The 144,179-nt window shown below is 41.9% G+C and overlaps 2 protein-coding genes and 1 long non-coding RNA gene across 10 annotated transcripts; 2 read left to right on the top strand and 1 right to left on the bottom strand.

Annotated features, from left to right (window-relative positions):
* The first annotated feature begins 14,734 nt into the window (after window positions 1-14,734).
* On the top strand, window positions 14,735-32,115 carry C5H5orf63 (chromosome 5 C5orf63 homolog). Of its 8 annotated transcripts, none has more exons than XM_077817401.1 (5): window positions 14,735-14,910; window positions 25,715-25,836; window positions 30,603-30,659; window positions 31,617-31,663; window positions 31,950-32,115. In XM_077817401.1, exons 2-5 carry the CDS (start codon window positions 25,723-25,725, stop codon window positions 31,975-31,977), a joined length of 246 nt encoding a protein of 81 aa, XP_077673527.1. In that variant the 5' UTR covers window positions 14,735-14,910; window positions 25,715-25,722; the 3' UTR covers window positions 31,978-32,115. The 8 variants fall into 8 exon arrangements, with proteins under 8 accessions (XP_077673527.1, XP_077673521.1, XP_077673522.1 ...); XM_077817395.1 differs by adding an exon at window positions 18,548-18,753 and having other exon boundaries at window positions 14,741-15,168; window positions 31,617-32,115; XM_077817400.1 differs by having other exon boundaries at window positions 14,743-14,910; window positions 31,617-31,845.
* Window positions 32,116-43,368: 11,253 nt separating this feature from the next.
* On the top strand, window positions 43,369-139,083 carry MARCHF3 (membrane associated ring-CH-type finger 3). Its single transcript, XM_077817392.1, has 5 exons — window positions 43,369-43,596; window positions 113,700-113,943; window positions 116,957-117,161; window positions 132,899-133,108; window positions 138,618-139,083. The coding sequence occupies exons 2-5, from the start codon at window positions 113,756-113,758 to the stop codon at window positions 138,774-138,776; spliced, it is 762 nt and encodes a 253-aa protein (XP_077673518.1). The 5' UTR covers window positions 43,369-43,596; window positions 113,700-113,755; the 3' UTR covers window positions 138,777-139,083.
* LOC144265131 (uncharacterized) lies at window positions 120,443-141,858 on the bottom strand. The gene is made up of 3 exons (XR_013346184.1): window positions 141,709-141,858; window positions 121,040-121,079; window positions 120,443-120,580 (listed from the first exon to the last, which is right to left on the bottom strand). It is a non-coding gene; the product is annotated as an uncharacterized LOC144265131 (long non-coding RNA).
* Between the last annotated feature and the right edge of the window lie 2,321 nt (window positions 141,859-144,179).

Here is a 144,179-nt window from a genome sequence, read left to right as displayed (position 1 = left end):
TGTGAGTCTCATTCTCTCTCTCAAAAAAGTTACCAAACTGAAACCATGCTTTACATATTTAAGTGCAAGAAGCCACTGCATGTGTTCAAAAGAATCAATGGTTGGTGCGTATCTACTGTATTATTGAGACTCCATTATGCAGTCTGTTATTGACATTCCATCTCCGCTGACAGTTATACTGATGTGCCTGTTGCATACCAGCATTTCTTCTCTAGCCTATGGATTGCCTGACAGCATGATTCTTCCTTTTATTGTACTTACTTTGCTCTTCATGTGAAAAAAATGACTGAAGGAGAAAAAAAAAAGAAAAAGAAAGAAAAATGAGAGAAATGGATACTGATTGTCAGTGATGGATTAACACAAGAACCCACAGGGCCCATGCCCAGGGGCCTCTGCCAATTTGGGGGCCAACAGAACCAAAATGTGGCCCTGCCTCCTGCTACTCCTGTTCCTTCCCCCCACCCTACCCCCAAGGCCCCACCACCTGGCCAGGCCAAAAACCGGAGTCAGGCTGTGGTAGGGCGAGCATATTTCCTGCTCCACCCACTGCCCCTGCCCGCACCTGCAGGGCTGGCATCAGCGCTTGCCACTTTCAGCAGATCGTCACCCTTTCCCCCCCTGCCCCCAATATGTGTGGAGCTGGCCTGAGAACTGCCACTCATTCCCCCCAAGCCTCTTTTTGGCAAAACTGGGCATTTGTCCCGTTTGCTCTTGCCAACTGATCAGTTGGAATGAGCAAACGAGACAAATGCCCAGTTTTGCCAAAAAAGCCAGGACATCCGGGGGAGGGCTTAAAAATGCCATAGAGAGTACACTTATAAAGTTTGCAGATGATACCAAGCTGGGAGGTGTTGCAAGTGCTTTGGAAGATAAGATTAAAATTCGAAATGATCTGGACAACTGGTCTCAAGGAAAAATGTAAAGTACTCCACTTAGGAAGCAACAATCAGTTGCAGAAATGGGAAAATGGGAAATGACTACTTAGGAAAGTACTGCAGAAAGGGATCTGGGGGTTACAGAGGATCACAAGCTATGAGTCAATAGTGTAACACTGTTGCAAAAAAAAATAAAATAAAATAAAAACAAACATCATTCTGGGATGTATTAGCAGGAGTGGTGTAAGCAAGACACAAAAAGTCATTCTTCCACTCTACTCCACGCTGATTAGGCCTCAACTGGAGTATTGTGTCCAGTTCTGGGAGACACATTTCAGGAAAGGTATGGACAAATTGGAGAAAGTCCAGAGAAGAGCAACAAAAATGATTAAAGGTCTAGAAAACATGACCTTTAAGGGAAGATTGAAAAAATTGGGTTTGTTTAGTCTGGAGAAGAGAAGATTGAGGGGGGAATGTGATAACAGTTTTCAAGTATATATTGTTACAAGGAAAAGGGAGAAAAATTGTTCTCCTTAACTTCTGAGGATAAAACAAGAAGCAATGGGCTTAAACTACAGCAAGGTTTAGGTTGGACATTAGGAATAACTTCCTGTCAGGGTAGTTAAGCACTGGAATAAATTGCCTAGGCAGGTTGTGGAATCTCCATCACTGGAGATTTTTAAGAACAGGTTAGACAAACCTGTCAGGGATTGTCTAGATAAGACTTAGTCTGGCCTTGAGTACAGGGAACTAGACCAGAAGACCTCTCAAGGTTCCTTCCAGTCCTACAATTCTATGATTCTATGTCCTACTCTTTTCGACAGTGCTCATCACTGCAACATCAGAATGCTACACAGGTAAATTAAATCTAGGTGAGCAAGATCCCTCATGAATTTCATGGAGTCCTTTGTTCTTCTACCTTCTTGAGTTTAGAGAGAGTTCTGCTTGATTAAAAATACACATACATTTCCCTCTACCCTAGGTGGACAAAAATCAGAGTTATTTAAAAAAATCAGAATTTATTTAAATACATTTTTAAATAAGTCTATTCAAAGTTAAATTTGTAAATAGGATGACTTATATCAAGGCCTACAAATAATCAAAATAATTAAATCAATTAATCAAAATAATTTTAATTAAATAAAAATCTTCAAGCAATAGATGTTGGTTGCTGAAATTTTACAGAAAGTCAAACCACTGCACTGGTAAAAGTCACTGGCTAAGCACCTGAAACCAGGGTTTGTCGAAGTGCTAAACCAGCTTTTGACAGCAATAATCTCTTCTGCATGTACCAAGAAAATATTTTCTTCATTTCAGTTTGTTCAACTAGTTCACTTCAATGACTAGCTCATTCGAAATTGAGAAACTGATAGGAAGTTGAAAAAGCAGGAAAGCTGGTTTTCCTCTTCCAACCTTAGAATATAAACAAGATGTGAGGGGATGAGATCTATTAGTCTTACAATCCTGAAGGACATAATGACCAGAAACAATCAGTTCAATTCACTAACTACAGATCATACTTCCTCAATTTAATAAATGAGTGTTAAATGCAAAACAAGTTTTGATAAACATTTTTCCATACACATCCAGCACATTTAAAACAGTGACATTTAACTAATTAACATTTTGAATGATATTTTTTGTGCATTTTAATTGAATTCCAATTTCCATCCCAATGCAGCTTGACACAAATCACAAATAAAAAATTAATCTAGTAAATAAGAAATGAGTCATTTGCCATTTTCTAACATAATTAAAAATACAAAAATTAATCTGACTAAAGGTATGTTAGGCTACATAAATGCTTAAATAAACATATAGGCATAGTGTGTCCTCCTCATTAGCAAAAAGGAGGAAAGTTAGTGTAAAGGCAATATTTAATTTTAAGTTAACATGTTTTAATGGTTACCAACCAGTGTGAAAAAAAAGGAAAAGCCACTAAAAAGTGTAAATGCAAAACAAAATTAAAAGAGATTTAAATCAAGGTTTCCTATTTGCTGATTCAAAATCGATCTACCCTGCTCAATCCTCCCCCTCATCATCCCATTTAGGATGGAAAAGCTTTACTTTAAGCTCTGGAAGTTCATTCCACAGTTGAAACCCTCACCCCTGACCAAAAACGCTTTATCTCCATCTCATCATTTAACGATGGTGGGGGATAAGTTTGCTAGTTTGCCTCCTTTGTGTGTTCTCTTTGGTTCCTTCAGGAATAACCCTTGAATAGTGTTGTAATGAGCTCTCTCTGCAGCCAACAGCAGCAGCATAGAAATACCAACTCTGCTGGGCTGGCCACTGTGCAGGTATGCCTGATACTTGCCTCCCGAAGCAAGTACTCTTCTCTCAGTTAAGTCAGGAAAGAAGGGCTTGCGGAGGACAGCGGAAGTGTTTCAAAGAGATACTGGGAGGACTTGGCGCGGAACAGAACACAGCGGCACCACACCATATACCAAGCCACAGCTGACTTTGAAGAGAACAGACATGCTCATGAGACAGAGAAGTGACAAAGGAGGAAAGAAAGGTCACAACAGCTCAGCCAGTGATTCCCTGCTGTTTTAAGCAGCCCTGAACAGGTTGCAGGGCAAACATTTGCAACAATCATAAATCAGAGCAGCCTTAAGCTGGCTCTAAATGATATTGGGGACCATACGAGCAGTCAAAGTTTAGGATTGTTGGATATAAATGGTATCTTTACTGATCTATCCAACTTGCCCTAAGTGATCTTCAGTTGGAACTAAGAATCAGGACCAGTACACTGAAATTTATGTAAAGAAAATATTGCTTAAAAAAATATATTTAACCCACAAGTATTCTAAACAGCACATATTCTTTAAAACAAAAAAACCTAATGGATCATGTTTGTCCTCAGTTAGGGACAGCACAGATGGCCTGATCCAAAGCCTTGTGAAGACAATTGAAAGAATCCCACTGATTTCCAGTGGGCAGTAGATCCAATCCTGAGTACCCTGCTAGTGCTCAGTGACTTATAATCAGTAAAGTAATACATACAATGATAGTCATCACAGTGATGAGCACAACAGGAATCACTACTTATAAAAATAAAGCATTGTCCCACCCACTACCAGGCTGTATAATGTATGTGTGACTACAGCTAAATGTTCTTGTGGTTATTGGACTACCAGGCAAAGGAAGTTCATACACAGATATTTCTAACTTTCACTGATGTAGGTCATTTAAGCAGGTAACAATATACTATACCTGACATTCATCATTTAAATCGGCATGCTGTGGTGTTTTTTTTTTTTAAACGCATTCCTCCGGGTTCTCTTGCCTTGGGCTAGGAGCATTGATAATTATTTCTTGCAGTTATATCTTAATGCAAGAGTTCTCTCTCATCGGAGCAAAGTTTACCTCTCACACACACGGACCTGCTGTTCCTCTGCCCATTATTGTAATTTATTGGTATCTGTGACAGAGGTTTTTCTAGGATATGTTACTTCTTTATTTTTAAATTACTTGAGAGTTCAAAATCCTGCATTTGAAAGTGAGAACATGGCTCCAAGATACGATGGCTCAGTAGGTGGCATGTGAAACGATTTCATCTCAAATAGGGGAGAAAAATAGGCCCAGATTCTCAGCTGCACCCAATATGTGCTGAGGGCAGTTGTGGAGGTGAAGAAGAATGTGTGCAAAGGAGCCACTTGAGGCTTCCAAAATCTGGAGACAGCTTTATGCTGGGTCTAGCCCTGGCATAGTTTAGAGCATTCCTAGGGCAGCTGGATATGTGCCCAACGAGCCAGTATGCCAGGTAGGGGTCACAAGCAAACAGCAGCTATGTGCCAATGCCCCCATTCTTTCCTGTCATACTCCCAAAAGGCATCTTGGGAATCAATAACAGAGAGTCAACTATGCTGGATGACTCCCCAGATAGCTAGTTCTGTCCAACTATGGTCTAGGAGTCTGGCCTATAGTTTATAGAATTGCAGTTTTCCAACACAGGACATTGTTTGACTCCCAAGATAGGGGGAAAAACTGTCTTTGGATCCAAGTAAACTACCCACTGGCACCACGGGCTTTTAAAGGGAGGCAATTTTAAATTAAAACAATGGGCGAACGCCTGCACTTTGAAAGAAGAAAAAAAAAAAAAAAAAACCATCCCTGCCCTGAACGACAAAAGTTTTAATGACGAAAATGCCAGCGTGGACATCGCTACGTTGGCGGGAGATGCTCTCCCGCTGCCAAAGCTACCGCCCCTCATTGGGGATGGTTTTATTTTGTCGTCAGAAAAGATCTTTCCTGGTGACAAAGGACAGCTACACTGCATACCTTACAATGGCCCGGCTATAGCAGCACAGCCTGAGACAGAGCCTGAGCAATGACTTCCCAGTAAAAGGAGCTGATGAGTAAATGTGAGAGTTTAAAGAGGGAACACCATATGCTTGTTCTCTCTGCCTCCCAGCATCCAGATGCCCTGTAGCAACACATCAAATTATAGGAGATTTCCAGCTGGTGGCCAGCCAGGACATACTGATGCCATTATGTTTATTTCTCTCTCATCTAAATAAACAAACCAAAAAACCCCCACACAATCACAAACTTCATTACCTACAATTCTTTTTTTACATAGGTCAGCTATGCTAAGTTACATTTAAAAAACAAAACCCTACATTAAAAGAACATTACAGCTGCAGAGTAAAGGACTCAAAAGTTAGAAAATGTGAGAATGAAGATTGCCTATGCAACCTTAATTCAGCTCCCCTCCGCATATGCGTTATGATAGCCTTTAATTCTATTATCACAAGCTATTTTCTCCACAAGCCCCCTACTTCATTCAGTGCATAGGATGGACAGTGCTTAGGGAATGGATAGCTGTTCACTACTTAGTTTTACCCTCATTAATCTCTGTGCAGCCCTGCTCCTTATTTGCTGCACACCCTCCAAACCGTGCTCTGATGTCAGAATTAATAATTTCTTCCTGCGCTTTTCTTTGGTGCTCATTGCTATAGAATCTGAGTGCTTCACAAGCATTCACAATGCCTCTGTGAGGGAAAGGACTATATTGTCCCTATTCTACAGATGGGAAACTGAGGTTCAGAGAGATTATGATAAAAAATGTCCTATAATTTTGGATGCCCAATTTGATAAGTCTAGCACCTGATTTTTCAAGTACTTTGCATTTTATAGCACCTTATATGTTCAAAGAACAGCTCCCATTGACAATAGTTACAGCTCTGAATGCTCTGTACCTCTGCAAATCAGACTACTGGGGCTAGAACCACAAAGAGGCAAAGATGCCACTTTAGACACCTAAGGTCAACATTTAGACACCACAGAGGTCAAACCCCCCTGGTCAGCTGCTGCCTAAACCTGTAGGTGCCTAAATCCCCATGGTACCCAAGTTTCTATTGGTGAGCATGTGCAAAACCACCTAAGTCTTGACAACACCGAGCTGCTTGGCACCTTAGCTTATGCCTAAACCCCAGCAGGATCCTCAAACTTGGCATTCTCCTGCTTATCGCAATCCAGTAGGTGTTCTGAGAACATGCCTATCAGATCTAGCCTCCCAAAAAACAGTTCTAGGTGGCAACCAGATCAGGAATTGTCTGGGCTGGAGTGTGCATGCATCCCTGAATACCTAGTAACCCAATGGTTAGGATATTCACCTGGGAAGTAGGAGATGTGTTTTCAAATCCCCACTCTACCTGATTTGGAGTAAGGACTTGAATTTGGGTGTCCCATATCCCAGGTGAGTGCCATAACCACTAAGCTATTAGGTAGTCTGGCATGTGACTCAATCTCTCCTGTTGGAGCTGTTCCACTTTGTACACATAATTAAATATTCATGAGAAATAGAGAGACTGACTGTATAGTTTGGTGGCTAGGGCACTCACCTGGGATATAGGAGATCAGGATTCCAGTCCCTGCTCCTCAGCATTTCCTACAAAATGGCTTAGATTAGATGACTCCCCACTCATTCTGTGAATCCCTTGTTTAGGTACCTAACTGTCCCCAGGCTTTGTATTGGGCACCTAATTCAGGGCTGAGGAGTCCACTGAGCAATTAGGTACTGCACCACTGAGTGTTGCACAGTCAAGTCCCTTTGTGTGCATAGCCCCTCTTGTCTCAAGCTAGGCACCCAGAAAATGAGGAACACACAATTAGTAGCCAACTTTGATGAAAGGGATTTGCCCAGCATCACATAGTAACGCAGAGGCAGGGATCAAATCCAATTCTCTAGAGTGGAATTTGACTTCCTGAACCATGAGACCCTCCTTTCTCTTCCTGCAGTTGCCTGCCTCATTCATTAGGCCCCTTCCAACTTCTCAAAAAGTGAGGCAGGGGCCCTACAAACAAACAGTGTCCTTCACTGCACAACCCTGATTCAGTCACAGAGCAGGTCCAGCCAGTGCCCTGAATGAGGGAGGATCCTGTGGGGAAAAAAAAGTACATGAACATGTAATTAAAGACTGTATCATAATGCACAAAGGGACTGAATTAAGACTGGTCAGTTGTTTGGCCACAATTCTGCAATACAATCCCAGCTTCTCATGCACAATTACCAGATTTACACACACAGTTTTGGTACACATGTGTACTGCTGGAGGTGCACCATTCTATGCACATCTTGGACACAGACGGGTCTTTTCTTTTTAGAAACATACCTCTATATGGCTTCCTCATATATTGTAAATGCTTTTCTTCCACATTTAGTAATGATAATGATACTTGCCTCCTTTGTAAAGCACTTGTGATATACTGATGAAAACCACTATATGAGAGATGGCTATTATTAATTTTTATTAATGCCTGGATAATTTGCTAGGTGCTCATAGCATCACAGAGGTGAGTTACTTAGTACCAAAATGGGCTAAAGTAGATGACTAATGCTAGGGAAGATTAATAGACTCCATCCTTAAAAACAACTGCTTTATTCTTTCTGTACATGAACATAAAAGTCAGAAGCAATACATAATATAGAATATAGTCTTCATTTTTAAAATCAGCAGAGCCCCATGATTTATTCATATGAATATTAATAATAAGACTTTACAATATATGCATATTTATACAGAGAGAGAGAGAGAGAGAGAGAGAGAGATCTCAAATTCTTACCCACTTTACAGCTGGTAAACAGAGGTGCAGATACATAAATTTGGTATAGCAACAAATCAAGTAAAGACAAATTTTCAAAATTAAAGGAGAAATTGAATTTTTTTTTCATAAGTCAGAGCTTCTATCCCAATCTCCCACAAACACACAGATTGATTGGAGAGGAGTGTGGACTATGCCTCTCTTAAAACATTTCTTGATTGTGTTGTATTACTTTTTAAATCTAGTATTTATTGGAAGTGTATGTTACATAATAAACACACCCTTTTAAAATTATTAAAAACCCACTGTGGTATGTATTTGAAATACTCATGTTGGCCATACATAAAAGCAAACTAATGCAGGGAGCTAAGAGAGAAGCTCTCTCTAACTAGAGGTCATGAGGACAGAAAACCATAACATGAATTCCTCGTTATTTCAAAACAGAATTTAAGTCACATATTATTTCAGGTATATGGACAGACGGACAGCGAGAGACTCCTGCACAATATCAAGATGCTTATGCAGCAAATTCTGCCATTGAGTCATAACTTCCCTTAGTTTTCAAAGGCATCCCATGTGCCAGAATGAAAAATAGTATGGAATCAATCTAATTTCAGATCTCAAGAACATGGTTTAAAAAGAGTAAACCTTAGTGATCCCTCTTATTCCTAAGGGTTGTACGGTACTGATGCAAATTCTACTACAAAACAAACAAACAACTCCTCTTTCTGCTTCTTCAGCACTTTCCCTCAAAGTATATCAAATCACTTCCCAAATATTAATGAAGCCTCACAACAATGTCACTGTGCAGTAGGTATTACAACCACGTTACAACCACGAACTGACTGAGGCACAGAGATGTTATGTGATTTACCCAATGCCACACACTGAGTCAGTGTCAAATCTGGGAGTAGAAATTAAAGGCCTAATTCATTGTTGCCCTGCACCTTGTGCAGATGTTTTTCCATCACTGTAAAATGGGTGCAAAATGCTATCATTCTGATTTGTGAGCATTTTACTTCCACTGGGCAACATTTAATTGCACTCCAATGGCCCTGAATCATAGTCCCTTGATTTAGCCACTAAGGCAACACTTTGTCAATGACATTTCAGGTCATTTACCATGGAGACAAAAGACCATATTCTCTCAGGTAGCAGAGAGAGGCTGGAAATTGGCCAGATCTCCCTTGTTTGTGATTTTCCTAGGATGAAAGAGACATCTATAGATGTACAAACTGGCTCTCATGCCTATACACCAACCAATCCTTGGCACAGAAGGTGAGAGGTGGGTGCAGGAGAATAACCAGAGCACTGCTGTGCTTTAGCATAATTTATGTTGAATAAATTGACTAGTTTAGAATTGGTGTGCCTAATTCCTGCAGCTTCCTTTGGAAATCCCAGTCATAGGGCCAAAAGTGTGCTATGTCTTTAACTAGAGTAGTTCTTGGAGCAAGGGGAATAAAGCAATGGCATGCCTCCCAAGAAAGCAGCTTGATTTCAAATGTTACTTAGCTTTTTCAGCAAGCCTATAATCCATGCTGAACATTTATTAAACCTTCTCTTCCCAACCTGAAGCATTCCTATATGCCTCAACCCTTCCCCCAAATTTCAGCACCATCTTATATGTTTAAATAAATATAAAAACTATATAAATAGAGTGCTCGTTTATAAGTTCTGTTGTGATCCCGTGTTACAATTCAAAAGGCCCCCAAATAAACTTTCTTACCATCCCTGCTTAGGCATGCTTATGCCTTACAAGTATGGAAAGCAAAATACCAAGTTCTCTCTCTATTTCGGAGTATGGGGATACCATGGAATAAACCTAAAATGACAGAGTTCAATATTCTGTTCGTCACCTTGACACAAAGTGACCAGCCCACGTCACCTACATTACATCTGCTGTTCAAGCACAGGAAATGACAGAGATTCAGGGAGATCCAGATGAGAGTAATCCTCAGTAGACATTAGTTTGTTCTTTTGATGCATTCCATTTGCCAATGAGGTAGGATTAGGCCACTTTCCTGGAGGGTCTTTTTGGCTACACAATGTTCAGATGAGGAGCAGGAGCTGAGTTGAGTTGATACCCATGCAGATATAAATCCTACTCCCCAAATAGGAATGATTACAAAGGGCAACAGAAATCCTGAGAGGAATCTAGCAAGGGAAGAGATAAAAAGGAAGGATATAAGTCTACAGCTTCTATTGCCCACTGGAGAGCACTTTTTATTTTTTTAATTGAGAGACCAAAGGGCAGTAAACCAACATATATCAGCAAACGAAACACTGCACAGCTATTGAATGTACCAAAAGCACAGTCAAATGCAACAGGCAGCCAGAACATTCCTGTGTTGAGACAAATTTCAGTAGAGCAAAATCATCCCCCCTGCTGGTGGAAGGGCCTAAAAGCTGGCAGATCTGGGCCAAGAGGTGGCGTTTGGTGGAAGGGGAAAGGAGAGCTTTCTCCATAGTATTGTCTCTCTGATAAAAATACTTAATCTATAGGAAGAAATTAATTGAACCCCATTTCTGTTAATTTGAGCCAATTTAATGAAGATTTAATCCTAACCTCCCAAGTACTTGATTGCTCCCAGATTCATATCATCCACTAATTTGGTTAGCATATTTGCCACTTAATCCTCCAAGTTGTTAATGAAAACACCAAAGAATACTGTATCTACAATTGACCCGTGGCAGACCCACCTGATGCCTCCTCTCAACTTCACACTCAACCATTAATATATTTGCACTCTGCCTTACACTTTCTAAACCAGTTGTATCACTTTTATAACAATCTTGTATTTCTTGTTTACCCGCAAGACTCATTGTATTAAATGTCTCAATAAAATTGAAATATGTACAAAAAAAGATCTGAAAAGGAGTTGTGGGGGCAAACTTAATTAGTTTTAAGAGGTAACTATAACACACACCACCATGCTTAGACAGCAAAGGTTCGTAACACCTAGGTGTCCATGACCACACTGCATGGCCTTTATTCCAAGCATCTAAGAGCTCCACAGGGTTTTTGCTGATCTGGTGCATTCAGGTTAATCGCAGGTAACTGTGAGACCACCACCAATCCAAGACAGGGCAGTGCCTCTTCCTGACCTCAATCCGATCTTCAGGGCTTGATGTGTGAGGACATTGTCTCTGAGGCAGGCAACATGACCAAAAAGGACCAGCTAGCAGCAGCCAACAATTACTTCAATCCTCTCTATGCCGTTTCTCAATGATACATCCCTATTACTGATAAAGTCACACCATCTTACACTCACTAGTTGCTGTTGGCAATGCATATGAAAAGCATCCAACCTCCTGAGGTCCTGTTTAGGCAGCATCCATGTTTCAGGTTCATGTAAGAGAATCGGAAGTACACAGGTTTGAGAAATACATTCTTTTGTATATAGTTTCTCCTTCTTTTGGCTCCAGACACTATGCAGGTCCTTCATGGCTGAGGCTGCTAAACTAATTCTCCTTAGGATGTTTGGCTGGCTGCACCTGTTTGGTGACAATTTTTCTGCATAGATGAGTGAAGTCATCCACTACTTCCACAGTTTGTCCAGAAGCACAAATGACTTGTATTCAATTTTTGCATTGACACTCTGGACTTCTGGTTTTGCCCAAGAAACTTTTAGCGCTAGGGCAGATGTCTTAGGCTGGAAGCAGTCTAGTGCATCTTTGAGATTGTGTCCTGACCAAAGCGGACATCATCATCCTCATAATCCAGGTCAGTAAAAGAGGCTGAACCAACAGTTATACCAATATTTGCATAAATATGTTAAGGAGCCAATCCATTGCACAGCAGAACTGGTCTGGGGCCAGGACACATCTCTGCTTCACCCTGGATCTAGTGTGAATCTTGTCAGACCTATGGGGCCCCCAATACACCTGTGCCTCTGAGTCACTATGTAGATGTTTAAATTAGCCTCCGGGGTATATCAGGAACACTGATGCCCTGCAGGGCCTTCCACAAGGCAGCTCTGTCAACAGAATCAAAGGCTGCCTTTAGGTCTATGTATGCTACTTTCATAGGCTGTTTAAATTCATGCTGGATCTCGGATAAAAGATGGAAAGCAAGCATAGTATCTATTATGGATCACCTGGCCATGAAGCCCAATTGCTCAAGGCAATGGCATTTCACAAGGAGAAGCTGGAGCTGCACAAGAATAGCATGTAAAATCTTTTTCAGGAGTAGAGTACTATAGCTACTTCACTCAGTGTATGGGCCTTTCCCCTTATGAAGTAATATGGTAATCCCTTTCTTTCACTCCACTGGCCTGGTACCTTCCCAGTAATCCAAGCCCAGACAAAAAGTTGTTGTAATGCTACACTTATATGCTCTATGGTGCACATGAGAAGTTCGGGCATTATGGCTGGTTATTGCTCAACTGTGCAGATTGTCATATATGGGGTCAAGAAGGAATTTTCTGCTCAGGTCACATTGACCAGGGGTGGGGTGTTCCATCTTCCTCTGCAGAATGTGGATGTAAACTCACTCCTCATAGCCAGTCAGCTCTACCGGTCAGGGAATAGTGATGCTGAGCCATAGGTCCCTGTGCTCTTCTCTCTAGGAGGAGCATCAGATGCTTAGACCCTGCTTTCTATGCCAGGAGAAGACCTGGCTAGCCCTACAATCAGGGTTCGGGAATTGTTCCACTATTTCCCTGTTAAGGCACATGATGTTCCAGCCTGGAGGTGACTTTCTGTCAGGAAAGCTGATAAGCAGGATATGATTTTCGCTTGTATCTCAGAGTCTTATTTTGAATGCTCACAAAAAGCTGCAATTAATCTTACCTGAATAGCACCTCACTGCTGTGCAGTTCAAAATAAAGACTTTGAAGATGTCTGAAAGAGGCCCTAGAAACAATCACAGGGAACTAAAAAGGAGACGTAATCTAAGAAACATTGGAAGATATTCCAAGATATTCTGCGGAAAAGGACCTAGGGGTGACAGTGGACGAGAAGCTGGATATGAGTCAGCAGTGTGCCCTTGTTGCCAAGAAAGCCAATGGCATTTTGGGATGTATAAGTAGGGGCATAGCGAGCAGATCGAGGGACGTGATCGTTCCCCTCTATTCGACATTGGTGAGGCCTCATCTGGAGTACTGTGTCCAGTTTTGGGCCCCACACTACAAGAAGGATGTGGATAAATTGGAGAGAGTCCAGCGAAGGGCAACAAAAATGATTAGGGGTCTAGAACACATGACTTATGAGGAGAGGCTGAGGGAGCTGGGATTGTTTAGTCTGCAGAAGAGAAGAATGAGGGGGGATTTGATAGCTGCTTTCAACTACCTGAAAGGGGGTTCCAAAGAGGACGTCTCTAGACTGTTCTCAATGGTAGCAGATGACAGAACGAGGAGTAATGGTCTCAAGTTGCAGTGGGGGAGGTTTAGATTGGATATTAGGAAAAACTTTTTCACTATGAGGGTGGTGAAACACTGGAATGCGTTACTTAGGGAGGTGGTAGAATCTCCTTCCTTAGAAGTTTTTAAGGTCAGGCTTGACAAAGCCCTGGCTGGGATGATTTAACTGGGAATTGGTCCTGCTTCGAGCAGGGGGTTGGACTAGATGACCTTCTGGGGTCCCTTCCAACCCTGATATTCTATGATTCTATGATATCTTGACTAACACACTGGACAGGCAAAGAGGGTTCTATTGTCACTGCCACTGAATAGCTTCCTTTGTGAATTTGAGCACTTTGCTTAGACTTTGTTGCCCTATCTCTACAATTAAGATAATGCTTATCTACCTCACCCGGTATGTGTGAGGGTTAATTTAACATTAGTAAAGTGCTCTGCAAATCTTAGATAGAAAGTGACGTAAGTGCAAGGTATTATTATTATTACAGCTGGATGAATTGGTGTCTGATAAAATAACTAACCTACAACTTGAAACAAATAGTTTTTGCTATGTGAAGCACTCACTGTAGTGATCAGTGCCAAAGAAAAGCCCATTAGAAAATTAATAATGGTCTGAGCTGGAGCATATGCAGCACAGATGGAATCTATAAAGAATCTAGTTACCAAACTAACAAGTCTCCACACTGAACACATGCTAATTGAAATTCCCAGAGGTTCAAAATTTGGCCAAAGCATGGGAGGGCTTGCGCTTCTCACTGCAACGGTTTTAACAATTTGTTATGGGCAAGACAATGTAAATGGCTGAACTATTTTTGCTGAATTTTTCTAAAAACAACCCTTTCCTGTGGCAGACACCCAGCATGCAAAATTTCACCTTGAAGCACTTAAAGACAGGGAGAATTCTAAGCAACTGAAAACAGAGTCTTATCATAGGGAGTGTCAGACAGACAATCTATCATACCACTCCCAGCTTTACCTTTAACAAGGCCCGGATTCCCCAAGCTGCTCTATGTGGCCAGATCCCACGGCTATCACCCCCTAGTGCCACTGACATCAGTTTGCAGGACTGGGAACTAAATGTTGACAGCAAAGTGGAAATATTAGTTTAATAACAGTCCTTAGCACTTCCATACAGCCTTGCCAACACTTTAACAAAACTGCTTTAGAAAAATCTCAAATGGTCCAACCATTATTTTTAAAGAATAGACCCAGCCACTGCACTATTTGGGGAAACCTTTAGGGGTTGCTTTCAAATAATCCATGCAGGGTGAAGGTTACACTTTCTTTGCTTATTTTATTAGCGGACTGGAGCCTTCCCTGGGCAGGAAAACAAAGCGGAGCAAAGAACTTCTTTAAGGAGCAACAACTTAACACAGGGCAGGAGGCGGGGCGAGCCTGGAGATGTGAGTGTAAACTCCCGGGCACGGCGCGAGACTGTGTCCGGCCGGCCGGGGGCGCCGAAGCGGTGGCGGGTGCAAGGCAAGCAGCAGTGTCAGGAAGTTGCTGCTGGTCGGTTCCTGTGCCCCGGGGGAGCGGCTGGGGCGGAGCAGGCGCTGCTGTTGGAGCGGGGAGGGCCGGGCCGCGGCGCAGGGGAGCTGGAGGCTCAGTCCCCGGGCAGCGGCAGCCGCGTGAGTAGCCCGACCCAGGATCGGTGTGTTCACAGCTCCGCGGTGCCCCTGCTTCGCTCCGCTTGGGCCAGGCGCTGGGTTGCGTAGAAAGGCCCCGGTTTCAAGCGACAGCGCAGCTGGAGTGAGCGGCGCCCGCTTTCCTTCTGGAGCCACCAGGCCGCTGGCGCTGGGCACCAGGGCACGCGGCGGAGTCTCTGCACAAGCGGGTGGGTGTCGGTGTAAGAGGCGGTGGAATAGCCCCGAGCCTGGGCCACGCAGGTGAGAACAAGCGAGGTCCTTCTGACGTGCTCGGGGCTAGGCAGTTCACTGCTTGGGGCCGCTGTGACGCTCCAGAGCGGAGCAAATGCTAGTGCAAAAGAGCATTTGACAAATGACTCTGCAAAAGGCAGGGAGGGGGGTTTTCAAAGAAAACTCACCCCAGACTCGGGGACCAGCACGTGTGTGCAGTGTTACACAGTCTTCTCCCCACTAGTTAACAGGCCTGATTTAATTAAGTGCCCCAAAGTGATAAGTAATAAATCAGAAGTGGCTGTCTGGAGAGGCTTTGTCCTTCCGCCATTGATTTCATAGGCTCCCCCTGACTTGACACATCTACACCATGTTTCCACTAAGAATTTATTAGTCAGAGTTAAGTGCATTATTGCACCTAGGAGCCCCAGTCTTGAACCAAGACCCTAGTGGTAGGTAGTGTATAAAGAGAACAAAAGAGGGTCCTTGCCCCAAGGAGCTTACAATCTAAGCACAAGACAGCAGCCAATAGCTGCATACAGACAGACTGCTGGGGAAATTCCTGGCCTCGTGGCTGCCAGACATGCTGCTCTGAGCAGCATGGGGGGGGGGGGTGGGAAGTTGGATAGGGCGGAGGTTTGGGGTGGGGGGGAGGGGACAAGGAGTCCCGGGAGAGGGCCAGGCTATTTGGGGAGGCACAGCCTTCCCTACCTGACCCTCCATACAATTTTGGAACCCTGATGTGGCCCTCAGGCCAAAAAGTTTGCCCACCCCTGATGTAGAGCAAACGGAGGGGAAATACTGAAGGAGGGTTTAGAGTGTGAGGGGAAAAAAAACAAAACATTCACAAACATTATCAGAAATCCTCCCAACAGTTGTCTAGCACTGGTGCAGCTCCACCAGTGACAGCCATGAGGTGAGTGCTAGTGTATACCAGCAGCATACACTTTTACCACTGTGGTCTGAATGGGAAATCTTGGCCCTTATTTTTACCAACGACATAAGCAGATATAACTCAACTTGTTTGTCGGATAAACTTGCTTTTCAGTAGAACAGCATTCATTTTCTATAACCCAATACTTGTTTTGACCTAATTTAAGGATGTATCAGTAAATAATATTGTAGCATGCTTCAATATGCATCTTAGTGTTGCAAATAATGTTAAATAAATATTTTATACAATAGCACTTTTGATAATGTAGATGTTTCCAAATACACTTAGCCTTTTCCAGCACACTTCTTATACCTTGTCATTCATTATAAAACCACCACCTTTCTGGTTTTGCTAATAAGATAGTTACTGTACATATTCTGTATGTAAGCATATAAAGTACCGTCACTAGTCAATGTGATCAAATCCACAAAAAAACAAATAATTTGTATTAAAATATAAATTAGATTACCCAATACTACAATTTCTGCCTTTAATTGATTTCTGATTATCAGCAGCTATGGTCAAATAACTTGATCACTGGCCACGGGAGAGAGCCATTTGATCAACAGGAAGATCACAATTTCGAATGAAATAAAAAAAAAAAAAGACACTGGAGGCCAAGTATTTTAAGAAGTAGAGGCCCGCTGATGGGCACAAAGATGTGTGTTGTATGATTTTGCACACATTCAAGCAATTTGTGCGTGCAGACAGATGTTTAGCCATTTGGCAGTCCATTGTTCAATGTGTATTTGTGGGAGTTGCATACAGAAGTAGACTTGCAGTTCTGTGCAGAACCTGGATAATTTATCAAAATTTGTCCCTGAAAATAAAACCCATGACTGAAACGCATTTGTATTGTTCAGAAGTGGTTACTGAAATTCTAGCACTTTCTGTGCATTATATATGCTTTTTTTATGCTCTTTAGTGGTCTTCTAAATAACTTTATCCTCTACTTATTGCAATCAAAGTGATAGGAATAGACAATCAGAATAAGCAAGTGGTAGCGTAAATGTCATTTGTAAGTGGCAAAGTAGGCATTTTGGTATGTCTATACATTTAACATATGCTTGCTTTCCTTTAACAGAACAAGCCTCAAACCTATGTATATTATTTGCTAGCCAAGTTATTAACAGTGAGAAACTTTTCTAATAAAATCACAGAATCACAGAATATCAGGGTTGGAAGGGACCTCAGGAGGTCATCTAGTCCAACCCCCTGCTCAAAGCAGGACCAATCCCCAATTAAATCATCCCAGCCAGGGCTTTGTCAAGCCTGACCTTAAAAACCTCTAAGGAAGGAGATTCTACCACCTCCCTAGGTAACGCATTCCAGTGTTTCACCACCCTCTTAGTGAAAAAGTTTTTCCTAATATCCAATCTAAACCTCTCCCACTGCAACTTGAGACCATTACTCCTCGTTCTGTCATCTGCTACCATTGAGAACAGTCTAGAGCCATCCTCTTTGGAACCCCCTTTCAGGTAGTTGAAAGCAGCTATCAAATCCCCCCTCATTCTTCTCTTCTGCAGGCTAAACAATCCCAGCTCCCTCAGCCTCTCCTCATAAGTCATGTGTTCTAGACCCCTAATCATTTTTGTTGCCCTTCGCTGGACTCTCTCCAATTTATCCACATCCTTCTTGTAGTGTGGGGCCCAAAACTGGACACAGTACTCCAGATGAGGCCTCACCAATGTCGAATAGTATCTGTAGAGGATATTGAGAATTCAGAAAATATCTTCAAAAAGAAAGGAGAACAATGGGAAAGAAAATTCTTTAAGAATCTTTTCCCCCCTCTTGTAGAATGGATCACTTCACTCTGAGGTTTTATTTGATAGCTCAAATGAAGACACTTAAAAAAATGTGCTTTTGAACTCATAAATCCTACTTTAACTAGCCATTATATACAAGATTGCATATCTTTCAGAAAGCTGTGTTTCACAGCTATTACAGCAATATACTGTATGTCAGTATGCTTTGAATTTGGAATATATATCTGGTCAAAGTCAAGAATGTTGACTCAATATATTTTAGGGTGTAATGCCATTGTCTGCAACTAAACATAGGCCCCTGTGCATTACCATGAAATGATATCTTTAAGAAAATGCTACAGTCCTACAGCACTCCATCCCAGGTGAGATTAAAGTATTATAATTAAGGGAGGGAAGGGATGTGGGAGATGGTGCTGATAGTTTATTTTCAGAACATTTTCCATAACAGCGTGCAGAGATTTTGTAACATTCCCCCATTGAAGTAAATATTAAAATGGTGATACAGAATATGCTTATAATGAATGAATTCTGACATGAGAAATTGGTTCTTCCCTCAAGACTTTTAAAAAAAAAAAGTGCTGTGTGCTCTTGGAAAAAAATAGTACTTCAAGACTTTATGAACTGCAGTATGTTTAGGATCTTTTAACTTGTTTAGAATTCCAGGAAAAATACTCCACCCCTACTATTTATTAACCTTCTGTCTGCAAAGGAAAGAGCACTCTACCAAGCCTAACATGCAGTACCCCTGCTAATCCAGTACCATGCATGTCATGAGCGAAGACTACCAGTCATTACATCATTTGGGGAATCAAATAATGGGTCACTGGCAAGACTTTAAATATGTACTCACAAATGGTCAGTTGGCAAGTTCCTTTCATGAGCAGGGGCATCAGCAAAGTGAACCTGATAAGTCTGGTAAGTTTCACTGTTGCTGTTCATGATAAGTTGGGTAGGAGTAAAATGGACCAAATTGTGTAAATTTTGCTTAGCTGCTGGTCAGGAAAACTGAGCAGTAGCAGAGGCTGGGCAGAGAGATTCAGAAAGGAAGAGTCCCCAAAAATGAGAAAAGGAGGTTCCCAAAAATGGGGCTAGAGAAAAGGAAAACAATGATGCGGCTGGAGGAGGCTAATGCAAATGGAATAGAAAACATGGGGGAGAGGGGGAAGCATCTAGAATTGGGGATGAGGGAGGGAGTATAGAAGAAGTTCCCCCTTCCCTTCCCATAGCCAAGAGGGACTTTGTTGTGGAGCAAAAGGAGAGAGACAGGCACAGCAGCTTCAAATTTGAGACACCATATAAAAGATAGAGCCCCCAAGTAAGGTCCCTCAGCACCCTATGAGGATCCCACCAGTACCCCCATTTACAGCAACTGTTGGGCACTGGGTTTCCTCATCCCAGCACTGCCCTTTGTCTCTGCTTGGGGGACCATCCTTCATACCAGCATCTGCCAAGTTAAATAACAGGTAAAAGGGACCAGATTAACAGCAAATTCATTTTCATGTGTGACCAGAGCTAGGTTTGAATGAGGAACTCCAGAGGAAAGGCTATTCTAATACAGGTTTCAGAGTAACAGCCGTGTTAGTCTGTATTCGCAAAAAGAAAAGAAGTACTTGTGGCACCTTAGAGACTAACCAATTTATTTGAAGCTCATGCTCAAATAAATTGGTTAGTCTCTAAGGTGCCACAAGTACTCCTTTTCTTTATTCTAATACAGCACCCCGCTGAGCCACCAGTCTGTTTTCTTACAGTCAATGACTGCATGTTTTCCCTCACTGCTTAGATAGAGCCTTCTTTCCCGCTTCTGTTCTTTTTACCATATTCAGTGTGTGGATCTAGATTTACAGGCCAAAGATCAAATGGAGAATAGTATGTAACTATTATACAATAGTTTCTGTAGCAGTAATTGTTTAGTTCTGAGTTTTCTAGAATAGTCACAAACACACGAAGCTGCAATAGTGTTTGGTCAGTGGCCTATGGATTTCTGAACGGTGCTAACAGCCATGCTAGTGTGCAATAAAGAGAGGCAGAAACAGACTCTCTTCTTTTTGGCCATGCATCCATATTAGACATCTAGATTAGAGCAGCTGCAATCGGCTCTTTTATTCAAATTTAACATAACTTACATGATCCTGACAGGTTACCAGCGCAGTCCCTTGCATAAAGGTACTTGTGATTTGTCCAGGGAATCATGGTTGCTCTGTGTCTTGGGATCCTTGGTCTTAAATTTTAATCATTACATGTGCACACAGTATTCACAAACACTGCAAATGCACATGCAACTGCTGTAATCAACTGCACAGTCGGTTATGCACAGAGAATCATGAAAAAGTGGACCTTACTAGTCAGATCCAAATATATTCATAATTCTGGGTCCCATACATTCAGAGCCATGGAAGTAGAGTACATCAAGTGTCTTGAAGTTGAGATTATTGAAGAAAATGTCATTATTAAAAATACTAAGTTGAAAAAAGTTTGACATGCGTATCTTTTCTTTAGCTTTATAAACAATTAACTGGTTAAGGTAGTTTCAGTGTCACAGTTTATGCTGAAAACTAGGATTTATTTGCTGGAGAAGACTATTTATAGATTCGTCCAATGTGTCTTTCTGGAATGTAGTACTGGCCAAGTTTATCTTCCGAACATCATATTTGTCAAGTTATTAACATCTCTTTACAGTATGGAATAAAAGGGATTTTGGCATTAGCAAGCTCTTTTGCTTCTTGTTTATGTATTGTTGATCCTGAGAAGGATCTTTAAATGTCAGAAAGAGCTCTCAGAATTACTGTATTGAAAAGTTCTGCACTAATTGTTAGCAGTTTAATTTCATCATTAAAAAACGCCCACACAAAAATCCCACGCTACAGATTTTTCCCATGTTGAGTGTAACATGTGGGGCATCTGCACAACATTTTCCTTTGCCTCTTGTAAACCGAGGTAGGGGAAGGATTGATACAGATTGGACTTTTGCACTCTGCATATTAGTGGAACCAGTGCATTGTACCTACCAATGGTGCAGACCAGGCTTAGTGAGCTGCTTGGTCACATTATGGAATCCAGATACTATTCAGGGCAAGCGTGCACAACAGTGCTACATCAGCGCAGCTGCACTGATGCTGCTGTAGCATGTCTGGTGAAGTCACAAGCGTCTGCTGCCGACATAGCACCAGTGTGGACAGCGCAAAACTTGCATCGCTTGAGGGGAGGGGATTTCACACCCCTGTTTGACGTAAGTTAGGTCGACTTAAGCGGTAGTATAGATCTGCCCAAGAGTTACTTGAATTCTTGTATGAATTGGTGAGAATAGATGTGGCCCAATGATTGAGGTTACGCTCTGGGGTATTTACCTTTTAGTAGTTTGCTGCTGACAGGAACTAGACTTTACATCCCCATCTATCCTTCAGCACATTCAATAAGCTATTACTTGATTTTATCCAAAACCATGTTTTGTTTCACCAGAAGGAGAATGAACTCAGAAGCCAACACAGAGAGCCTCCCCTGGGCCAGATCCTCAACTGTTCTTCAGGAGCTATGGTTGCTCTCTGCTGGGCCAGTTCCCTAGCACAGGTTGGAGCAGCTATTCTAACCTGCATTAGCTTCCCCAAGGGACTATTTTGGCAACCAGGGACTTCAGGAGTCCCTGTACTGTGGCAGCTCTATACTATCTGATGGCATCTTCCCCCAACCCCACAGAGGTGTTTCAGAGGTGCTGTGTGGAACACAACCCACAATTGGGATCATTGACTTTAATGGAGTTACTTCCAATTTATTCAAGTGTAACTGCTGAGTAGGGCCCCCCCCCAATATCTCACACCACATAAGCAAATAAACCAGAGGCCAGGGCTCCTGGTCTTCTTTAGGCTGTAAGTTCCATGGAAGGCATATGGGATACAAGTTTGATTTGCAATATAAATGTTGAATTTCCTTAGCATTTGTGGCTGTGTCTAGCATCTGTTAATAAGTAATGACATTTAAGCTCATACATCATATCTGAATTGCACATAAGTTAATATTACTACTTGTGGACTGGATGTTATGGAAACCACAACTCATAGGCTTGAGGAGTTGGCAGTGTAGTGATTCATTAGCATCAGTAATAATTCTGGTCAATGAAGACCTATTCTTGAACTCAGAAAATACTCTTTTCTTGGTTTCACTTAAGAAAAAACAGACTTTTAAATATTATTTTTAATGACAAACTTGGTTGCTTGGTTGGTAGCAGAAGTATTTTGCCATGTTTTAAAATTAATTCAAATTAAATAGTTTGTCATTTTTATCTTGGATGCAAGTAGGTCCACATGCTGCATTTTATCATTCCAAACATATCCAATGTTGGGTAGACTTTCGGTGCTATTGTGGACATAAAAATTCCTAAATAGGACTGCTGAGGCCAGTTATTGTCAGATTTGCACATTGCTAATCTTTCAAGCTCACCTCTTCAGTTATGTAAAACCCTGTACAAACAGATTGCCACATGGCTCAAGAGAAAAAGTTTGTGGCTGCCTATTATGGAGTACTCACTCAGTGGCTGGTAAGGGAACCCAGGCTCACCCACTACTCCAAATTCCAGCCCAGGGACCCTACAAAGTGCAGCCAAGGTCTGCTCAGTCTTCAACCTTGCTGCTCCCTACTCTGCCTTCCACAGGTTTTCTTCCACCAGTGCCAGAATCAGGCAGGTAAGGGGACCATGCCCCCCCCTTTTTAAGATGGGCCTAGTTTGGGGGGGCAAAAAGGCATTGCCCCTCCAAACTGCAAGGCTTGGGAAAGCATGGAGCGGCTCCAGCAGGGGTTACGCTTTGCAGCAGGGGAGCTGATCATAATGCTATAAGTCAGGGGTGGGCAAACGTTTTGGCCAGAGGGCCACATGGGGGCGGCAAAACAGTATGGCGGGCCGAGTAGGAAAGGCTGTGCCACCACAAACAGCCTGGCCCCTGCCCCCTCTCCACCCCCTCCCACTTCCCACCCCCTGACTGCCCCCCTTAGAACCTCTGACCCATCCAACCCCCCCTGCTCCTTGTCCCCTGACTGTCCCCTCCTAGGACCCCACCCCCCATCTGCTCCCTGCCCCCTGACAGGCCCCCCCAGGATCCCCATCCAACCCTCCCCTACTCCTTGTCCCCTAACTCCCCCCCCCGGACTCCACCCAAACCCCCTGCTCCCTGTCCCCCCCCCTCCCAGGGCCCCCCACCCCACCCCCTGCTCCCTGAATCCTGACTGCCCCCCCCCCCACAACCTCTGCCCCATCCAACTGCCTTTTGGGACCTCCTGCTCCTTATCCAACCCCCTCTCCCCCCATGCAGCTCAGAGCGGCAGGACTAGCTTATTGGAAAGCCTGGGAGGTGGGCGGGTGCAAGCCATGCTACCTGCACAGCAGCACAGAGGGGGGGACAGCAGAGAGGGACTGGGGGTTAGCCTCTCCAGCCAGGAGCCAGGCAGGACGGTCCTGCGGGCCATAGTTTGCCCACCTCTGCTATAGGTGCTGCTATAGGTGCTGGTGGTAAGGGCAGAAGGAAGAGGAGCCGCACAGCTGGTTCCCCGGGAGCTATGTGCCGCCACTGGAGGTAGCGGACCAACTACCTGGGGGCAGAGGAGGGAGTGCAGGAGTTAGGGAAGAAGGGGCATAGGAATCCAATTTTGGCCTTACCTTCCCCTTCTACAAAGATTCCAGGGCCTTTGTTTTCCTCTTCATTCTTCTCTTTCCTGGGTCCACCCTTCTCTCAGGGTCAGGTTCCTACTCTTTCCCTGGTTTCCCTCCTTTTCCCTCTAGTACACAGAGGGTGGCTGTAGACTTCCTTCCTGTAACCTTTTGTGTTGCCAGCTTCCTGATCGTATACTAGCCCAGCCCACATCTGTACAGCTGAGCTTCTTTCTCCGATCAGGGGTTACTTCTTCAGCCTAAGTCCCTCATGTGTGGTCTATCATACTAGTTGGCCCTTTCTCAACTTCCTTTTGGTGCTGGTATAGGTTGTAGGGTGAACACCCCATCATACTGCCTAAGGACTTCTAGCCAACACTAATGGCACTGTGTTGTGTATCACAGTCACCTGGAACTTCGTGGTGAAAACAAAGATACAACTCAGATCCTCCTGCTCCAGAAGACCCTACCAATTGAATTACAGGAGAATGTCTGTTAGCAGTATAGAGCACATGAGACACAGTTAACCAGCTGATTCCATCCAGAAGAAGTAGTGGAACACAATCACAACAGCCTGTGAATTACAATGTATTTCATCTCAAACGCCTTCTTTTGCATGTTTGTGACATGTCCAAATTCTTTTCCAGCATCTGAAAGTAGGCCATCGAATTATAGATTAACCACTTTTGCAAAATTGTGATTTAGCACATTAGACATAACTTCCCTTTTTTAGCAAATATAACTCTCATCTGTGGCACATGTTCTGGTTAAGACTGTCCTGGGAGCATAGCAAATTGTTTTTACCTTGCCTCCCAAAGAAAGACAAAAGTCCTAGACAGTGCAGTCAGGATGATGTGTCACTATTGGTATGGCTTTTCATTTAGGAAGGAAATTAACTAAGTTAATATAAAGTTCAGATTCACAGTTCTTCCAATATATTATTTTGTTCTTGTGTGATGGGAGGGTCTGTTGGCCAAATCACCTCTCTGTAAAGTCTGTTCTTCTTTTGAAATAACTGCTCCTTTAGCTTTAAGAAGCTGGACTTCGTGTTTTTCTTAACTTGCCTATCTAATGCATTGACTGAACCGTACTTTACAGTATTAATGCTCAAAGTTTAGGGCACACTTCAACTCAGTTCTATTTAATAGGGTTCTTGGGATATGCTTTTCATACACAGCTGATTATTCCTTTTGCTCTGTGTTGTGCCCCACACTTACCACAGCTTTCAAATACATTCAAATGAAATATAAAGTTGTTATCTATAGTTAGCAAAAGCCAATGTAAATTTTGTCCAAGAACAGTAGGATTTAACTCTATGTAAAATGGGTGGGTGGTCCTAGTGCAGTTTCTAATGAATAGATATCCACAATAACCACCATCAGAATTGACATCTTTGCTGACAATCGTAACACAGAGGCCAAAGAATGAACAGACATGGAGAATAAAGAAGTCTCTCAATTCTACAGGTGATCCTTAGAAGCCAAGGTTAAGACTCATTGGTAGGCTATTATGGAGAAAGCAGTATTGCTATTCATGCTCTTGTATGGGTGAAAGTTTTCAGTATCCAGCATGGCATACTGCACCAGCACTAACTTCACTGAAAAAAACCAAAACCAAACAGACCCTAAACCCATCAACATCTTTCATCAATTAGTTTGCTCTTGCAGAAAGAACAAGACAATTTGCTCACCCTTAAAGTTAAATCATCTTGTCTGTAGTTTGTTGTTGTGTTGTTTTTTTTAACTTGCTTCAGGAAGCATTATTTTAACATTCTGATTAGATACAGAACTAGTTTGATGGAACAATTTTGAGTAAGTAGAATATTTTGTGTCAAGCAAATCGGCAAGATTACAGCAGTTCAAAGCACAGCAGTTTGCATTCTGTTAGTATTGTGTAGTTCTTACTGGCATATGTCTAGTTGAAACATTGTAATATATTTATGTCAGCATTTGTGTAAGAGAATTTAGCAAAGGCACTGCAGCAAGAAAATGAAATCTAAATTTTAAATAGAGCTTCTTGGGTTACATTAAATTGATAATATGGCTGCTGCATAATTTTTTTTTTTTAAGATTAATATGCGGAGGCTGTGAACACAGAAGTGTTGTGAAAATGGTTTGCTTGAGTTTGTATTTCAGAACTCCCATGGAACCACCACTTCTGCCTTATTATTGGATTTTCTGAGCTATAGCTTAGTGAAAAATTAAACTATGCCATGCATGTAATTTCTGTTTTTTGTTTTAACAGGATAAAAGATGCTTTGGTTTCAGAGTACAGCAAAGCAGCTAGCAAAATATTCTTCTAGGCCACTATGGAAACGACTGTGTGCAGCCACTACAAATATACCAGTGTTAACTTTGTTCACCAAGGTAAAATATTAGTTTGTAAAGCCAGACAGGAAGGCCTAAATATCAGCCTTCCAGGAACTGTAGGTTCAAATAGATCCCAGACGGAAAGGCTCAGCCCTTCATCTTTTAGAGGTAGAGAGATTTAGTTCCATACAGCTTACTGTGTGGGCATCGTTTGGGTGAGACTCATAGTTTGGTTCTACTCTGTGACTCTATAGAAGTGGCAAGACGGAGTTGTCGGATTATTGTGCCTCAGTGACTCCTTAGCTAGTGGACCCAGTTTACAAGTTAAAAGTTCTTTTATTTAAGACTATGTCTGCACAATGGCGGGAGGGCGCTTCCCAGCTGGCTCTGCTCAAGCTAGCTTGCTAAAATTACAGTGGGGCCATGGTGGCATGGAAGGCTGCTTGGGCTAGCCACCCAAGTACAGTCATGCCCAACTCCCACATACGTATTTGGATTGGTAGCCCAAGCTACTGCCGGTGCCGTCATGGCCACACTGCTATCTTTAGCACATTCACTCAAATAGAGCTAGCACAAATGCCTGCTCATACTGGGAAGCACCCTCCTAGCTACTGTGTAGAGTAGACCATAAGTGGCCTGACCTGGGATTGGAAGGTAAGGCAAGTTCTTTATTTGTCATATATTATTATCCTAACAGAAGTGCTGAAGGCCAATTAGGCCCTCAATGACATCTGTGCAAAATCTGTCAGTGGGCCTGAAAAGGTTTAACATTAGTTCTATCGATGATGCACCAGGAGAAGTAAAATCCAAACCATTCCCTCTGTGCTTTGGTGGCTCTGCAGCGTTAACAGGAGTAAAAAGCGATGAGTAGTTTTTGTCTGTAGGTTGAGCAGATAGGACTCTGAATGCACCCAGAAAGCACATCAGTTAAGTAGGAATGGGGGCTATTTGTATATAGTCACTTTTCAGTGTAGAACCCTGTTAGGATAAAGATATTCAGGCCTGTCTGCAAAGGCCTGTACTTTAAGAATTTAGGTGTATTCTTATCACTTGGCTAGTTCTAGAGGTATAAAAGAAAGAATCAAAATCAGTGTCTGCTGGTGTAAGGGCCTTCTCTTACTGTGACAGTCTGAGACCCTGTTCTTAGGCTAAGGCCTTTGGCTAAGCAGCAGAGGCAGCCATAAGCTGGGAAGCAAACAGTCACATCCTCACATTCCAAACTAGTCACACTGAAATAAGGTGCTATTGGGCTGTTAGGCACTATCCGGACAGGATTGTATTCCTATCACCTCCAGAGAAAGGGAAGTGCCTAGAAAATGTAAAAGAAAACTTAGTTTGATAGCATCCTGTCTGGCAAAAACTCACTTATCAATTGCTGGGATGTGAAATCCTCACTTCTGTATTGTCTTGTCATTATAGTTCCCACTTTGCTATTGTTTGTCTGTATAATCTCTGTCTGGTTCTGTGATTGTTCCTGTCTGCTGTACAATTAATTTTGCTGGGTGTAAACTAATTAAGGTGCTGGGATATACTTGGTTACATAATCATGTTACAATATGTTAGGATTGGTTAGTTAAATTTCAGGAAAATGATTGGTTAAGGTATAGCTAAGCAGAACTCAAGTTTTACTATATAATCTGTAGTCAGTGAGGAAGTGGGTGGGTGTGGGAGGGGGAGATGGGAACAGGGGTAAGAAAATTGGAATCATGTTTTGCTAAAGGGGGAAATGGGAACAGGGAATGGGAGTAAGGAAGTTGGAATCATGTTTGGCTAAGGGTAGGAATGGGAACAGGGACACAGGTGTAAGGCTCTGTGGTGTCAGAGCTGGGAAGGAGGATACTAAGGAAGGAAACTGGAATCATGCTTGCTGGAAGTTCACCCCAATAAACATTGAATTGTTTGCACCTTTGGACTTTGGGTATTGTTGCTCTCTGTTCATGCGAGAAGGACCAGGGAAGTAAGTGGGTGAAGGAATAAGCCCCCTAACAAACCTTAACTGAGATCCTGTGTTCTTTGCAAAAGTATTAATGATCCCACTTCACTTTTCATAGGAAGAGGAGTTTCATTTGGTGTCTTTGGCTAAAGTTTTACCTTCTGTACATTGTTTTTGTAGCATATTATTTATTGATTTTGACTGGTAATCCCTCGATTCAAGGATGATCTCTACCACGGATTTACATGTAGGTCCTGAAAGGACTCAGGAGTCTTATACTGGTGCACGTATACAGATTGCAAAATGCTCTAAGATGAAAGTTTCTATGTAAGTGTAAACTGCTGTGAATTTTAAATAAAATGAAAAAAATGTGAATTTGCTGAGAGAAGATGAGACTGGAGAGGCTCCATCATCGAGTAATGTTTGTTTTTTTTCCTACCCAACCTGGAAAAAAGTTAGATTATTTTACAAAGGTGCGGACTTTCTAGAAAAAGAAAAGTCAACACTTGTTTCTTATCAGTGGAATGTGTGTTATATGAGGAACATACTTTAAAGTCCCATCTCTGTCTCTGCCATCTGATCCAGCACTGTGCTTTTTCATACTCCAAAGGGCAATAATGTAGGTAGTACTGGCATTAATTTTAGAGATTAAGAATTAGAAAACACTCTTTTGCATGATTATTGTGCATACATACTGATTAGCAATGTGAAATTCTGTGACCAAATTTCTGATAGCAAAGTTGAAACAGTTTTCTAAATTGGCCTCTTTTGTTGAATACGTGCTTAAAGTAAAGTACTTTTCACGTCTCTCAGAACGTGTCATATCACTGGCATTTAGAAAACAAGCTCTCACTAAACTGCAGGCTGCTTTTAATAGACCAATTTGTGATCTCTGTTTATCCCTATTCACCCCAGGCTTGTGGTTTCGGGTTTTGTTTTGTTTTTTTAAAGTAAGGACAGGAGTAAGTATGAATGAGGCTCAGCATAAGTGAGAACGTATTGTATAAATAAAAACCTCTCCTTTCAGCCTCTTCTGTTGCCCAGCACATCTGCATCTCTCTCTTCTGTATTAAATTCAAATTCTGTTTGCAGCCAGGGCAATTGAGTACTTTCAGAAAGACATGAACATATATACAAGCTGCTGAATGTCCCATTAAAGCAGTTTAAAGTCTGTTTGCAGAGACCCTTGGCTAGTCAGAATTATTTCTCAGCATAGTTCCCATTGGAACTCAGTGCTGGCTTTATTAAAGGAGTAAAGTGCCATGACTTGCTTTGTTGCTTAGCACTTGTCCCCACACAGAGGTTGGAAACGAAATAGCTAGATAGTTTTAGATCCAAACCTTTACTTATTTCAATACAAGGCTTGGTTTATTTAACTGTAGTTCAATCAAAATAATTGAACTCTTTATCCAAAATAAGTGTCCCCGCACAGACTTGCATCAAAATAACTGAAAGTGTGAATTCAAACTGATAACAGCCTGGTCTAAATACACAGTTTCCCAAGTTAACTTAAAGGTGTGATTCTGCATTTAAACTAGTGTAAGTTTGCATGTGGACAATCAGTTTAAACCTGATTCACCCACGAAAGCTTATGCTCCAGTACATCTGTTAGTCTATAAGGTGCCACAGGACTCTTTGCCAGTTTAAACCTGGTTTAAGTTGTGCCTGTAAATGTATACCTACACTGATAGAAGAGTATCCACTAAAACTGCACTGTTTTAACTAAGTCAGGTCTTAAACCACTTCAAATCCTAATGGTGCAACCTGCATGCTTAGACAAGCCCGTAGTAAGGAGAAATGGTGTGTCTGTTTGCCTTTCTGCCCCTACCAGCTCATTTTACCAGCTCCACTACCTTAGCAATCTTTCTTTTAGTAATAACCCATAAAGAGTTGAGCATCCCGTAGTTTAGTTTGAAGAGTCTAGTCTGTTACAACAGATTACATGCAACAAAATTCTGTCAGCCCTTCTCAATAACACATTTGGTCAGCTGATTCACCATCACCAGCTCTTCCACAAGTTACAAACAGCAGCAGTTGCACTCCAAACTTGTTGTCCTTTAGCACCTTGCATAGGGTTTCAAACATTAAGGGTGTGTCTTCACAGCCTAGTCTACTTACCCAAGCTAGCTTGACTCCAGCTAGCATGGGTAACAGCAGTGAAGAGAGCACAGCACAGACAAATGAGCCAAGTGTGTATCTAGGTAGGGTCCGTGCTGCGCTTGTATTACCTGCCCTGAAACTTATACTGCATTGTCTTCACTGCTGTTACTCACACAAGCTGAATTCAAGCTGGCTCTGGCAGACTAGCCTCTGCACACCTTTTACTATGTAGACATACCCTAATAAAGCTTTGGGGAGGGAGGAAAGGAATAGACATTTTCCATCTCTGAACAGTACTTCACACCAAAGAGACAGAACCATCATGTTTTTCCTCACTATATTTTGTGTTAAATTACTATATGCCAAATAACATACACTGATGTGTATCTGGAGTGACTCCAGGGAAGTCAATAAAGTTTTCCAGATATACATTTGGGAAGTGACTGTAGAAGTCAACCCTATGACTATCCTATAACTTGTCTTCAGAACCATGCAGCTGTGTCAGCTTTTAGAACTTGCACCATTTCAAAAATATTTTTATTGTGGTCACAAATTAAAAGGTAGAGTCAAAAATCTTAGAGGTGTTGACCGGATAAAAAGGGAGATTTTCTTTTTATTACTTATATAAAAAAGAATTTTTAAACTTGCAATCTATGCCGTGCTGATTAAAATGAGATTTTGAAAATGATGTGGCAATGAGGAGAGAACATTTGGAATAATGATAGCATGTAACTTGTTTCTAGGTATGTTTTATTGATTATTTTAAGATGATCTTCATATTTTCCTTTAGAACCCGTGCCCTCTATGTGATGAAGCAAAAGAAGTGCTTGAGCCATATAAAAACAGGGTAATGCAATACAGTACTGTGTATATTATAGAGAAAGAATAGTTAATCAGGGACCTTTCTTTGTAAAAGAAAAATTGCTTGATTTTATTTGCATCCATTAGTCTTTCATGGGCAACCTCTTCAAGAAAGTTTTAGCACTGATTTCCATAAAACTTATTATTTAAAAGCATTTTCAGACTCTGTGGCTCAAGTAAGCATTAGCAAACTAAACCAATGAATGCAATGTTGCATCTATTTAAAAAAACTTTTGCTACTATAACAGGGGTTCTCAAACTGGGGGCTGGGACCCCTCAGGGGGTTGTGAGATTATTATATGGGGGGGGTCACGAGCTGTCAGCCTCTACCCCACGCCCTGCTTTGCATCCAGCATTTATAATGGTGTTAAATATATAAAGAAGTGCTTTAATTTATAAGGGGGGGGGGTCGCACTCAGAGGCTTGCTATGTGAAAGGGGTCACCGGTACAAAAGTTTGAGAACCACTGGACTATAATGTACATATATCTCAAGTTTATAATGCAGTTTGCAGCAAAACTGCTGTGAGGCAGGTCCATCAAATATTCTTTGCCCTGTGTCACTTGAAAGTACTTTCCCACCATCCTCCCCAACTAATATTCTGTCAACTGCGTGTAGTGCACTTTGACCAGTTTTTGAACCTCAGTTGCTTGAATTTAGAGCAAGTGGTGCAAGCAGCAGTAGACACAAAGAAATGCTGCACCCATGAGCAAAACAGAAAATGTCTGTCGACCCACCTGCAGAAAGAAAATGACCAAGATCATATGTGGTACAGTTCCTCACTGGGAATCCAGGGACCCATGCGGGGCTAATATAGAGGCCTGCTGAAAATTTAATCCATTTTGTTAAAGTAAATCTGAAATTCGATGAAAGACAGCAGCTATTTTTATTAAAAAGTGTCCAACGTTATAAAATGTTTAACATTTAGTTCTTTTCTTTCAAAGGTTATTTTGCAGGAAGTGGATATCACCCTTCCAGAGAACTCAGTGTGGTATGACAGATATAAGTATGACATACCTGTCTTTCATTTAAATGGGCAGTTCCTAATGAAGCATCGGGTAGATGTTAAAAAATTTGAGAACCAGCTTGTGAAGCTAGAGTTTCAAAATGATGAAAACCAATGAAGGAAATGCAGCCATTCTGACACTGGATTGAAGGGATTTTGAACAAATGGTTTGAAACTATTGCATACATTATCAAACCATATTTTCTTTGGAATGTAATGTACATATTTAACGTTAAAATTTTAGTTATTTGATTTATATTTCATTTTGTAGTAATGATGAAGCCCATCTGACTGAATAGCAACTCTTCATCTGCTATCCTAGATGGTTTTGTTTTTCAATGAGAGAACAAGTGCTATTCCACCGCAGCAGATAAAGTGAAATGCATTTTCAGATCATTAATACACCCTGCACTGACAATAAAGGAACGTTTAAGTTATGTCTGTATGAAGCTTCTTCTGTAAGACTTTCACAGTGTATCCCCAAATGCTTATTTTGAAGTAAAAAGGAGAGCTGTTAAGTGGGGAGGGGGATTTAAAAAAAAAAAAAAATCAAACTTATACTCTTGTATAGAATCAGAGACCTAGATTTAGTTGTTATTCACCTGTAAAAACAGAGTTTTTGGTTTTTTTTTAAAAAACAGTATGAACACGTTACACTTAAGCCTAAAATGTCTGCTTATGTTAAACTGAGAGATTTGAGCTCTTTAGTACTCAAGTAAAAGTATAAGTGAAAGTTAAATTGAACCAAGAGGGCCCAATTTTTCCTTGAAACAAGATTTAACACTGCAAACATGCCACTCTGTGCTACCTACCACCTTCATTTTACTCTCTGGAATTAAAACACCCTAAGAGTTTCCTTGTAAATCTGCTGGCATGAGATAAGATAGCTTCTCCCTTAGGCTCAGGTTACACTATTAAAAAGAAAACATGCTAGCATGTGGTTCTCTGCCACAATTAGGGATGCCCATGTCATACCAGGGCTTTTTCTTAATTTGCCAGGGGGCACAGAAAACATGATTCTCTAATCGTATTATGGGAACAGTACTTGGATTTAGGGTTAACAGTCTTTTCGGTAGTGTAGATTGGCCCTTATATTCTGTGACAGAACAGAGAAAACTGAAATTTTAGTCCCATCTGTGACATCACTGTATCTTAATTTAGTGACTGGCAAGTGTACTTGTATCACAGGGGGTGAGGCAGCTTCTACTAGTGCATTTTTGCATCATAGGGCAGAAAAGAATAATGTGGGTAGATGGAACTCCTTACATATATTTAAGGAGGAGGATGAATTGAGAAAGTTAATTGTTGTCCTTTAGGCTGAACAGGCATAGTACTAACTAAATAGTATTGGAAAAGTGTGATTTTTTTTTCAGTCTATTTAATCAATCTGTCCAAACAAAAAGTAATGTAATTACTACATTTCTGTTCTTCTCAGCACTGTTGTATCTGAGCACCTTCCAGAATTAGGAAATTAAACAAGAAGCCTGTCTATCAAAAGGTGGGTCTCTTCCTCATTCTCAATCCTTAGAAAATTCCAAACAAGGACACACACATTAAGCACCAGACAGTCTTACCAAATTAAGATCAAGTATTCACTACAGAATTTCACACTAGTTTTCAGAATCACAGAACTTCAGAAACCTGTGCCCTCTCTCTGAGTCCTGCAGAAAGGTGGGCATCATTAATGAAAGAGGCAGGAATGTAATTGAAACTATATTAAATTAACAAAAACAAAAAAAAAAACCCCACAGTAAAAATATCTACTTAACCCAATAGCATAGTCTTGTTTTGGAAAACTCTCCCTCAACAACTCAGATTAGCCATTTGACGTAGAAGGTAACAGAAGGGCTTGTTACCTCATGAGTCTGAGAGTATACCCAGCTGTTGCATCTGTATAACACCTTATCACCCTGGCCTTTGGTAAACTACTTCCTCCCCTTTTTATTCTTAGGTCCACTTTGCCACTTCCTTGGCCCTGATTCTCAGCTATCTTGCCGTGGCACGACCACTTACACAAGTGCAAAGTACAAAGGATATGGAAAATATTAGCACATCAGAACTTTGCACAGGTATAAATGATTGCACCAGGGCCAAATTAAAGGCATTGTGTCTTCTCTCTCTCGCTCTCTCACCCCCCCCCCCCAACCAAATCCACAACAGGTTTCAACATCCATTGTATCAAAGCACCCTTCCTGCACTGGATGTTGAAAAACAGGTCTGCCCCATCCATAGTCATATTCAACCACCGAGGGGGTGTGCTCAGAGGGGAAGTAATTTATTTGTATTTGTGCAAGGCCAGGGAGACTTTATAAAGTTTAGGCTACCCCTTAAAGAAGCATATTGAGAAGGAGCCTTTAAAACGTGGGTCTGAATTGCTTCTATGTCAGCATGCAAGTGCTAATTGGTTCCTTTCCAAAATATAGGAAAATTTCAGAGCCAGAGTTTTTCCTGACTAATTTTTTTTGATAAAATAATAGAACTGTATAGTGCATTTCACCAGTAGATCTCAAAGCATTTCACAAAGGCAAAGCATTGTTACCCCTATTTTACAGATGGCATAGAGAAGTTATGTGATTTGCCCTGTATCACAAGGTTAGTCAGTGGCAGAACTTGGAATAGTCAACAAGTCGTAGCTATACCTGAGATAGCAGTATTTTCCCTTGTTTTTATTACATCTTCTGTGTGGGAAATCTCAGGAGCCAAAAGTAAACCTTTCTGATCAGGTCAGAAGAGGACGACTTGTCTGTGCCTTATTCATTCACATGGAGGGTGGGGCGTTTTATTGTTAACTACACATGGTATTTTTCTAATACTTCGTATTTTAATGTGAATGCTAACAAGATTTATAATAGCATTATTTCCATGGATCACAAATGAAGTTCTTATCTTGGGGCTAACTGAGGAGATGGAGGCTTCACAATGGTCAACCAGATTGATTTTATTTTAGGAGGTCCATCTAGCCCAGGGATCGGCAACCTTTGGCATGCGGCCCTTCAGGGAAATCCACTGGTGGGCCGGGATGGTTTGTTTACCTGCAGCGTCCGCAGGTTTGGCCAATCACAGCTCCCACCGGCTGCAGCTCGCCATTGAAGGCTAACGGGGGTAGTGGGAAGCGGCGTGGGCCAAGGGATATGCTGGCCACTGCTTCCTGCAGCCCCCATTGGCCTGTAACAGCGAACTGTGGCCAGTGGGAGCTGTGATCGGCCAAACCTGCGGACACTGCAGGTAAACAAACTGTCCTGGCCCAGCAGTGGCTTTCCCTGACTGGCCACACGTGCCACAGGTTGCTGATCCCTGATTTAGTGTAATAAAGAGGTTGCCTCTCTCCAACGCAGCCTCCTAGGCAGGATCAGAGCGGATTCTGCATTCCTTGTGCTTTCCCCATACTAAATTTCTGTTGACTTAAATGGGAGTGTTGGGGATGCAAGGAATGTGGATTTGAGCATACAGACCTCCTGGATTTGAGAGAGAGAGATTTCCCTGATGACTAACATAAAAGAGTACTTTCATCCATTTATCTTGGAAAAAACCTCCCCTTTCAAAGACTTTATTTTATGTATGAGATATAATGCTAAACACTCTACATTTACCTGAGAAAACATTACTACTCTTCCCTATTCTCACTCTTAGACTTAGTCTCTTACCAGAGAAACAAACATAAGAACGGCCATACTGGGTCAGACCAATGGTCCATCTAACCTAGTATCTTGGCTTCTGACAGTGGCCAATGCCAGGTGCATCAGAGGGAATGAACAGAACAGGTAATCAAGTGATTAATCCCCTGTCGCTCATTCCCAGCTTCTGGTAAACAGAGGTTAGGGACACTTCAGAGCATGGTTTTGCCTCCCTGCCCAAACTGGGTAATAGCTATTGATGGACCTATCCTCCATGAATGTATATAGTTCTTTTTTGAACCCTGTGATAGTCTTGGCCTTCACAACATCTTCTGGCAAAGAGTTCCACAGGTTGACTGTGCATTGTGTGAAGAAATACCTCCTTTTATTTGTTTTAAACCTGCTGCCTGTTAATTTCATTTGGTGACCCCTAGTTCTTGTATTATGAAAAGGAGTAAACAACACTCATTTACTTTCTTCACACTAGTCATGATTCTATAGACCTCTATTATATCCCCCTTAGTCGTCTCTTTTCCAAGCTGAAAAGTCTCAATCTTATTCATCTTTCCTCCAAGAAAAAAACCTTTTTACCCTTGTCTGGCTGTACAGGCATGAAAACTGAGGTACATTTCAAATTACATGATGTGGGGCTGGCATAGGAGAAATAGCAGAATTAAAGTACTTTCCACCAAAGGAAACACTGCAGGACAAGGTGACTGAGCAACAACGAATGGCGGTCAGCTCATATCAGACTGTGGGAAAAGCTATGTCTCTGATGTTGCTGAGCATTGTTACAAGATCAAGGATGATAAGGCCTTTGTGGAGAAACTAAATGAATTATTTGCACTGGTCTTCACAGCAGAGGATGTGCGGGAGATTCCCAAACCTGAGTCATTCTTTTTAGGTGACAAATCTGAGGAACAGATTGAGGTGTTATTAGAGGAGGTTTTGGAACAAATTGATAAACTAAACAGTAGTAAGTCACCAGGACCAGATGGTATTCACCCAACAATTCTGAAGGAACTCAAATGTGAAATTGCAGGACTACTAACTGTAGTCTGTAACCTATCATTTAAATGAGCTTCTGTACCAAATGACTGGGGATAGCTAACGTGACGCCAATTTTTAAAAAGGGATCCAAAGCTGACCTTGGCAATTACAGGCTGGTAAGCCTGACTTCTGTGCCGGACAAACTGGTTGAAACTATAGTAAAGAACAAAATTGTCAGTCACATAGATGAACATAATTTGTTGGGGAAGAGTCAACATGGTTTCAGTAAAGGGAAATCATGCTTCACCAATCTACTAGAATTCTTTGAGGGGTCAACAAGCATGTGGCAAGGGCAATCCACTTGACAGGTCTGCAAAAGTGCAATGATGGTTGCAGCCTGTGATCTTAGAACATAAGAACGGCCATACTGGGTCAGACCAAAGGTTCATCTAGCGCAATATCCTGTCTTCTGACAGTGGCCAAGTGGATATAGTGTATTTAGATTTTCAGAAAGCCTTTGACAAGGTCCCTCACTAAAGGCTCTTAAGCAAAGTAAGTAGTCATGTGATAAGAGGGAAGGTGCTCTCATGGATTGGTCACTGGTTAAGAGACAGGAAACAAACAGTAGGTATAAATGGTCAGTTTTCAGAATGGAGAGAGGTAAATTGTGATGCCCTCCAGAGGTCTTTACTGGGCCCAGTCCTATTCAACATATTCACAAATGATCTGGAAAAAGATTTAAACAGTGAGGTGGCAAAATTTGCAGATGATACAAAACTACTCAAGATAGTTAAGTCCCAGGCAGAGTGTGAAGAGCTGTAAAAGGATCTCCCAAAACTGGATGACTGGGCAACAAAATGGCAGGTGAAATTCAATGTTGATAAATGCAAAGTAATGCACATTGGAAAACATATATAAAATGATGGGGGTCTAAATTTGCTGTTACTACTCAAGAAAGAGATCTTGGAGTCATTGTGGATAGTTCTCTGAAATCATCCACTCAGTGTGCAGCGACAGTCAAAAAAGTGAACAGAATGTTGGGAATCATTAAGAAAGGGATCCATCATAAGACAGAAAATATCATATTGCCTCTATATAAATCCATGGTACGCCCACATACTGATACTGAGTGCAGATGTGGTCACCCCATCTCAAAAAAAGCTATACTGGAATTGGAAAGGGTTCAGAAAAGGGCAACAAAAATTATTAGGGGTATGGAACGGCTTCCGTATGAGGAGAAATTAGTAAGACTGGGACTTTTCTTCTTGGAAAAAAGATGACTACGGGGGGTGGGGGGATATGACAGAGGTCTATAAAATCATGACTGGTGTGGAGAAAGTAAATAAGTGTTATTTACTCCTCATAACACAAGAGCTAGGGGTCACCAAATGAAATTAATAGCCAGCAGGTTTAAGACAAACAAAAGAAAGCATATTTTTATACAATACACAGACAAGCTGTGGAACTCTTTGCCAAAGGATGTTATGAAGGCCAAGACTATCACAGAGTTCAAAAAAGAACTAGATAAATTCATGAAGGATAGATCCATCAATGGCTGTTAGCCAAGATGGGCAGAGATGGTGTCCCTAGCATCTTGTTTGCCAGAAACTGGGAATGGGCGACAGGGGATGGATCACTTGATGATTACCTGTTCTGTTCATTCCGTCTGGGGCATGTGGCATTGGCCACCGTTGGTAGACAGGATACTGGGCTAGATGGACCTTTGGTCTGACCCAGTATGGCCGTTCTTATGTTCTAAGATCACAGGCTGCAAGGCACCATCACTGCACTTTTGCAGACCTGCCAAGTCCAAGGTTTTAACTGCTGACTACAGATTTGCTAAAGAGAAACCTAAGCAAGCTTCTGATGCCAACCTGATGCTGGCTCATTGTGGGGACAATGGAAAGAACTGCATATGAAAACAGAATTAGTTGTGCGTATTAAGAAATAGCCCTCCCACAAAAACATTGTGTCCCTGTTATTACCAGTTCTAAGAACACCACATGTGAAATCCTGATCCCAGTGGCAAAACTCCCATTGACTTCAGTGCAGCCAGAATCTGTGTCAGATGTAGAATTTTTAAATGTCTTGACTTGCTGCAGGTTTGTTGTTGGGTTTTCTCTTTTTTTTTTGTGGGGGGGGGGGAAGGGAGAGGGCAGGGGAATTGATTAGTGACAGTCTAGCTTGAGATAGCACTAAAAGGGCCTCCTCTCCCTCCATTTTAGTACTTGTCACCATGAAAGAGAAAAAGGAATAATACTTGAAATATTCCATGGCAACTTGTATTATTTATTTTGGATTTACGTACAGCGTATGACATCTTGTAAACACACTAAGCTCCCAGCAAGTGCACGCAGTCATCCACAATGATGTTTGGTAAAGAATAACTTTAAAATTAGAAGACGTGCTCCTGCTGAAGCAAAATTCATGCAAATTTGTGAAAATTTGCAAGGCTACTTTTTTTTTCCAGAGGATGTTGACAAGAATGCATCTGCTCTGATATCCCTTGACAATGTGTATTGTAGAATGGCATAGTGGACATATCTAGTAACTTATTTGCCACTTACACCCTAGTTGAAAAACAAGCAAAAAAAACCCCAAACCACAACTCCCTCCTTTCTCCCCCTCCCATACCTATAACTAACAAATATATACCAATTTTTCATCATGCTCATTTGTTTGCATCTCCATCCCCTACCCTCTGTTTGTGTCATTAGACTGTAAACCCTGCCAGGCAGGGATTGCCTCCTTTCTGTGTTTGTGCTGGATCTTGCACAATGTGACCGCAATTCTACCTGAGCAAAATGTAAATATACACTAATAGTTATCTCCCCCCTCCTGCCACATGCTGCAATAAAAATAGAAGTTTTCCCTGGAATTTGGTTTATCCTTTCAGTTCCCACACTTCTAAATAGAGTTTTTCCTCCTTTTCTTTAATCTCTCATAACCAAAAAAGCAATGGGAATTAAGACAAAGGCTATATTTGAGCTTTTTATTCAATTCTGAATTAAAATGGGGGGAAAAATCCTGTTCCAGCTTAGGCCCCAATCTTGCAAACATTTATGCAGGTATTTATCTTTATGAATATGACTAGCCACATTGACACAGTGATTAGATTCACAAAGGGACTTAGGCACCTAGAAAATCACTGGGATTCACAAAGCCTGAATTAGGTGCTCAGGCTTCCTATACTTTGAATGGAGAGAAATACATGTCTGAGAATGGGCCTCACAACAGGCAGCATGCTAGGTGGCACCCCACCTAAGCTAGCCAACGCGATATAGTGAGGAGAGACGGCCCCTTTCAGAGAGTTTAGCACCAAAGTCCAGGCTGGAGACAGGCACTTATTTCTGCTTGGAATTCTAAGCTGCGAGCCCTCTCCTGGAGGCTGGTGGCAGGACAGCACTGCTGCTGCCAACACCTCATTTCTAACTTTTAGCCCTGTAGTTAACATGCTTACCTGGAATGTGGAAGACCACCTTTTCAAGTCCCACCTCTACCTGATGAGAAAAGGGATTTAAATAGCCACCTGCAACCTCTGAGATCAGTGCTCTAACCACTGGGCTATGGGATATTCTGAGGTAGGGCTCCCTCAATCTCTCCTGTTGCAGCTGTTCCACTTTGGATAAATGATAAATCACTGGAGCCATGAGACTAGATTCCAGGCCTTCTACACCCCAGGTGAGCATGCTAACCATCAGTCAAAAGAGTCATCCTCAGGCATCTCTCTCTTTCGCTGGCCCAATGGCTTTTTAATTATTTATCCAAGGTGAAACAGCCTCAATAGGAGAAACTGAGGGAGCCACCTCTCAGAATATCCCATAGCCCAGAGATTAGGGCACTTATCTGAAAGGTAACAGATCCCTGTTCAAATCCCTTCTCCTCATCAGGTAGAAAAGGATTTCAACCAAGGGCTCCCACATTCCAGTAAGAATCCTAACCGGTAGGGCACCTGCTCTCCACCCTCCCCGGCTGTTTTTTTTGGTGGAATTAGGTATTCTCTGAGCACACCTACCGGATCAGGCCCCACAGGTGAGTTAGGTGGCACAATGCCTATCTTCCCCCTGTTCAGGCACTGCACTGGAGATTAGGCTGGAGACAGGTGTCTAGATGTCTAAAGCAAGGCAGCAATGCACGTACCCAGAGGCAGAAATCTAAGCACAGAGGGAATCTTCGCTGCAAAAACGTAGGCATCTAGTGAGTTTACTACCTATAGGGTTTGGCAGCAGCTAAGCAGGCGTTTTGTGAATACCAGAGGTGCTTAAATCTGGGATTTATGGGCCTAAAACCCTGTGTGAATTTAGCCCAATGTGACTACAGATGTGGGTAAAGGTAACCCCAGCTGTAAATGTTTAGAGGATTGGGGCTTAAGTGTCTCCTTGACTCTCACAGAGCAACAGTTTCTACACATCTTTATTAAAAAAAAATACGACAGTAGTCTACAGACACTATAGTTACCCCAGTGTGAGTCTATAGTTCTTGGACCATTATTTTAGGGTATTGGGGTTTTTTTAAATTAAGGACACAGTGCTGAAGTTAGGATTGAGGTCGGGGCCTAGCTTCAGGAATCAAGTGTTTTAAAAACCCACACCTATATATCAAAACCTAAGCTTCAATCCTGCAAGTTGAGGCGCAAGTCCCTTTTCAGTGGGACTCGATGAGGGTGTAAGCATTTGCTCATGTAGATCAGATTGCAGGATCAGGTCCGAGAAGTGATTTTTACTAAGGTCCCATCCTGTCAACACTTAAGTACATGCTTAATTTTACTCATACAAGTACTCCTGCTGAAGCCAAATGGGACTGCTCAGGTGTGTAAGAGTTTGGGGTCTAAATGTATCTATTTTTTTCCAAGTATATTAGTTATTTGTATTACTATATGCCTAGAAATGCCAGCCATGGACCAGAGCCTCATTGTGCTAGGCACTGAACAAATACAGAACACCAAGACAATCATTGCCCTGAAGAGCTTACAATCTAAATACCTAACTGGCACCTTTGCTGCCCCCAATTTCATATGAGAGCATTCATGCCATTGGGGGTTATTAAAAAGCCTAGTGCTAAACAATACACCTAGATGCAAAGATTATTTTTTGCCAGTGGAAAAACAAAAAGCAAAACCCAGCAATCAAAACAAACATCTGCAGCAACATTGGTAACTAATTCATTTTTGTTTTCAGTATTCTTGTGTGTGTAGAAAAGCAACAAGACAAAGATGTTGAAAAACATACATTAGTGACCAAGCTTGTATTTTAGGTGGGCCCAGCTGTCTTTAAGGCCTTATAATTGTAGATATTTCTTTGAGAAAATTCATTGCTATCATAAGCAGGGACAACTCCAGTGAAGTCAATGGATTGACATACATGATCACCAGTGGTGAATTTGATCCAATAAGAAATCCCTTTATGAGCGATGGAATCAGAGGTACTTGTGACTGTAGGTTTTTAAATGTAATTTTAACATGTTGCAGTTCTCATTGACTTCAATGGGAGTTACATTTGCACAAAGGATCCACCAAGCTCTAGATGTGTTTTTCTATAAAATCTTTGAGAGCTGCCTTTTGTTTTGTGACTTTTCTAGCAGGGAAATTGCTAGAGGGGTTCAGTATGTCTTAAATGGATAGTTGTTCACTTATGCTCAAAATTAAACATTTTGTTAGTTGATTTAGTGGTTAACTTTCTGTCCAAAGTTTGACAGGACTAGAATGTTAGCAAATAAAGATTAATGCTCTCTCCATGCAATTATTTCTCTTCTCTCCTGACCCTTCCTTCATCCCAGCTTCTGATGAATCAGGTTGCTTTGATTACAGTTTGTGTTATAAATTAGCACTTTAAAAATGAAAAAGCTTCATTACAAACATGAATTTATTAGTCTTCATAACACTCCGGTGAGTAGTTATTCCCGTTGGCCATACCTGGAAATGTTAAGTGACTTGTGCCCTGTCACAAAGGGAAGTACACGACCACAGCTGTTCCTGGATCCTAGTTCACCCTCCCCATGTATTCCTCCTCTTCCAAGCCCTCTGGAGAATATTTATAGGAGCAATTCCACTTTGAAATTTAACACTATAAAAACAATACCTTCTTACTTACCAGACATGCTTCCCTTTGTGAATTTAGTCATCTCTGCAACACAAGTTTGTATTGCATAATGCTGCAGAACCACACAGAAAGAATGGAGTAAACTGGATTCTCTTCTTTCTTGTGCATCATGCACAGAACTGTTTACTAGAGGCCAATTAGCTTGAATTCAGTGGAACTGCAGAGATGTATGTAACTTTAGGGCATAATTTAACTGGCAGAAGCTTTATTGCAAGTGATGGTGCAATAAAGGAAAAAATCCCAAATTGACTCTCAGAGACCAGGCTGAGTTAAAGAACAATATTCACTTGTTTTTACTGCAAGACTGGGTATTAAGAGACAATGACCGCAGAACCTCAAGGCAGCATTTTCACAGTTGCATTTTAGAGCAGAATTGCACTTCCACGCTCTTTTCCTTGCACAAGGGTAAGCGATCAATCCCTTTAAAAACCAGTTACACACCCCACCCCTAGCTCCTTGCTCTGCGTTATGTATTTGTTTCTTGAATTGCAGAAGAGCCTGATGGCTCTTTATCTCTTGCTTTTCCTTGCACAACTTGGCAAATAAACCCGCTAGCCAAACCAGCCCCTGAAAGGCTACAAAATGGATTTGTGTAAATAATACATTGATGTATTTACATGCCTGGCCCTTTTATTGCTTGCTCGGCGGAGACGGAGACGCAGCAGCAGCAGCAGATCCCTTCAAGGCAGGGTTTGGTTTTCTGCCTCCTGGAGGCTTTGACCTGGTGGCTTCCTTCGGATGCGCCACCGCTCGCTGGCCACCAGGGGTCCCAGACACGCGCGGCTTCCCAGCCGCTCTTTGTCCTGCTGCTTCCCCCGCGAGCCCGCCTCCCCATCCCGTTCGGAGCCCGGGGCTGGAGCCGCGGGAGCGAGGCGGCAGACGCTGCCGACTTGTACAAGTGGCCGCCAGTCAGGAAGCACAGCCACGCCCCCGCCTTCCCCCCTCTCTTCCCCCCGCCCCAGCCCGCCCGCCTCGCCGGCCGGGCTGCTCCAGCCCCCACTGCCGTTCCACCTCGCTCGCTTAGCAGGTCAATGAATAGCCCGCGGCTTGAGGCTGAGGAGCCCGGCTCTGGAATCGTCCTCGAATCCCTGCCTAGCAAACATGCGCCTCTGCACTTTCTCTGATTCCCCAGCCAGGAACGTAGCTGCTTGAGAAGTTGGAAAAACCGGGAGGACTAACAGGGGCGTGTAAAGCAATCCGGAGCTACAGACGGAGGGTGAGTGCGCACGGCGTGCAGCGAGCTCTGCTCCCACCCGGGCTTAGTTCTCGGTGGGCATGAAGGGTGTGCGTCTGTCTCTCGGGGTGCAGGTTCTGGGAGCTGTTGGTTTCCCTAGGAAACCCCTAGAGGATGGTAGAATTCGCCCCTGTAAAAGGGGGCCCCCGCTGAAACTTGGTGGGCAATGGCAATACAAGCTGAAGTATTTATTGAAATGCTAATGCATGAAAATGTCCGTTGGAGGTCTCTCTTTAAATGATCCAGCTCTAAACCAACAATTAGCTGTTTGTTTTCTTGGCTGCCCCTTTGCCCACGGGTAACTCAAATCAATGTAGTTCATATTCCAAACCACAAGCAATGACAATATGGAGTACATGGGCTTTTTGATCAATAATAAAAACGTAAATAAAGTCACAGCATAAAAATGAAGCTAATAATTATCTGTACAGAAGTTATGTTTAATGAGGGTTTTTAGCAGACAGTTTTATATATAGTAGGGACACATACAAATAGGTTAGACCAGGCAGGATTCTGTAATAGTCTAGTCTCCTAGGTAATTATTGCAGTTTGCCTTTTGTATCTTACAATTTTAAAAAGCAACAACAATCAAGGAAACTATTTAAACACACAACTGTGAAACAAGCAAATATATATTATAGCCACACACTACATGTACATATGTACCCACACCCATATGCTACAAACACAATTTATATATTTAAATCATTGAAATGTACAAATAAAACTCGTACTATTGCAAACATTTGAAGTCGCAACACAAAATAAGAGCCACAGCACTCAAGGTTTAGTCTCATACTGCATCCCTAACTCATACTTGTATATTTTCCTCCCTATAGGATAGGGAGAGCTATGAATACAGTTTTTTATGGAAAAATATGGCTACAATATTCATACCTTGGTCTTCAGTTTATGATTTTGTGTGGGTCTACAGTATTTCTATGTTCATATGTAATATTGGACATATGCACAGTGGTTCAATTTTAGAATTCCTGTGTAGTTTCTTGTTGACTGCAAGTTTCACTAGTCTTTTTAAATATAAAGACCATTATCTGTATATATGTCTCTGTGCATGAACATTCATTGTGTGTACATATCACCTTAACTTCTCAGAACCGTTATATAGTATGAATGTGGTTTTTGGTTGTGTGGGCATGAAAATATGACAGAAAACTCAGTCTTGAACTATCCCTGGATGGAGGGGAAAGAAGAAGGAGGCTAGCGATATATAATATGTGCGTGTGTTCTTCTCTGTGTGTGTGTGCATGCATCTGAGTCTGTCTGAGTCAGTCTGTGTCCATGAACTTTACAAGCATTCGGTTCAATACCATTCAGTGCAGATTCCAGTTTCTGGTTTACAGCCCAGCAGCCAGCCAGCCAACCCACCTGTTAAAATATAACGTACATTCCAGCCAAAGCACTTGGAAAAGCAAAAAATAACAGTAAGAAATAATGTGTTATCTTAACGCAAGGCATGTGTATTAACTTCTGCCTTGATGTACCATAATGGAAAATGAAGTCTGTGAGTATAAGCCAAATTGTATTTTATTAGAGGTTTGGATTAGTGACTGGTCTCTTGGGGATTTATTTGGGCAGAGAATTGAGAGTCCACATAAATGAAATATAATTTGACACATACACAACTTAATTTTTACCTGGATAAGAATGCTGTATCTGTATCAGGATGGATTTCTACTTCTTGTTTTTCATAATATACTGATGTGTAATTTTAACTTTATTACCAGAAAAAATTGCAACAGAAATAAACAAGGGTTTATTCAAGTGACTGTTCCAGCAACTACAGTTAAGGCTTTTTCTGCAATTCCATTGCAAAACCAGTTCTTCACACACTTAAAAATACCGCGCCCATTCTGAGTCTCAGTGTAGGAACACCGTGTCCTTTTTTATGACTTAGTCTTTATACAGTGGTTTGAAGATGTAAAGGGCTATGTACGTGTTAAATATTGCTGTCTATGACATTTTAAAAAATAGTTTGATTTAAATTTTAGAAAGTTTTTAAATGTACCAATTTAACACTCTTGCACTCACCTTTAAAAATGGTTTGAACATTTTAAAAAAAAGTTTGTCGAACAGTAACTCCATGGAGAAATCTAACCACTTCAAGAATCACTAAGCTGTGTAAAGCAAGGGCTATGTGTACACCGCACTTTTGTTGGTAAAACTGTTGTTGGTCTGGGGTGTGAAAAAACCCACATCCCTCCCTGATCAACAAAAGTTTTACCGACAAAAAGCGCTGGTGTGGCCAGCACACCTACTGACAAAGCTACCAGTCCTCGTTGGGGACGATTTTATTTTGTCGGTAGGAGAGCGCTCTGCTGCCAGCAAAGAGTGGCTACATTGCATACCTTACAGCGGCACTGCTGTAGTCGTACACCTGTGCTGCTCTAAGGTGGATTGGTCCAGTTCTGGAACTGAAAAAAAACAAACCAGTGTTTCCAAGTCAATAAATAGCTGACGTATAATTATAACTGATAATTAACCATGGTTTAGAGTGCCAAGCGAAAGCCGCTAGCCCTTTTTCCGCCACCTGTTACTTTGCACTTGCATGCATTTAAGTTCAGTACAAAAAGCGAAGAGGGATTGTGGGTGCTTGTCTGTAGGAAAAGTACAGCAGATGGAAAATTTAATACAAAGAAGGTGAGAAATAACTAATGTCAACTGAAGTAACAAGATGCACGTGGGTGTGTGCTAGACTGTAATTCATTAGTACATGTTCTACTTCCCATTATATTTTTCTTCTGCGTTCTGGGGCTAACTAGCTGCACGATGTCTAAGAAGCAGCAGCAGAACTACATCCTGCCAACTTTTAGAATTAAGGGAAGACTCTCTCAATGATAGCAATCTGGATCTGTGTTCCTCTGCTGTACTCGCCTGTTTTTTTCCTACCTCATAATTTTTGTATCTATTTTTAAAATGCATATGTTTATGAAGTTTGCCACAATGAGTCTCCTGGGCTTACTCTTCTTGGCTGGAGCCATCTTTAGAGTAATAAGTCATCAGACCTCCATTGATCTAATGATGTACCTATTACTCGCTGTTCAGATATTGGCAAGAAAAAGAGTACGGTTCTAAATGTTTGCATCAAAAGGGCTAGGGGAAACTAGTTATATTGTATTTAATCTTTGCAAGCAAGCAACCACATTTTCAAGTGTATATGTATTTTCTAATGATGAAATGTATATCTTAGAAAGAGTTTGATTATATCCGCTGCAGGAGAGGGAGAAGTAATAATTTATATGAATTCCAAACCTGGATTCCAAAGTGTATTGAAGGAAAGAGAGTAGACTTCATATTGGTGGCCTTACCACCACTTTTTAATAGCAAAATACTGGATTTCTCCAAAATACTCAGCCTTTCCTCCCCATGCACAAAAAAAGGCACATTTTCAAAAGAGTTCTCTCCTTCTGGGTACCTACATAAAGTAGCCAGATTTTTTAATAGGGGTCAGTGTCCAACAGAAAAACACAATATTCAGTGAGAGGTAAGAATTAAATATTGTAAGCAATGTGGTGAGGTCAGTTTTCAAAGTGAAAGCTTTGTAGACCTCTCTATTAAATGTAAATGTGAATTGAGGTGATTGCATGCTATTTGAACCTCTTCTTTATTTCCTGATCCATTAATAGATTCTGGGTTAGAGTGATGAGGTGGGAGGTTCTGGAAGGATGGATTTTCTTCTCTTTTTACCTTGCCCATTTTTGTTTGCCCTCCATTCCCTTGACCCCACGGTCCCCTTTTCACTTTCCTCCTGCTCCTCCCTTGTTCCTTTTTCTGCATGGTTATCACTCTCGTCTCATTTCCCTCTTTTTACCCACTCTCCCTCTTGCTTTCCCTTTTCCTTTTTTCTTTACTCTGTTCCCTCTAGTTTTCTGCACCTCTCGTTGGTCTTAATCAGTTTTCTCATCATTCTAGCCCTCTCTGCTAGGTTTTACATCACTCTCTCCCATCACTCTTTGCCCCTTTCTTCCAAGTTCCCCTTTCACTCTTCCTGCCTCCTTCATCTCTTCCCAGTCCCTCGATGCAGTTGCTCTTTCTTGCTGTTCCCATGCCATCTGGTGTGTTCACATAGCTAGTCCTGCAACACTTACTAGCAAGACCCTCATGACTCTACCAAAGCTCTTTGCTAAATTACCTCCAATGCATACTTAATCTTGGTTTCTAGCTGCATATGAAATATTTAAAGCTAATAAAGAATTGTCAGTGTTAATAAAGAAAAAGACTCTAGCCCCACAACGTAGACTATATCCCTTCTACTCTGCAATCTCCCCCACCTCAGGCAAAGGGATTGGCCTTGAACGGAGACCTGAAGGTCAGCTCCCAGGAACTCTCTAAGCAGTGAGAGGGAATGAATTTTAGAGCCAAGGACCTACCAGTGAGAATACCTGGTCTCCTGATTGTGGTTCATGGTGGCACATAGGAAAAAAGGAAGTGGGGGGGCCCTCAGGTAGCCTTGACCCAAACCATTTAGGACTTTATAGATCACTGTCAGCTCCTTTGATTGCACTTGGAAATAAGTCACAAATGCAAATAGGAAGTCAGTACAATTTTTGGAGAAGTATTATAATACACTTCCTGTGGCCACCACTACCAAGCTGTATTCTGCAGCGGCTGCAGCATCAAAAGAGTATTTAAAGGTAGTTCCATGTAGGGTGCACTATAGCAGCCCAATCTGGAGGTTACAGAATGTTAAATTGCTATAGCCAGGTCCACATCACAGAGAAGTTGTTGCAAGCACCTTACTAGACCTATATGAAGTGAGGCACTCTTGGCCACCTCCTGGGAAAACAGGAGTAGCTGGGATCCAAAATACCTCAAGGATAGTCCAGGGAAATCCCCATCAGTGCCAGAGAGAGGGACAAATTAATTCTCTTAGTCTGTGGGCTGGGCTACAGAGTTCGGGCCTTCTCTCTTTACCCACAATATGACCCCCACTGATGTGAATAGAAACGTTGTGCAAACCTTGTTTCTCTTACATCCCCTGTCCCACTTTATTTTTGCATATCTCTCTTTTTTTAATCATTTACTCCTTTCAGCAGTGATACATTGTAAGTCTTTTTACTATATATAAACAATAGCATAGAGAGGCCCAGTACCAGCATGCACTGTTGTGTTAGATACTGTGAAATCATCTGAGGAGGCAGTCTATGCCCCCTGGAGTTTCCAGTTGAAAAAGATAAGTGCCACATGGAGAGGAGAAAGACACCACACAGTCATTACGGTTATATAGTTGCAAAAAAGTTAGATAAAATGACAACCATCTCCATCTTCCTATTAACCCGGACACCTTACATTTGCTGATTCCCGCACCCCCCCCAGGTGTCATGGCAAGGTTGGGACTTGGAGTGGGGTAATGGCTTTATGGGGAGAGGGAGGGGGGATATCTCATATGTAACAGACAACATGGAAAAAGTCCAAAAATACCTTTGTGAGAAACTGACATGGGCAGATGAAACTAGTGTAGTAGAGGATACAGTAGCACCTCTGAGTTAGGAACATCACAGTTACGAACTGACTGCTCAAGCACACCTCATTTGGAACCAGAAGTACTGTACACAATCAGGCAGCAACAGAGATTTAAAAAAAAAAAAAAAAAGCAAGTACAGTACTGTGTTAAATGGGAATGGAGGTTGTTCATAACTCTGAGGTTCTACTGTACTATTATGACAACAGCAGACTTGGGTCCTCCTTTGGTCTCTTCTCCTGCTAGCTTTTTTTGCAGGGGTGGAGCCAATTTGCTGTTTTGTGGTAATTTGATTTCCTAATCCCACGGCCTTCTCTGTCAATCTAGGTTGCATTGCCTCTGAGCTTCCCTCTGGTATTCTTGAGGCAAGTGAAGTGTCAGCCAACATCACCCTCTAGGGACTCTAACACTAGTGCTCTAGAATGAATGTCCCCCTCCACGCCCAACGTATTCTAGCCAAGTATTCAAACAAGTCTCTTAACTGTTTCCAAGACTGCTGACAGATTTAAGAGAATCCAGTATTCAGTGAGCAACTCACATAGTGTTTAGAGCACTAGGTGATGTGTCCACATCATGCTGTGTCACTTGGAGGCAAACTTACCTATTATTGAATGAGCTGGAGCTTTTTCAGGGAAATTTTCTCCCATGTTCATCTCATATTACAATCTAGTCTCCTTCAGCACATTTAGAGCCAGACCGAGTGAAACTGGACTAAGTCAAAGAGACGTTCATCCCCTTTTAAGCTGGATCAGTCTCACCAAAGTTGGACATCAGTCTGAATCTAATTGCTCTTAGCCATGAAATAAACATATCTCAGTGCAAAAAACATTCAACTCTGCTTCCAGGCTATACACCTTCAGAATCCACTTTGGTGACAAAGACAGTTGATCAGCACAACCTTGACCTTGACCTTGGGGTATGGGGGACCATGGAGTGGGATTGTTGTTTTAGAGCCTGGGTTCTGAGTTTCTTGTGGTGATGAGTATGGAGAGAGAAGGATGATTAAAAAAGAAAACAATCACAACCCTCGCCCCCAAACCATTTTAAACATATAGATTACTGGTCCACAAATAAAAGGTATAAACCACCCCCCACATTAGTCTAGTATCTGGGCACCTCACGCTCTTTAATGTATCTATCCTCACAACATCTCTGTGGAAAGCACTAAACACTGTTACCCCCATTTCATAGATTGGAAACTGAGACAAAGTGAGACTGTCTCATCTAAGGTCCCACAGGAAGCTGTGGCAGAATAGGTACCTGTGTCCCAAGTTCCAGCCTAGAGCCTTAACCACTAGAGAATTCTTCTTCTCCTTATCTCTCCTCTTATCTATGATGCGATCTTGTCTAAAATCTCTTAGGGGCGTATTGACAGATAGAAAGCCTACCCTTAGGTTCACTCTGTCCAGTGTAAAGGCAACAGCTAATAAAGCCACAACTATCCACAGTTTAGTCATTGATGAGGCAACCAGCATTTCTTGTACAACTGAAACTTGGCTGGGTAAGCTAAATGAGCCTCTCTTGACCCAGCTCTTTCCAATTAGATGCAACATGCACTGAGAGGGAGTGGTTAAGTTGTGTTTCCAATAGCCCAGCTATAGGAGTTATCTGACTCTAAAAACAAATATATTTGATTGTGTCCAACCAGTTTGAGTCCTGGAATGGTGTTAATTTGGGAATAATTGTGGTGCACAGACTTGTATTTCAGTGACTTCCAACTCCACGTGTGTGATGGCTCTCCAAAGAATCTTATGGCTGCCAAGACAACTGCGAAACTCTCTCACGTATTTCAGCCTACACCCACAGAGAGCACGCTGTCATGGTCAGAACATCCACTCTTCCAATTTGTAGCCAGGGCCATCTTTTGCTCATATGTTTGTGATCTTACGTTTTTCATTGTTCCACCCATGAAGACAGATGAACACGGTAGGCTTTCATATTTCTTAAAGGCACAGTGTTATACGGCAAGTAATTAACTCTCTCAAGGGGTTGGTAGGATAGTATGATTTTCTGTCCACAGCTATTGCTATTATGGCTTCTAAGCATATAGAAAAAGGAGAGTGAGGATTGGCTTTCTGTTAGCAGGATTTGAGAGTAGACTTGACAGCATGGGAGTAGCATGAAGAAAGTTCCCACATCAGTGGCAAATAGCTTAATACTTAGAGCACTGTTCCAGGTCCTACACTAATGACAGTAAGTTTTGCTGAAGTTTTACTTTGTGTGGTACTGTAGCTTTGCTGCTGCCAGGCAATTTATTATGAACCATTTCTGAACTTTTAAATGCAGACCACAGTTACGTTAATAAATATGTTAATATGTAAAATGTTAATAAATACATATGTTGTTGCAAACTCTTATTTAGCTGGGCACTGGATGTATTTTCTTTCTTGTAATTGCTGATTACCAACCTATGTCTCTCCCAAATTTCAGCTTTCTTTTCTTGTAGTCAGTCAGTTTGATTTCACTTATATCACAAACTAGTATTATCATCATCACACTCTCTTGCCCGGCTGTGAAATACAATGTCTGACACTGAATTGTAGCATCTCTGAAGAAAGCAGACAGGAGGAGTGCACCAGTCATCAGATATATTCCTAATTACACCCAAATGTTTTGATGATCAGCACTGAATGGGAAAGAGAACAAGCATACGTGAAAGAGGCAATGGTAATGTATGTATTAAGGAGCTAAAGCGGGGTGGGAAACTACGGCATGCAGGCCATGTCCAGCCCATCAGACCTTTTAATCTGGCCCTTGAGCTCCAGCCAGGGAGCGGGAGCGGGGGCTTGCCTAGCTCCATGCATGCCAGGGCTCAACATGGCTCCTGGAAGCAGCCGCATGTCCCCCCTCTGGCACGTAAGGGCAGCCAGGGGGCTCCACATGCTGTGCCGGCTCCGCAGCTCCCATTGTCTGGGAACCGCGGCCAAGGGGAGCTGCAGGGGTGGCACCTGCAGACGGGGCAGCGTGCAGAGCCGCTTGGCTGGCACCACGCCTCCACATAGGAGCTGGGGGAGAAGGAGGGGGACATGCTGCTGCTTCCAGGAGCTGCTTGAGGTAAGCACTGCCTAGACCCTGCACCCCTGACCTCCTTCTGTGCCCCAACCCTCTACCCCAGCCCTGATACCCCTCCTGCCCTCTGAACCCGTCGGTCCCAGCCCAGAGCACCCTCCTGCAGTGCAAACCCCTCATCCCAGCCCCACCCCAGAGCCCACACCCCCAGCCAGAGTCCTCACCCCCTCCCCCAACCTGGAGCCCCCTCAGCCCCATCCCAGAGCACCCTCCTGCACTCTGAACCCCCCAGCCCGGAGCCCCCTCCTCCACACCCCAATCCCCCGCCCCAGCCCGGACCTCTCTCCCACACCCTGAACCTCTCCTTTCTGGTCCCACCCTTGAACCCGCACCCCCATCCCAGAGCCCCCTCCCATACTCCAAACCCCTCTGCTCCAGCTCCAGCCTGCTCTTACACCCCAAACCCCTCATCCCTGGTCCCACCCCAGAGCCCGCACCTCCAGCCAGAGCACTCACCCCTTCCTGTATCCCAACCCCCTACCCCAGCGTGGAGCACCCTCCTGCACCCTGAACTACTCATTTCTGGCCCCACCCCAGAGCTTGCATCGCCAGCCGGAGCTCTCACCCCCGCTCACACTCCAACCCCAATTTTGGGAGCATTCATGGCCCACCATACAATTTCCATACCCAGATGTGGCCCTCAGACCAAAAAGTTTGCCCACCCCTGAGCTAAAGCATCTTAAGTTTTCTGATCCTTGCTATTCTTTCTTTCTTTCTATAAATGCACAGTTTAGAAGAAAATCTCTTGATTACTGCCTGTCACAGATCCTCGGGAGCATCCATTTCTGAGCACCCTCTAGGACCGCTGGGTGGGGGCGGAGGGGAAATCCAAGCCTCTGTGCTGTGAATCACTTGGGATGTGTTTAAGCTTCTGAAGCCTCAGCAGCCTGCCACACTGGTTCCTTCTCCCTTGGCCTTTCTGGCACATTTCCTGGGCACTGACTCTGTCTGTTACCCCATCAGAGAAATGGGGCTCCTCAGCCAACCTGCCCTAGCCTCCAAAAACTGTCACTGACACCCAAGATATCCCAGTTACTTAAATACACCTCTTTCCCATAGCTCTACCCCAAAGCTTCTGGTTAGGGTGACCAGATGCTAAATCCAAATATTGGGACCGTCGCAGGGGGAGTGGCTTTTCAATTGTTACATTCACCCGGCATGTTCGGCAGCGGGAAATAAATCTTGCTGACGAAGGAAATACCTGCCAATGAAGACCCGGACATGCCGAGTGAGCCGCTCCACCTGCCTGTCACGCCACCTAAGCAAAAAAAAAAAGAAAAAAAAAAAAAAAAAGGGCTACTGTGCCCAAAACAAAATATCGGGACAAATGGCGTCCCGGACATATTTCAGTCGGGACATGGGACAAACTGCTCAATATCGGGATGGTCCCGATTTTTATCGGGATGTCTGATAACCCTACTTCTGGTTGCAGTATAACTCTCTCAGGGGCATGCAGCAGTTATGAAGCAGTGAACACATATACACTGCTCCATCTAATATCTTTAATCTCTTTTATACTTAATCATGTCAAGTATAGAGGAGTTCAGATCATACAAAGCAACAAACACAAAATGCATGTCCCTGCCTCAGTTTCCTCAACACTCCAGGGCATTCTTGGGGCTGGGATTTGAGTCCCTTGGGTTATCCAGACTACTGGGGCCATCTGAGCTCAGGAAAGTGATCAGGGCTGCCCTGCCCTATGAAGCTCCTGTATGTTGGGTGACCTCTCCTTTCTTGAGCCCATCAGCCAGCTTCTTTGACCTTGCTCTCTGTTTTGCCTTACACTTCCTTTTTCTGTCTGGTTTCCTCTGTGTTTCTTTATTTCAACCCTACCTGGTCTCTCTTGTTCTCCTCCTGGTAAGTTTCCACTAGTCATAACTTGCACTCTCCCTCCAGAGGAACCAGGTTTTTTTTAGCATAACCTTTGTGAGGTCTAAGTACAGTTGTTAACTGTTATTATTTCCTGTTGTCCGTGTCTGGTGTGTATCTGCTCTAGGGCCAGACAGATACATATAAACACAGATGATAAAGCAGTTTTTCAAAATACAGCTTTGCAATTTCAGTCAGAATTCAAAAGTTGTACTGATAGTGTGATGAAATGAGGCTATCTTGTGCTTACATGAATAAATACCAATAATGTTAATCTTATTGCTCATTTGTAATGTTCTGTTTTTCTAATATCTGACTTAGGGCTGAACAGTTGAATCTAGCAGTAATGTTAAAAGAGCGGTTTTATAAATTGAGGGTAAGAAACTAAAATCATTTTCTGAGCATAGAGGTCATATTCCTCACATGTTATTCTTCTGGAAATATCTTTGTTTCTTAGACGTATAAGCTGATTTCTTACTCAATTATTCTACAAAAACTAGGAGCCTAAAATCAGTTTTAATAACGGACAAGAGCAAATATGTTTTTCAAGATTCTGACAGACACTGAGCCTTTTTGTTCCCACTCACCCTCCTGGGTGTGTTGCCAAAAAGGCTGTACAAACTACTGGCAGTGTCTTACCCACATCTGTCAGGGCACCGCCGATAGGAGTGCTTAGTGAAACACGTGACCTCAATAACAGTTGGATAAGGCCTTCAGCTTCTGAGAGATGCAGTGTTCAAATGCCCATAGTTAGATATATAATGAGACATTTTATTTTATTTCAAAGTACTTTAAATATTTTATTATATATTCATGTCACATTAGAGGCAGTTCAATAAAAGGCTATTAGAACGCAGACAGTTTTCTTTGTATACATTTCCTGGGGAGAGTTCACTACCATTAATACTTGTAACCTACACAGATTTAAAACATAGTTTCCTATATTCCTGTTGAATGACATTGGAAAAGACCAATAGACATCATAGAACTGGGCAAAAACAATTTGTTTTTGCTAAAGATGGCTTCAGCTTGCACGTTGTGTGTGTCTATATAGAGACATATATAGTCTCTATCTATATAGACACACACACACACACACACACACACACACAAATTATAGATAGATGAATGCAGTAAGAGGGCCCCATATGGTTCAACAGAGAAAAATTCTCCCAAGGCTGTGTGGATGGGAAACAGCATGAGTGTATAGAAAATGTGTAGCAGAAGCAGTTGCAATTAGAAAAAATCCATAATAGTTACACATGCATAGCTGGAATACTTCTCAAGTAATATGAGCGAGGCTCTTCTGGTACAGCTGGAGCTGGGCATGGGCTTTTCTGTGTGTGAATACTGTGCTTTGAAAGCTCCTTTATGATTCACAAGAGCAGCTGCTTTAGAGCTGGAGAGGCTGCGGAGTTTTTGCAATTCATTTAATAGGTATAATGTAGACTGCTCCCATCTGTTTTGAAGATTTGGGAGAGTTGAGTATTGGGAATTTACTTGTTCACCAGTGGCAGTGACAAGGAAGTACACGGTGTTGTAATTCATTTAGGGTGAAGTAGTCCTTTCTCGACTCATTGAAAGTCTGTGGATCAAAGCTAGCAAGAATACCTGCTAAAGTCTACTCAAAATGTGAGTTGGCTTTAGTTGGGCAATCAATATAAATTTTGTAAAGTCTTCAGAAAGGTAGCTCGTACCCAAGTTTGCATTAAAAATGTTGAAGAAGATTCCTAAGCTGGAGTTTTTCAAGTATCTCCAATAATAGTAATATTTCAGATGTTAACACTCAATACAAAGTATTTTCATCCCAGTGATTAAGTAAAAAAAGTAGGTTTTTAGGGTCTTCATTTTGATTTTCAGTAACTGCTAACTGTTGTGGTTTTTACATTTTTGTCCCTTGGTATAACCTGAACACCAGAACCTGAACGTGCTTGTAATGTATTGTGTCCATCACCTGTCATTTTAAACCCACTATTTAAGTGGAAAATAAATAGCAGAGATATGATCTTCTCAGAGTGTCCACTTGGTTTTCAGCTTTGGGATAACATTCCTTATAGAAAAATCTTATAGAATTTAATGGGAATGAAACCAATAGGGATCTAAAGTACTGTAAAAATCTAAAGTGAAAAAGAGACCAGGAGACCTTCCTTTCTACAGTGTTTGTTTGTTTGTTTGTTTTTTTTTTGGTTGGCTTTTTGTTTTAAAACAGACAGAACTGTATCAAAGAGTTATGGTTCTCTATTATATTTTATAGGATTTTCCATAAGGGATAGATCATGTATTAGTAAATGTAAACAAAACAAGGGAAATGATGAGAGAGAGAGAGAGTGTGATTACTGAGAATCATTTATAACTATATATAAAGTTTCAGTAATGCAAAAGCAAAACACTTCCTTCATAAAAGCACTTGTATCTTGGATTCAGATTTGGCTAACATTTGTCAAAACACTTTTCTGACGAAGAGTAATCTCATATGAAATGCAGTTTTCAAGTTTCAGATTTGAGCTTTGAAAATCCCATGTTAGACTTGAACAAGGAGGTCATTCTCAATGGTGTAACACAAGACAGAAAATGTCTCAGTTAAGATTAGAAGCCAAACTGATACATCTTGCCACCCTCTACTCTGTTGTCCATTGTGAGTAACTGAAAGACTCCATGGACTAACTGAATTTCTCTCAGTCTCACAGTGTTAGCAAGAACACCCTTTTAGTCCATCATCCCCAGTTATATTTAGACAACTCAATTCCTCAATCAGAAAACATAAGTCATCCTGGCTTGTTCACTGTCGATGTCTTAAAATCCTAGTTAGACAGCAGTATTTTCATTGTGTTGTACAGGAACAATTGTCTGTGCAAAAATTACTTCTCGATATTATATAAGATGGAGAGGGATGGGCTTGTGGTATGAGCAGAAGAGTTAGAGAATCCAAGGTTCTGTGATCAGCTCTGACATCAGTTCTCCCTGTGGCTTTGGGTAAGTCACTTCATCTCTCTGCCTATGTTTACTATCTGTAAAATAGAGACAATAATACTGAGCTACCTCAGAATACTGTCAGGATGTATTAGTAAGTGCTGTGAAGTGCTTAGGAGATGAAAGGCACTATAAAGTGCACAGTATTATCATCTGAAATCTTTGCCTTTAGAAATGTAATTCCTACTTACTCTACAGAATCAGTGGCTTTATGGGTTATGTTACTGTTGATGGGAAAACAGTTATTTGCATGAAACAGGATAAAATATTTTCCAACTTAGCTACCTTTACTGACCATATTGACTCAGATGGCCCAGCATATTGGTTTTTGTATCTTACTGACATATTGTTTTATTGAAATATTTCCTGTTCCCTCCTGAATGTGCAGCCCAAGTGTAATAATGAATTCCAGTGTTTTGAGTATAAACAGTTCCTTGTCACTGTTTAATGATTATATCCCCCCGACTATTTACCAGATTTCTCTTTTTTTCTTTCTTTTCTTTTTTTCTTTTTTTTTTTTTTTTTAAGATGTGTGACCTTTGGAAATAAAATGTGCGCTAAAAACAGTGTTTAAAATTTCACTTATCATGGATTGTAAATTGGCCTGTGTGTCAGAGAGAGGGGGAAAAGCATACACTTCCACAGAACTGTGTATATATATCCTCAAGTTTTTACAGGAGTGCCGAAAAGAGACCCAGAAATGTGCCTCTTGAAAGACTTCTTGTTATTAAGAAAAACCAAAATAAACATGAATATTGTAACTGCTAAGCAAAATGCTGGAGCAAAACAGAGCTTTTCTGAATCTGATCTGTTTCTAATACCACATTTGCTGGTGCCAGACTAAGACTTACTTTGGATACCGATAGAAACCATCTCCTTGTGCTAGATGAAGCAGTTGAATACATAGCCAAAAAGCCTGGGGTTATTTGGATGAGTAGGTGGAGGCATGCAGTGATTGAATTTGAATCTGTTATGAGAGCAAGTACTCATTCACTCACTAAACAAAGTCCTGAACAGAAATAACCTAAGCTCATAAATGTACACTACTCTGCACAGATGGTTTGGTAGCTGTTTCAGTAACTTACAGAAATTTCTAGGCTCCCATTTTCAGAGGTAGTTACATGGATTAAATGCTTTATTCTCTTATATCCTTTTAAAAGAAGCTTTTAGAGGACATGTTACTAGTAAGGAAGCTTCTTGGGGCAAGTGACCTTGTAGTTAAATTTCAAATCCATAATCTTAGTCAAGATTAAACACACGACCAGATTTCCTCCTCCCCCCAACTCAGCCCCGATCCTTTTTTTATGGTTGAATTAAAAAAAAAGTGGTCTGAGTTCTCACAGAAACCAGCATGGTATTAAACTCTGGTATAGATCACAGATAGGCAGTGATGTTTTACTTCTCATTTGTCTTGAAGACTTCCTATTTTCCTGCAAAAAATCTTCTGTGCTAAGAAGTGTGGGGCTGGCTCTGCTCTGCCCATGAAGCTTTCATTTGTATGCTGTTATTGTACTGTACCTGTCAGCTGTCCTGAGTTTGTATGCTGCCTTGCCACGTTCTCTCTGACGCTATGCAAGAGAATTGGAGAATAAGCACATTAAGGGGAGGCCACGTGATTGGTCTCTTGGGAAGATGTCCATTTCTGTGCCCTTCAGCATCCTTTGCTATATGGTGCCAGGAGCAGCATTGATGTAGTTTAATTTGAAGAAAGGAAAAATCATTGTGAACCATCCTCAAACCTGATGATAAAATGAAACCGCTCAGGAGTGAAACCAGTGCAAAAAGCACACCTGAAATGCTGTCTCCACTGACATCAGCAGCAAGATTTGTTGACTTGAGTGTGGCCAAGATTTCACCCTTTGAAAGAGCTTTGTTACTTACAGCAAGTAAAAACAGAGTTACCTAACAAATACCGAGCTAAAAAACCTGTTTGTTTTGTGAGAATGAAATAAACGAGTGACTAATAGTTGCGCAGATTAGTTAATATTTGTTCTGGCCTACATAGTGTAAATAAGGGTTTCCTAATGCATAAGATCTATGATTGCCCTAGGGTGCCTATTAGTATCTAATATCTATATATAATGTAGCTATTTGAAATAACTGTGGTTATTTAAGTATTTTATTCACTTGTATTTTGGGGTTTCCTTTTATGAACTATAATACAAATATGGCTGATAAAAAAGTGAGTATGACCGGCGTGAGTGATGTAAAAGTTGGTACATAGGAGCAACTAATTCCATCTGCAACTTTGTGCTGTAATTTTTCTTTAAACTACACTAGTGCTGTCATTTCAAACGTTTACAACGGGGAAGTATTTCTCTATAGCTGATTAGTTGTTTTTTACCTCCCTCAGCCTCTGACATTGTCCCCAGTCATAAAAACAGACAGCTGCTGCTGTTGGCTGGAGGCATTTAGTGTTGGAAAAATCTGTGCCACAATAGATGAAGGTGACAAAGTTTAAAATGATGCAACAGGCTCTGCTCCCTTAGGGAAGGCAAGGGTTAGAAATTTGAACACTTCTGGCTTTGGGTATGCACTAAGATGAGGGATTCTAAATCCGATCAGAGTATTTGGAAGGAGGGCATCTCCCAACACCTGACTTCCAGTCGCAGCACCACCAAAATTAATGGAAATAATTCCAATAATCCATCCACAAACCCTGTTCATATTTTCATATTTGTAGAAGCTTATTTTGAGCAACAGTTTACCACACTGCTTTTCACATACATACCCCCTGCTCAAGTAGCCCCGAAAGATCTACATGGGAGACATGAACCTTCTTTTCTCCGATTCTTGACGGCTTCAGCCTCTCTCCCAGTCCCTTCCTAGTCCTTTTAGCAACTCTGTTTCAGTTTCTTTCCACCCCTCACCTCTCCAGAGCGTTCTGCACAGATGCCTACCTCAGTGTCACTGCCTCAGTTTATCCACCAGTTCTCTCTTTACATCCAGCAGTTTTAGTGCTTTTGACCTTCCAGCCAAAGCAAAAGTTCATCTGTTTTACCTGAGAACACAAGTCCCAAAACAAAGAACATCCTTGGCCATTGCCAGGACACAGTCTTCACCCCTCTTGACGCAGTGCTGTCACAGGGGCCATTTTGCCCTCCTAGGCTAAGCAGTCCCTCAGTCCTTACCTCTTCCTGCAGGAGATTTTTCTCACCAGTCACCACCACTAGTACAGCCCTCCCTGTACTCAGGGCTGGAGCACTGGGACCCTAAACGATGGCTCACAGTAGGTCCTAAAGACAAGACTAGTTTCATAATTCACTGGGCCAGTCCCGACTACTGCATGTCAGAATCTTCACTCTTCTCCACAGCTCACCAGTTATCTCTTCACCATCTCTTACCCTCCTCAGGGCTCCTTCTTCTCTCACCCTTCTCTAGGCCTCTTCACCATAGTCCCTCCTGGGCTGCCTCCCCAGATCCTTTGGTGAAGAGGCTCTTTCCAGGTCTTGCCCTCTCCCTGGTCTCTACCAAATTGAGTATGGAGTTACTATTCTATTGTATTGCAGTCACCCAGTCCTAGTTACATGTTCCCTTGAGTTCATCTCCCATCAGTGTCACCAAACTACATTACATAGAATGCCCACCTCTCTGACATGTCTAGATATGACATTCCCCTCTGGTGTTATCCGGACCGGTGATCTGCTAGGTCAATCCAATCCTTGACTCTGGGAGCCAGCCTCCTCTGCTGTGAGAACCCCCACTCCTGGGCTGTTCACACACAGCCTCTGGCATGTAAGCTGCTCCCAGCTACTTGCAACCAAACAACACTAGCCAATATCTCCGGTCCCAGACACAACCCTAGGAACCTCCGTCTTGCAGTGTCCAGCGGGTGTAATTGGACACTGCAAGCTTATATGAGTTTGTCAATTTAACAAAGAAATTGATATGTACCAGGCTTGTTATCCCAAGGGGAGTCTGACATGCTTCAAACCAAACACACTGCTTCAGGTAGAATAAACAAATTTATTAACTATGAAAGATAGATTTTAAGTGATTATAAGTCAAAGCATAACAAGTCGGATTTGGTAAAATGGAAAAAAAAGCAAAATGCATTCTAAGCTGATCTTAACACTTTCAGTGCCCTTACAAACTTAGATGCTTCTCACCACAGCCTGGCTGGTTGCCCTTCAGCCAGGCTCTCCCCTTCGGTCAGCACTTCAGTCACTTGGTGTGGTGTCTGTAGATGGAGGTGGTGGAGAGAGAGAGAGCGAGCAAGAGCATGACAAACGTCTCTCCAATGTTCTTTCTTCCCTCTTGGCTTTGCCCCCCGCCCCCTTCAGAGTCAGATGAGTCCCATAGGTTTGTCCCATACATGCCCTGATGAGGTGTGAACTGCCTCTCTGCTCTTGGAGGGTTTTTGCCTGGGCTTATGTTAAGCCATGAAGACACATTTTCAGCCTCATAACTATATACATGAAATTATAACCTATAACATTTACTGCAACAACAATTACTATAACATCACTATAACAACAGTGCACAGTGCGTCATGAGCCTTCTGAAGGCACCCGACATGACAAACTGCATTGGATACCACACAATCATTTTACAAGGATGAACATGGGTGTGCTGGGTGTTCCCCTGAGGTACAGAGAGTTACACTGGCATAGATGTCTCTGCCAACTCAAGCATAAAATGTCCAAAACACCTTATCTTCCCTTTCAAGCCTTCTCCATTATCCCCATTCTTTCTCACAGTTCACAGCCTTGTCACAGACCCATAACTGAGAATTCACTTTGACTTCTGCCTCTCCCTTGCCCGAAACATTCAAGCAGTGCCCAAATCTTTCCAGTTCTTCCTCCACAACATCTCTAAGACTCCCTATTTTCTTTCTAACCCTACAGTTAAAATGCTTGCTCAGTCCTTTATTTCCCATCTTGATTACTCCAACTTTGTTCTCACTGTTTCCCTGACTGAACATGTTGCTTTGATCTTGTCACCTCACTCTTTTAGAGTCCTCCACTGAATTAAGTTTAAGCTTCCATCAAAGCCTCTTCCTCCTTACTTATCTTCATTTTGTATTGGGTTACATCAGCCTCACATCCTCGCTTTGCTATTTATGCCTGACTCGTTATACTGTTTGTTCACATCTCACACAGCAATTTCTAGGTCTTCTTCCATGATGCTGTACACGGAAAGCCTTTCCTGAACTCATCCACAAGGCCACTACTCAAGTCCACTCAATACATTAATAAGCTGGAATAAGCAGGGAAATCATAGTTCATTCTAATGACATTACTAATATATAATACTTTAATCAGATAAGTAATTCTGTGGTAATTTTGCATGCAGTGATGTCATCTTGTCCTAAAATGCTGCTAGATTTTGAAATACAAGAACAAAATGCAGCTTCAGAGCTAACAAAGGGTAAAAGTCTGCATATGCATTGTTACTCATTACAGTGTCAGATAACAAACCACTTCAAACAGATTTGATATTCTCAGACTCTGACTTAATATGACTTAATTATTCCCTTACTAAGAGGGAATGCCAAAAGCTAATGAAGGCTGTTGTTCAGCTCTGGAAACAGAAAAACCTACTCATACCATCCAGAAGTTTGGAAAAATCAAAGAAGTGAGGGTGAGCAAAGCTGGAGCAGTGCATAAGGAAGAGAGACTTCTCGTGTATGCACTAAAAGTATATTGTGTTTTAAGATAGACTATGGGCTTGGTCAGCTTTCTTATTACAAAAAGAATGATAGTGTTAATTCTTCCTAATTTGTAGTCTGTGCATTGAATTATGTTAACTGTCTGAGGTGGCCTAAGTAGTGACACACAACTTTGTAGGAACATACTGTTACTTCTAAAAATAAAATGATACAGTACATTGAAATGGGCACTATTGATCTGTATCAGAGTGCTTTCAAGCATAATAATAATTGCAAAAGGCTAAGACCAGGTTTTCACAACTATTTCCTGTGAGAGGAGTTGTTATTTCCTGTGCATAGGTGATCAAATCATGACTATAACCTAGAGGTCGGCAAACTCCGGCCCGCGGGACCATCCTGCTCGGCCTGTGAGCTCCCGCCAGGGAGGCTAGCCCCTGGCCTCTTCCCCTAACCTCTCCCCCCCCCCCCCCCCCCCCAGCCACACCACCAGCACTGTGGCCCACTGCTCTTGCCGGGCAGCACGACGGTGTGGCTGGCTCCAGCATGGTAAGGGAGCGGGGCGTTCTGGAGTAGCAGACAGGGAGCAGGGGGCGATTGGATGGGTCGCGGGTTCTGTGGGGGGGCACTCAGCGGACTGGGAACAGGGTAGGTTGGATAGGGCGTGGGAGTCCTAGGGGATCTGTCGGGGATGTGGATAGGGGTTGGGGCAGTCAGGGAACAGGGAGAAGGGGAAGTTGGATAGGGGGTGGGATCCTGGGAGGCAGTTAGGGGCACGGGTCCCAGGAGGGGGTGGTCAGGGGACATGGTGCAGGGGGGCTGGATCGGTCAGGTATTCTGAGGGGGGGCAATCGGGGCAGGAAGTGGGAGGAGGCAGATAGGGGGTGGGGGCCAGGCTGTTTGGCAAGGCACAGCCTTCCCTACCCGGCCCTCCGTATAGTTTTGCAACCCCAATGTGGCCCTTCAGCCAAAAAGTTTGCTTACCCCTACTATAACCCATAGTCCAGGCTTTTTCTTTTTGCTGAATATAGTAAACAATTTTTAACGAATCCTAAGAAATTAACAGTGTGTACAGGCATTTCACTTCTCAAATTGTCTCCCCTCTGATCTCTAGGGTACAGATGTGGGGACCCGCATGAAAGAACCCCTAAGCGTATTTCTACCAGCTTAGGTTAAAACTTCCCCAAGGCACAAATTCTTTGCCCTTGGACGGTACGCTGCCACCACCAAGCGATTTAACAAAGATTCAGGGAAAGGACCTCTTGGAGTTCCTGTTCCCCCAAAATATCTCCCTGCCCCAAGCCCTTACACCCCCTTTCCTGGGGAGGCTTGAGAATAATATCCTAACCAACTGGTTACAAAGTGATCACAGACCCAAATCCCTGGGTCTTAAGACAACAGAGAAATCAGTCAGGTTCTTAAAAGAAGGATTTTATTTTTTTAAAAGGTAAAAATCACCTCTGTAAAATCAGGATGGAAAATAACTTTACAGGGTAACAAAAGATTCAAAAACACAACAGAACTTCCTCTAGGCTTAGTTTCAAAGTTACAAAAAAACAGGAATAAACCTCCCTCCCGCAAAGGAAAAATGTACAAGCAGAACAAAAGATAATCTAACCCGCCTTGCCTGGCTTTTACTTACAATTTGTAATACGAGACCCTTTTAGGATCTTTTATAGGAGAAGGAGTTTTCTGACCTGATGCTTCTCTGCTTCCCAAGAGAACACACCAAAACAAAGCCTCCCCCACCAAGATTTGAAAGTATCTTCTTTTCCCATTGGTCTTTTTGGTCAGGTGCCAACCTGGTTATTTGAGCTTCTTAACCCCTTACAGGTAAGGAGGAATTCTAGGCTATCCTTAGCTGTATGGTTATGACCAGTCATTTCACTTCTCAAATTTTCTATATGTAACACACTAAAAATAGTTTTGGTCCCTTTGTTTGTGACTAGAATAATTGAAGACAAGGTGATTCCATACTAATGAACTGTTAAAACCAGACTCAGGTTAAAATACTGTTCTGAAAGATGTAGGCATGATCCTGAGAGGTGCAGAGTACCTGCAACTTCTGTTGACTTGAGTGGGATTTGTGGATATTTAGCACCTCTCAGGATTGAGCCTTTATTCAGCAGAGTCCTTACCATCAGTTAATTGCATCGAGGTGACCTAGAGCAGGGTTTCCTGCCTAGGGGTCCACTGTCTCCTGGGAGTTCATAGGGTTGATAAGGAGGAGCTCTTTATTTCCAAAGGAATTTTAAAATGTAGCAGACTCCTGGAGATTAGTAAATTCACACATCAAAACTTTTCTGTTGCATTCTTATGCCTGGGAAAAGACCAGAGTAATGACACTTCAGTGAGTGACCAGAGTTTCAAATGTGTGTCTTTGCAGCCGTGTATTAGAATACAGATAAGGTCAGCAATACATAGTGCCTCATTAAGTGGGCAGTTTTTGTTTGTGGTCCAGATGATCTATTAAAAAAATTTGTTACTTCTCCTCCTCCTCTGGCATTTCACCTCCATTCTCTTTATATTTGGGCAGCTTCCCAGGTAACCAAAGAACCAGACACAGGCCTTTAAAGTGGACAGGAAGCCTCCATTAGAATAGGCTTGGGGAAACTTGTCCTTCACAATAACCTTTGTTAAAGGGACATTATGGGTTTTTTTGTTGTTTTTTTTTTTAAATGAGTTAGCAGTAAATGCAAATAGTGCATCTGCCCTTGATCATCCTTTCAATTTTTGTGGGTTTACAAACAGTTTCCTATTTTAAAATCTATATATTTTTTTCTCTTGTGTTTCTGTGTACAAGACCCCAAAACATAAGACAAGCGAAACTGCCAACAGTGAAACTGACCCCAAAGTGCTGTCTAATGTACAAACTAAACTAAGATTTTTTTCCCCTCCTAATGTGTCAATTTCAAAACTTTAAAAGTGGTTCAGACTTCCCCATGAAAAAGGGCTGAGTGAGCGCAAGCATAGAAAATTTAAACACAAAAGGAATTATGAGGAATTAAAAGGAAGGATTAGAAGGAGTTTAATAACAGGCACTACCAGTGCCCAATAAAACTGTACTGTGGAAACTCGCTTTTCCACCGCATTTAGGAGTTGGTGGGCATTTGGGGTCTGATCCTGACCATTGGTTTTGCCATTGAAATCAATGGCAGCTGGATCAGATTCTTTTTGGGAACTTTGCAAACTCTTATTTTGGCAGGATATATGATGTACCTATAGAAATTAAGCACTGTCATGTTGTATGTTCACTAGCAAAGAAGCATTTGGAGATGGATAAATTTGCCCAGTGGTATGTGTTTGAGAGAGTAATGTAGTCTCAGACACCAGCTGTTTTTTCTCTTGCCCTTATATCCTCGTCTCATGTCTATCCTTCTCTCTTCAGCTGACATTTCTCCAGAAGAAATGGTTTGGTATATATTTGGATGGGTCAAATAAACTCTGTGCTGTATCACTGACTTTTGCATAACATGGCTGCATGTTTCATTTCACAAACAGGTCTGAAGCAGTCATTGTTGAGCCAATGAAAAAACAGAGGTCTGTTTCAAAATTAAACTGGGTCTCAATTTATTTTATTACCATAAAAAGATAATTTCTCCTCGCAATCATTCCTACCATTTCCTGATTTGGCCTTTTTTGAAGCCATTCTTCTTTTCTGCTGAGACTTTGCTGCTGGTTGAGTAAAAATGTCATTGTCTTGCTTTTTTTAGGTGTCTGCCTTATCTTGTTACATGTTTTCTCTCTCATTTTTCTTTTGTCTCCCTATCTTCTCACTCTATCATCTTTGACATTCTCTGCCATCTCAGGGCTTCTAGCATCACATAATACTAGTACTTCTCACTTCTAACTCCAGTAATTTCATGTCAGTCAGATGAATGCTGGAATTAGAAGCTGTCCATAGAGCCCTACTACTGCATTTTTCATGCTGACAAAGAGGCTGCTCAAGATGAATACAGCATATAAAGTCAGCTATATGTTCAGTAAACTACAGTAGACAGCATTACTCCTGTCCCAAGTCATACCCAAAAGCTTTGGTATACCCTGAGATATCCACAGTGCTAAAAATATATCTGCACAAAACTAAAGCGTTAAGGGACAAATACTCATGCTCTATCACCTGGCTGAAAGGGGCAAAAGAATTTTCAGAGCCTTTGACAGGGCAGATCAGATGGTTTATATTCAAGATATCAAAGGTAAAGAGCTTGTCTCCTGCACAACATTCCCTAGGAGAAGTAGTTGCCATGCAGGTGGACACACAAAAATAGACACTCAAAAACAACACTGCAGGGTGGCCATCTCATCCTCCGTGCATTCTTTCCTTAATACGGGTTTCAGAGTAACAGCCGTGTTAGTCTGTATTCACAAAAAGAAAAGGAGTACTTGTGGCACCTTAGAGACTAACCAATTTATTTGAGCATAAGCTTTTGTGAGCCACAGCTCACTTCATCGGACGCATACTGTGGAAAGTGTAGAAGATCTTTTTATATACACACAAAGCATGAAAAAATACCTCCTCCCACCCCACTCTCCTGCTGGTAATAGCTTATCTAAAGTGATCACTCTCCTTACAATGTGTATGATAATCAAGGTGGGCCATTTCCAGCACAAATCCAGGGTTTAACAAGAACGTCTGGGGGGGGGGGGGGTAGGGGTAGGAAAAAACAAGGGGAAATAGGCTTGAATAGAGACTGGGAGTGGCTAAGTCATTGTGCAAGGTAACCTAAGTTAATTGTATCAAATTTGCAAATGAATTCCAATTCAACAGTTTCTTGCTGGAGTCTGCATTTGAAGTTTTGTTTTTTTTTGTAATATCACAACTTTCATGTCTGTAATCGCGTGACCAGAGAGATTGAAGTGTTCTCCGACTGGTTTATGAATGTTATAATTCTTGACATCTGATTTGTGTCCATTTATTCTTTTATGTAGAGACTGTCCAGTTTGACCAATGTACATGGCAGAGGGGCATTGCTGGCACATGATGGCATATATCACATTGGTGGATGTACAAGTGAATGAGCCTCTGATAGTGTGGCTGATGTTATTAGGCCCTGTGATGGTGTCCCCTGAATAGATATGTGGGCACAGTTGGCAACGGGCTTTGTTGCAAGGATAGGTTCCTGGGTTAGTGGTTCTGTTGTGTGGTATGTGGTTGCTGGTGAGTATTTGCTTCAGGTTGGGGGGCTGTCTGTAGGCAAGGACTGGCCTGTCTCCCAAGATTTGTGAGAGTGTTGGGTCATCCTTCAGGATAGATTGTAGATCCCACATATCTATTCAAGCCTATTTCCCCTTGTTTTTTCCTACCCCTATCTCCCCCCCCCCCCCCCCCCCCCCCCCAGACGTTCTTGTTAAACCCTGGATTTGTGCTGGAAATGGCCCACCTTGATTATCATACACATTGTAAGGAGAGTGATCACTTTAGATAAGCTATTACCAGCAGGAGAGTGGGGTGGGAGGAGGTATTTTTTCATGCTTTGTGTGTATATAAAAGATCTTCTACACTTTCCACAGTATGCATCCGATGAAGTGAGCTGTAGCTCACGAAAGCTTATGCTCAAATAAATTGGTTAGTCTCTAAGGTGCCACAAGTACTCCTTTTCTTTTTTCCTTAATACAATACTTCAGAGCTGATGCTCAAGCCATTGTTTTTGGGAGCACAATGTTGCACGTGCTAGTGCCACAACAAGTCAGAAATTATTTACATGAAGAATTTTTCAGTTTACATTATATATTAGGCAAAATTGTTTTATCTCTCTAGTTCTGTGCTGCTGATAGAATCCTGCTGTAAGATCTTTGGACCTTTATGGGGCTGAGAAATAAGAAAATATATGCAATGCTTACTGGAAAAGTTTCCCTTTCTTCAACTATTAGGGCCACAGATCTAACTCATCCTGCCCATGAAAAGGGGTTGCTATTCAGCTGCTAAATGAATAATAAAGTTCTTTCTCTCTTGTTTTTTATAGTGAAAACAGTTAAAACTGTTTTACTCGTATTAAGAATTTAGTCTGTTAGAAGGGACGGTTTCATAGCCCTGGAAGTTTGGCAAGAGGGGTGTGCCCCTGCACAAGTGACTGACAGCTCTGAGTTCTGTCTCAGAGCTGCCCATAGTCTGCAGTCTCATAGTTGGTTTTATAGACCTTATTACTTGAAGGAAGGAAATGTTGGGTAAACATTTTTTAGACATTTGCTCTTTCCCCAGGCTGTCTTGGATGGATGGGAAGTCCTAGTTTGAGAGGATTTCACATTTAGGACTTTGGTCCTAATTTGTAGGTTTTATTATTTCCTTTTAGCACACGTGCAAGATGAGCTCCAGATGGGCACACTATTAAATAGATCAAAATTAACAAATCCGTTGTCCCCACTGGAACTAGCATACAGGGAGTCAGGCAAGTAAGAACAATACTTGGCATGTTTTCAAATACTGTTGTTTTTCTTCAGTATTTTGGGTGTAAACTAATAAAGAAACTTGGAAAATGCATCTTTTTTAAAAGAGTAACTTAACTGATCCTCAAAACAGCTTTATGGTCCTGTCTGTCCTGTCCTATCCTATCACCAACATGGTGCATGCTGAAGCATCAAAAGGGAGCAGGTGCTGACTAGCCAAAATTTTAGGAGACCTGAACAAAAATATAAAAGTTAGGTGGGTGCTAATGTATTTTCTATGCAGGGGTATTCAGCACATAGTACATGATTCATCACCAGTACGAGAGAGAATAGTAGAGTGTTATGGAAACCTTTGAATTGCATACAGAATCAGAAATATAGTATTGCTTATAAATCCTTGAATTAGAATTCCAGTTTAAAGACCAATTAGTCTCTGGCACACACATGATGGGTTAGGTGAAGAGGTGGTTGCACCTTAAAGACTAACAGATTTATTTGGGCATAAGCTTTAGTGGGTAAAAAAAGGGTGTTTTACCCACGAAAGCTTATGCCCACATAAATCTGTTAGTCTTTAAGGTGCCACCGGACTCCTCATTGTTTTTGTGGATACAGACTAACACAGCTACTCCTCTGAACTGGAAGTATTCACTGGGGAGGATGATTCAAAAATAGAGGCCTAGAGAAGGATGAAGTAATGGAGACCAGTCCACCTACTCTTATAGGAGCCAGAAGATTCTGAAGCTGGAATAGAGACAGAGAGAGAGAAAATGCTCTCTTTCAACAGCCAGAGAGCTATGCTGGATAGAAGGAGTTTATCAATTTTTTTGATCAGAAATCTAAGTGGAGGCTGATAGGATGGAATTCCCAAACCAAGCCCATAGATCTCTCTCTGGTTGGAAATCCAGCACCTTCCTCTTTTCCAATAGCTAGAGAGTGGGAGGGAGACTTGGCATCTCACCACAGAGCTTGTGTCAGTTAGTTTGTAAGCATCTTTTCTATCAGTTTTTGGGTAGTATATTTAAGTCCTCTGGTTATTAGATGTCACAATTTGAAAACCCTTGTGTGTGGAGTGTACATATGGTGTGTCCGGCGGGCTGGGGTGGGGGGAGCGATGGAATATATTAACAAAGAAAATTATGGTACTGAAAGAGACAGTAAAGAAGAGAGTGGAGGAAGGAGAGAACAAAATGTATGAAAATAGAGAGAAGGAAACAGTAAGCACACTGAAGACAACTCAGGGAACTATACACCATAAAAGAAAAGTGGAATGAAGTCAGAAAGGGGAAAGAAAGTAAGTTAAAAGAATAAGTATTAAATAGAAAGCTGATTTACACTGTTGCAATTAAATACAGCATACTACAAATAGGCCATGATTTTATTCCTTTAAATTAAAGATGGGGGTGGAGGGGAGATCGTGTTGTGGTCATGGCAGCACAGATTATTTTTAACTCTGGTTAGCTTATTTACTTCTCAGGAATGGAGGATTTGGGAACCTTTTTCAAGACTTGATCATTGTCATATAAATACTTTGTACTATGTTTTAAGTATTTTTCCATTTCATGTGCTGTTGAAGAATGTTTGTGTGAGATACTCCTGATGGTGAGAGCTATATTTCGTACTGGAAAGGAAAGGTACCATATCATTCCACTGTTCCTGACCTGCTGATTAGTGAGGTAACAATTTGACTCCTGTTCTCACTGCCCCTTTGAATTAGGTGTTGCCAGTCATTAAATATTGATCTGTTAGAAGAAGAAAAAGAAAAACTTCATGCATGATTAGCAAGCCAAAAAAGTATCAACAACTTATTGGAGATCTGCCATTCTTTCTCTCTCAAAGAAATGAATAGCATAGGCACCCACTAAAAGTAAAGGAAGGATGCCTGTTTTCTTAGCACTATGTCATTCATATAGCACCTTTTCAAACTTCCCAAAGTCTTTACAAAATGCAGTGTTCAAATTGCCTGTTGTTGAAATTCGGCCACCACTGAGTGAAACACAAGAACTGTCTAACAGCTCACAGCAACAGAACTCAGCTGTTTAGGATAGAAAATGATTAAGAATACTATATCCAGTTTTAGCTCCAGGGGAAGTATGGTAAGTGAAAGTAATTGTCTAAACTGAAGGTTGGGCACAACACCAGGGTTCACACCCCTACTCCTTTTATGTAAAATTCCCTGATCGTTGTCCATCCGTAGCCAAGACCTCACGCAGCACCTTGCCTCCTAGTGCTATGCAAGAGTATTGAGTCAGTAGTGACTTGGAAAGAGGAGCTCCATATATTGAATTTCTACCATCGCTTCCTTTGCCACTGAGATGTGGAAGCCTCCCATCGAGCAGGTAACTCAGCCTACCTTGTAAGATGGGACTCAGGGTGTTGTGGTTTCTATTAATGAGCACCTGAGATCACTGTTCTAACATCTGTAGTTTCATATTTATCTTTGGGAAAAGGTCACATGGAAACTCATTTTAAGGTTGTACAGAAGACTGGGACCAGATTCTACTGAGATCCTGTCCCTTCCTGATGCTTATTGTAATATAATTACTTTGTACTATTTTAAGTATTTTCCCTTTCATGTGCTGTTGAAGACTCTGTGTGTGTGTGTGAGACTCTGGCTGCAAGTGGCCAGCAAGGAATTCCCCTGGCACAGGACTCTCGCCTATTGGTGGAAAGCTGGCACAGCTTGAGGACACATTGTGGGAGGGGAGAACCACTAATCTCCACTGGCATGTGGTCTGTTCTAGTGGCAGAAGTTAGAGTAGTCCCTTAGCTGTTGTCTTATTGGGGCCAGCACAGATCTGCCCTCAAAGTCAGGGAGCTGAAGCCAACTTCCTGATGCCTTCTCTGCCCCAAGTCAATCTTGGGCCCATGAGAGAATAAGTTAAGCAGGTCTTTATGCTCTTGCTTTTTTGTATGTAAGATTGTTTAGTCCAAGAATAAAGATTTATGAAAACAAAGCTCTTCCTTAACACAGTGGAAATGCTGTAGCCTCTGAGACAGTCACAATGGATCCAACAAAATAACAGCTCAGCACAGATCCATTCTGTTGCTGGAATATACACTTCACAGCTTGGCATCTAGGTCATGCAGTGGTATATTTCATTTAAGTTACCAGCATGTGTGCTGGCTCAGCTGCTAGATTTAAAGCAAAAAAGGAGAAGGGGAAGCAAGTGAAGCCTGCAGTCCCAATCCATAAACTAATTTGTACATTAATTTAGCAACCAGTGGACAAACCTGTATAGCGGACATGCTCCAGGTAGCAAAGAAGTCTTTTCCATTCACTTTGTTGTGGCTTGCGGTGCCTCACTCAGAAAGGCTTGGGGATTTAAAAAAAAAAAAAAAAAAAAGTGAAGAGCTACCATACAATTTTAAATACATTATATACTTTTTTTCATGATTAGGAGTTTGTTGCCCTCAGGCATTCACCTTTGTGACATACAGCATCCACCATAATGGGCCCAGATTGTAACTGAGAACTCTGGCTGCAGCTGCAGTATAGAATACTAAACAAAAATAACAGGCTCTGCTTTTTTCTGGGCAGTTGAGGAGATTGAGGGCATGAGGAAAGTGGAGTTTTGAGGTAATATGGGATATTTCTTTAGTCAGTTGTTCAAACTGAATGACTTGATTTTATCACTGGATTGTGCTTGTTAGGATGTTGGAGAGAGTGGACAGCTGTGTGTGTAATATATTTGGTCTGATTTTGATATTTTAACTGCTGTACAGGACACCTAGCACTGTCGGACAGGCACTGTTTAGTTCCTTTTGGAAAAGACAATACATTAAGACGTTATGTCCTTTAATGTAAGGGGTGCACTTATTCTCTGGGGTGGAGAATGCTGCAGTTGTCTTTCTATTCTCGAAAGCACTCTTGCTAGCCATGCCACAAAACAGTTGTCTTAATGGAGATCTCATATCTAACCCTTTTCAGCTGTAAGAAAAATTGCTGTGTTAATGGCTATCAGGGTGAAGGTGGCTTTGCATACAGAAGTGGGGGGCCTCCAGGATAACATGGTGGGCAGCTGAAAACACTTTGATTTTCCACCAGCAGGAGGAAAAATCTACACAGATGAGAAACAATTGAAACACTTATGCAATTAATAATTATAGTTTACTTTTGTGTTTCCTTGATCTCATATACTTGCAGCACAGACCTTAAGTGTAGCCATTTCTGGATGCCCATGTTCATTTGTGTTAGCTTTGAAGGGAATTACGCTCCAGCTCAGAAGAGTATACTTATTTTTGTTACTCTATTCAGATCTTTTTTGTAGCTCCTCATAACTAAGTGTATTGAGCTATTAAACAAAACACCTGTGAGTTAGAAGTAGTCAGATGGTAGAGTAGTTTGGGCAGTAATTAGACTTTGTTTAAAAAGCCAGAGTTATTTGGAAGAGTGAGGCACAACCTATGATTGGGCTGCTGTCTAATTTGTTCTGTTTGAGGAAACAGGTTTACATGCAGTAAAGTTTTGTGCATTATGTGCTCACATACTCATTGCAAATGCCTCACAAAACCATTTTTTACTCCACTAGCTTGACAGGCTACACAAGAGGCTACAGTGTGGGTTGAGGCTAGGAAAGGTCAAATCCAGACTAAGGTCTGATCTTGATTAGCTCTGAATGACAGTAATTGTCAAAGACTAAGCATGTGACTGTGTTTCAGGAACAGCAACCGATTGACTCTGTGCAGTTGTCCTTTTAAAACTTTTCAGGAATAAAAAAAGGATGACGTAAAGCAGAAAGCTAGTGACACAGTATCTGCCAAGTTATTTGGGAGAAAAGAAACTTTTGCTGAGAAGCAGAAAGTGAAATATAAAATATTAGAAGGTTGGAAGTCTCATTAAAAGTTTTCATGGCAAAACTAGAAACATACTGTGAAAGGGCATGTAGTGACTTTGTAGGACAGAAACTGCAAGTTATAATAACTGTAGGATTCAGAATGTCAAGTGGGAAGACCAGATTGAGAAATATTAGTGATGTAAGGCATGTGGGTAAATACCAAACAGCTGTGGCCTATGTGCTCTAGCAAAGGGGTTTTCAAACAATGTACCCCCATGGGGGAGGGACATGACAGGGTTGTTGGGGGGGGCACAAGGATCTGAGTGGTTGGGAGTTTTTTCCTTGTTTCTTTGTGGGGAGGGGGGGCACTATGTACTGGTCTGATTTCCTGGGGTGCCCAGCCCCACCCCCTCATGCCTGGGTGCAGGACAGGTGTGTGGAGGTTCGTTTTGCGTCTCTACTCCCTTGCCCTCTCAGGCTCCATTGCGATTGCAGAGCACACCTGGCATTGTGCCACCATCCTGTTTCCAGACAGCTGCCCTGGGAGCCACACAGCCTCACTAAGGCTCACTCCCTTTCTCCCCTCCCTCTCTGTCTCTCGCATTTGCCCCTCCCTGCCGTGGCTATGCTGGGAGTCAACACGGCACTAGCAAGGACCTTACATGTATGGGGGAGAGGGGTGTCACCACACACGGGTTGCCACTCCAGGTGGTTGGGATTCAGGCAGAGTGCATGAGCGTCCTCCCCAGCATGTGCTGGTTGCATAGGGTTTCCTCCTAACAGGCTACAGGCTCAGCACTGTCTGGGTTCCCCCTTTCCCTTGTGCCAAGGCAAGCACAGGCATGGGACACGGGTCTCCCAAAGGGGTGTGGTGAAAAGTTTGGGAACCTCTGTTCTAGCAGACTGTCATAGGGTTTACTTCTAGAACACCCCTATTGGGGTGGTATAGGCACTTCCTCAGTCCCCACCAGGTTCCTCCTACAGCAGAGGTTACTATAGAGTCAGCTGGAGATAGACAGCCCCTCTCCAGACTACAAGTGTCAGGAAGGCAGTTCATCCCCATCCCCCCCCTTCAGTGGGTTAATGACAGTCGAAGTGAAAAAGGCAAGGTTGAGCAGTCTTACAGGCCCCTACTCACCCTGCAAGGCCAACAGGCCAACCATCTCTGAGATAGGGTGAGGTTTCTAACCCTTTGTTAGTCTAAGGGCCCAGGCTGAGCCTGAGCTCTGAGGAAAAGAAAACTAGAATAATTATCCCTCTATTTATCCAGAGGGTCCAGCACCAGCTTTCTAGGCATGGTAGGCAGCAGTTCATGCTCTGTGGGTTCAGAGAGCCCTGTGAGCTAACGCTGCATCCCTCTGATGCCACCATTACTGTGCTGGCATCCTTTCTTTTAAAGGCACCACTCTTGTCCAGGGGCAGCGGGTCACTCCAGGCATGTCTGCGTTGCAGCTGGGAGTGAGTCTCCCAGTCCTGGGAGACAGACTTGCACTAGTGGAGCTCAAACTAGTATGCTAAAAATAACAGTGTGGATGTTCCAGCTCAGCTGGATCTTGGGCTCTGAAGTGTAAGGGGTCGGGGGACATGAGAAATCAAGCTCCAGCCTGAGCTGGAATGTTCAAACAGCTATTTTTAGCATGCTAGTGCAAGCCCTGCTTACACACATCCATCTACCCAGCTGGGAGGCTCACACCCAACTGTAGTATAGACATACCCATAGGTTGCACTAGGTTAGAGCTGATTGTGCCCAGATGATCTCATCTCACCAAAGCCAGGAAGGGGTTAAAACCTGTCTCACCACACAGATTAAAATCTCCATTACAGTGTGTGACAAGCTGCTAAGGATACCCAGACCTGTAAGACACTATGGTACCCTTCTCAGTGGGAACATTGCTGCAGCTGTGTGACAACTCCCTGATACATCAGCCTGTGACATCTGCCTTGCCAGGGCTGTCCCAGCCCAAACCTTGCCTAGCAGGTAACAAACCATTAACTCCAGCCACTGGGCTCCGCAGGGTTCTCTTTGCAATGCATAGTCCCTATCACTGTACATTCACAGAAGATAGTAAGTTCACTGCTCCTTAAAAAAAAAAAGACAGAAGCAGGAGCTTACTATCTTGACTGGCTTTAACAAACACTTCAGCTCCATCAAAACACTGGGTTGTTTTACTTTTTATTTAAACAATATTGTTAAATATATGTTTGTTTAACTAAGAGGTTTTAAGTGAGTTTAAGTATACAGGATAAAAATAGAAAGGGGTACAAACAAACAAAAGTAAAAAGCATGCTTTCTAATAGCTAGAATCTAATTGAACAAGCTATAGTCTTTGTTCAAGGTAGTTTTCCTTACCAGTCTTCCTTTTCCAGCCCTGGCTGACTAACTTTTAGTCAGGATCCCCAGGATCCCCGTGAAGTCCAAGATGTTAGTTTTCTGTGTCTCCTCACGTGAAGGATAACCTAGGGGTTCTCTCCTGCTGTCTTTATGGTCCTGTAAACCTTTGAAATGTATCCTTCTGAAATGTATCCCCCGATGAAGTTCCTTTTCCCTGCTGGGTGTGGAGGCCAGGCTGCCCTGGTGTAGATTTCATGCTGTCTTCTTCCTCACTGATGATTTTTATCTCTTCCTACAACCCCAATACAGATGAATAGCCGCTTGAATTTGGTCACACCTGGTTTGAGGTGGTAGCCTTTTTCCTTTGTGTGGAGAAAACCTGTTTATTAACTCCCCCTGACATACCTAAAATACATGTTAGTTATAATTTCAGCACATCTGCATAATTGATAATGATCAAATAAGTTACTAGTTTTCCAATGGCACATTAAATGACACCTTTTAGATACAGATAATAATCGTAGTGAGTTGGGGTCCACTGAGTGGTCAGGCCAGCTGAAAGTCATTACTAAGATATTAGGGAGCCCCATATATTCTGGCATAAGGATGCTCTTAGGGTCACAAACTGCATTGACTTTCCCAGTCTATATAGCAGCAAAGGAATCCTTTTAAAGCACTGTGTTTGTCTCACACACACACGCTCCAGGTTGTGGAAAAAGCCTCACTATCCTAGATTTTTTAGTTCACGGAGTTTGTATGGAAACACATTAAACTGAATTCACAGAAAAAACAAACAATTTGGACATGTAACATTTTGTTTTTATGAATGTCCGCAACAAATTTAAATTCAGCTTTTCAAGGTGCATTTTCCAATTTTGAATTGTCTTTTGTCACCTGGTATTTCTGTAGGAGCCCACAGAGGCTAAATCTATTCCACAGTAGCTAAGACTATTCTATGCGTTGAGGAGGATCAAGAGCAGCCACTTTGACTCGTTTCTCAGACCTGTGTGGAAGGACTGGAGGAGATATGTCCCCAAAGACTCCTGAGGGGCCTGCCATCCACTCAAGAAGGCCAGATGAATGTAGCAAACCAAACCAGATGTCTTCTTCCTTCTCTCCCTCTCACCAGATGATAAAAGTCCACTGAGAGCAGATAACGTCCAACGGGGGGACAACAAAGAGAGAAAAGTCAGAGAGCTGTTGTTTCACTTCAGCTTGGAGTTGTACAAGTAGCACCTATTTGTGCTTAAACATGATTAGTGGTGAAAGATATCCACAGCCCTAAAATGGAAGAGTGAAATATCAGAAGTGTGAAATCACACAAAACAAAATGGAGAAATTTTGTGGAAAAATTTTCATGTAACGAGGTCCTTGTTTTCACACTGCTCTAATATAAACACAATATATGCACACACACGCACTACTTCTCCTCCTCCTCCTCCTCCTCCTCCTCAGTTAGGGTGGTTGTTTTTTTTTTTCTTTCAGACAATCCACTGGATATTTGGTATTTTGGCTTTTCACAAAATTAAGTCTAACTGTTCAGAGCTTTGCCCATACACTTTGGAACCCACTAATTAAAAAAGCAGTGCCCCCAAAGGGCCTTTATCCAGGTGTGGCTCTCAGCAAACTATGTTGCAAACAAAATTCTCTGGAAAGTGCAAAGTAGATCACCTGCATGTTTTTCAAAGAAGCCATTTATAGCAAATACAGCTGCATGCAAATTGTTTTTATTTTTGTTACGTAAGTAGGGTGCAGCACTTCTCCTGAGATGTTCCCAATATAGCCTGGATGCTTGAGTGTTCTTGTATTATAGTCTCCACTATATTATGCAATACTCTGGTTTTGCTGGTAAAGCAGAATGTGTTTGAAAAAGAACATGCTAAGAGAACATTCAAAATTTATGTCTTTCATTTGAGTGAACTGTGTTGGACTCTGAATTCTAGCATTGAAACTTTTTTTTATATAATTTGTGGACAAAAAATCATCATGCTGTATATCAGTTTTCCTTACAGTCAGATTTTAATTTTGTATTGTGTGTTTGTATATACAGTTATAAAATCCTAAAGATAACTAAGCAGGTAACAAGCCAGGCAAACCACCAACTCTAGGGTTTGTCCTTAAATATTTTATCAATTTAAAAAGGGTTAGGGTAACAAACCCTTTTCTTGTATCTGCTGTTCTATTAATAGATCAAGTCACAATAAAACATTCAGCACTGAGATTTGAAATCTTGTTCCTGAATTGCTGACCTCACAGTCTCTTTCTTTCACACATTTTTCCAGAGCATCTTTACCAAAACATTTTTTCTGGAAAACGATTGATGTTTCACTTTTCCAAGTTTTGAGTAATCTGTGCTAAAATCTAGTGCCAAAGGTGCCGGTTTAGTCCACTCAAAGTTTTGTTTTCACTGGAAAGTTCAGATATTTTAAGCCAAAAGGAATTACACTGATCAGCTAGTTTGACTGACTGCAGAAAAGAGGCCATAGAATTTCACCTAATAATTCCTGCAGTGGAGGGAATTATTTTTCCCTGCTACGTAAATGAACAATTTCAAGCCCAGTAACTTGTGATTGAACTAGAGCAGATCTTTTTAGAAAGCAATCTCATCTTCATTTAAAAACTTCAAGTGATGGAGAATCTAACACATCCCTTAGGAATCTGTGTTTACTTTCACTGTTAAAAATATGCATCTGATTTCTAATTTGAATTTTTCTATCTTCAGCTTCCAGCCATGGGATTTGTTAGGACATTATTTGCTAGATTAAAGGGCCTCCTAAAATCAGATCGCTTCTTCCTGTGTAGGCACCTTTAGACCTTGATAAAGTCACCTCATGGCCTTTTCCAAGAAAAGTCCTCTCTCTCCCCCTATCCAAGGGGGATTTATTCATCTGAACCAGACCAGAAGACAGATGGAAATCTCAGTGTGGAGAATCTTTGCTGCATTGACTGCACCAGTGTAAACCTCGGTCTCAGCAACTTCTTTTTACCAGAGTGTGATTACCTGGGCAAACTAGTTAAGAGGCTCCTCAAAGGGTCAGCATGTAAAGTCAGGTCTACAGCAAATCTCTTTGGCTTCCTCCTTCATGATCGTTTCAATACGGTTACATTCTCACCAAGAGATTTATCATGTAATTCTGTCTCATGTAGATGTCTTTGGCTGAGAATTTAGAAAATGATGCACACGTAGAGCAGCTATTGTCATTTTAATTTCTCAGGAGACAAATTATTTGAAGAATCCTTGAAAAGCAGTTGCACAGTCCAATGAAAGAAGAGAGCTGTGGGTAGTCAATGCCTCTGATGATTGTTCCATTTGTTAGATATTTAAATGCCTAGCTTTTGGTATCCACCTTTGGAAATGTTGGCCTGGATGCTGAAGAATGGACCATTAAGGACAATTTTATGTCTATCTTTTGTTTTATTAAATTTAAGCTTTATCAGCCTTCTTAGAAACCCTATGACTAACTCCCCACTGTATTTTGAGAACATGCAGTTCTTTTTTAATCTTGCGGATGTGTGTCTGAAGCAATAATAAAGTTCCTTTTTATTGTTATCAAATGTAGAAATATTGATGTAGTAAATGCTGACTTCCTGTATGCCAGGCTGTTTGAGTAACCAGCTGTTGTCACTGCCACTGTGTCTTGTGTGGGGGAGGGAAGGAAGAAGTACTGTTTCCACATTAATGGAGATCAAATTGGTGCTGGTTTTTAGGTAATCTGGGCAAAATTCTCTACTGTAATCTTAGTACCTATAGGAAGAGCGTAGTTGAAGTGGACCATGCAGCTGAGATTTTTAACCTGGCAGTAGGAATTTATCCCTTAAGTCAGACTCCTCCCTCCCCCACCACTCTCAAACATAATTGCCACCAAAACTAATGTCCAAACGTCTGTCGAAGGTTCCAGAAACACTCAGTGTTGTGTTGCTTACTATGCAACAATCATGGCAGAGTAACCATGCAGAAGTCACTGCAGAAGTAAAGAAAACGAACTGATCCTTCTTCGGCAAGATGGCCCCATCCTCTGGCAGTGCTGATTGCTTCTTGGGAAGAGCCAAGCATTCTCAGCTCCTACTTACCCCGCATTTACCCCCTTAGAAAGGAAAGTAAAAACTCCCATTAACGTCCATGACAGCAGGATTGGGCGCACTGACTTCAATTCTTTTTAAAGGTATTCTGCATTCTTTGGGAGGCGTTTTTCACTATAGTGGATGGAGACCCAGGTTGGTGTGTTCTAGTCTTTAAGAGGCACCGGATTACTTTATTGATTAAAAACAAGTTTTTGCTATCGGTTTTAACCATCTCTAAAGCACTCTTCACTGTTGTTTAAGTACTATTGAAATTATTGCAGTCAGTACAGCAAAGGAACACAGAGCTAGATTTTATTTAGTCTCTTACATGATCAGCCAAAGTGTTAGCTGAATTCTTGTTGCAGGCCTTACCTTTTATGGAGATGTGGTAGCCAATCTTGCCACTCCCCCACCATACAGACTGTATTTTTAAAAAACAAATATCTGCCTCAAGATTGGAACATGGACCCTGTGGCAGAGTTTGAGTTTAGCTCACAGATTTAAAGTAAATTTGAAAAGGGGTTCATAAGTTTTGCAACATAGTAAATACATGTGCACGCCAGATTTTAAAAAAGCTTTAAATATTTTAACACAAAATAGTATGACAACCAAATGAAGACAAACAAAGTTTACTGGTAAAAACAAGTGCCACAAGGACTCCTCGTTGTTTTTACTGATACAGACTAACTCGGTTACCACTCTGAAAAGTTTACTGGATTCATCTAGTTGCGAGCTAGTACATAGCAGCCAAGTTTAGTTGCTTAAACTCTAATTTCAGAATTATTAATATTATTTCTAAAGCATCCACGGCTGTTGTGCTAAGTACCATATAAACATAACACAACGAGACAGTCCCTTCGTTTTACCATCTAAAGCAGACTAGAGAGAAGAGACTACAGTACATAAACAGGGGAGAAAAAGGTAACAATGAGCTGATTCAGATCAGCATAAGTGGTCACACAACACTGGCAGTGAAATCCTGGTCCCATGGAAATCAATGGCACACCTCCCATTGACTTCAGTGGAGCAGAGGTTTTACTCCAAATGCCTATTGTAGGCATTTTCTAGGTATCATGGCAGAAATGCATTGTAAAGAGGGATTTGAAGGAAGGCAATGTGGTGATTTTGTGGATTTTTACAGGGAGCTCATCCTTATGAGCAGCACAGGAAAATTCCCACAAACATTTCTGCACAATTTTGGCAAATGGAAAATGAAGGCTGGTATCATAGGCAGAGTGGATGTGGGGGTTGATGCCTGAATACCATGTAAGAGGTAAGGGTGGGGATAGGCCACAGAAGGGTCTTAAAAGTTAAGAAAGATCGTTTGTGTGTGATACATAACAGAAAGGGGACTGAGTCGAGGTATGCAAAGAAGGGGTGATGCAGTAGAAGCAACGAACCAGGAATGCAAATCATTGTGGCAGAGTTTTGAATGGGTATAAGTGGGGCAAAATGGCTTTTTTTTTTTTTTTTTTTTTTTTTTTTTAAAGTGCAGAGAGGAGGAGGTTGCAGTGGTTGAAATGCAACATGATGATGAAGGCTTGGATGGAAACTTAAGTTGGGTGGGTGGAGAGGCTGATCTTAGCGACAAGGAGTATGAAGCAGCAGCAAGATTGAGACTGTCTCACTGTACAGAGAAAGGAAGGAGAGTCAGAACAACACCTAGATTATGAGCTTGAGTGACAGGGAAGAAGGTGGTGATGTCTATGGGGACTGAAAAAAGGGGGCGGGGGGCGGAGCACGCAGGATGGAATAAGCAGCTCAGTTTTGACCATTGAGCCAGCAGTGACCATTTACAGTAGTAATGTCAGAATATAGTATCAGCTCAGACTATCTTAAATGAGTGGAACAAATGCCTGGCACCTTGCATTTCCCCTTCCCATTCCCCCCAACCATCTGTGCACATGGGGTGGGCTATAAGAAGAGTTGCTTGGGGAGATGAGATGAGATGTATGCTTGGGGAAGGCGGAGGTCCCTGCCTACCTTCTGAGTGCTGGATTGATCACCAGGCTGGGAAGCTTTTGTATGTTCCTCTTTTTGCTTATGTTACCTTTCTTGGTGTTAGAGTAGCAGCCATGCTGCTGAATGCATCTCACTGCTTGTTGCTGGGTCTTGTTTCTGCTCAGTCACCCTACTGGTTTACAGTAACATTGATTTCTCAACTATGGGGGCTTTAAAAAGCAGTTACTTTTTAGGTGTTATTCACCTTAAATACTAGTGGGTCAGTCCAGTTGCAGTAGGTAATGCTGAGCTACCAGATTCCCTTCAACTTGAAATAGACTTTGGCATCATGTAAGTCTTGCACTTCGTATTGTATTTTTATTGTAACGTGTCTTGGATGCAATTATTTAAAAAATAAAAATAATACTTTTGTTAATTGCAGCCTTTGTGGAAAAGCCTAAATAAATACTGATTGATGTAAACAGGTCAAATACTATTCCTGATAAATACATACATATGGCTAAATTTTTGTTAAAAAAGGAGGTTGTAAGAATAAAAAAAGTCAAAGAAAAACTACCTAGTGGGCATCGACACTGTAGTCAGGGCTTAAGCCACTGACAGATTTCACCTCTAAACATAAATAGCTCTTATTAATAACAACAGTAGCTTACAACTCTCACCAACAAGTGAGAGAGTGAAGCTAGTACTCCCCACCAGGTACTAAAGGAAGGCAATACAGGAGAAGTAACTCAGATAAGTTAACTCTTGTATCTACACTCTCAAATCACTAACATGTTGGAATAGCCAAACAGAATGCATTGTATTTACGTAGAATTTTTTATCCAAAGACTCCAAAATGTTTTTTTTTCCTTCCTAGAATTAGGGCCAAATCATACCCTATATGGGGGGGTGGGGAACTGTGGAGGGGGACCATAAACTGGTAGTATTTCCTATTTATTATACTGCAGAAATGAGTGGGGAAATTAGCCTTCCCTCCCATGTATAGAATGGTCAAGAATATGGCCTCAAAAGGCTATCACAGATATAGAAGGACATGAGCATTCTCTGGGAACTTGAGGCGTGTACGCTGTCTGTGTTTATACTGTTGCCTGGGAAGGTGGGGCGGGGGGACGACAGAAAGGCAGAGGATGGGTTCTCCCTCTAACTCCTGTCTTAACTCTCCATGACAGCACAGGTCTCTGTGACTGGCTTGAAACACAGCTGAGGGAATGTTTTTTACACCGAGGGGCACCATTCAAGGTGATGACAGTGTTATTTACATGGCTTTTTCCATACTGGTAGAAGAGGGCAGTTTAGTGGCGAGTGGTAACCACTATCCCCCACCTGTGTATCCCCTAAAACTGCAAAATCTCAGACCTGTGGAGTTTTAGTGAAAAGACTTGATGCTGCTATTTCCCTGCCCTCCACACCTTTGTTTTCAAGGAATTAATGTGAACCATTTAGTTTAGATTTGCAACTTTCTCATGAAATAGGTAAGTATTATCACCCTCATTTTATCGATGGAGAACTTGAGATACAAGGATGCTAAATGACTAGCTGAAGGTTACACAGCAGGTTTGGTGGCAGGGCCAAGGCTGATCTAACCACCAGAAGGCACTTCCATGTGTGCAATACTAACATTTTTCAAGGCACAGCAATAGTTTAACAACTCGAATCACAAGGCTAAGTTAAAACAAGAACTAAGTGATCAGACCAGTCACCATCCCCTCTTCCATGATAACCATCAACTGATTCCTCCAGCTGCAAAGGGAAAGAATAAGATATAGCAATAAGTCAAGGAGGCTGAAGGTGACACTATCCTGCCTTTTCCAATAACCCATCTTCTTCAAAACAAAAACAGAAGCAAAGTACATGCCTCTTTAGTGTGACCAAAAATCCTAGCTTTATTTCAGAAATTTTGCACTTGCACTTCTAGTTATTAGAAATTCTAAGCAGGGTTTGGGGAAATGAAGCAAAGACACTTTGGCTCCATAAAAAACGTCTCCCCATCTTTCTCTTATCTATTTTCTGATTTTAAAAGGCTGCTAATTTACACTAGTTAGCCAATGAACACAAATGGCAAATATTTCTACATAGCAAGAAAATGTCTAGTCAGTCTGCATGTGGAACTCCCACGTACCTTAGTGAAAGTTCCATCACAGAGCAGTAGCAGAATTCAGCGCCAAATATGTGCAAACGCAGCACAAAATAAATGTGCTGATCCTAAAACTCATCCATTAAATCCATAAGAAACCCAGCTACTTCATTATTTGTATTACTGTAGCATCTAGGAGGCACCAAACTGAGAATATAAACTCTTTTGGAGCTAGAAATCTAAACAGACAGAGGAAGAAGAAACAGAGGCATAAAAGTGAAGTGAACTGCCCAAGGTCACACAAGATGAGTAGCAGAGCTAGGAATAGAACCCAACCCTTCTGACTCCAGAAGTTCAGTGCCCTTTCTACGCTTCTCCCCTGTTTATAGTGAACTTTCTACGTATACGTATAATTAATGATGTACCTTGTCCTGCCAAACAAAAATTCCATCTCTTCAAAAGTCAGACCAAATCTGAACGTATACAAACATATAGCAGAGAGCAAGAGAGCTAAAATTAGATAGGATATTTGTCTACCAAATTCTCTCTCTCATACACCAGTTGGAAAGTACTTCTGAAAATTACAGGCATGAAACCAATGCTGTAATTTGTTCAAAGATTGTGATAGGGATGACATGCAAGAAAATCCCCTTTTTGATTAGTTTCAAAGGCCATTCTATATATATTGTGCTGTTAAGTCTGCATCTAATATCAGCCTTTTCTAATGAGATTGAGATTTGGAGCTACTGCAGCTGATGGTTCATTTCAGATCCTGACCATTGCTGAAGTAGTGGCACTTTAGAATGGAAAAGAAAATTTTTGTAATACTTGCTGAAATGAATTAGAGACTGTGGCCCTGATCCTACAATGAGCACTGTATGGACACCTGTGCAGAGATCACTGCGTGATCAGGGCCTAACAGAGAAACATTCTAAATGTACTTTTTTTTTTTTTTTTTTTACTGTGGGTTTGTCTACATAGCAGAGTTACCAGTTATTCCAATATAGTTATAAGTTTTAACCCCTTGAGAACATTATTATAGTGTAAAATTGGCTTTTTTGGTTTAGCTTTAACTCTTTCTCTTGTGACAAACTAAACTGGAAGAATGGTTTCAGAGTAACAGCCGTGTTAGTCTGTATTCGCAAAAAGAAAAGGAGTACTTGTGGCACCTTAGAGACTAACCAGTTTATTTGAGCATGAGCTTTCGTGAGCTACAGCTCACTTCATCAGATACATACCGTGGAAACTGCAGCAGACTAAGTCTGCTGCAGTTTCCACGGTATGTATCTGATGAAGTGAGCTGTAGCTCACGAAAGCTCATGCTCAAATAAACTGGTTAGTCTCTAAGGTGCCACAAGTACTCCTTTTCTTTAAACTGGAAGAAGCCACTCATACTAGAGTTAATACTGATTAATCATCATGACTGATATTACCAAAGGAGAATCAAAAAATACTTGGTTTAAGAACATTTGCCTTGTGAAATGTATATGTCTAGGTTTTTGTCTTTGATTCCTTTTCTTTCTCCACTATTTCCTGGTCCCTGCTAAGGTTGAAGTGATCCACCAACTTTGCTACCAAAAAGGGGCCTCTTAGTCATGTATGTACACAATAGAAGTCAGCCACAATAGCAGTAATCTTGGTACCACATATCACCTTCCTCCTCTAACTTTTCAAAATAATGCTATGAATTACTTTTGCAAACATATTTCAGTTTACGGAATGTTCACAAACTATTTTCCCCCAACTCACTCTTGGCTTATGTAATTGGTCAGCTAAGAAACATAGCACTGTTTCTGCTCTCGGACTGGATGACTCCCATACCCTCAAAGAGCTTTGAAGATGGCCCCATGGCCACTTTAGCCTCACATAGAGCGGCACAGACTTCCCTCAGATTTTTTTCTGAGGGCCAAACTGGGCCAAACTGTCAAGGAGATGGCATGGTTGCCATGTTCTGTTCAGGTGCAGTTCTCTGAGATGATGAGAGAATCTTGGGTTTGGTAATCTTTTCAGTGAAATAGGATGGGGCCCCTCGCATTGGGAGGAACTTGGACCTGACGTTGGATGAAGGCAGTCTGGGTAGGTTAAATATTATTAGCTCTACATCTAATGAAAAAGTGTGGAAAAAAAATGTTTTGTTTCATTCAGAATATACCATTTAAAAACAAAAATTTTTTAAATGTTTCATTTGTGTGTGTGTGTGTTTTGGGAACTTATTGTAAAATTCCCCAACCTCCTTCCTGATAGGAAACTAGCAGCCTACATACCACTAGGAGTCCCACATTGGTTCTGTCTATGGAACTGCACATCAGATGACTGAATTTGACTGAGTTCATTTTCAAAGTCGGGGCTCTTCTGTATCTGAGGCAAACAACATGACTAGTCCACTTCTCTCCGCTCTCTCTCTGTGCTTGTGATCTACCAAGTAGCCTGCAGGAGTGAACTGTGTCAATACAGTACTGTTGGAGTCATCTAACAGTGTCACAAGTCAGGCACACCTCAGCTGAGATCAGCTTATGAAAGATGTTGCTTTCTCTCAGGACTGCTGTTTCACTGATCTGTGGGAGTGAGAGTCTCAGATGACTGACCATCAGAGAAAAAGGCACACGCGAGGTAAAAGGAGCAGGCAGAAAGTGCCCATTATTTGATCCCTGCAGGGGAATGGATCTCTTTGTACTGTATCTTCCAATGCCTATCAGGTGAGGAAATGCTGGGCATTTGGAGTACTTGCATCCAGATTTTGTTGTTCCACTGTACTGCTGGATTCTGAGAACAGAACAGTTTTTTCGTAACCGTCTTGGCTACGGATATTAGTCTGAAAGTTGACACATTCAGTGCAACAGGATTTTGGATTGGGAGAATGTGAGATAGGCCTACAACCAATCCGTACAGGGCTGGCAATTGCCAGGAGGTTAGGGAAATGGGCTAGGCCAAGTGATAAATCTCTACAGGTTCGGATGGATGCCTGAAGGGCCTTATAGAGCTCAATATTCAAGTGTTAGTTCTAAGCCTGGCTTTTAGAAAGGGACAGTTAAGGAAAATAGCAGCAGCAAAGAGCAGTCATCTCCTTCCCTCCCTCCGACTTCCTGAGAGAGGGAAGGGCAGAGATGTCTGTCACAGTTCCAGGCAACTGTATCTGTATTCCCTCTGTGGTCCTTAGAGGGCACTTCCTTTAGGTTCCAAGCTCCTCAGCCATAACCTTTCTTGGGTGGAGATGTGAGTCTCTCTCCCTCATGACCAGGGTTTTTCCAGGAGGTACAGTTCCCTGCTTACACTGAAATATCTGCAGCAACTCAGACTGCCTAAACAGCATCTGCTCTCTGTTTTCTCATCAAAGGCTATGAATAGCTGTAATTGCCAGCAGTCACAAGTTACCACCTTAGAAGCAAGCACATTTATTCTTAAGGTAAAAGCATGACAGAGAAAATGTAATAAAAACAATAAAAGTTCCTAGGTGCATGCTAAAAGCTTCCAACGGTCTTATGGGCCTAAGCAGGCCAAAGTCCTTCCAATCTTTCTCAGGGAGGATTGGGCCCTCCCTTTGACAGATAGTCCTGTCCATTTGCTGGATCAGAAAGAAGGCCCTGAGTCGTTTTAAACCATGCTATTTATCCGAGTTGAGTCCTTGTCTTTGTCTGTTGGTCTCTGGAAAATCCAGTTTGAACTAGTATATGTGAGCCTCTCCAGGTGGTGGTCCTTCTCCAGAGGTGTTACAGTCAGAGAGAATTTGCCTGATCACTCCCCTCACTGTTCTTAGTTCCTGGAGGAGCTGTGGTCACCTTCCCCATGGGATTACATATAATCCCTGGTTTACATTGATACATACATTTAACACAGTAAGATCTCCCAACGGGGTTGCAGGAATTTGCCATATCTGTTATGGCACTGAAGCTGTTTGACCCAGCCTTTAAACGCTTGATGCTGGAGAAAGCAGCAACCCAGAGAAATTCCTCCCATGGAGTCGGAGGGAGAGATCCCTTTTGATAAATCTGACCATTGCCTTTGCCCGTGTTCTGTTGTAAAGTGTAATGCTACCCACACTTCAGAACAACTGTGATAGGTACACTTAATACAAAATAGGAAATAAATCCATAAAATAAATATTGCAAGTGTGGTCTGCATGGAAATACTATGATGGAAAAACAAGTGAAAGTGGCTGGTGTGTTTTTGTTTGATTGGTTTTTCTGTTGTCATCAGCAGTGACACAAGTTTGTGCCTACCGACACGCAAGCCCCACCTAGGTTGGTCAGAGGACTAATGCAATTGCTTTGAGACCTTAATAGCCCAACGTATTTCTTCTGAAATGAAAACAAGGTACTTGAAGTTATTGCAGTGAAAAAGCTGGTTTTATATTACAAGCAATTCAAACAAAATACTCTACTGTTGGCAGTTTATAAATAAATATAGGGAAAAAAATCACCATATCACACTTGTGATGGGATTATATCCTGCATTTTAAACTTTATCTTGTGATCAGGATGAAGCATTGAGCGGTAACTGCTGCTCTTGTTATGGCTGTCTTCAGCATTTCCTCCAGACAGGCTCCTGTGGAGGGGCAACATTTACAGCTAGTGCTTTGGCAATAAAGAATCACATGCCTTGATGGGCAGTGCTGCAGGAACTCATGATTGGGGGCAGGGGGAGGGGAAGGAGGAGAGGAGCAGCTGCCTGGGATAAGGTCTGGGCACAGACAAGACTGAGATACTAGCAGTGATGATAGGTGCAGGGCTTTTTTTATTTTTAATAGTAACTGCAGTTGTTTGCCCTTTGTACTGACATTTAAAAAAAACCCCAACATTTATCCAGTATACTTGGAGTAGGATTCTTAAAAACAGATGTGTGATTCTGAGTTTTGGCATCTCTCATTTGGGGTATAAAGTTGCACACTCAGACATGGTGAACGTTGTATTTGGATAACCTTTGCACAAAGCCTGAATGAAGATCTTCAATGTTCATCAGTTATGACAGAGTGAACATGCTGAAATTCTTCCTCTAAACTGTCATTAGCAAAGTGGAGGAGGGTGTGTTAATGCAGAAGCTTCAGTTTAGTTTTCACTTAAAATGCAAGATACATTTTTCTTCTTACTTCATCATCAGAACAGATCTCCAGTGCCCTAATTCCAAGTCTAGTTGAATGCTTACCTCAGGAGAGACAAATGAGAGGATGAGGTCTCGGCTGCAATAGCCTGTATCATTTCAGCAGAGCATTAGCCCAGTGAGAAAGTTCACTTTGCCTTGGCTTAATTATGAGTCTTCTCTGAAATGTTAATCTTATTTTAATCAGAAGATACGTGTTTACGGCCAGGTCTCCAGCTAGTGTAAGTCCATGCAGCTCCACTGAAGTCAATAAACCTACATTGATTTACACCAGGACCTGGCCCATAATTTCATTCTGTTATTATTAATGTTGGTACCATGCTTTGAAAAGGTAAGCCACAGTGTAAGGACTAAGTATTCTTCCTCATTCATAATGCTGCACTAGCAGCTACAATTGACAGATAAAGATTATGGGTTTTGTAGTTTAGGGGTAGGTTTGCCAATTGTGACAAACAAAACAAGCATATCCTATCTTTGTCACATTAAGATATTGGAGAGCAGTGTTTTCCTATGACTAGATGCATTAGAAGCCCTGGTTAGTTGAAAACTGGAAGATCGCTGTTCTCATAAGTAGCTCAGGGGGAAGGTATTGGTTTTCTGAAGTATTTGTTTTTAAATCACAACAGTGGCACAAGATCAGTGTTGGTTGTTTATTTACCAGCCTTAGACTGTTCATGAAATGGTCAAATTAATTTATCTACAAAATGTTGTGAAATAAAGGTAGAAATAGTTCAGGCGTGTCTGCACCTAAAATGCTACAGCAGCACAGCTGCACCACAGTAGCCCCTCCGTGTCGACACTATGGCTGCTGGCGGGAGGGGTTCTCTCACTGGTGTAGGTAAGCCACCTTAGAGTTCATAGAATATCAGGGTTGGAAGGGACCTCAGGAGGTCATCTAGTCTAACCCCCTGCTCAAAGCAGGACCACTCCCCAATTTTTGGCCCAGAACCCTAAATGGCCACCTCAAGGATTGAACTCACAACCCTGGGTTTAGCAGACCAATGCTCAAACCACTGAGCTATCCCTCCTAAGAGGCATAATTAGGTTGATGGACAAATTCTTCCATCAACCTAGCACTGCCTACATGGGAACTTAGATGAGCTTAACATCACCATCACTCGGAGTGTGGATTTTTCATGCCCCTGACCACTAAGTTAAACTAACCTAAATTTCTAACGTAGACCAGGCCTTAGTGTTTATGTCCAGATTTAGTAAGTGTACATGGCACATCTTAAGGCTCCCAATATTCAGAGTGGTCATATTGTTTTCAAACCAACGCAACATTAAAGTGCCACTGTCCCCTTGGATGTTGTGACCGATAAAGCAGCTTTTAGGAACTGTGCCACTTAGAGCTCTTATATCAGTATAGCAAAATAAATAATCCAGGTGCAGATAGAGCTTTCTGGAGAACACTCTTCGAGAGTGCTGTTTCTAAAATTACCTAGGTAAATATTCTTAAACAGAATACTGCTATCTGCCATTCTTTTCTATAGCATGGATAGGTAATCACAGTTTCTCACATAAGTTTGTAGATAAATTGATGTTTTTTTAAAAAAACCTATTTCTGAGGAGCATTTGTATTGGGACTACATAGTCCGTATATACAGATCTACAGAATAGATTGCTGATAGGGACGGATCCTATCCCCATCTCATGCAGCAGTTTTGTTAGTACAGGACCCCTCCTCAGCCACCGGGGTATTTTTCCTTATAAGAAATGATCTACCATTTAGTCTTTGCTAAAACCTGAATAACTGGTGTCTTCAATAGGGTGGGAGGAACACATCAATAATTAGGGTCTTGAAGCTGCCCTCACTTACATAGCAGCTGTCACTCTGTTATTATGCTGTGTTACAGAGGTACACTAATCCTGCTTTTAAGAAGAAGTGGATGTAATTGCTGGCTGCAGTCCTTTAGGTGGTGTTCGTTTTTAAATTGTAATGTGTGTAGAATTAAGACATTTGGCTATTTCTCTGATGCCTGATATCACAGTCTCCTCCGTGTGAACATCCAGCAAGTTATACGACATTAAGGTAGTTGAATGGTTTCGATATTGAGGGCATGAAAGTGGAGTGGGGTGGCGGGGGTGGAAAGTGAAAATGGCTCATTTGGTATTATATCCAAGTCTATGACTAAAATAGCGACAACTATGGTGAGACATCAGCTGCAAGGAAACTTGCAGTCCTTCCAGTTTCTCTGTAAGAAGTTTCAGAGAGTGGTGGTTATATCCAGATAACTTTCATTGACGTACAACAGGGGTGAGCAAACTTTTTGGCCTGAGGGCGACATTGGGTTTCCAAAATTGTATGGAGGGCTGGTTTGGGGAGGCTGTGCCTCCCCAAACAGCCAGGCATGACCTGGCCCCCACCCCTGCCTCCTATCCGACCACCCCCCCCCCACACTTCTCGCCCCTGATGGCCCCCACGGGACTCCTGCCCCATCCAACCCCCTCTGTTCCCTGTCCTCTGACGGCACCACGGGACCCTTGCCCCATCCACCCCTCCCTGACCGCCCCTGGAACCCCCTCCCCTGACTGCCCCCGACACCCCATCCAACCCCCCCTCTCCTTCCTGACTACCCCCACCCCGGGGCCCCATTCAACCCCCCTGTTTTGCTCCCGCTTACTGCCCCGACCCCTGTCCACACCCCTGCCCCTGACCTCTTACTGTGCTGCCTCGAGCACTGATGGCTGGCGGCGCTAAGCTGCACCTCCCAGAGCACCAGGACAGGCAGCCGTGCCACCCAGCTGGAGCCAGCCACGCCACCACGCAGCACAGAGCACTGGGTCAGGCCGCAGCTCTGCAGCCCTGCCACCCAGAGCATTGCACCGATGGCACAGTGAGCTTAGGCTATGGGAGAGGGGGAACAGCAGGGGAGGGGCTGGGGGCTAGCCTCCCAGGCCAGGAGCTCAAGGGCCGGGTAGGAGAGTCCTGGGGGCCGGATGTGGCCGGCTGGCCAGTTTGCTCACCTCTGATTTACAGTAGTTTTCTCTCAAGCTATCTGCACCCTTAAGTGAAGATTACAAAGTCGCCGTGTTATGACTCAAGTTTTGTTATGTGACTGGATATTTTAGGTGTTTGATGTTAATAAATCCAAAGCAAACATGGGGTTAGACCAGTAGGGCTATAAGAAAGTGCCCATTTTACCCAGGAGTTACCTTTTAACCTGGAATTGCAGTCAACTGTCACCTGATAAACAATAGATGTAGTAACCTGCCTATAGGGGCACAAGAAATTGACCAGAAGATATTTCCCACTTTCAGGATTTTTTCCCCTTTGGACTCTTGCAACTTACGCACTTTCTTCTCTAAAGAATTATAGATTTCAGTTTTCCTTAGAACAAAATATAATAAGATTTCATGGGGAACTAAATGGTTTGGTAAACTTATACTGGAGTATGGTGCTTTCCACTGTAGTTTTGCTAATTCAATCCAGGTCATCAGTAAACAAAGGCTATCATCATCAGATGGTTCTGTCAGTAATTATGTTAGATGAGACAGGTAATATCAGTTCAGTTCCCAGTGGGCACTTGTTCACATTACATACCTGATAACTTAATTAGCATGCTTATTGGGCATTTCAGCAGCATCCAAGAATTTAATGGGTATGAAGAAGACACCTCATGAGCAGGGCTGTCAAGCGTCCATGTTTCACAAGCACTAAATCCACATAATTTTTCTAATTACATGAAAATTGGAAAATGTCATTTTGGAGAAGGACTCCATGTTGAGGAAAGGCTTGAACAAGATTGTGTGAATCAGATTCTATTTCTAGTTGATTTAGTCACCACTCTGAATCAATATTTTTAATTTAGGGTTAGGAGTTAATTGGAGATGAGATTGTAGCATTATTGTATGTGTAACAAAGTAAAAAAAATCACTAAGAAATATTTTACCCCAAAATCTCAAAGAACCCCAGGTAAATTGACATGTATGAATAACAGATGGCAATGCCCAAATGGTCTGAGAAGTATAATTAACCAAGAGAAATTCAGCAGACTACTAAAATGCTTTTATTGAGGAAAACAAATGATTGCAAAACACGGTTTTCCCCTTAAATGCAAACTAAGATTTCACATATTATGGATTGGGGGAATTTCTGAAAGCCAAAAAGTCAACCACTTAAACATAGGAGCCAAAGATTGCAAGCGTAAACAAGGAGAAAGGGCATGTTCATGAGGCCTAATTAAAAACTAGAAGGTGGCTGCCCTGTAGTTATCAAACTTGTGGAGTGAGGAAAGAATACTTTTGACAATCGAGAAGAAGTAGGGTGTACACTACCTGAGGGAAAAAGTTATTACAATTATCCCTCAAAACAAGGCAAAAAGGCATGCTTTCCTCCTGACTAAACAGGGGCCAAGGCAAGGATTCAGTGTCTAGGTAAATTCAATATTCTATTAAACTTCTAGAAAAATACCATGACCAAAAAATAGTCCTTTCAGGATGCCAGAATCAGCTGGATCATCTGTACTGTCAGTTTTCACCAGAGGTTTCAGAGATGTGAATACAAGTCAAACAATATTATGCAGCTGTGAAGAATGCTAGTATTTGGGGTGTATTAACAGGAATGTTGTATGTAAGACACGGGAGGGAAATGTCCCACTGTACTAATCACTGGTAAGGCCTCAGCTGGAGTACGGTGCCACACTTTAGGAAAGATGTGGACAAATTGGAAGAAGTCTAGAGGACAGCAACAAAAAGAAGATAAAAGGCTTAGAAAACCTGACCTGTGAGGAACGGTTGAAACAGACAGACAAACCTGGGCATGGTTAGTCTTGTGAAAAGAAGACTGAAGGGAGATCTGATAACTGTCTTCAAATATGTTAAGGGCTATTACAAACTGGAGTGTGTTCAATTGTTCTCCATGTCCACTGAAGGTAGGACCAGAAGCAATCTGTTTAGTATGCAGCAGGGGAGATTTGATAGATAGTAGAAAAACTTGCTAACTAGAAAAGGTAGTTAAGCTCTGGAATAGGCTTCAAAGGGATCTTGCAAAATACTCATTATTTGGAGGTTTTGCAAATGAGGTAGGACAAAACACCTGCCGGGGATGGTCTAGGTGTACTTTTTTCAGAGTAACAGCCGTGTTAGTCTGTATTCGCAAAAAGAAAAGGAGTCCTTGTGGCACCTTAGAGACTAACCAATTTTTTGAGCATGAGCTTTCGTGAGCTACAGCTCACTTCATCAGTGTACTTGGCCTTGCCTCAGCAGAGGGGGCTGCACTTGATGACTTCTTGAGGTCCCTTCCAGTGCTACACTGCTATGATACTATATTCTCAAAGAGTAGGTCTGTTAGGGCAAGGACTGTGTTCTCTCCTTTCTCTCTGGCTCAGATCAAAGACTTGGGAGTTTATAAAGTCAAAACAGATAGAATTGGAAACTGAAGTTATTTGACCTTATGTAGGGACTGCATTGTTGTTCTCCAACCATGTTGGATTACTGCTGAATTTGTTTTAGAAACTTAAAACCTGAACATTAGTTGAACAAGGGATTATCATCCCTGTTTGTTTGAAACATTATTTGCTGATTTAATCTTTCTAGGCCCTGTCCTGACTCGAACAGGCTTTCTAGCTCTCAAGTCTTCATAATTTTCACATTTCAGAGCTCTGGAAGCTTTGGAAGTGGCTTCTGTTTAGAAGAGACCGTGGTTCAGAAAAGCTTCTGCAAACAGCTGCGGATTGTCCTATTAGCAGCACAGAACCTTACACCCCACTTAATTGCCATGTGGGATCATCAGAATGACAATGGGGACAGTCCTGGGGTACACTCAGGGAGTCTCCAGAACATCTTAACATGAGGATGGGTTTGTGCCTGGCTGGTTTACATTGTTATCCAGAGACGTTCCTGAGGATCTGCATAGCCTCAAAGCAGGCTAACCCTGGCTGAGTTTCTTAAAGGGAGCGGTCATCTAAAGGGATGGAGAGAGGACATATATCCCTCTTGCCCACAAAAACCTCTACTTTCTGGGGTAAATGAATAATAGGATGGGGCTTGGTGGATGAGCTTTACTCCTTTCAGAACCCACAGGATCAAAAACCCCCATCCTCCAGTAGAAGGTTGTTCTTTACTTCGCACCAGTGCCAGGTCATAGCTCTAGGGAAGCAGGATCTCTAGATGGGGAGGGATGGAGAGGACTAGGTATGGCATAAGGAGTTGCAGGAGGCAGGGAAGTTATTTACATTAGTTTTTCCAGCCATCCTCCAGCCTTGGAGTTGCGGAGATTGAGCCATTTTCTCTTTATTTATTTTGCCCTTTTGCAACATGCTGACCTTCCCCTCCCCCCATACCTTTATAGGTTGGCCTGCCAAAGAGCCAGCATCTGCAGCCAAGTTCTAGTGTTTCCATTCTCTCTAAATCCATGGATAATTCTGCAGGGTTAATGAGGCTTTGTGATACACAGAATGGTGCAAACAGATGTGTTTTCTGAGACTTAAATGGATCTATAAGAAGATATTGGTTTAAGAGAATAACTAAAGAAATTTCATAATGATCATATCCTAAGACCTAATGGAACTTGATGGTCTTTGAACAATTTGGCCTGAGTCCCTTCCTCACATTGATAAAAGGAGAATGAATCTCAAGTAATAACCCAGATTTCTTTAATACATGGACATACAGAGAATAATGTTGGGGTTAGTATGCATCTCCTTTTAGGGGCGGGAGATCAGCAAATTGTTTCTCAAATTTATAGTGCATTAAAAATAAAATTTACATTCAGCATGCAACTGTTCCTGTGAAGCTCAGGAAGCTTGTGTTTAATGTGATCCTGTTAAGGTCACTAACGTTTTGCTTTCGATTAGTAAAAAGGTAGCTTTTGTAAACATGGTTAGTGTGTGATAGATTTCATAACCTTATATTAACCAAAATTGTTTTGGATTTCAGTTCATGTTTTTAAAAGCTTGTAGAATGTAAACGTAAGTGAACTATTTAAACAGCGTGAACCAGAGAGCATTTTCTGTGACATTTCCTGCTGTTTTTTTCACCTTCAAATGAGAGGAGGACTTGAAAGAGAAATGTTCTAAAGCCAGAGTTGCCAGCTGCATCTCTCTTCAGCTGATCTTCATAATGGTCCCTTCTGGGGGTTAATTTGCTTTTCTCGTAAGCATCTGATACTGGCCACTGTGGGAGGCCAGATGCTAGGCTAGTGAGACCACTGGTCTGAATTCTTATAACAGATGTTAAGCGACACTCAGTATTGGGGATACCTCTCAGGTAGCACAAAGGAACCAGGATCTGGCCATAGTTAGCCAGGTTGAGAATTCCCAAGGCTGGGAGGGAGTTCTCCACTAGTATAAAGCCAGCAGAACCAGCTCCTGCACCAAATACCCCTCCCCAAAGTAAAAGGTATATTGAGAGTGGATGGGACATGTCAGAAGTGGGAAAGAGGCAAGGCAGTCCTCAGCGAATCCCATAGAAATCCTTTGCCAGTGGCATAAGTTAGAGCAGTCCCTAGACTGCTCTAAATCATTGCATGTGTAGGGCTGACACAGATGGCATAATGAGATCTGACAGCTTCTCAGTCCTATACTAAGCAGACTTCTGGGCAGAAGTCAAAAGAACACTATCAGGTTGAAATTCATACTAAAAATCCCCACTGTCACAATCACATTTCCTTACATTCCATTCTAATAATAATAGAATATTTTTTAAAAAGAATATTGACTGCCATTTTGTTATCTTTTGGCACTTCACGCAGCTTAGATCAGGGGTGGCCAACCTGAGCCTGAGAAGGAGCCAGAATTTACCAATGTACATTGCCAAAGAGCCACAGTAATATATCAGCAGCCCCCCATCAGCTCTGCTCCCAGCACCTCCCGGCCACTGGCAGCCCCACCGATCAGTGCCTCCCCCTCCCTCCCCACACCCCCCGATCAGCTGTTTCCTTGCCTGCAGGAGGCTGTGGGGGGAAGGAGTGACGGCACAGGAGGGGAGGGGGAGGGCATGGGAAAGGGTAGAGTGGGGGGCAGGGCCTGTGGCAGAGCCAGGGGTTGAGCAGTGAGCACCCCCTGGCACATTGGAAAGTTGGCACCTGTAGCTCCAGCTCCGGACTCAGTGCCTATACAAGGAGCCACATATTAACTTCTGAAGAGCCACATGTGGCTCCGGAGCCACAGGTTGGCCACCCCTGGCTTAGATAGTAAAAGTAAACTTCTCCAGTTTAATTGTGTTTATTTGGCTTCTAGTAAGGTTTACTTCCTGCTTCTCATGATCTAGCACAGTGCTGCAATATTTGGCTTGGAAGCATTGGAAGAGAATGTTTAAATTCAGACAAGCCGTTTTCATTTAAACAGGTAATTAAAATTAAGTTATTTTACTTAATTTTGTTAACAAAATGTCGGCTCCTATACCCCACATATAAAAAATGTTAGCCCTAATTTACTGAACATTCTCCCTTCCGATGATTAATAATAGAAGACTACTTAAAAAGTATTCCATGTAGCTTTGAGGCTTCCCATTATCACTGCCACTGTGCATGCTCACTGCAGAAAACTATGAGCACATCCTCCCTGATTGCATCTTTGGCAGATGAGAGGAACAGCAATTTCAGATTTCCCCTCATATTGCCATACACAGCAACACTAGCTGAGTATAGGGACCAGCCAGCATGATCGCATTTTTAAATATAGAATCCTCTTAAATGCAGTCTTTTTGGCATTAGGAACTATTTGTTATGAAAACACACAGCATAATTGAGTTTGGTATAAGATAGAACTCTGTGTTTAAAAATTATACAAGACCGATTTAGAATTTACAGCTCATTCTCATTAAGACAAAGGAACTCTTTTTGTTCTTTTATTAGTGCATCTTCCTGTGTGGAAGAAAATGCTAGGAGAGTATTTTTAGTCACTTTTGTCTGGAGAGTAAAAAAGGAAAGGAGTTTAATTTTATATTCCTTTTTTCTTTAAAGAAAAAATGGCTTTTTCATCTTCCAAAATATTTTGTTTAATTCATTTGCCAGTAAACATCAGATGCTAAACCAGTGCCAACTAAAATACTACAGGATAAAATACAAAGTAAGTTCTCTTTGGGGTGTGTGTGGGGGAGGGTTAGCTGGAAAGCTCACAAGATTACATAGGCTGATTACACACCATTATTTTGAGACAGCACATATATAGATAAGTTAATGCAAGAGAGTGCTTTCAGGGAATAAAGTACTAAATAAATAAATAAAGCATAGCATGTATAAAGTGCCAACAGTGGGCTCAGCACTGGACAAAAGATTAAAAGAGCTGGCCCCCACCCCAAGGGGTTGATAAGCTAGTCTTGATACTAGACAGACGATATAAGGAAGAAGGCGCTATCTGTTCCATCCGCACCCAAATTCCCACTGAACCTCAGTGCACTGCACCACTGTTAGCATCATTGTGAGCCCTCGCACAGAGAGGCTGCTAGCCTGCCTTTGAAGCACTATATTGATTAGACCTCTCAGAGCAGCATTAGAAGACCAACTCTCCAATCTTGCAGAGGCTTCCAAATGTGCTCAACTTTGTACCCTGAGAATAGTCCAGGGTTACTCATTGCATGAAGTTAAGCACATGTGGTAGGCAGTCTTTGCAAGATCAGGGTCTGTGTGGGAGTCCTCTCTCACAAATGTAAATTGGGAACAACTCACTGAAGTCCCTTGAATTTTATCAGTGCATAGCCAGCATGAATTGAGAATGAGGCCCATCCTTTGTAAAATTAAGTGTTTGCAGGATTGGGGCCTTAGGGATTAAAATAGTGGCAGTGGGCAGCAGTCCATCTGTTGGCCCAGTGGTAACGATAGTGAGACTTAAACAAACAAACAAACAACAAACAAACAAACCCACAACCATTTCCCTAGGTAGACAAGGCTGTAGTTGTAAATGGGGGATTTGACTCTGACCACTATTCCCTAAGTTTCCTCCTACAGTTAATGTAAACTAATGGCATGCATGGCTTGCCGCATGCTAACTCACTGTGTGGGCAGGGTGTGACTCTCCAGCACACCACATACTAACACTGCACTGTAGCAGCATCCACATGTATGTGGCGGGCTGGTATGTTGTAGGTTACATGCTGGTTTGCTGTGCACTAACTTGCTGTGTAGACAAACCCTAACTAAGCTGGATCTACAGCCCATTGACTACAATAGGAATCTTTCCATATAAACTTCAACAGGATTTGAATCAGGTCCTAAATGACCTATTCTCTTTAAAATATATAATTGTTTAACTAACATTTCAGCCTCGCAGCCAAGTAGTGTAAGCGGGGAAAGCGCTCAGCTGTAAAACAGCGTGGTATAAGAAGTTAATTTGTATCCTTTTCTTGGTGGGCTGGTTGTCTTTGTTTTGTTAGTTACTCCAAAGTGCACTCGTTTAGTTTCTCCCTTCAGCCTATAAACGTGAAAGACAATCTGAGGTCAGCTTCACAGAACAAGAGAAAATATGGTATATGGAAAGAATGTCGCACAGGGTCAGACTATGCCTTTCACTACAAGTGAAGGATCTGTTATCCAGATAGAGAGAGTTAGAGTCCCAGCAAAACATGCCTTCTTGTGACTTCTGTATGAACCCCTCTCTTGGAGGTAGTGGAGACCCCTTTCCTCTTCCCATACCCCCTACTCTCACCTCACCTCCTGTGCCATTAATGTAAGAAGAGATGTAGGGATATCTACTGTGACTCAGACAGCAGCTGCTGGAAGTCACGAGAGAGCATTTCATCAGAAAAACAGAGGTACTAGAGTAGTTTTATCAGAACACTTGAAGTTCCCCTTTAAGGGAAGTGCAATCACAGTAATAAATATTGTACAGAGAAGGTTGCTCTTATCCAGACAAGAATATTTACTAAATGGAGATTTTAACATCACCAAAAGTGGTACATGGAGGTTTGCCATGTGACTCCCATTGAAGTGAATGGTGTCATGGTTAAATCTCCTCTTAGCACCTTGAGGCCAAAAATTAAAGCTTTGGTTCCTAAATCCACTTTTTAGGCAGCTATGTAAGTGATCTGATTTAGAGGAAAGAAGAGCACCTCTAGCTCCCATTTACTACAATGAAATTTGTGAATACCAGCCCATCTGACAACTGCCCACGTATGCCTAGGGATCTACACGAGGATTTAGTCACCAGAGATTAGGCACTCAAGTTTGAAAATTTTGTCCTTTTAAAATATACATTTGAATAACAGAAATGTGCTATTCCAAGTGACCTAGTTCTTGGCAACAGTAGAACCACATGCTTTCAGAAGACACCACCAGTTCTGCTTCACCCTCATCAGCTGATGCTAAGAAGCTTTATTTAGTTATGAAACTTTATTATGGTGAGAAATGACACTTCCCAATTCATATAGACCTAATCAAAAGAAAAGCGAATCATCCCAAGGTTGCCAGCTCTCACAATAGTTTTGTCAGTGCTGCAGTTTTGGAACACTAACACTGGCCTCTTGCGTAAAGTTGCTAGGTTTCTGCCGGAGCTGTACCTGATGCTGCAGCTGCCAGAGGTCTCTGCTGGACACAGCTGCAAGGTGTGGGTTGCACTTCTTGCTACCGCAGCAGAGGCCACTTACTGCATCCAGTAGAGTAAGTCTGCTCCCCTGTTTGGGCTGAGCATGGGAACAGAGAGCAGCTTACAAATTTGTGAACTTGCCTGGTTGGCAATACAACCATCCCTGCTGAAATACCTAGGCACAGCAAAGTGAATTAAAGGTACAGTAGACTGGGGGGTTGCCCCGAGTTCAGTCATTGGTACAGGTGCCTGATGGAGCCAGTGGTATTTACGCTAGTGGCGTTTTACTTCCTTTAATTGGGGGGTGGGGGTAAGTTCTACCAGTGTAAATATCAAGTTTGCCTATCTACAGCAGGCTGAAATCAAAAATCTCTGTTTCCCACCAGAGATGAGTCCTCGGCCTTCAATTCTGAATGTCCTTACTTTTGTCAGTTTTGACACCAATCATCATAGAAGTTTGTTTAAATTATTTTGAGCAGTAGGCAATAAAAAGGGGGTTAGGGAAACAATTGAAGAAGAGTGTTGTGTCAGTTCCTCCAATACAATCTCACTAAACGGTTATCTTTGTGCTTATATAGTGATGGGAGGGGTTCTTCCATCACTGTAGTAAATCCACCTCCCTGAGAGGCGGCTGCTAGGATGACAGAACAATTTTTCCATCGATCTAGTTCTGTCTGCACAGGGACTAAGATAACTACAGCACTTGGGAGTGTGGACTTTTTCATACCACTGGGTGATGTAGCTGGGTCAATCTAATTTTGTAGTGTAGATCAGCCCTAGGAGCCAGATAGGCCAGTTTTTCAAATGGCATCTAGACCTAAAGCTGTAAAATTTGCAGGTGTCAGCCAGCTAGTTGCAAGTCTGTTGGCCTTAAATTAACAAATGTGTGTTGGGTATACAAATAAAAAGATTCCTATTGACTTCAGTGGAGCTGAATCAAATATTATGTGTGCAATAGTCAGGTGCAATTTAAGTAGCCTCTCTGAAGATTTGGGTTACAACAACAACATACTGTAAGGAACTTGCAGAGTGTAACTGGGAGCACAAACTACTCTGTTTTTCTGGATTGTGCTTAAGTGCTACACTCCTGGGACTTTATTCATGCCTGTGTTCCACCAGCTTCTGCCTGCAGAAACCCAGGCACCAGAAAGTCCATCCACTCAAAGAGACATTGCAGTGACACAAGACAGACACATTCAGACTTTCTAGTGTTAAGAGAACTAACAAAAACATAGCACCCCTTCTTTATACATCTAAAGAAAGAAAGACAACCCCTGTTTTCTCCCCCCTTTTCAGGTCAGGCTAACGTTAACTCTGTATTTATTTCTGTTAATGGAAAACTTATGAATAAAACTAAAGGGCCAGATTCGTAAAGATACATATGTGCCCTGGCCGTATAGTGGAATTCTCAGCTCCGAGTTAGCTGGCTCAGGCTACCTGCATTATACACAAAGAGTTGGGCATCTATGAAAGGGATACTCAGAAGTAAGCAAATTGAGCAGGGAACCACCTAAGCTAGCCAGGGGGCTAAATGCAAAGGGTTTTGGTCCAGATTCAAAGGTACTAATTAGATGCCTAATTGCCAGTGATCTGAACCTTAGGTCCCTCTCTTTGCTCAGGGTTCTCAGCCATGAAACCTCCCCTGGCACTGAGAGTGAGCTGCCTTTAGGCCCATTTCTCCTGAAAAACTAGAGAAATAGACCATCCCACCCCAGAATACCCAATAGCCCAGTGGTTAGGGCACTTGCCTGGGATGTGGGAGACCAAGATTCAAATCCCTTCTCTTCCTGACTTGAGCCCAGGTCTAGCTATGGGCTGTTCTGGAGTGGTGCAGGAGAGTTCCCAATCTTCCTTGTTGTTGCTGTTGTATAAACAATTAAATATTCACTGGGCCGGGGGGGGCTACAACATAGTGTCTAGGGCACTCATCCAGGTTGTGGGAGACCTGGGTTCAAGGTCTTGCTCCAGATCAGGCAAAGTGGGGATTCAAATTTGAGTGCCCTAACCACTGGGCTATTGGGTATTCTGGACACACACGCTAGCCCATTGGCTGTCTTCTGTGCAGGGTCTGCTGATGCAATAGGCATTCTCAAAGTGTGCCCACAGGATTAGGCCCCACTGATGAGATGGGAAGGGGCATATGATTTGAGAAGCTCACTGTGGCACCTCCATGGCTTTGGCCTACGCAAGGGCTCCCAGCTGCTGATTAGCTATGGAGTGTCGTCATGCATGGCCATTGGTAGAAAATTAAGTGCAAAGGAGACTTAGGCACTTACTGGTTTAGGTAGTAGCTGAGCAATGGTTTTGCAAATGTTAGTGGGGCCAAAGTATTGGACATACAAGCCTAATGGTGTTTGTAAATGTGGCCCAAAGTTTGGCTAGTTTAAGCATTTATTCATTTGGCAAACATCATGAACTTTTTTCACTAGTGAAAACTTTATTTATACTTACATTTATACATGCATTCATATTTATTCAATTTGAACATTGCTATTTATACAGTTCTACTATGCCAAGGGGGGAGAAGGAGGGGGAAGAAAAATAGTCGTCACATCCTCTAATTGAAAATGGTTTGAAATTCAGGGCATCCAAATAGGAGTGCTGATTTATGGATGGACAGGGACATTTTGAAAACATATGACGAATAAAGGATTTTTTTCAGGGATCTGTCCTGAGTCTGGTTCTATTCAATATCTTCATAAATGATTTGGATAATGGCATAGAAACTACATTAATAAAGTTTGTGAGCAATACCAAGCTGCAAGGGATTCCAAGCACTTTGGAGGACGATTAGAATTCAAAGTGATCTTGACAAACTGGAGAAATGATATAGGATGAAATTCAATCAGTACTACACTTAGGAAGGAATAATCAATTGCACAAATAGAAAATGGGAAATGACTGCCAAGGAAGGAATACTGCAGAAAAGGATCTGGGGGTTATAGTGGATCACAAACTAAGAGCCAACAATGTAATACTGTTGCAAAAAACCAAATATTATTCTGGGATACATTCAGAGGAGTGTTGAAAGCAAGACATGATACATAATTCTTCACTCTACTCAGCACTGATAAGGCCTCAACTGAAGTGAGGTGTCCAGTTCCGGGCACCTCTCTTTGGAAAAAGATATGGACAAACTGAAGGAAGTCCAGAGAAGAGTGACAAAAATGATCGAAGGCCTAGAAGATATGACCTATGAGGAAAGATTGAAAGAATGGGTTTGTTTAGTCTGAAAAGAAGACTGGCGGGGGAGGGGGGAAGGGGGAGAAGAGACAAGATAAGTTTCCAAGTTTATAAAAGGTTGTTTATAAAGAGAAGCTTGTTTATAAATGGTCTCCTTAACCACTGAGGAAAGGACAAGCAAGGGAGATTTAGGTTAGACATTAGGAAAAACTTCCAAACTGTAAGGGTAGTTAAGCACTGGACAAATTATCTAGAGAGCTTATATCAGTCATTGGAGGTTTTTAAGAGGAGGTTAGACAAACACCTGTCAGGGATGGTCTAGTTCAGGGGTAGGCAACCTATGGCATGCGTGCCAAAGGCGGAACACGAGCTGATTTTCAGTGGCACTCACCCTGCCTGGGTCCTGGCCACCAGTCCAGGGGGGCGCTGCATTTTAATTTAATTTTAAATGAAGCTTCTTAAGCATTTTAAAAACCTTCTTTACTTTACATACAACAATAGTTTAGTTATATATTAGACTTCTAGAAAGAGACCTTCTAAAAACATTAAAATGTATTAACTGGCACGGGAAACCTTAAATTAGAGTGAATAAATGAAGACTCGGCACACCACTTCTGAAAGGTTGCCGAGCCCTGGTTTAGTTGTTATTACTCAGTCCTGCCTCAGTGCAAGGTTTGGACTAGATGACCTGTTGATGTCCTTTCCAGTCCTACATTTCTGTGATTCACACTGAAGTGCCTTGTGCCACTGTCTAATAGTAGTGGCACTCAGTTCTCTCTAACATGCACGTTTATAAAATTGCAGTTAATATACAGTTCAGAGCATAGCAGTTTTAAAGCTCTGCATGTTCAGATCAATTGAGCTGAAAATTATCTACAGTATTCAAAACTAGTAAGATGTGAGCTGAAATAAAATCATCCTAAATTGCTCAACAATATCAATGGAATCAGCATTGCACTGCTATATGTTGTAAAACATTACAGTGAAATCTTGCAAGTATTACACAGCATGCCTTGCTCAAGTGGTAAATAATGCATAACATCTTTCTGTTTCAACATTCTCAACTTGTATCCCATAGCTCCTAGAAGTTGTTTTTCTTCAACACTGAATGCTGCTAAGTTAGGAGTTTTAACAGGTTTTTTTCTTTTAACTACAGCACTGAATGTTATTCTAAAATTGTTTTCCAAATATTCTTAAACTCCCAGTTGATCCCCTGCTGATGTTCTTTGTGAAAAGTATTGCAGGTCTAATAATAATATATTGCATTTTTGTAATTCACTGTCCAACTTGTGTTTTATGCCCTCCTCCGGTGGACTTTTAGAGGATAACTGTATAACTACCAGCTAAGGGAGTTATATCTTGTACTCAAGTAGTAGAAGCTCATGCTTTTAAGTCTGGATGGCTTGGGTTCAATCTTTGGTGACTAGCTATGATGGAGGTTGCTACACTTATAATCCCTCTAATCAGATGTTCTGAACATGCTTTGTTGTAGGCAGAGCTAGCCTATAGTTAAGCAACCAAAAATTTAGACTGGGAAGTGTTGAAATGTTGGGAAGCCTTATAATTTTGCCAGTCTGGAACATCCATCTGAGGGATTGGGGGGAGGAAGAGTGACATAGGACCAGGAAACTGGGACAAGGAATCCAGAGCGGTGGTGGGAGGCAGTTGAAATCAGATGAGGAGCTGGGGTGGGTTAGGGAGACAGCAGTAGGATAGACATAAACTGGAGGGGACAAGGGCAGAAGGGTCTTTGACTACTAGAGACTACTCTGCTCTGGAGCCTGGAATAGACCCAGGATTCCTGAGTCTCACAGTTCCTCTTCTATCGGCAGATATCTGTGAAACCCAGTGGCAAAAAGTGTCTCATCCCCCTGTGGAGCTGGTCTATAACATATAGGATGACAACCTACTGCCTCTGCCATCACTTGCTCAAGTGGCAGAAGTCTGTACAGTAGATCTAAAGGTTCATCGGTAGGGTTGGAACCATGTGAATTTCACTATGATTCCACATGACAATTTCTGGGGCAGTTCAGTTTTGCTATTTTTAAAAAACCTGGGGAAATACATACAGAAACTATGTTGAGAGAACAGTATGGTTGCAAAGTCAAGTATTCAGAAATGCCAGAGGTCAGTTAATCCGGCCTCTGTGTGCCAATGAGTTCTTGACTTTGCAACTTTAACAATATTAAGGTAGCTAAGAATTCTGGTTCTTATTTTGTGTTTTAAGTGAAAATAGGCGCAGAGAGGTTAAGTAATTTATCCAGGGTCACACAACAGAAACCAGGCCTCCTGACTCCTGTGCCTGTGTTTTAAACATACAATCATCTTAGACTCCCACTGCATATCAGAGCCATCTAGATGCCCAAGGAAGGGGTAAGGTGATAAATGAAAGGTAGCAACCAGGAAATTCTGGTTCTGAGAACTGTCAGGGAAGGTGAATGCAGCATTCAAACTGCAGCTGGGGTCAAACTTGCCCAGAGCTGTAGGAGAGTTAGAAAAAAAAGTCACAGAATGACCTGGAGCTTTAAGGGAGTTGTGCTCAGCCCCACCTGTGCCTATGGGCTGGGATGGTGAATAATACAGAGAATACTATAATAAGAATGGGTATAATATAACCCATACTGGGTCAGACCAAAGGTCCATCTAGCCCAGTATCCTGTCTTCTGACAGTGGCCAATGCCAGGTGCCCCAGAGGGAATGAATGGAACAGGTAATCATCAAGTGATCCATTCCCTGTCACTTATTCCCAGTTTCTGGCAAACAGGATAGGGACACCATCCCTGCCCATCCTGGCTAATAGCCATTGATGGACCTCCTCTCCATGAATTTATCTAGTTCTTTTTTGAACCCTCTTATAGTCTTGGCCTTCACAACATCCTCTGACAAACAGTTCCTCAGGTTGACTGTGCATTGTGTGAAGAAATACTTCCTTTTGTTTGTTTTGAACCTGCTACCTATTAATTGCTTTTGGTGACCCCTAGTTCTTGTGTTATGAGAAGGAGTAAATAACACTTCCTTATTTACTTTCTCTACACCAGTCATGATTTTATAAACCTCAATCATATCTCCCCTTAGTCCTATCTTTTCCAAGCTGAAAAGTCCCAGTCTTATTAATCTCTCCTCATACGAAAGCCGTTCCATACCCCTAATAATTTTTGTTGCCCTTTTCTGAATCCTTTCCAATTCCAATATGTCTTTTTTGAGATGGGATGACCACATCTGCATGCAGTATTCAAGATGTGGGTGTACCATGGATTTATACAGAGGCAATATATTTTCTGTCTTATTAACTATCCCTTTCTTAATGACTCCCAGCATTCTTTTCGCTTTTTTGACTGCAGCTGCACATTGAGTGGATGTTTTCAGAAAACTATCCACAATGACTCCAAGGTCTCTTTCTTGAGTGGTAAGAGGTAATTTAGACCCCATCATTTTATATGTATAGTTGCGATTATGTTTTAAAGATATAGAAGATCAGTGGAGTGGGCCTTGTCTGGAATACCATGTGCAATACCAATCTCAAAAATGGTCAGAGAAGGTTGAGGAGTGTGGAAAAAATCATATGAAGAGATTGAAAACATTAGGATTCTACCTTAGAATGAAGATAAGTAAGGGAGGAGAGCAATATGGGAAGAAAATGAATGGTAGAAGGTAGAGTAGGAACTTCTGCTCTCTGTGTTTACCCAAGAGCAAGGGGATCTTCAGTGAAAACAGGCTAGGAAATCCAAAGCCAATAAAAGGAAATACTTTGTCCCCCACACAGTTTATCATTAGACTGTGGAACTCATTGCCCCAGGAAGCCACTGGGGCCAATAACATACAAGAGGATTGAACATTCATATGAAAAGACTATCCAGAGTTATCAGTTATAAGAATTTTTGAAAATATTAAACCTCATGCTTCAGGGTTTATGCTAGTCTCTAATCTGAGATGTAGATCCCACCATATGTGGCAATATTGCCTTCCCAGAAGCCAAGGAAGGTAAAGTATCTGCCTTAATCTCCCCACTCTGGTAAACGTACTGCCTCCCCACAGTGGTCCTCCAGCTCCCAGCACTGCTGGATCAGTGATATGATTAAGCGCTCCAGGTATATGACACACTTCCACCCCTTCAAGAATTAATAGAACAAGTCTAATGGAAACAAAGCCATCTCGCAGCTGTCCTCAGACTACAGAGATCTTCCACTGTTTGCTCAGGCTGCATCCTCCCCGGGCTACCTAACATCTTCACCATCTCTGGGCAGTAGTTCCTATTCTAGCTCCCTCCTAGGTTACTGTTCTAGCTCCCTCCTGAGTTCAGCAGTTCACTTTCCCTGTTGTCACGAAGCCATCAAAGGGGGTTCTTCCTCCCACCCTCACTGAAGTCCCAGCCTCAACCCTCTAAGCAACTGCAAGCATCAATTCCTTTCAACACTGCTTAAAGCAGTACCCTTTCCCAGGGCTTCCCAGTTATCCTTGTGTCAAGGCTCAGGGTCTCCCAGAGCTGCCTTTCAAGCTCACTACAGAGAGCCAGCCTCCCTCTGCCCTTCGTATCACCCACCTGACCTTTCTGCAAGAGAGCCTTCCATCTCCCTTCTCACTGAGATGAGCAGGCTTCCTCTTATAGGAAACCTAAATACCCAGTGCCTGAGGAGGAAGTTAACTAGGCACAGGTAGGGCTGAGCTCAACTCCCTTAAAGGACAAGCTCACCTTCTGGCAGTCCCCAAATGATATTTTTCAGAATGACATTGACATAGTTAAGTACTCCTGTTCTGCGATACACAGTCATATATGTTCAAAAAACATTAAACTGTCCTGAAATAAAAGTTTGCAGTTTTTAATAATAGCAAAAGCATATGAACATAAACTTCTTGTTTTTGTGTGACATATTTTCATAAAGACTTCTGGGCAAAATGGATTCATCTTCACCAGCAAAATTTGTCAGGCAAATTGAGGAGCTCCACTGAGGCCCTTAGAAAACATGATCTTATCAAGTCACGTAAGGACTGGCAAGAGCAATATGTGGCCTGGTTTCCTGTTTGGCCTTGAACATCACTAGCTTATCATTTCTCCTTGATGCTTAATGATAACTTAAAACAGTGAGCAACAGGTAGTGTTAGACTAGGGGGAAAGATTTTGGAGAGACAGATACATTTTCTGAAGGAATGTAAAAATAAATTAATAGAAACCAAAGCGCCCCCACAGATTTGTTTTTTGTTTTTCCATGACTAAAACACTCCTTAGGGAAGCCTTCTCCAGCTAACAAGTTAGTGTGTGTGTGTATCGCCCCTCCCCCTTGGTTCTAAAGTCTCAAAGCTGATTGATATAAGTTTGAGTTGCATTTCTTGAAATGAATCAGAGGCTCCTGAGAATGTAAGATGGGAAAAGCGAATGCGTTTCCAAGCATATGAATACAACAGATGCATTATGTACTGTTTTTAATAAGGGTGCTGAAAAAGCACAAATGGGCAGTGTTTATGCAAGAGCTCCACTTCAATATTTGTGTAACTTTTGCCTCCTACTGCCTTACAGTATAAGAGCTTTTTTGTCTCATGGGAATCCATTCCAAACCACTCAGGGTTTCTACTGAAGCTCTGAAAAGATTCTCCCATGGTTAAAACTGAAAATCCACTATTGTAATTGAATTCATCAGCATGATGGTGCTTTATGGGTTTAAGAAATGAATTCAATTTATGCACAATAGTCAAATGTGCACTGAGGATTCAATGTATGTGCCCATTGTAAATTCAGGTGAGCTGTTGAAATTCCTTCCCTGGCTGTTGAGGCTGGTTTTTGACATCTCCGTGTGTTTGAATAGAACTTAAGAGTCCGAGTGCCTTGCATACAAGTATTTCTGGAGTCCTGTAGTTTCTCTTAATCCCAGAGTTACAAGTCTCCTACAGGAGGAAAATCCTTCTATAAAGAAAAGCTATTTAAGTAACTGTTTGTTGTTAGGAATACTCAGCTGTTGGTGTAGCCAAGAAACAAAAGCCTATAATTTCATTCCATAGTGTGGATTGCCAACGTGTGGCGGCACTTGTGTCTAAGGGCCTACTAGTAGCCTCTGCATCACATTTTGTCCCTTCATTGTAAAGGGTTGGTGGGGAAGAGAGAGAAGCTTCCTGATCTGTATATTGTCTGCTTTTGTGTTTGAAAAGCCCACAGAAAGGGGTTTGGAATAATAATTTTTTTTTAAAAAAAAAGGGTGCGGGGAGATAATACCACCAGTGAGCTGTATAGTACCACATGGGGTGGGACCAAGCAGATCAGGAAGGAAGAGAGTGTCTATAAGCGAGGGCTGACCTTTGCTGGAATAGTATCTTGTAATCTTTAGTAAGTCATTATGGGGAGAAGGATAGGGCCCTATGGCTAAAGCAGAAGACCAGGATATATGGTTCCTGGCTCTGCCACAGACTTCCAGAATAACCTTGTGTAATTTACTTAAACACTTTTGGGGCCTCAGTTCCACTCTCTACGTCTCTGCCTCAAAGGGGTTATTGAGATGTACTGTATTATTTGTTGTAAGGTGCTTCTAGTTTCTCAGAAAAAATGTTACATATAAGTGCAAAGTACTACCATCATTCAGCAGGCACATAGTAGTCACTGGGCACTAGGAGAACAGGAGGATTCATGGTTTGAACAGCACAATGGAAAGATAATTTTCTCAGTCGAATTTTGGTTAGATAGGAGAGGGGCAAGATGGGAATCAGAGTACAGACGAGGAAGTTGCAGTAATCAAGGCAGAGAGAGGAAATGACAGATTATAAACATTTTCTCAAGTGTGTCAATAAGTATACACTTAATGCCAGCTTTCATTAAAAATAGGATCAAGTCTAGGACTGCCCTCCTGGGGTTTCTGATTTCAAAGTTTGGGGCAAGTTTATCTCACTAATACCTTTTTCTGTTCATCTCGATCCTTTCATATGGTCTTGTCACTTTGTATTAGTACTGCCTTTCTCTGCAACTCCTGGCATCTAAAATAGTCCTTTACCTCCTCAGTATTACATTTCTCATTAAATGCCATATGGAAAGACACATTTTCTTCCTTGCCTTTGGTCTTAATCTCTCCCCTTCTGCTAAGATATTTGTGGCCACAATGGAGAGATTTCCACATATTTTGAATGGAAAACATTCTGAATGAATTTGGGGTTTTATTGGCTATAAAGATTTATTGTTCTTCAGAATCAGCATTGACTTCAGCTTTGCCTTAGTCAGTATGTACCTCTCAGGACAATTAATCTTGGTCTTCACCTCAGAGTACAATATGTGCTTATTATTTAAGCCTGTAATTGTATTAATTCCAAGCATATACTGTGGGATGCAGTTTGCATGAAATACACTCCCCTGAGTACTGTGTTTGAGTCAAGTTAATTACATTTTAGATCTATGCTAGAATTGAAACAATTTTTTTTAAGTTATTCTCAAGGCCTGAATTAATGTCATTATCGGTTTTGTGAAAATGTTTTTTCCATTAGAAAAGTGAAAATTATTAAATTAGACAAAAGAATAGGGCAAGGTGGCTACACTAGCCTGGAATGTCAAGGCAGTGCTGTGCACAAGGATTTGAATTAACAATACAGATGGGAGATAGCTACAACTAAGAGTTCTGGGTGCTTTAATAGTCTGCAGTTAGTTGCATCGTCTGGTGTTTCAGAAAATGCTCTTAAAAACTTATCAAATGGCTGATGGATATGTTTGTATAGGCTTGGATGGTCACTTTCTATGGAACGATAAATTTGCTGTTGTACATAATGAGGTCAGTGAAGCAACCAGAAGGGAAATATATAGTTCTGTAGCATGGGTCTGTAAGCACAGTACCGTCTAGGCTATTTAAGTTTAATGAAGCAGCTACTTCTGCTGCTGCATATTCTTGTTGAACAGTCTCAGCATGTATTTTAAAACAAAAGTGTTACTGGTAATCATGTCCCTGCACACTCTCCTTGGAAATCCTGTGGGTCCTATTCTCATAAGAAGTCTTCATCTTTTATGTGCTAATGGTTTTGAAATTAGTCATTTGCTTCATTTTCATTGTAAATGAGGATCAGAATGTGATTTCTTTCTTTTCCCTGTTCTCTGAACATTGAAACTACTGTACGCTGGCTCATCAGCATCCACTTCTCTCTGGGGTGTAGAGTTTGAAAAGTAGTTGAAAATGATCCCATTAAAACACACACGTTCCCAGGCATTCTTTCCTATTCTTAGAAACCTGTCTAAGAAGGCCTGCATCCATTCCAAAGCTTGCATTGTACAAATGACATGGCATCCTTGCATCTCCCAAGGTCTTACTGCCAAAGAGATTCAGTCAGGAGACTTCAAAAATTCAACAGTGACATTCCAGTGTCTATTCAAATCCAAAGAGATCCAGTTACATTAATTCATTATTTAAAGACACATTTCTAAAGGGCTCTTAAAAGAAGTAATTATTAATATTTAAATGCACGGTTTGATTCTTAGGACACAGTACTGTACAAATAATGGTGGCTGAAACATGAATTAAGTTTTTAGATGGACTAAATGTTGTGGACAGACAGAAACACTTAGGCACAATACAAGTCTGGCTTCAATTTGCACAAAGAATAATGATCATTCATAGCACTTAAAGTGGTATTTTACATCCATGGATCTGAAGGCATCTTACAAAGGAAGATGGGGGGATGAGGGATCATTCACATTTTATAGATGGAGAAACTAAGGTCTAGAGAAGTTAAGCCCAGAGCCTCAAGAGGTATTTAGGCACCTAACTCCAAAAAAGGATCAGGGCCCAAGTGGCCGGCCCAGTACTACATTGATTCAGTGACAGAGCTGGAAACCAAGTCTCCAGGTACTGTGTCCGATGTCCTATACATTGACTCACACTGCCTTGCCTTAAAAATCATACCTGGACATAATGAGCATCATTATGTGAAGCTGCAAAGAATTCATGTACAAAGGCTCTGTCGTCTTCCCTTATTGCTAACGTAACCTTTGCTTTGCAATTACCGCTATCCAGGACAGCATATAAAATATATTCTAAGTGATGGGAAAATGAGCCAAACATATGAGAGAGCCATATGCATGCTATGATTTTTACCTCTCCTTGTGGCATGAATTATTATTGCATGCAGGCTATCATTAAGTGTTTGTGTCATAAATGCTTGGTATTTGTTGTTTCCCTATTCTGCTGTGTTTGGTGAAGTAATGCGCTTAGCAATAATGGATTATTTTCTCAGAGGGATTTCATAGAGTAGATCATCAACTACAGTACTTTCTCTTTCAAGACATAACACTGTCAGTTTGTGGTCAGAGGCAAGTGTCAAGTTAAAATGAACTTCATACATTCATTTGCAACACAGGCAAAAGAGACAGACAAAAGGTTCCAATCTTTTCATTTATCACCACCATGACTTTAAAAATCTACAGAGAAAAACAAAGGAAACCCTGTATATGCAGTTGCTTCCTAGATATGCACATTGCACAAGTTGTTATTTTTCAACTATAAGTAATATTTTAAGATTTCTTTCAATACCAAGAGGTAGGTAGCTTTGGGGTTTATTTCTTTTTTTAAAAAAAGAAAACCCTCTCATTTCATAGAGATCAATATGATAGTTACACACACAGATATGCCTGCTGCATTGTTATTAAATGCCACAATTTCTTTGTGTGTGTGTGTGTGTGTAAAATTTCTAAGAAGATAAGGTGCTACTCCAACCCTGTTTCATTTTAATGGGATGTTGGTTGCCTGTAATTTTGCATTCACTGTTAACAGCCCTGCTTTAATAAATTGTTTTCTGATCTGTTCCTAGATGGAAATTCTGTATGAATGTGAAAACCATTAGCAGAGTAATTGCTGTCTATCACCATGACAACCAGCCGCTGCAGTCACCTGCCTGAAGTCTTACCAGACTGCACCAGTTCAGCTGCTCCCCTAGTAAAGACGGTGGAGGATTGTAGCAGTCTTGTGAATGGACAGCCGCAGTATGTCATGCAAGTTTCAGCCAAGGACGGGCAGCTTCTGTCAACAGTAGTAAGGACTCTTGCCACACAGAGGTACAGTAGTACCAAATAAAAAATAAACAAACATGTAATTGATCATTAAACTGTTTTAGCTAAGAAGTGCAGAAAGGGGCTAGAATTACAGCATTCAAGTCTGTGTCAGACAAGAGATCTTTATAAAAAAGCCAAACACACATACAGGCTCAGTCATACCTGTTTCTATGACCATTAAGTAAGAAGCTAAAATTCACCATGTTTAGTTTTCTATTTTAAGTCACACGCAGAAGAAGAAGAAGATAGACGTGTTGCTGCTCGCGTAAGATTTACTACTGTGATAATTAGTAGCTCGTCGCTATTATTTCATCATCATCACCTCTCACCTTTTATGATTAAACTCTCATTATACCTTCCTGCAAAAAAAGTGTGGCAGTGGTGTCTGAAGATGCGGATGGTCAAGTGAATAAGTTTCAATAATTTCTCCCAATTTGTAGAAGGAAACTTCAGAATGTTACCCCTGATGACTTGTGCATGCTACTCATTACTTACTGATGAGAACACTCATTCCAATGATGAAGCATGCATGGGTTTCATCTCAAACACACATGGTCGCTGTCAGGGTGCAGAACATTGCACACAGCGTTCCTCTCCCTCCCTCCTCACGTGCTGTTGCTAATACTGCCATAACACATTTTGTTCAGACTGCCATTCCTAAACCATGCCACGCGCTCTGACTCACTGAACCGGCAAAGAATCTGTCTCTCACGAAGATTCACATGCAGGCTTTGTTGCCGGAGCCATTGCTCATGGGATTGATAGCAGCTTTTCATGCTGTTGATGCAGACTGACAGATTATGTGGCAAAATATATATTTAAGTCATATACTTTGAGACCACAAGCTGGGTGGGTTTTTTTTGTTCTCTTAACACGTTAGTAAGAGACTCCATAAGGGTTTGACAATATTCACACAGGAGATTTTGGGCAAAATTCTACTCCGTTTCCCTGGTAACTTTCAAGTAGTTCTGGATTTACACCAGTGTAACAGAGCACAGAATCACGCCCACTGCATTGTTTAAAGGGGAACGTTATTAACTTGCTGGGGTGTCATGTAAAAATGTGGTTTTTTGGAGTGAAACAATTATTCCTTTCAGTTTTTTATCAAACTGAACTTACTAGCTCAGATCTGCATTTAATGTCATAACAAACACCACTGGGTTTTGTTTCTTTTTAACTAAACAGAGGGCCGGATTGTCCCTTCGCTTAGGCCACCTTTCACTACAAGAGTGTAAAATCCAGTGAAGTGTAAAGGAAAACCCAGCCCTTTATACACAGGGCACCATTGAAGAGCAGCCAGAGCAGGGGTGGTGGGCAGCAGCAACACATTGCACAATAATGAGGAGGGGAAATCTGGGTCAGTGACAGAGACACAAAGGCACGATTCTTATAAGAAAGCCCTGTGAACCCAGAACATCCATACAGAGTTGGCGTTTTCAAGGTCTCAGCCAAAAGATCCACGCACATGAAAATGCAGCTTATTCAATTTATCTGCCTTGGCCAGATGAATGGCTATGTTAATCCTGCTGGGATTTGAAACTGTAGGTCCAGGGAGTCCAAGCATTTCAAGGTGGATACTTAGTCTACCCCTCTAGCATGTTACAGTTCTAGCATTTCAGGGATCTGTTCCTCTCTCATTTGTTTTTCATGCATGTTACCGATAGTTATGTGTGTCTGAAGAAGGGAGAACTGAGTCCTTAAGGCTTTTGTAAGGGAGAGGTGCTCTTCCCCTCCCCCATCTGTGCCCCATCAAAAGTGATCCTTCTTTGGACTGAGAAGAATCACACTGTTCCTTTCAGAACCCAATAATGGTGCTCCTTAGCTGGCCATAAGGAATTGCTTCAGATGTGTGGTGCTGCCTTCACCAGACCAGAGCATCCTGGATCTCTTTAGTGCCCAGTCACATGTGGCTTGGAGACTCTGCTCATATACTTGGCAGTACATGGTGCTACCTGGAGATCAGTTTGTGTCACAGGGTTATTGTTTCAGGCTAAATTAGAGTTTGTATGTGTGCGCGCATCTTACCCTGTACTTCAGTGGCAGAGATCATGACTAAGGCTATGATTTTGTCGTGGAGGTCGTGGACTTCTGCAACTTCCAAAGACCTCTGTGACTTCAGCCCTGGCAGCTGGGAGCTGCAGGGTCCTGCCACTGTGGGAGGTGGCAGGGAGCTGTAAGGTACCCTCGCTGCCTGAGGCAGTAGGCCCCCACGCTCTCAGCCACCATGGGCAGCGGGGGTACCCAGCAGCTCCCAGCTGCTGCGGGAGGACTGTGGGATTCCCACACCACTCCTTGCCGCTGGGGAGGGAGGCAGGGGGACCCTGTAGCTCCTCTCCACCAGTGGTGGCATGCCAGCTGGGGAGAGGAGGTAGGGAGGACCCTGGAGCTCTGAGCCCACATGGGTGGTGAGGGTCCCAGAACTCCCAGCCACCCTGCAGCTGTCCAGTCCCTTCCTATTGTGTCATGGATATTTTTAATAAAAGTCATGGACAGGTCATGGGCAATACAGAAAAATTCATGGAAGCCCCTGACTTTTACTAAAAATATCCATGATAAAAATCTTAGCCTTGATCATGACTAGCGTCCCTGTAACGGGCATCCACGTAACGGGCATCCACTTTGGGATAGGGTTAAAATATACTCTGCTCCACGTAGAGATTTCTCCTGTAGTGCAGCCCCCAAAGTGTTTCCTGGTGTATTTCTTTCTCTACTTTGTGGGAAATGATAAATTTGTCAGTGTAAGTAAATTGTCTGTCTATTCCCTTCTCCAACGGTTAAGGACTTCCTTCCAGCTTGTAACTGTATAGACCAGAAGTCGCAGCAGTTCTGAACAAGAATATCAAAGTGCCTTCGTTCGTTAGCCTGGGGATCATGCCGTATGCTAACGTATAAATCAGGGTGAACTATAGACACACTGTGAATGTTCCGTCTTGTTACGCTGGAACATGGGGTAAGAGAAATTAGGTGCTTTACAACCTAATATACTGACCAGCAACTTCCCTTTCTTGTTTGGCAGCCCTTTCAATGACAGGCCAATATGCAGGATCTGCCATGAAGGCAGCAGTCAGGAAGACCTGCTCTCTCCATGTGAATGTATGGGAACCCTGGGGACTATTCATCGCAGCTGCCTGGAGCGTTGGCTGTCCTCTTCAAATACCAGTTACTGTGAACTCTGCCACTTCAGGTTTGCAGTAGAGCGCAAACCCAGGCCGTTAGTAGAGGTCAGTAAATGAGCCATGTCCTCAAAAGCTTAGTTTTAATGAGCAAGTGATGTATGTTTTACACCAGGACCACAAAGCCTTTGCAGCTTCACTGAAGCAAAAGAAAAGCTGTGAATTTTGGGCATTGGGAGGTGGGGGCAGCAGCAGAGCAGGAATAACAAAACCTTCATTTTGAAGCAATCAGCTTGAGTGAGAAGAATGAAATTGATGGTTTTGCTTCATGGTAAACATCTAAACGAACATCATCTTGTGAACAGTTTGCCTCAAGTAGAAAATGCTTAGTGATCATTTTGGCTGGACTGGTAGAGAGCCATCTAGAAAACGGATTTTTTTTTTTTTTTCAATCTGTGGAACACTAGACAAACGTTACTTGGGATAATGAATATAGGTCAGGAATTAATTAACCCCTCTCCCCCACAAATCTGGCTTCTGTTTTTAGCCCCTAGAAAGGAATTGTTCTTGTTGGAGGTTTTACTTTTTAGCACTTTTCAGATGACCCTTTTGCTTCTTCTTGCCTGTGCACCAGACTACAGAGTAATATTGGGCAATCATTTTCCCTGTCAGTTAAAATATAGCTATTGCAGATGACAAACTTTGTGGCCTGACGGCCACATCTGGATATGGAAATTGTATGGCAGGCCATGAATGCTCATGAAATTGGGGGTTAGGGTGCGGCGGGGGGGAGGGCTCCGGCTGGGGGTGCGGGCGGGTGCTCTGGGATGAGACCGAGGGGTTTGGAGGGGCGGGGATCAGGGCTTGGGCAGGAGTGCAAGCTCCAGGACTTGCTTACCTCAAGCAGCTCCCAGAAGCAGTGGCATGTCCCACCTCTGGCTGCTATCCGGAGGCGTGTCCAGGCACCTCTGTGCACTGCCCTGTCCACAGGCTCCGCCCCTGTAGCTCCCATTGGCTGCAGTTCCTGGCCAATGGAAGCTGTGGAGGTGGCGCTTGGGGCAGGGGCAGCGTGCGGAGCCCCCTGGCTGCTCCTGCGCATAGGAGCTGAGGGGGGCACATGCCGCCTGCTTCCAGGAGCTGTGCGGAGCAGGGCAAGCCCCAGACGCCACTCCCCAGCAGGAGCTGGAGGGCTGGATGTGGCCCCTGGGCCACAGTTTGCCCACTGGTGGGCTATTGCTTACTGCAGTTGCTTAATTAATGTACAAAATTGCCTGGTCTTGTGGTAAAAAGCAGTCAAGATATGGGTTTGACTTGGCTGATAAGCTTGCGTCTCCCTTATTTTGACTTCTGAAAGATTGTGAAATTTGAGTCCCTTGTGTAATTAAAACTGAATTGCTTCAAAATGAGGGTTTTGCTATTCCTGCACTCCTGCCCCCACCTGCCAACACCCAAGATTCACAGCCTTTCTTTTGCTTGAGTGAAGCTGCAAAGGCTTTGAGTTCTTTATGAGAATAGTGAGAAACATCTTATTTCATGTTGTTGGGGACACAGAGGTTTGATCAAGTGCTGTACGTGCTTCATGTGTGGCTGATTTTGGATTAGTACTGTATGTTTACACGGAAAAACTGACAATATAAACGGAAAAAAAATATTTTTTCCCATCTAGTTCATAAGCAGCAGGAGGTAGGTTCTACATTCACCAATCTCATCATTTATCTGATAGAAATAAATTACAGCGGCCCAATTGGATGGGAGTGGGAGATCTTCTCCAGGGATGCTTTGTGTTGGACCAGTTTTAAACATGAGGACACAGCAGCTTCTTTAGTCTTTCTTGAGTTCAGCAAAGCAAAGATCTTCTGCTAGGTTGTACATGTTCAGTATTGAATACTAGGAGCTATAGTTTTGTCAAGTCATAACGGGAGGGGGAGGAATCCTTTTTTCTGGGTCAGTCCTATCCCCTGTTTTCCAGTGGCTTGTCTGAGCAACTGAACAAGACTCAAGCCTCACAGTTTGAGAAATGCTGATTTTGGATGTTCCCAGGCTAATAATGACTAAACAGCAAAATCATCATCATTTGGCTATACTCAATAAAAGGTGACATTTTCTTATCAATCCACTCTGATCCTGAATCAAGCAAGGTGCAACAACATCGATCTGTTTGTGGTTTGAGGTCCCTACCATTGTGAATTTGCCTCCTAAGAAACAAGATGAATGACCTTGAGACTGTGTGAAACAAACAGCTAGATTTTAGGGTCCAACCTGTTTCAACTTTGTCCTCACTATGACTGCTCATGAAATTTTCATTGTACAAATGGAGTGTGACATTTTTCAGAGTTAATGATGAGGCACAACTTGAGAGCGAAATCTAACTCTTTCAGAGCTGGGGGAAGCTAGCTGTTTGATCTCCCATGCTGAAGTGACCTCTCTCTCTCTTTGACAAAAAGTAACCTTTTTTAAAAATTGTCTTTGGTTTCTCAGTTGAAGGAGAACCGAGAAGCAGGTCCAAGCACATTTCAAAGTGGTACACATTGTTAGTTACCATTTTACGTTTTATTATGCAATGTTTACTTGATCTTTAACTACCACCTCCTTAGAGGTTTTTATAGGGTGATCAACAATGATGTGAAGGAAAGGGTATAATGAATGCACCATTTTTTAAAATAGTTTAAATCCTCATTTAATCTCAAACCACTTTTTTGGTGTAAGATCACAATGAATTAAAGTTGGAAGGAACAAAGTAATAAAAGGGAAAATATTATCTGGCTTTTGAGCAAAAGGACAAATCCAACTAGAAAATATCACAAGTTATCTTTATTTCTATTCATATCTTTATCATGAGTATAAACAAAGCTTAAAGTTTAATATATTGCTTCTTGAAAACAGTGCACATACCTAGTCTAACCTAATTATTTTTCTGTAAAGAAAAATTGAATCTTCTTCCTATTAGAAGAAATGTTAAACCATTTTCTTAGAAAGCAACTAAGAAAAGGGCCTGGATTATATCCTTCTTATTCATCCCTCTCCCAGCTTGAGCACTGCCTGTTATATTGCTTAACCATGGAAGGGAAATGGTTTAAACAAAAACAAACAGATATTTACTGTGTCTGAGCTGAAAGTTTCACACCCTTGAAGACTACTCAAGCTCTTAACACCCTAGAGAAGTTGGGGGTGGCAGGTTAAAGTGAACTGAGCAATAAGCGGTTTAGCTGCTCATTCCGCCATATTGCTCCCATGTGTAGTTTATTATTATAGCACCAGAAGATTCCTCTGCATTTGTAATAGTGTGATCAGAACAGCTGTTGGATTCACTAGATTTTTTCAGTCTTGTTAGAAATTTTCTTTTTTTTAAAAAAAAAAAAAAGAAAGAAACCAGATATTCCCTTGTTTGTCAGAAGATTGATTGGCTTCACCTTGAAAAACCTCTAGTATTACTCTGGACATGGAATAAATCCATTATGTGATAGTTGATGTGAGTGGATCTGATGTACTTTGTGACCAGCTGGAGGGATCTCAAACAAATGCATCATCTAATGGAACAAAAGTAAAAGTAAATTTACTTAGGATGTGATCCACAGAGATCCTTAGGTGCCCGAGTCCCGCTTGTCGGTACCACGGTGATCTGCAGAACTCCCACTTGGCAGCCACTGACCCACATAGGTCCCTAAATTCACTTGGTGCCACAGGCGCTGACTTTCCTATGTGCTGGGGGTACTCAACCCCCGGCTCTGCCCCAGGCCCCACCCCCAATCCACCCTTGCCTCTGGGCATGTGCACTGTTGCCTTACTCTAAATGCCTGGGTGCTTATCTACAGCCTAAGCCCCAGAGCGATACACGAACTAGGGAAGGTAGGTGTGTGGGAGCCTAATCTGGTTGGCTGCCTCTGAGTGCGCCTATTGGATCAGGCCCCTCAGGAGAATTCACACAAAGTAGCCAGGGCAGAAGACCCTCCCTTATGACCATTAGCCTAGGGGATTAGAGTACTCACTCAGGATGTGGAAGATCTCTGGTTCAAGTCCCCATTACTCCTAGAAAAAAGAAGGGATTTGAATAGGGATTGGCCACCTCTCAGGTGAATGCCGTAGCCACAGGGCTTTCTATCCAGTAGGGGCATTAAAGTATGTGCTTCCTCCCCATTTCCTGCTCTGTGCTTGACTCTCTTAGCTTGTTGAGCAGTACATTTAGAAGAGAGCCATCGGGTCAGCTGAAATATGCAATAAGTTATTAAGAAATAGGATTTGGAAAATGGAAATTCAGAAGAAAAGCTTCACATGATGTTTTGATCTTCCTTTTGGATCAAAAAGGCATGGCGGTATATTTCATGGTGGGAGAGATTAGATTTCCTCATTTCTTTTTCCTTTAAACAGACCCAGCTGCTTGATAAGAATTGTGTGAACAATTTAAAGGGCATTTGTTCCCTATAGGCTGTGAAGGTTTTAGCCACATTGAAACTGGGGCCTGTTTTCACACATTTCAGTTATAAAAATTAATGAGATATACAGTAAGTCACATGATGGATAAGTATTTTGAAGGTGTTTTATCGTATAGAAAACTTTTTAAAGAGTGCCGAAGACCCAGCATGTTTGCAGTGCTGCTGGATAGCAGTACATAAGAGTTCATCTTGCTACACTGAAACCTCTTTGTACCTTTTTTAAATTACAGCTCACTGGACAAGCACACTATGAGCGTGCCCTTTTATATGTTGCTCTGCAGAACATCCAGGACTTAGCTTAACACCTTCGGATATTTAGATCAGACCCATGTAAGATTTTTCTCTTATTTCGTGTACTTTTCTCCTGCCTACATAATAGTCAATGCTGTATTTCCATCAGCACAAGAGACAGTTAATAATTCAAGGGAGCACCCTGGGCAGAGACATCTGTTCAAAGAACTAGCATTGTTTGTACCAAACTATTATAATGTTATGATAGTGAAGCCTTAGTTAGAAAAGAGACTGAGATTAGAAAATAATCCAATAGAAAATACAGGGAGCCACCTCAAACAGATTGTTAACTGTATTTAAGCAAAAAGTATAATGCATCAAGATTCTTCTGCTCAGTCAATCTCCAGCTATGTTACGCTGAGGATATGTAACATCATCTTGTTCCTCTTGTGTCATTTTAATGCCCATCATTGCAACAGCAGTAGATGAAATACTGAAAATGTATCCAAGTACTATAGGAGGGTGCAAGGAAAGCAGATACATTAGTGCATAAACATGGGAAGATTAGAAATTTAAAAGCATTTTGTGTGCACCGTATGGATCTGAGTAGCATTGCCTTTAAAGCCCTGGAAAATATGCTAGTCAAAGTATATCTCATCTTAACAACAGAAATTTGGATAATGATGTATTCTGATTTACAGTTCTATTTGCTATGTTCCCTCTTGAATTTAAATTTACACTACACTTTGACTGTTGACTTTAGAAGTTCTTGCCATATTTTAAATCAGCCCAATTGAAATAGCACTTTAGATGTGTTAATTTTAAAAAATGAAACAAAGTAAACAGTGTGGGCTAGTGAAGAATCAAGTAAAGATAACATGAGCATAGTAATATTGGATAGATGTGAACTTCTCTGCCAGCCCATCGTTAGCAATGGAGCTTGTGATAGGAAAAAACTAATTCTGGGCATGAAAGGATTAAGATGAGTTTGCATAATAATTAAAAACTTTTAGAAGCTTTGTGCTGAAATCTGAATTGACTTTCTGTGCAGGGCTTTGAGTCTCTCCCTCTCTTTTTATCTTTGGGGTTCTTTCTGTGCATTTTATCTCTCTGCTGCTCAGTGAAGCAGAAGGCTAGTATTCAGTTACTGGAACAGAGGAACACCAGGAGATGTTTAACACAGTTAGCAAAAGGATAACTCTCAAGACCAGAAGGAAAATGTTTCAGATGCATAGTCAACAACAAGCAGCATTCAATTCATTCTGAAAAACGTCAGAGAATCTGTATTTGGCAAGACAGCATTAGGGCAAGAGAGCAGATAACTTCATTACATAGTTCTAAGGGGAATAAAGGATGTGCTGCAAGATTATTTGAACTCCTTTCAAAGAGAAGAAAAGGGAGCACAGAAAAAACTGGCTAGAAAAAAAGTGATCATGGACAACTACTATATTTGCCTGAAACAGAGATTGACTCAGTGTGCTAAGAAGCAAAGAGGGGTACAACAGCTAACCCTGATTAACCTGTACTAAGTAACTGTGCAGTAATAAGACACTGGGATTGAAATCCTGGCCCAGTGAACTCAATTGAAATTTTGCATTTCATTTCAATGGGACCAGGATTTCACCTCCGGGGCCTGATTCTTGAATCCACACAGGCAGTGCAAAGCAGCTGTAAACCTGGTGCTTTGGACACTTCAGAATTCCCCTTGAATAAAAAGAATGAGAGGTACAGTGCCATTGTAGCAGCTTTGTCACCTTCCCTCCCGCCAGACTCCTCTGCCATAGAGAGATGACAGAGGAAAAAGGGTGTGGCAGGGGTGATTTTATGTCCCAGTCATCCCCACCTGCGGGAATGGCCCCTTGGGGCCAAAGGCAGATAGGCATCTTTTTGAGCAGCATTGCAGTTTATTAGTAGTCTTAATTTATAACGAGTATTATAAAGAGAAATCTAGCTTAACATACAGCATTCATTGACTGCTAAGGTAATAAACACTTCAGCACCCTAACTTTTTTTTTAATTTTTTTAAATCTCTTCAAGTTGTATGTATACCATTTACTAGCCACTCTCAATGGGGAAAAAGAAAAGGAGTACTTGTGGCACCTTAGAGACTAACCAATTTATTTGAGCATAAGCTTTCGTGAGCTACAGCTCACTTCATCGGATGCATACTGTGGAAAGTGTAGAAGATCTTTTTATACACACAAAGCATGAAAAAATACTTCCCCGCACCGCACTCTCCTGCTGGTAATAGCTTATCTAAAGTGATCACTCTCTTTACAATGTGTATGATGATCAAGGTGGGCCATTTCTAGCACAAATCCAGGGTTTAACAAGAACGTCTGAAGGGGGGGAGGGCAATAGGAAAGAACAAGGGGAAATAGGTTACCTTGCATAATGACTTAGCCACTCCCAGTCTCTATTCAAGCCTAAGTTAATTGTATCCAATTTGCAAATGAATTCCAATTCAACAGTCTCTCGCTGGAGTCTGGAAAACTTCAAATCCAGACTCCAGCGAGAGACTGTTGAATTGGAATTCATTTGCAAATTGGATACAATTAATTTAGGCTTGAATAGAGACTGGGAGTGGCTAAGTCATTATGCAAGGTAACCTATTTCCCCTTGTTCTTTCCTATTGCCCTCCCCCCCTTCAGACGTTCTTGTTAAACCCTGGATTTGTGCTAGAAATGGCCCACCTTGATCATCATACACATTGTAAAGAGAGTGATCACTTTAGATAAGCTATTACCAGCAGGAGAGTGCGGTGCGGGGAAGTATTTTTTCATGCTTTGTGTGTATAAAAAGATCTTCTACACTTTCCACAGTATGCATCCGATGAAGTGAGCTGTAGCTCACGAAAGCTTATGCTCAAATAAATTGGTTAGTCTCTAAGGTGCCACAAGTACTCCTTTTCTTTTTGCGAATACAGACTAACACGGCTGTTACTCTGAAACCTAAGCAAGTCAAAGGCTCAGGCAACTTGCAACAACAGAAAAAAATAACTCTCGTATTCATTACAGAAGTCTGCTGTTACAGCATTTTTCTCTTCTGACTTTCCTCAAGCCCTTTCTGGCTCTCTTGTAGTACTTGGGTGTGAGGATATGAATGAGACAGGAAAAACCTGGGTGGAGGGAGGGCTCAGAATACTTACCAGAGAGGGAGATGCAAAAACACTGTTTCATTTACAAGGCTCAGGCGTGAAAAGAAATGAACTAGAGTAAAGGACATCAGATCTTACACTGCCCAGATAATAAAAAAACCATTCTCATCAATTGAGAAGAAATGCAAATGGAGTGTGTTTCCCCTTTAGGGAAGTAGCCCTAGTTTTTTTTTCGCAGTTCAGCAATGAAAATATGCTCTATTACCTTGGTTAGATGCCATCAACTTCATCTACAGAGAATCCAGTCCAGTTTTCAAATAAAAAGCAGTTTCATCATTATTTTATTCTTCCTTCCCTTAAAACTGCCTCCTGCTTGAGCCAATGTCAGAATTTACCAATGTGTCCTTTTTTGTGCTGTAATTTAATTGGGCAGACAGGCATAAATAAACAGATACTTCGCAAATATTTCCAAAAGGAGACATTTTTAGTGATTACATTGTCTTGTAACTCCACAGTATTCTTACTCAGCTCCCTCCAAATACTCAGAAAACATTCTCACTGGGAATGAGGCAAACCTAAATATATGAATGCATGAGGTTTTTTTAAATGGCGTGTGGGGGATTGGATACTAGCACTTAAAAGAAAGCTTAAGCACAGCCTTATAATAGACATATAGTTACAAACTTATATTTGAAGAGGCTATTGCTTTGCCATAATAAAACTACATCCAGCTGCAAAGCCTTGAAACCCTTACCCTCTACCTCCAGAAGCACAGGCCCTCTATCAACTGCGTTAAAGGAACCTGTTTGTTAGTTGTCATCTACACACTTCCTAAAGTGAAACAATCCCATTGACAGTAACAGGTTCACAGATCTACATAGTGTCAATCTTTACATCAAAAGCAAAACACTTCCCATTGACCGCAACAAAAGGAGGGACTAACTACAACAGAAAATTGTTAACTTTGCCTGATTACAATCTGTTTTCCACAAGTATAGCTGGTATCTCAGCTTTCAAGGAGCATGAGCTGCTTGGAAGGTTTGCTGCTTTTTAGCTGAGGGGAAACAAGTATCAGGAAAAACAGGCAAAAATTCACATCAGGGTAGCTATTTAAGTACCTGTAACTCAAAAACAGCTTGGTGGATTTTCCTTGAAGGTTGTAGAATCTTCTTTGCCTCCAGAGTAAGTCTGGCAATTTTCCAAGCCAAAGTTATAGGGGAACCAAAATAGAGCTTTATAATGGAAGCTGGCTGCAACCTTAGGCCCTGATCCTGAAAACACTTAGGCATGTACTTAACTTTAGCCAAGTCATCTAATTGAAGCTAAGCATGTGAGTAAATGTTTGCCCAGTGGGAGGCCTTAACTCTGGAGAGGCTACTACCAATGCTCTTTATGCTAGCAGCTGTATTTATTTAGTTTGCTGTTGCCCTCCCCCCCACCAAAGTATGCCTAAGACGCTACTTCCAGATATCTGTCTCCAGTTTCTGCTTATTTCCTTTTCCTAAGTGTAGGACTTCATGATCATGAGACATACCACAAAATGCCTAAAGCCCAATCTTACATTTCAGGAACACAGTTCTGTGTTTTGTAATGTTTGCTCTGACATGATGAAGTAAACCAATTAAGAGGAAACTTTGCCCATTTGCTCAGCTCAGGAGTCTGAAGTTTCAAATTATTTGATGAGGTCAAATCATTTCTCAGAATATTTATGTGGAAAGGGGATCTTTGGAAATTTCATATCGCTACCTGTGTGTGTGTGAAGTTTTCCTTTTAAATACCAGGGATTGTTTTGGAGCAAAATTATGCTGGTCAGAGATTTGTCTCATTGTAATCCATTAATTGGCTTGTAGACATAAAGTCCTCCAGGAGTGTCACAAATCCACAGATTCGTGAGTGCTGGAGTTTGTATTTGGATATTTAAATTACTTGAAATATGTGGAGTCACATGAAGCCAGTCAAGTCTATGTTAATTGAACAGCTTTGAAGATGACATAGCCCTGGTTTACACTGGGCGGGGGGGAGAATCGATCTAAGTTATGCAACTTTAGCTACGTGAATAACGTAGCTGAAGTCGATGTACTTAGATCGACGTACTGCAGTGAGTTGACTGCTGCTCCTCCCCCGTCAACTCCACCTGCACCTCTCACAGAGCTGGAGTACAGGAGTCGATGGGAGAGCGCTCAGGAGTCGATTTATTGTGTCTAGACTAGACACGATAAATCGATCTGCGCTGGATCAGTTAATGCCCGCTGATCTGGCGGGTAGTGTAGACATACCCTGGCAAGGTAGATGACAACTTAAAATTCAACTCTGCTTTGAAAAGTAACTATGGAAAAATGGCACATTCATACACAAAAGATCCCTGGGTGTTGTCAGTCTGTCAGCATGCCTACTGATGGGATATAAATGTTTACTACTGTTCGCTCCTCTTTGCACAGTGGAGATATGAGGAAGTGGGTTGGATTCTGGTCCTTCTTGTGCATCAGCTGAATTGATTAGTACATGCTAATCACTTACACCTGTGCTGCCTAAGAACTTTTACATGTGTCACTGCGGGCATAAGACTGTAGGTGCTGCAATAGCACAATAGAGTGGTGGTCTGTCTAATCTGGTATCCTGTCTCTGAGAGCAGCCAGAACCAGGTGGTTTATAGGAAGGTACAGGAAATCCTGAAGTGGGCAATTATTAAATAACCTTCCCATGGCGAAATGCCTTCCTAAACCTTGTCAGTTAGTGGTTGGCATATGATCTAAAGCATGAGGCTTTAGCTCCCTTCTGAAAAAAGAAAAAAATATAGCTCTTCTTTACTATAATAGAGGATGTTTTCAATTTCCATGTAAATGTTATATTTTTTTCTGAATCTTACTAGGCTGTTTGACTCAAATATAGTTTGTGGCACTGAAGTTCCATAAGCTAATTATGTGTTGTATGAAAAAAAAAATCCTCTTTATTTTTTTAATTTAATTTATGTATTATTTTCCTTGGATATCCCCTGGTTCTCGTATATGAACGGGTAAATGAGAGCACCCAATTACCTTCTCTCTAACATTCATTATTTTCTGTATTTCTATCTTATACCCTCTGACTTTTTCCCTTTCTACACAATTCCAGCATTCCTAGTCTCTTTTCATCTGGATGTCTCTCCAGGCTTCTGATCATTTTTGTTGCACGTCTCTGGACCTCTTCTATTTCAGCTATATCTTTTTTCAGATAGGGTGACCAGAATCGAGAACTGTATGCCAATGAAGACTTGATTTATTAAACTACACTCTGATATTTTCAGTATTATTTTTTAACCCATTCTTTATATAGCCTGTTTGTTTGCTTCTATAATTTGTCATTGCACATTGAGCAGAAGTTTTCATCGAATTGTCCACATGGACTCCTGGTCTTTTTTTCTTGAGTGGTTTCAGTTACTTTGGAACTCAGTAATGTGTACAAATATTTCAACTGATTCCTTCCAGTCTGCACTGCTATGCATCTGTCAACATTGCATTTGCATGTGCTATCATGCTACTCATTCACCTGGCCTCCTTAGGACCTTCTAAAGCTCCACATAATCTCTTCTAGTCTTTACAAACCTACATTATTTTGCGTCATTTGCAGATTTTGCCACTTCACTGTTTTCAGATAATTAATAACTATATTAAACAACACGCGTCCTAGTACTGAAGTTGGGGCACCTTACTCTTAATCTTTTGCCTGGCTAAAAACTGACCATTTATTCCTGATTTATGTTTTGTTTCTAGGCTGGTTCTATGAAAGTTCTTTACCTCTCCCCCCATGACTACCTAGTTTCCTTAAAAGAAAAGGAGTACTTGTGGCAGCTTAGAGACTAACAAAAGGTGCCACAAGTACTCCTTTTCTTTTGCGAATACAGACTAACACAGCTGCTACTCTGAAACCTAGTTTCCTTAATAACCTCCTGGGAAGGACTTGGACAAAGGCTTTTTGAAAGTCGGTATCATATCCGCTGCTTCTTTAATATTTTGCTGACAAACTCCAAGAATTCTACTAGAATTAGAGGTGCATGTGTTTCCTTTATGGAAGCCATCCCAGTTTGGTCCTATCATATCCATCTAAGTGCTTTATAATTCTGTGTTTACATATCATTCAGGCAGTCCTTTGCCCTGCTGAACTTTTGTTACCAGTATATGATATCCTAGATCAGTGGTTCTCAAACTTTAGCAACCCAGGACCCCCATTTTGATTTAAAAAATGTTGCAGACCCCAAACTCTTCCACTCAGCCCAAGGCCCCATCACCACCCCACCTCTTCCTGCTCCCAGTCCATCCCTGCCCCCTCCTCTTTCTGTCCCCTCAGAGCGTGCCCTGTTCCCGCTCCAGCACCTCCTTCACGCCGCTGAACAGCTATTCCCCAGCATGCAGGAGGCACAGGGAGGGAGGGATGGGGACAAGTTGATCAGCTGGGCCAACAGACCCCCTGGAGTACCCTTGTGGACCCCGAGTTTGAGAAATGCTATCCTAGATTAAATTTGTGACATTGCCACTTCAAAAAAAAAATTTTTCTTATGACCAGAGCACACTAAAAAAATCTTTTAACAATGGTGTCTGGAAATTGACTTTAGTTTCTTGTGGCAGCTGTGATCTAATGTTGGATTGCACAGCGGGCAGAGTTTGGGTTGTGTGTTCTATTCCTGAGTTTGCATGGACTCATTAGGCAAGCCATTTAGTCTCTCTGTGACTTAGGGCTAGCCTACACTGGCACCGTTAAATCGCTGCCACGGCAGTGCTGCTGTAGTCACGGCAGAGCGCTGGGGGAGAGCTCTCCCAGCGCCCTTAAAAAACACATCTCCTGGGAGGCGTGGCTCCCTGCACTGGTGCATTGTCTCCACTGGAGCTTTAGGGCGCTGAAACTTGCTTGCTCAGTGGGGTGATTTTTCACACCCCTGAGCGAGAAAGTTGCAGCGCTGTAAAGTGCCAGTGGAGACAAGCCCTTAGTAAATTGGGGCTAGTAATGCATGCCCGCTTTGAGATCTACAGATAAAAGTGTGAATATTTCTTTGAACTAAACAAATATTTCGGTTCAAGCATGACCATTTCCGTGGAATCTCTCCCTTTTCAAGGGTGGGAATATCTACCATCCTTAATTTACTGTAGAAACCATTGAGACTTATTGAATCTTATTTTTTAAAAGCGCAAATCAAGCGCTGCAGCGCAGAGCTGACAGTACCATCTGGCCCTGCATCTCAGTCTTTCACAGCACACTAGCACCTCTATACCTCAGGGTCAAATAGTCCACTCAGCACTTTGCTGGCATCATTGTGCAGGTTTCAGTTTCATGAAAGAATTTGCTGGCTCGACTTTTTAGCTGTAAAGTAGGTTGACAGCGCACGTTTCCAAAACAAAAGACTGAAAACTAGATTCGAAACAGAAGCATATTTAGGAACAAGGGTGTGCTACATTGGGAGGAAAAGTGCAGTGACTGAATTCATGCAGCCACTACAGTGGATTATACATTTGCAGTTTTGGCTTCATAGTTCAGAACCAGCTTCTGAAATATAAAGCATTTACGCTATAAGACCTGCTTCTAACCTAACCCCTGGCATGTCCTTGTTAAATTAATAATTGCCCTGTCCATATTCTCTTCATCCAATACCCAGTTTGAGTCAATCTTTGCTATTTGTCCCACTGGACCAGCTGGGTCAGATAAGATGGAGCCATAGAGCTGGGTGTCATTAACACAGGGGTAGGCAACCTATGGCATAGGTGCCAAAGGTGGCACACAAGCTGATTTTCAGGGGCACTCAAACTGCCCGGGTCCTGGCCACCTGCATTTTAATTTAATTTTAAATGAAGCTTCTTAAATGTTTTAAAAACCTTATTTTCTTTACATACAACACTAGTTTAGTTATATACAGTATTATAGAGTTATAGCAAGAGACCTTCTAAAAACTTTAAAATGTATCACTGGCACAGAAAACCTTAAATTAGAGGGAATAAATGAAGACTCGGCACACCACTTCTGAAGGTTTGCCGACTCCTGCATTAACATATGGAGGCAAAAACCCTAAGTGACTTCAAGACTGTGCTTGATAAGTTTATGGAGCGGTTGGTATGGTGAGACTCCCTACAATGGTGTGTAGCTGATCTGCGACTGCTAGTAGCAAATATCCCTAATGGCTGCTGATGGGACACTAGAGGGGGAGGGCTCTGAGTTATTACAGATAATTCTTCCCCAGATGTCTGGCTGGAGAGTCTTGCCCACATGTTTAGGGTTTAACTGGTCACCATATTTGGGGTTATGAAGGAATTTTCCCCCAGCTCAGATTGGTTGAGACCCTGGGGGGGGGGTTTCGCCTTCCTCTGCAGCATGGGGCACGGGTCACTTGCAGGTTAAAACTAGTGTAAAGGGTGGATTCTCTGTAACTTGAAATATTTAAACCATGATTCGAGGACTTCAGTAACTCAGCCAGAGGCTAGGGGTCTATTACAGGAATGGGTGGGTGAGGTTCTGTGTCCTGCAATGTACAGGAAGTCCGACTCGATGATCAAGGTGACCTTTCTGGCCGTAACGTGTGTGAGCCTATATGCAAAGCACAACCTACTCTATCTTTTCCTCACTAACCCTCCTAACATCCCCATGGAGCTTGCCTTCGCTTGAATTCTCAGTCATGTTCACTGACTTAACGTAAAATACAATTGTTAATTCAAGTGTAGGCGTTTTATACCTTACAAAAATTACACTGCACAGAGCAAACACTGTGAAGTGTGTGCGTGTGCCCCTGCGGCCCCCATCCTTCTTCAGGATAGGCCTCCTCTCCAAATGCCAGCACCACAGCCAGCCACACCCTGCTTTGATGGAATGTCCCAGTATGGCGCATGCCAGTATCACCACATCTTAGGGAGGGGAAGGCCTAACCTGAAGCAGAGTTTGAAATTATGTGCTGAATGCCCCTCACAGCATGGTTAACTGCAGACAGTAGGGGTATATCTACACTGCAGTTAAAAACCCATGAGTGGCCTAAGGCTCGTGGGGCTTGGGCTAAGGGGCTGTTTAAATTCAGTGTAGACAGATTCAGGCTGGAACCCAGGCCGTAGACCCCTGCAAGGTGGGAGGGTCCCAAAGCTTAGGCTGAAGCCCAAACCCAAACATCTGCATCGCAATTAAACAGCCCCTCAAGCCTTAGTCAGCTGGTATGGGCCAGCCACAGGTATAGAACTGCAGCGTAGACATACCTTTAGACCACAGGGTTGAAATGAAAAGAATTTACCATTTTAGGCCCTTACTTGGAGAGGTGGCGAACATCTGCAGTACCACGGAGACCAATGGGAGTTGCAGATGCTCAGCAACTCTCATTGTAGGTCACCTTTTAAACAAACAATTTTTGCAAAAATCTTTCAATAGGCACCTTTAAAAGGAGAACCCCCACTCCTGGTCCCTTCAGTTTCCCGCATTATCCTTATGGTTTCTGATTACAGGAAGTTGAACAAGATGAAGGTTATAATCAGTCATTTCTAGAAGCAACCAAAACGTAATCTGGAACTGTTTGAATGTAAAGTTATAGCCTCTTATTTTATATCATCTTTTATACAAACTACATCTCAACATTTTAATGCTTAAGTGACCTTGAGATTAGGAGCTTGTCTACATTTGAAATGCTGCAGCGGGACACCTGTTGTGCTTTCGTGTCGACACTACCTCCACCAACAGGAGAGGTTCTCCCATCGGTGTAGATAATCCACAGTCCCAGGTGGTGGTAGCTAGACTTCTTCTGCCGATTCAGTGCTATTTACGTGGGGATTTAGGTCATCTGAACTGTGCAGCTCAGGGGTGTGGATTTTTCACACCCCCCGAGCGACATAGCTGGGTCTATCTAATTTTCTAGTATAGACTAGTCCTAGGACATTACGGGTGTATCTACATTAGAAATACTGCACTGGTCTAGCACTGTAGTAGTGTAGACATTACAGTGATGGAAGGGGTTCTTCTGTCGCTGTAGTAAATCTACCTCTCCAAGATGTGGTAGCTAGATGCCATAAAAACTGTTGCCACCACAGCCTTATTTCTATGCCATTCTAACAAGATTTTACTGACACTTCTTTTGTTTCAATTCCCTTTTGCAGTGGCTAAGAAACCCAGGCCCACAGCATGAGAAACGGACTCTGTTTGGAGACATGGTGTGCTTCTTGTTTATAACTCCACTGGCAACCATCTCTGGCTGGTTGTGTCTGCGGGGAGCGGTGGACCATCTGCACTTTAGTAGCAGGCTAGAAGCTGTTGGCCTCATTGCACTCACTGTCGCACTCTTCACTATTTACCTCTTTTGGACACTAGTAAGTACTGTTAATTTAACTATCATGTGGTAGAGTGTGTCATATTCTATTACCTTTTATAGGATATTTTTAGAGTAATGGCTGAAGGGGACCCTATAGGTTTCATCCCAATTAAACTGTACAGAACTCTTCCTTAAAGGTACTTTGCCTTTGGTATTTGGTAATAACTGACTCAGTGCACCACAGGAGATGGCAGGAGGGAACAAGCAAGCCTGAGGGGAGAAGAGTTCAAGACAGATGTTGCAGGTGTGAACGACCATTGACTGCATGGGGAAGAGCAGAGGGAGATTTAAGACGGATCCTTGTATCCTAAAAATGGCGGCCACTTGGCAGTGGCACAAGCATGGTCTTCTAATTTGACTTCTGACTGCTATTATGCATGCACATACTTTTCAAAGTGCTGAGTTTGTGTAAAAATTTAATCTTAGTAGAATATTTTTCAGATCCCTGCTTCTCTAGGCCCCATGTATTCTGCCATGGAATTTGCCACGGAATCCACACCTTGCTGCAGGATGGTGCTCCAGAATCTAAGCATTCATTTATATAAAAAATAGCCCCATTTTGAGCTCTTGTGATATCCCTCCAAATGGGAACAGAATGCATGAGTTTGGCTGTGCTAGAAGGTGGCTGAACCAATATAGCCACCCCAGTGCAGTGCATCCACACTCGTGCTAAAAAACTCCAGTGCAGCCAACAAGCCCTAAGACAACACCATGTTGCATCACTGAGGCTGCAGGCAACCTGAAGCAAGCAATAGCTCTGGGCAACATTCATTCCATTTGTGGTATTGGCAGCCGTGTTACCGATACTCATGATTGCGGGCCAATGTGGGAGCTATCCCAAGAAAACACAGGCAGCTCAGAAATGTTGCCCAAAATGTCTGCAGTTTCTCCCTTCTCCCTCAGTGCTGCTCTTTGCAGCAACTCACCAAAGGAAACAGGTAACATTTCCCTCTGGTAAGTGTGGCTTAATTCTTCAGTGTGTAAACACACTAGGCTGGAAGCACACTCGAAGTTAGGCAGCAGAGTGTTTTTGTATTTGATGCTACCTCTCAGGCTACCTTACAGAGCTTGTAGATTTCAAATGATCACTAAGATACTTCTGTACTATACATCCAAGTCACCTTGAAAGCCCAACTGGGGCCTGATTTGTTTCTTAATTTCAGAAATATTAGTAGGGGTTGGCTACAAAATAGTTTGGCTGAAGAATTAGATTTCATTATTCTTGGTGCATGGACTCTTGGGGATGCCCATTAAATAACTACTGCAACAATTAACTGCAGCTACTAAAAACGACTTGGGTAGGGCTATTCTTACCAATAACATTTAAAAATCACTTGTTTGTTTTAAAAAAGGGTTTCTCCTTTAGGGGTATGGAAAGAAGCGTGTGTGTCTCTCTTTCAAAGTTTGGGTAGGTGCTTAGTGTGGTGATGAGCCGGATATCAATACCTAGCTCAATCAGTTTAACTAAAATATACCACCTTCATTGCACCGTGGCCCCCTAGTTGTAGTTTTTCTACTGGAGGGGGGGGGAGAGAAAGAAGGGGGGAAAACTCTACATCCATTTCTACTATATTACTCAGGGCAGCAGGAGGTAGATGTGTGAGGGAGGCAAAGTATTTCAGCTTACAGAACAGCAACCACTCCCATTTAGGAGGAAGTAAATTAAGTGGTTAGAAGAAGGAAGCCAAGTAGCCAGGACTGGGATCTTATTGCAGCACTGCTACACAGAAGAGTTTGAGCACATCACTTAAGTGCTGGTTTCAGAGTAAGAGCCGTGTTAGTCTGTATTGGCAAAAAGAAAAGGAGTACTTGTGGCACCTTAGAGACTAACCAATTTATTTGAGCATGAGCTAATAAAGCTCATGCTCAAATAAATTGGTTAGTCTCTAAGGTGCCACAAGTACTCCTTTTCTTTTCACTTAAGTGCTGTGTGCCTCAGTTTTCCCCATCTAGACTATGGCTATAATGTTTCTGTACCAGACAGGGTGTAAGACAAATAGTTTTGTAAGGTGGCTTGACATGCTTGGCTGAAAGGCACTGTCTATCTGCAAAGCATTTTAGAATACTTTTATTAGCAAGACAGTAAGTTCCTCTGGAAAGGCCAAGATTTTAAAAGCAACTATGATTTTGGCTGCCTAACTAAAGCACCTTAAAAAGGGCTTGACTTTCAGATGGTATTGGCCACTCAGCTTCTGAAAATCAAGCCCATCCCAAGTGTGTGAAGCTGAAAACACAACACAAAAATCACATCACTTTTGAAAAATCTTGGCCCTATTATCTTTACTCTCGCTACAGAGTAGCGTGCACCTCTATAGAGCACTATATTGCAAATCTTTGTGTTAACAGAATAAAAAGCACCATCAGCAGATCCATTCTAATCTGAAAGACAGGAACATAGGAGAATCTGCACTGCTCTGTTAGAGAGCCATGGAGGGAATATTCTTATCAGTGCAGGATAAAGTATATGTGCAGCACAGTGATGCTCCTTGGGATTCTGGGGGAAAAAAAATAAAATTTCAGTTTACTTCCAACAAATCAGTTTAATTTTCTCTATAATCCAAAACTGGCATATGGGTTATGTACACCACTACACCTCAGCGAACCAAGAGCTTAATGAACTGACAACAGGAGATACTTTTTTGGTAGAGAGGTTCTTAGGAATAGGGTAAAATTGCTTCCTTGCAAATTTAACAGCCAAAGTGTCCCAGAAAGACTATTGCTTTTCTTCTGAATTTAGTCAATATCTCTGTGACCTATACACAAAAAATACTTGTGTTCTCGAGTAGGAAGATCTGCATCTTGGGTCTGGAAGCCTTCTATTTAAGCCAAGAATTTAGGGCCAAATTCTGCTTTGATTTACATCCTGAGTGGTGCCTGACTTCTGTGGGATTGGATAGGGAGTATATCAGAGCATTATTTTAATCCTCTAGTTTGCAAAACAATGTAATTGCTGTTTAAAAATATTAAAAGCAAATGCCTATCTGATTGAGTTCACAAGGCACTTAAGTGAGCTTTGAAGCTGGATTCCCCCCAACCCTTGCTATCTAAGTCCAAAGACAAACAGATGCTTACTATGCCAGCGATTGATGTAAAATCATACGTTTTATGTAGCACCTCAGGAGTTCCACGTTGAAGTGTTCAGTGAAAATGGAGATATAGGCTATGTCTCCACTGCAAAAAGCTGTGTTTTTACACTAGATAACTAAGTCAGTGTAAAATCCTAGTGGAGAGAAGGCAGACATCGTAGCTAGTTGAGGTAAACCACAGGTGGGGGAATATAAGGTTGACCTTGATTACCTATACTGAGATAAACACTGTGTATACCTTGACTCCACTAGGATTTTTATATTGAGATAGCTAACTCAAGACAGCTTCGAAGGAGACATTTGCATCACTTAAAATAAGAGTTATTTATATTCCCCAAATCCTCCTGGCAATCAGCCCTGGATGCTTACTTGCAGCTCCTAGAGTAAGGACATGAGTAGCTTCCTTTGACAGTTACGCAGCCCATAGACTGAATGTTTTGCAAGCTCAGTGTAAACAAACAGCAGTACCTTCCTACTGTCCCTCCCTCCCCCCAGACTGCGTGTCTCCTCCAGATATAGTGTCTTCAATTCACTCCATATCTCTTGGATAGCAATGACCTACAGAAGTGGCGCAGTTGCATAAAAATCAATGACAAATAAAGTGTCTGTCAACAGTACACAGGCAGTTCCCACCTATGGCTCAAGAGTACTATATTATTGTCATATATTACCAATACACTTCACAAATGAAGGGTCTGATACCGTTGCCTTCAGTGCTAAATGCATATAAGGTAATTGTGTGTGCAAAAACTGCTGACAGCTGTCAGTATCTACGCCACAATCACTTCTCTCACTACTGCTAGTGCATCCGTGTGAGAGATGGAACACAATAGCTTTTAACACAATGTTATTGCTAAACATGTATGTAAAGGCAGGAAGTGAAGTGTTCTGCATCCAGTTGAAACTGCAGTGGGTCTTTGGATAATGTTTGGAACCCAGTTTGTTGATAATTTCTGGCTGAAAATGGATAGACACAAAAATGTGGGCCTTTCCTTCTCTTCTCAGAGGGGACCTCCACTTACCTCTCCTTATCCCTAGGGTGAGTTACTGCCATTTTCTATCTCCATTTTTTTTTGCTGTCACTCACCTGCTCCCTTCCTTTTCCTGGCAGCCACTCAATCCTCTGCCTGTGCCTTCCTCTCTGTCTCCTGCTACTCCCAGTCTGCTCTCATATATTCCTCATCCCCATAGCCTTCCTTCAAGTTCCCCTCTCCCCCGCCACCTCCCCAACAGTCTCATTCTTTGTAACATGTTCCCCCTCACGGTCTCAGACCTAGGCCACACCTAGTGAATAAGAGTGGTCATCTGTACCGACATTAATCTGGCTTCAAACTCATTCAAAATATGGAGTACTAGTACCTATCTTTACAACTGCAACCCCCACTTCCTCTTGCAAAATATGAAGGGAAACGTTGGCCATCTCACCTGAGAGCAGTCTGGTTTCAATTCCACTGAAAACAAAGGTGGCCCTTTTTAATGCAGGTAAAAGTCATAAGCAAGCACCAGCTTTTCTGGAGATCCTGAGCAACTTAAAAAAACAACCCAAACAGCTCCCTAAAATGAAATACTCATGCTACCATGGTGAGAACTGGCAGTTCTGCAACATGGTGCATAACTACCGTATCTTCTGTGGAGTCTTGAGTCTGACACATTAATTGGGGGGAAAAAAAGGGTGGGGGGTAGGGGGGACAGAAGCAGAAGAGCATAAGCCTCAGTCATTATTTATGTATGTGCCTACCTGTGAGCTACTTGCTGATCTTCACAATGAAGTTACTATCAGTGTCTCAACTGTCAGCATTAAGCTGTATATCAGATTCATTTGTTTCCAAGTTGCTGCCAATAATTTAACTTACAGAAGTGGCTTCTTCCCAGATAGGGGAGCTAACTAGTTTGTAAGATTGTGGGTGCTTCCAGCTGCGGGGAGATAGGAATGGACTCTGGCCCAGGTTTTGTCCCGAGCAACTGCACTTCCCTGCTGCTGAAAACTTGTGATGCAGTCTGTGCAAGCATGGTCTCTAGCCTCAGATTTTCTTCTCGCTACTGTTTTTATCCAACCATTAGGCTGGTAATACATGACCATAGAAGTCAGGAAAGGATAGGTAGGGATAGTAGGGTATCATGGGAGGATTAAAGTAGTAACAGGGAGTTCTTTGTTGGGAATGAGTAGACAGCAGCGAATGGGGATGGGTAGCACAGGGGAGCTGAAAATAAACATACTAGCATTCAGTACAATTCATTACAGATAGAACAGCAGGTCTCAAATTTTAGCAACACCCACTTCGATTTAAAATTTTTTATAGACGCCCAAGCTGGCTTCTAATTTTCCCTGAGGGTGTTTATTTCTTGTTTCTAGTTTATTTCATTCTAGGACACCAAGTATTTTTAAAATGTATAATCTGTTCTCTCCTGATCTTCCACCAGGTGTCATTTAGGTACCACTGTAGATTATACAATGAATGGCGTCGGACCAATCAGAGGGTGATACTCCTAATTCCAAAATCTGTCAGCGTTCCTTCTAACCAGCAGTCATTGCTGGGCCATCATTCAGTCAAAAGGAACTCAAAGGAGACAATCGTTTGATTTTGGCAGTTCTGCACTGGAGTCATGCACTAAATAGACTTTCTTAAACCCATGGGCTCTGATTCCATCCAGAACCTGGTACAGTGCTATTCCGATTTACAAACTCTTTACAGACGAAGAAATCATTGTTTTAATTCAAATCATGGATGCTGCAATCATATGATATTTGCTAAGCTGCCAAACATGTTTATTTAGCAGATACTGTATGAAATTCTACAAACTCATGTTAATACCTGCCTTGTCAGTGATGCAAGCCCTCCTTTTTTATTATTGTTTAAAAATATTAAAACTATGATAATTAACAATGCAAAAACAAATTTCAGAGTGCTTTCTTTATTTTAACAGTATTATTTCTATGGGTATCTGGACAGGAACCAGTCCTGAATATTTTATTTTACTGACTCAAAGGAGATGGCATTACAAGAAGGAAATTGTGCTACATTTAGTTTTATTTGAAGTGCATCTTATACTAATCTTGGATTATTAAAAATGTTTTTAAGGTGAGTTCTACAAATGGGCATTCTATTTATCATAAAAACCCATTAAAAAGCATTCTCTTCCATTTCTTGTTTGGTAGTGAAAACCTGAGAGAAAATATTTTTTTCTAATAAGAAAAATGCAAAATGTGTGAAAAAGTCTCTCACAGATTGCAATAATCTTCCGAGTCAAAAATATTTCATAAAGCAGTTCCCAAAAAAGGACTCAGTTACAGGGTTATTTCCTTTTCATTTGGAAGGAGCAAATTAACCCCAAATTCTGCACTAAAGTTACACTGGTGTAACTAAAGAGTTGAGTTACTTTTTATTTACCCCTGAGCTAAATTTGGCCCTATTAATTAATTTTGTAAGGGGGACTTTGCATACATAATGAATTAATAGATCATTAGACATTTCCTTGGAAGCCTGAACATGTCTTGCATAACAATTAGCCTTACTCTAGAAATGCTGAATTTTCAGCTTGACAGGTAAATTTAGTGGAGTATATAAACTCTCTCATTGTAGCATTGAGACTAAGGCTCTTTATAAAATGTAAAACACTACATGCTATTATGACCACACTGTATTATGAATCTGAATATTAAGTTGTATTCCTGGGTAGTATTTCCTGCTTTCAACCATCCCCTTTATTTTTATATTTTTAAATCAATTCATTCACTGACTCTTAGATTTTGGCTCTCACATTATACAATAAGGGATATGTAGTTATGTGGGAAGACTCATTTGGTGCTGAATGCTTCTACAGCTAAAAGCTATTAAATGCTGCTGGCAAGCTAGTGGTAAGTAACTTATTTGCCATTTTAAAATAAGGATTTCTAGAACATGATGAGGGTAGTCCCACCCTGCTTTGTTTCCCACCCTGCGGAGAAATTGAAAAGTGGTAAAGTGTGTGTTGTGAAGAGGTAATGATTTATATTTCTGATGGATCAAGCTGATGCGGGTGTTCTTTGTCAGCCAAGATAGAGCTATTTAAATACAAAGCTCTAGCAACAAACAAACCCATCAGCCATGCTTTGTGCTGTCTCAGCTCACATGTATTTGGAGTTGTAATAATAGATTTTCCTTTCGACACTAATTCCAGTGATACAAGTATCTAATATTCCATTTAGTCATAAGCCCTCCAGGGGTATTAGAACTACAAACAGCCATCATTGCCTAAGTTTTCTATAATCAAATACCAACTTTGTCCATCTGTCACACTTTACCCTTCACAGAGAAATATGATCAACTCTCACTTGACAATCATTTTTGCTCTGCAGTCTACCTTTAATACTTTAGCACAAAAGAGACAGCACTATTAATGATATAGCTGGGATACAGTCTTCCCGCAATGGCACCAAGAAGGTAGGTTCCTATCATGCAGATATATTATTACATTTTGTGCCTAACATGCAAGAGTGGAACAGAGATCTTTGAAAGAGGCGGCTTTATATCCCGCACCCCATATTCATGAATCAGTGCTACTGAGGTCTTTTTGCTCTACATGTGCCAAAGCAACATTATGGTGCCTTGTTCTCCTCCAGACAGCAAGACAGTAGGGTGAGTGCTACTAATGTCACATTCCCACCTTCCTCTCTGGACCAAAGACCTAGCAGTCAGAAAGATCCTAGTGACCAGCTCTGATTCCTCTTTCTCTAGGAGTAAGTGATCTTTTCATACTGAATCACTGTTTGGATTGATGTAAATTCAAAATTGGTGTCTATTAAAACAAAAGTTATTAACAACAGCAACAAACTCAATTTTTTGCTTCTGAAGGGACTTTAAGGGTAGTAAATATCTATGGCACTAGCTACACTTAGAGCTAATGACAACACGACAAAGGCTGCAGTGTGCTATTACAACAGATCCAGTAAAGTAAAAACTAAATGCTAAGTACAACTAATAAAGAATGAGTGGTTTTGTTTCTTTTGTTAAACGTATCTCATTCTTTCCTTTGGCTGGCAGCAGCACAACCATGGTCCTCAAAAGGATTTTTCACCCATACCTGAAGTTGAGCTTCTCATTCATTTTCCAAGTAAAAATTCAGCCGAGGGGGGAATGGTACATGATTTAAAATTGTGAACAGAAAACAACAACGCAACCCTACACAAAGTTAGAAAGCAGCAGGCACAAGTCAGCTTCATTTCTTCCTCTTAGACCCAGTCTTGCCCTGAAATTTCAGCAGACATAATGCATATTTAAAAAAAGATTAAATTTATTCCAGCAGTGATGCTAAATAGTTTTAAATACTGGAATCAAAACTATGTTATGCAGCTAAAGGCATCCTACTTTTTGTTCTTCTAAAAAAAGTATGAAATTTAGGGAAAAAATTATATTATTCATGATATTAATAAAATATATGACTACGGAAAAAAGTACTTAGATTGAGACCGCTGTAAACCAGCATTTATTATTAGAACTTCACTTTTAGCAAGTTACATATTAACACCACTGACCTTTTGAATGCAATCTGTGACTATGTAGAAATGTTCAGCATTGTCAGATCATGCTCTGTTGGATGCCATTTCAAAGACAGACATGAGAAATATTTATAAGGCTGATAGTTTGTTTCAGAGGGACTGGGGGTAAGCGGTCTTCATCAGAGGGCTCTGACACATAGGAAGACTCTCCCCCCCACTTCGCCCCCCCCTTCAGCATTTTCCTTTATCAGAAACTGACAAGCAGTCAATTTCTTCTCAAACCAGCTCCACACCCAGACTGCCTCTCTTTGCAGGGCTGCTGGATAATTGTTTATCTATCCTCCACTTTTATTTCAGGCTCTTGAAAGCTGACTGGTCCCTGTTTCAGAATGGTGTTTACATGGAGTTTACTTTAAAAAGGGAGGGGAGGGAGGAAGAGAAGAGTTGTCTTACTTTTTCAGTTTCAGGATCTTTCCAATTTAAAGAAAAACAAGAGATGTTTACGAACAGGTGCCTTGACAGCTCTTTGATGAGGACCAGTCTCTAGAGGACCAGCAGGAGGCAACTAAAAGCCTATGATAAAAGATTATTGTTGGTTCTGGGCTCCAGACATGACTGGTTTATAAACTAATATTGCCTCCTAGTACATATAAAAAACAAGAAATATAAATAGGAATTTACCCCATATGAGATTCCCTTTCAATTAACCACACCTGTCCCTAACTACTCATACCTGCCTCAAAAACAGGGCTTTTGTGGGACCATTTGCTACCACTAATATGGTGCCTTTGTGAGCCTATTGCCCTCTAGTGGCTGGCCCTGCTACTACAGTTCTCCATCAAGTATTAGAGACCTATCTTTTAGAGTTGAAGGATCTGTGATCCATCCTTAGCTGAGAGCACAATATATAACCTTGTCTATTGGCGGATATGAATTCACCACCACAACACAACCATTTGGGGAAGAAAGCCTCCTGTATAACTCAAGTAGGAATTGACTAAGGGTAAGACACAAAGGAAGGCCTCAACATATCCAGAAGGGGAAGAAAGGGGGGTTAACAAAAAGAAAAAAACATACTCCAATTCCCCATAATTCTTATCATACTATCAGATGACTGCTTTTCCTTTTCTCCTGTGGGCCTTGTGGTTATCTAGACTACTTAGAAGGATCTCAAACTAGAGATTCAACACAGGCAAACGCATCCCTTGTTCTGTCTCAAATCAGCCAGATTCCTCTGAAATATATTCTTTAAAATCTATGCTTTCATGGCTGTAAATACTTATCTGGCACTGGGCAGTTGAGGTTGGCTCTCAGTTCTCAAATAGCAGGGAGCACCAAAGTAATGCTGGCTAGTGTCTCTGGTTCTAGGAGTAGAATTAGTCTCTACATGACACCACTAGGATGAATGCAGCAAGTTTATACAAAGATCTTTTGAATACAAGAGGGTAGGTATATTGTTCTGTAGGGTTCTTAAATTATTACAAATGGAATGTCATCTGGCCAGGACACCTTGAATCAATCCAAGTGGATATGTCCACACTGCTCTTTTTAGTGCTGTAGTGCAAGCCCCACGAGCTTAAGTCTGTAGGCTCAGGCTCTGAGACGGTGCCATGGGTTTTGGTTTGTTTGGGTGGGGCTTGCACTGTAGAGATACCCTAAGGGTCAGGTCTAATTCTCTTTTTCGATATGCAGTTTGGAGGTAATGGAAGAGGAGTGCTTGGAAAAAATAGGCTTTTATATGGCTGACTGACTTGTCTAGCCATGATCATGTCTGCTATTGTTTTAATACTACATATGCTGCGGTGTGAATGAGTGTGTGTTTAGCATTCCATTGGCAGTCAATAAAGGTTTAATTAAGTTAGCTTCATTCTCTTGGAGCCTCACATGGATGTGATTGTTGTTGACCCACCATTTTCATAGCTTGCCACCACCTCCCCCGCCAAGCATTAAACTGAAGCATCACTGTTTATCCTATAAACTTATTAGCATGTATTTAGCCCCAGAAAAGACTGAAGGATGTTACTCTCTGTTCACATGTCCACAGTAAATGAGTATCTCTTACTGCTGAATTTACATGTATCACAGCACTGTTAACAAAAACAAAAGCCAACTTGTAGGACTGGAGCTGTTAAAGGCTCCAGTTTTAAAAGGCAGCCAAAGCACAGATCAGAGACTTGCTGACAACATCTAAAGTAAAACCGATCCCCTTATTCTGTGTAATGAGAGTTTATAAGCAAGGTATGTCTACACTTACCATTTAAAGAGCAAAAAGTCCCGTTTTTGTGCTAAAACTGCAGGAGCATCTATACTTGTTAATGACTTTTTGTGGTGAAACTCAGAAGTTTCACCACAAAAAGAAAACCACCTTCACGAGAGGCATAGAGCTCTTACCACTGCTCTTTTAGCGGTGCTGTGAAAGTGAAGACACATTCTAGCAGCGTAAACACCCTTTGGCCTCCGGCGAATATCCTATAGTTCCAAAAGCGACCACTCTGGCCAGTATCTCC

This window comes from Eretmochelys imbricata, chromosome 5, assembly GCF_965152235.1.
Source record: "Eretmochelys imbricata isolate rEreImb1 chromosome 5, rEreImb1.hap1, whole genome shotgun sequence".
Classification (NCBI taxonomy): Eukaryota; Metazoa; Chordata; order Testudines; family Cheloniidae; genus Eretmochelys; species Eretmochelys imbricata.
This window is presented reverse-complemented; position numbering and strand designations above follow the sequence as displayed.

Coding starts and splice junctions, on each gene's coding strand:
- C5H5orf63 (XM_077817396.1), top strand. CDS start 25,723: ATGCTTTGGTTTCAGAGTACAGCAAAGCAGCTAGCAAAATATTCTTCT. Junction 25,837..30,602: donor TGTTAACTTTGTTCACCAAG/GTAAAATATTAG, acceptor ATTTTCCTTTAG/AACCCGTGCCCTCTATGTGA. Junction 30,660..31,616: donor TTGAGCCATATAAAAACAGG/GTAATGCAATAC, acceptor TTTCTTTCAAAG/GTTATTTTGCAGGAAGTGGA.
- MARCHF3 (XM_077817392.1), top strand. CDS start 113,756: ATGACAACCAGCCGCTGCAGTCACCTGCCTGAAGTCTTACCAGACTGC. Junction 117,162..132,898: donor AACCCAGGCCGTTAGTAGAG/GTCAGTAAATGA, acceptor TCCCTTTTGCAG/TGGCTAAGAAACCCAGGCCC. Junction 133,109..138,617: donor TTTACCTCTTTTGGACACTA/GTAAGTACTGTT, acceptor ATCTTCCACCAG/GTGTCATTTAGGTACCACTG.